General features: G+C 49.7%; 6 protein-coding genes and 1 long non-coding RNA gene across 23 annotated transcripts; 3 read left to right on the forward strand and 4 right to left on the reverse strand.

Moving 5' to 3' along the window:
• Window positions 1-12,236: 12,236 nt before the first annotated feature.
• Window positions 12,237-21,331, reverse strand: SNX12 (sorting nexin 12). 2 transcript variants are annotated; one of them, XM_025893459.2, is made up of 4 exons: window positions 21,066-21,331; window positions 15,175-15,270; window positions 14,491-14,615; window positions 12,237-14,091 (listed from the first exon to the last, which is right to left on the reverse strand). In XM_025893459.2, exons 1-4 carry the CDS (start codon window positions 21,216-21,218, stop codon window positions 13,989-13,991), a joined length of 477 nt encoding a protein of 158 aa, XP_025749244.1. In that variant the 5' UTR covers window positions 21,219-21,331; the 3' UTR covers window positions 12,237-13,988. The 2 variants fall into 2 exon arrangements, with proteins under 2 accessions (XP_025749244.1, XP_025749184.1); XM_025893399.2 differs by having other exon boundaries at window positions 21,054-21,331.
• A 20,139-nt stretch (window positions 21,332-41,470) lies between these two features.
• Window positions 41,471-48,897, forward strand: FOXO4 (forkhead box O4). Of its 2 annotated transcripts, XM_025855176.2 has the most exons (3): window positions 41,473-42,406; window positions 45,977-47,036; window positions 47,394-48,897. In XM_025855176.2, the coding sequence occupies exons 1-3, from the start codon at window positions 41,945-41,947 to the stop codon at window positions 47,399-47,401; spliced, it is 1,530 nt and encodes a 509-aa protein (XP_025710961.1). In that variant the 5' UTR covers window positions 41,473-41,944; the 3' UTR covers window positions 47,402-48,897. The 2 variants fall into 2 exon arrangements, with proteins under 2 accessions (XP_073741988.1, XP_025710961.1); XM_073885887.1 differs by lacking the exon at window positions 47,394-48,897 and having other exon boundaries at window positions 41,471-42,406; window positions 45,977-47,077.
• A 353-nt stretch (window positions 48,898-49,250) lies between these two features.
• CUNHXorf65 (chromosome unknown CXorf65 homolog) lies at window positions 49,251-51,289 on the reverse strand. Its single transcript, XM_073885888.1, is given in 6 exon segments — window positions 49,251-49,491; window positions 49,717-49,823; window positions 50,292-50,360; window positions 50,670-50,804; window positions 51,006-51,092; window positions 51,219-51,289. Coding segments are annotated over 6 exon segments (525 nt in total). The 5' UTR covers window positions 51,244-51,289; the 3' UTR covers window positions 49,251-49,389.
• A 904-nt stretch (window positions 51,290-52,193) lies between these two features.
• IL2RG (interleukin 2 receptor subunit gamma) lies at window positions 52,194-55,935 on the reverse strand. 2 transcript variants are annotated; one of them, XM_025893089.2, is made up of 8 exons: window positions 55,780-55,935; window positions 55,405-55,558; window positions 55,022-55,206; window positions 54,647-54,786; window positions 54,065-54,227; window positions 53,413-53,509; window positions 53,078-53,147; window positions 52,194-52,727 (listed from the first exon to the last, which is right to left on the reverse strand). In XM_025893089.2, the coding sequence occupies exons 1-8, from the start codon at window positions 55,892-55,894 to the stop codon at window positions 52,527-52,529; spliced, it is 1,125 nt and encodes a 374-aa protein (XP_025748874.1). In that variant the 5' UTR covers window positions 55,895-55,935; the 3' UTR covers window positions 52,194-52,526. The 2 variants fall into 2 exon arrangements, with proteins under 2 accessions (XP_025748874.1, XP_025748790.1); XM_025893005.2 differs by having other exon boundaries at window positions 55,756-55,935.
• A 2,788-nt stretch (window positions 55,936-58,723) lies between these two features.
• MED12 (mediator complex subunit 12) lies at window positions 58,724-80,840 on the forward strand. 10 transcript variants are annotated; one of them, XM_073885882.1, is made up of 46 exons: window positions 58,724-58,995; window positions 59,529-59,633; window positions 59,841-60,032; window positions 60,169-60,328; window positions 60,882-61,063; window positions 61,254-61,364; window positions 61,489-61,743; window positions 62,093-62,239; window positions 62,633-62,732; window positions 62,857-62,993; window positions 63,211-63,342; window positions 63,907-64,033; window positions 64,490-64,719; window positions 65,084-65,164; window positions 65,294-65,464; window positions 65,667-65,811; window positions 65,978-66,028; window positions 66,361-66,479; window positions 66,677-66,820; window positions 67,289-67,452; window positions 67,678-67,809; window positions 68,237-68,464; window positions 68,640-68,784; window positions 68,987-69,107; window positions 69,500-69,601; window positions 69,724-69,837; window positions 70,089-70,264; window positions 70,445-70,624; window positions 71,710-71,781; window positions 72,133-72,374; window positions 72,545-72,706; window positions 73,190-73,301; window positions 73,468-73,557; window positions 74,080-74,189; window positions 74,359-74,494; window positions 74,777-74,938; window positions 76,035-76,409; window positions 76,619-76,769; window positions 76,925-77,127; window positions 77,294-77,371; window positions 77,473-77,527; window positions 77,603-77,690; window positions 79,511-79,741; window positions 79,939-80,056; window positions 80,241-80,322; window positions 80,555-80,840. In XM_073885882.1, exons 1-46 carry the CDS (start codon window positions 58,897-58,899, stop codon window positions 80,596-80,598), a joined length of 6,561 nt encoding a protein of 2,186 aa, XP_073741983.1. In that variant the 5' UTR covers window positions 58,724-58,896; the 3' UTR covers window positions 80,599-80,840. The 10 variants fall into 10 exon arrangements, with proteins under 10 accessions (XP_073741983.1, XP_073741987.1, XP_073741979.1 ...); XM_073885886.1 differs by having other exon boundaries at window positions 58,725-58,995; window positions 72,241-72,374; XM_073885878.1 differs by having other exon boundaries at window positions 58,725-58,995; window positions 77,473-77,690; window positions 79,511-79,742; window positions 79,943-80,056.
• A 1,355-nt stretch (window positions 80,841-82,195) lies between these two features.
• On the forward strand, window positions 82,196-105,121 carry NLGN3 (neuroligin 3). 5 transcript variants are annotated; one of them, XM_073885816.1, is made up of 8 exons: window positions 82,196-82,491; window positions 85,475-86,128; window positions 86,796-86,855; window positions 90,986-91,045; window positions 92,903-93,052; window positions 99,330-99,515; window positions 101,709-102,498; window positions 103,139-105,121. In XM_073885816.1, exons 2-8 carry the CDS (start codon window positions 85,672-85,674, stop codon window positions 103,980-103,982), a joined length of 2,547 nt encoding a protein of 848 aa, XP_073741917.1. In that variant the 5' UTR covers window positions 82,196-82,491; window positions 85,475-85,671; the 3' UTR covers window positions 103,983-105,121. The 5 variants fall into 5 exon arrangements, with proteins under 5 accessions (XP_073741917.1, XP_025710545.1, XP_025710606.1 ...); XM_025854760.2 differs by lacking the exon at window positions 82,196-82,491 and adding an exon at window positions 82,716-82,836; XM_025854821.2 differs by lacking the exons at window positions 82,196-82,491; window positions 86,796-86,855 and adding an exon at window positions 82,716-82,836.
• A 9,823-nt stretch (window positions 105,122-114,944) lies between these two features.
• Window positions 114,945-129,538, reverse strand: LOC112839638 (uncharacterized). Its single transcript, XR_003212265.1, has 2 exons — window positions 129,267-129,538; window positions 114,945-115,869 (listed from the first exon to the last, which is right to left on the reverse strand). It is a non-coding gene; the product is annotated as an uncharacterized lncRNA (long non-coding RNA).
• Between the last annotated feature and the right edge of the window lie 9,350 nt (window positions 129,539-138,888).

Genomic DNA, 138,888 nt, shown 5'->3' on the forward strand with positions numbered 1-138,888 from the left:
TATTTATAATTTGAGAGAGAGATTCAGAGAATGAGTGGGAAGAGGGGCAGAGGGAGAAACAGACTCCCTGTGGGGCAGGGAGCCCAATGTGGGACCTGATCCCAGGACCCCAGGATCATGAGCTGAGCTGAAGGCAGACACCGAACCGACTGAGCCACCCAGGCGCCCCTATTTTGCCACAATTTAAAAAAGGGAAATGGGAAATGGTATATGCATTCTGTAGAATACTGTGCAGCATGTTCTATGTCACAACCACTACCTCATTCTCTCAGACATATTGCAAGCTGCAGAACAGTACAGAGTACAGTATCATTTACAAGCAAAAGAAACAAACAAAAACTATATTTCTATTTTTTAAAAGATTTTATTTATTTATTTGAGAGACAGAGAGCAGAGGGGTGGGGGCAGAGGGAGAGGGAGAAGCAGGCTCCCCACTGAGCAGGGAGCCCAACGCAGAGCTCAATCCCAGGACCCCAGGATCATGACCTGAGCCGAAGGCAGACACTTAACTGACTGAGCCACCCAGGCGCCCTTATACTTCTATTTTTAAATACAAAGAAAATGATCTGGAAGAACAAATACCAACCTGATAACATTAGTTTCCTCTCGGACAGGGACCTGCCTCAGGGGGTTGGAAAGGAGAACTGTGTTTGACTCGAGCAACAAAAAAACATACTCATGTATCGCCTGAATATTTAAAATGCTTTTTACAGAAAATTAAAAGAATGGGTCAACCACAGAAAATATGTAGTATGGTAACTAAAGGCAGCACAGGTCCTGTGGGGATACAGGGTATCCAAGAAAGTACACGTGCCAGGAACATACCGAGAGGTATCTAATCCCAGCCTAGGAAAAACAAAGAGGCATCCCAGAGGAAGTAGAAAGGAAAGCCTGAAATGAGTCTTGAAAGATGAGTAGAAATTAGCCAAGAAAAATGTGAGTGGGAACAAAACAATGGGGAACGTGTTATTTTTTTTTAAAGATTTTATTTATTTATTTGTCAGAGAGAGAGCACAAGCAGGGGGAGTGGCAGGCAGAGGGAGAAGCAGGCTCCCCGCTGAGCAAGGAGCCGGATGCTGGTCCCAGGATCCTGGGATCATGACCTAAACTGAAGACAGCTGTTTAACCGACTGAGCCACCCAGGTGTCCCTGGAGAGGGTGCTAGAGGCAGCGGGAACTGTATGTGTGAAGGCATGGAGGTACGAGAGAACATAGTTTTCTCTGAGAACCGGAAATAGTTCTCCAGGCTTGAAGCATAGAATCTACATAGATGAGTACAGAATCCAGCTTTTACACTGAAAACAACAGGAAATTTTTAAAGCTTATAGAGGTCATCTGCCTGTATGTTTTAGAAAGATCACTCTAGCTGCTGTGCAGAAAATGAATGGGTAAGTATAGGCACAAAAAGGCCACTTTGAAAGCTACTTGAGTAATCCAGAAGAGAAATGATGAAAGGGGTGGGGGCTGATGAAGGAGGGGCAGGCGAGGAACAAGAGAGGGTTAATATTGGACATTTTAAGTTTGAGAAGGATTTCCAAGTGGACATGTTCAATAGGGAGTTGGATTATACAGGTCTGGAACTTGGAAGAGATGTCCGATTAGAATCACGCATTTGGGGGATCAAGTTACTGAAACCACGAGAATTCAAAGTCTCTTCCATATCATAAACTTTACCCTCTCAACTGGCTCAACTATCGCTCAACTTTAAGGGGGGGAAAGTCCTTTCTCAAATCCATCCTGCCATTCTCTGTTCCTTCATAGAAAAATTTAGAATATTTTTTTTTTCCTCATAGGCTCTAGGCCCCACATGGGGCTTAAGTGGGGCTTGAACTCATGACCCCAAGATCAAGAGTCACATGCTCTACTGACTGAGCCAGCCAGGCACCCCTAGAATATTCTTTTTTTTTTTCTTTTAGAATATTCTTGTATGAGCTGTGTACTCAGTGTTCTTCCCACTTCCCATCACTCTACGAAAATAGCTATTGCAAAGGTCACTAAATCTAACAGATGCCTTTCAGGCCTCATCTTACTTTGGTGTCTCAGCAGCATTTAATACAATATTAAATGTACTCCTTCTTTCCTTCTGTTAATACTGTTCCCTTGGCTTTCAGGATATCTCATTCTGCTTTTCCTCCTTCAACTCTTCCCATTCCTCGGCTTCCTTTATGAACTTTTGCTCTTCTACCTCCTACTTCCTTTTATAATCTAACCAAAGGCAGATAGAATATTAGGAAATTATTATGGAAGGGTTACCAATTCTATTGCAAATAATCCTGCAAATGTAAAACAAAGATACTTCTCTCTCCACTGTGAATCAAGATTGAATGAATAAGCATAGCCTTCTGAAGTAACCCACTGTGGTAGGCTCAACAGCAAAAGATGTCCATGTCTTAATCCCCAGAACCTGTGAATGAATATCTTACTTTGCATGGCAAAAGAGACTTTGCAGAAGAAAAAATAAGACTTTGAAGAGATGATTAAGTTAAAGAACTTGTGATAGGGAGATTATCCTGGTGGACTCAACATAAGCACAAGGGTCCTTGAGAGGGAGGCAGGAGAGTCAGAGGACAAGTGAAGACAGAAGTAGATTGGAGCAGAGATTGCTGGCTTTAAGGTGGAAGGGGACTGTGAGCTAAGGAATGCAGGCAGCCTTTAGAAGCAGGAAAAGACAAGGAATAGTCTCCCCTAGAGCCTCCAGAAGGAACACGGCCCTGCCAACATGTTGATTTTAGTCCATAAGGCCTATTTTGGGCTTCTGACCACCAGAGCTGTAACATAAATATATCTGTGGGGTTTTTTTTAAAAAGATTTTATTTATTTATTTGACAGAGAAAGACAGCGAGAGAGGGAACACAGCAGGGGGAGTGGGAGAGGGAGAAGCAGGCTTCCCGCCGAGCAGGGAGCCCGATGTGGGGCTCGATCCCAGGACCCTGGGATCATGACCTGAGCCAAAGGCAGACGCTTAACGACTGAGCCACCCAGGCGCCCCTTATCTGTGTTGTTTTAAGCCACTAAATTTGTGGTAATTTGTTACAGCAGCAACAGAAAACTAATATATGCACTTTAAAAGGAAAAAAAAAAAAAGGAGAAACAAACCAAACCTTAAGGAAAATATGGTTGGCCCCAAGAAAACTCTCAGGACTCCCCATCATAACAAGAGAGGGCTCAAGGAAGCTCTTCACCAGAGTTAAGTCTAGAGAGACCACCGAGTGATTTTTCTGCTCTCTTGCCTCAAGGGCTGTTTGTCTAGATGGGCTAGGTGATTCTCCCACTCCCACTCTACAGAAGATAATTCCGTCAGCTTCTTCCCTTCTCCTTGATCAATCCAGTGGAGGATTTCTCTAGGAAGATATTAAGCTCACCTACAGGCCTCCTCTTCCCCACATGGGGGCGGAGGCCAAGAAAAAGCCAGCGTTATCTAGGAAATTCTTACTGATTGGTGGATGAGAGCTGGGTGTGTGGATGCTGGGCTCTGATTGGGATCCTTCTTTATAGGAAATGCGCTCCTCATCAGGTGTGTCCCATTGAATGCAGACAACTACTAAGGTCTGAAAACATCATGAACAAGACTTCAATTGAGAAGTCCCAGAGATTCACTATCGTAAGGTCTCTCTATTCTCTGCTGTGTTCCAAGACAGTCCTTTGAAAACAAAGAACCAAAAAATATAGATCACTCACACCATCCATGAAAATAAATTCTAGCTGCATTGCAAATGTAAGCAAACACACAGAAACTGCTATACAAGTATTAGAGAAGAATGCTCATGACCTTGGTATTTGGAAGACCTTATTAAATAAAATACAAAAATCAAAAGCCAAAAAAAAAAAGACTGATTAATCCAACCTCAAAGCTTACAACCTCTCTTCAGTAAGATATCATAAACAAAATTAAAAGGCAAGAGATAGACTAGGAGAAAATATGTGCAATATGTAAAACAAAAGACTAATATTTTCTTTTTTGAAGATTTGAGAGAGAAAGTGTGAGAGAGAGAGAGAGAGAGCACATGAGCAGGGGAAGAGGGAGAGGGAGAAGCAGACTGCCCTGCTGAGCGGGAGCCCAACGCGGGGGCTTGATCCCAGGACCCTGGGATCACGACCTGAGCCAAAGGCAGACGCTTAACTCACTGAGCCACCCAGGCCTCCCCAAAAGATTAATATTTTCCCTTAATTATCCTGGCTAAGAGACCACCAAGGCTAAGAGAAAAACAGGTAAAGGATATGAGCAAGCATATCACAGAAAAAACACAAATGGCCAGTAAACATATGAATGGATGCTCAACTTCTCTATTCATCAGAGTACTAAAAATGAAACAATGAGATTCTATTTTCTACCTATCATAATTGCAAAATTTAAAGTTTGATAACATTCAGTGTTGGGAAGAGTAAGGAGAAATGAGACCTTACAACCTGCTGGGGAGAACATAAACTAGTACAGCCGTGTTGGAAGGGCACTGGGCAGTACCTACTAAGATTACAAATACACAGTTTACGACACCACTCTCAGGCACATGCCCTAGAGAAGATGTTCAGATGTTCTCGGAACGTGGTCCATAGTTTCCCGGGGGTTCCCAAGACCCTTTCAGGGGGTCCTTGAGATTCAAAACTATCTTCATAATAGTATTAAGATGTTGTTTGCCTTTTGGGGCGCCTGGGTGGTTCAGTCAGTTAAGTGCCCGACTCTTGATTTCAGCTCAGGTCATGATCTCAGGGTTGTGAGACTGAGCCCCACATCGGCCTCTGCACTCAGCGGGGAGTATGTTCAAGATCCTCTCTCCCTCTGCGCCTGCCACACACCCCCTGCCCTGTGCACTTGCACTCATTCTTTCTCTAAAAATAAATGATTAAAAAAAAAAGATGTTGCTTGCCTTTTTTTTTTTTTTTTTTTTACTGTGTTGACATTTGCACTGTTAATGCAAAAGGAAAGGTGGAAGGGGAAAAAAACCAAAGATGTGTAAAACTGCTGGTGCCCTAAAGCTCATCAAAAGGAGTGGCACCAAACTGTACCGTGTCACTGTATTTTTTCCTCATCATACACGTAAGAATGTCCTCGATAAAGCAGTAAAAGTTATTAAAATCTCCATGCCTAAATACATGGCTTTCTAATATTCTGTATACTAAAGTACAATGATTGTCCCAAGGAAAAACACTTGTCAGATTGAGTTGTGAGCTGAAGTCACTGTTTTCATGGAACACCATTTTTCTTGAAATAACGACTGACTGATAAACTATGGCTATTCAGACTTGGATATTCTGGCAGGCATTTTCTCAGAAATAAACAAAGTTAGCCTGTCACTTCAAGAACAACAACTGATAGTATCTGGTGCTAATGGTAAAATTTGAGCTTTCAAGCAAAAATGAGAACTTTGGAAAACTTGCACCGCCACCACAGGCTTGGCGGCTGTCCAATACTTTAAGACTTTTCTGATAAGAGCAGTGGTGATATTAATGTAATTTTGACACCGTATGAGGAACTGTGTCAACATGTGGAAGATCTGCATAACTCAGTGAACCAATATTTTCCAAATTGCCAATGCGTTATGTTATAAAATCCTGCACAGGTTAAAAAAAAAAATGTTAAAGTACAAGGCAGACCAGTGGATTTTAAATGTAACAAAGCACGAAAAGTTTATTTATATGATTAATATGGTTTCTAAATTCACATTAAAAGTAATCTTTAAGAAACTACCACTTGTTGAGGACCGATGTAAAAAATATCCACAATTACCTGAAAAGGCTATTAAACTACTCCTTGTTTTTCTAATTACACATCTGTGTGACATATACTTCATCCAAAACATTGTAATAGATCAAATGCAGAAGCAGGTATGAGAACCCAGAGGTCTCCTATTAAGCCTATTAAAGAGACCTTCAGAGAATGTAATGCAATTTTACTGTTCTCACTAATATTTTTTGCTTTGGAAAAGTTATTTTTCATTTTAAAATATTATTTATGTTAACACGTAATGGGTTTACTGCTGTTATTTTTAATGAATAGTTAAATTTTTAAAAATTTCTAATACACTGAATAGTGGTAGATATAAACCTACATAAACAAATTGTCGTAGGAGTGTAAAGGGGTCCTGAGATCAAAAAGTTTGAGAACCACTGCCCTAGAGAAACTCTGATAAGGAGTTGTGATCAGGAAAATTCATAGCAGTAATGCTTATAAAAGCAAAAAACTGGAAAAATGTAGTAGTCTATCAATAAGGAATGGCTAAATAAGCCAGTTTATAGCCATACTACGGCATATTATGCCACTTACAAATGAAGTAAATTTAGATGTAGCGAAACAAAAATGTTTCCAAAATATTTAATAAAAAATTTGCAGGATATGTACAGTATGGTATAGTTTTGGTAGAAATAAAAACACAACACGATGTGTTTTCTAAACAACTAAGACCTGGAAAGCTACCAGGATACACAGCAAACTGTAAAGAGCAGCTACCTTTCGAAAGGGAAAGGTGGACTAGGATTGTGGGTAATGGCCAAAGTATACTTCAGCCCCATCTATGTGTAATGTTTTGAGGATCGGTTTGTTTTTGTTTTTTGTTTTTGTTTTACAAGGACACTATACTAGTGCAATTAAAAATAATGAGGAAAAAAAAGAATAAAGCAACAAGGTCAAGCCCAGACATTGAGGAAGGATGAGGACTCGCTTTGAGTCCAGGCTGAGAGGACCCAGTGTATTTGCTGCAGCGGTTCTGCTGCTGTGGAGTCTAGGAAGGAGCCACGAGAGGTGAAATCAGGCGATGGAGGGTATGGCTGGCTGAAAGGGTGATGGCCACCTGGATGGCACAACTTTCTGGGTCAGACACCTCCCACTTCCAACCCGGGATTTAATACAAAGAAGGCCTTCACGGCCGCAGAGGTCAGCCTTTCCCGCTTCCGCCGTAATTTATCTCGCCCAGATGCCCGCCAACTCTTACCCTATTCCCGGCCCCCGATTCCCCCACTCCCCCGGCCCTAGGACCTCAGCGGCCACATCTGGGCAGGCTAAGGTGACTACAGCCTGAATCGCCGCGGCACACCCGATGACACTGAGACACCGAAAGTGTGACCGAGCGACAGGAGGCTGAGGGTAGCCAGTAGCTACGTAGCGGGAGGACGCAGTTACCAAATAATCCACAGGAGCTCCGAGACAAGCGGCTGACTCTTCCAGGTGCCGTTGGGCAGGCTTCGCTTTCGAAAGCAGCGCCACAGCGATCCCATTGGTCTTCCATTCCAGCCCAACCAGCCGCTCTCCCTATGGCCTGCCCCTCGATTAAGAGGCCAATCAGAGGAGGGTTTTGTGTTTCCCATTGCATAAGACCAACTAAAAGCTTGCTCACTTCTGACTGACGTGTTGGACAGCCAACCAGAAGAGCCGAGGCCTGGCGATTCGGCCTCCTAGTGCAGTCGCCATCTCGGTCTAGGTCCCTGTCCTTGTCCCGTCCCCGGCTGGAATCTAAGCTTTTGATCTGAGAGAAATAACTAAGAAGGAGGTCCACGCTGGAGAGATGGTGGCTCAAGAGGCAAAATACTATTTCCCAGAGTTTGGTTGGCTCTGAGGTCAGATGATTTTGTAGTTGAGGTGTCAAAGCTACTCTGGGGTTGGCCTTGAGGAGTGACCACCCGAGAAAAGTATTGGTCGAGAGAGCGCCTCAGATAATGTTGCTTTGCCACCATGCTGTTTCACTTCCCCCCAGGGTCAGGTGGGAAGAAGCCTAGGAACATCAGGGCCTTTAATTAAGTGTTGGTCTATCTATAGTGAGGAGTGTTAGGGATGTTCAATTAGCAGCAATAAATACTACTTCAAGAATGACTAAAATGAAATGTGCGGGGAAAATTTTAAAAACCTGATAGCGGCATCATTACAGCTAAAGGTATCATTAAATACCAATGCTAATTAAAACTAAGAAATAGCATTTTCACCAAATTCTTTGGATAATTATCAGTTGTTTAATATTGTGCCACTTTGGGCAAAGAAACTTGCAGGGCAGGGATGGCAATTTTTCCACTTCCGGTAAGAAAACAGACATTTTCATTTGCTGTATGCGGGAGCCTAAACTGCACACTTTAAGAGGGTAACTTAGTAGTACCTATCAAAATGTAATACACATACTTTGATCCAGCAATTCCTTCTTTCAAAATCTATCCTACAGAAAGACTTAAAACACATGAATGAGCAAGGTATGTGTAGCATTACTTGTAATAGTGAAGGATTGGAGACAAACTGGAATCAATCAATTGTTTTACAACCATACCACGAAATGTCATGCCACCATTTTTAAAAATGAGGTAAATTTCCATATACTAATGTGAAAGGAAGTCCACAATACATTGCAAAGTGTAAAAATTAAGTTGCAAAATAGTGCACATATCCCATTTTGTTAAAAAAAAACACCCTACATATGAGTGTGTGGGTATTCATACGTGTACATGTGTAAATGAATATGTGTATATTCATACATACATTCATGTATGTATATTCACATACACATATCTATGCATAGGAAAAGGTCTGGGAAGACACATACCAAATTAAACTATTCTTGGAGAATGGGCATAGGGAGAGGGAATAAAGAGAAATCTCTTTTTACACATTTAGGTTTTGTTTGAATTTTGTCAACTAGCATTAAGTACTTTTTGAATTTTTATCACCACAATAAAACATTTTAGCAAAATAGGCACTTTTGTAATAGGAACAATCAGCAAAACTATCATTTCTGCATTTTAAATAAGAATAATTACAGATAGGAATGAGGTGACTATTTCATTCAAAAATTTTAGCTAGAAGACCTAAGATAAAATTGGGACAACCGTAAATCAATTCAACACTGAGCTTCAGTGTAGTACTCATGACTTGATACAACAGGATGTGGGCAAACAAAATCTAATCAGAATAAATGAAGAGTTGTTCATTTCTGGGAGAGAAAACTACACAATGGCAAACTCCATCCAGTGGAAAAAACTTTGCTTTCACCTTTTTGGTAGCATCACCTCCAGGGTTTACTCAACTCCTTAGGGCAAGGGTTGGAAATCATAAGAATTAGAGATTTAAGATACCTCAGATATCATTCAGTCAAATCCCCTCATTTTACAGTTGAGAAAACAGGCCCAGATTGGTGAAGCAATTTGCCTGTAGGTGCTATAACCAGCTAAATAGCATAGCCAGCTCTGGAATCCAGGTTTCTATTCCAGGCCTACTATTCCTTTCTACTTCTCAGATCTTCCTGAGTCTTCACTCTGATGACATGTTAGGAAATATTTTAAAGTCTTATGAATATTAGACTCCCCTATATTTAAATTGTAGAATAAAAATGCATAGCAAAAGAAAAATCTATTAGCACAGATGATCAAAAGTTGGCTGTATTTGGACAAAAAACATTATTGGTAAAATAACATTTTCTTGAAAAGTAATGTATAAATTTCTGCGACTCTAACTGTATTTTGCTATTCACTTAAGAACTACTGTTTTGGGGTGCCTCGGTGGCTCAGTCGGTTAAGCGTCTGCCTTTGGCTCAGGTCATGATCCCTGGGGCCTGGGATGGAGCCCAGCATTGGGCTGGAGGAGGTGGTCCTTGCTCATCAGGGAGTCTGCTTCTCCCTCTCCTCTACCCCTCCCCCCAGCTCATGCTCTCTCTCTCTCAAATAAATGAAATAACATCTTTAAAAAAAAAAGAACTAATGTTTTACCTAATTTCTGACTGATCTTCAACTGGCAGTGCCTCTTAATCCTTTACCTTCAGTTTCTCTATATCACGTAGTTGATGATCTATATACATTAAAACCACTGCAGGAAACACCTACTTAAAGAAAACCTGCTGTAATTTAAAGAATACTTTATTCTGTGTAAGGTTAATAATTACCCCAATTTGTTCTGTAAAGAATGAGTTCTGTTCTCAAGAGGATGGATGGACAGATAGGCAGGCAGGAGGGAGAGAGAAAATAAAAGTAAAATAGGGAACAATTATTTTTTTGGACAAGCAAAGCAAAAGATAAGAGGAATGAAGGGTGTTGGGTGGTCGGGAAGGGAGTGGCAGAGAACCACAAGCTAAATTAGTCACAAAGTGTTTATATTTTAAAAGTAAATGTATAAATGGACTAACAACCACCTAACCTGCAGGCTATAATTAAAGTGGTGTCCAGTTTTAGACTCTATGACTTAGGGACATGTAAGGACCTTGGAGAGATTTCAGAATAATAAAGGTAAAAGGGTAAAAAAAAAAAATGAGCCAAGTGAGGAAAAATTAGAACTGTTATTGTGCCTAAGAAGAGAAGACCAGGGGTGACTCAAAAGTCCTCAGGATATGAAGAAATATCCATTTCAGTGAACAGTTGGTCTACATTTCCACAGTAGAAAGTAATTTTACTTAAATTATGACAGTATGTATTTGAAGATGAAAGTGTCTCACCTAGGACGTCTCACTAAACAAAAACTCCAGAGAAGGCTGAATGCTGTTCACCTCTCCCACCCTTTACTAGCTCAACTCCTCATCTCAAAGAATGGGTTAAAGGGTAGATAAGGCATCTCCAGAATGTGAAGCTTTAGACTTCATTGGCGTCTAGCTACTACGTTTAAAATTTTTCGTTAGCCTCTGTCCCCCAGATCCCAGTGTAAGGTTGAGCTGCTTCTGTGCTATGGGTAAAAGGGATTAATTAGTAATAAATACTTAGATGCATACATAACCTTGAACTCCTTATAAAAAAAAATGCTTCTCCTCGGTGTTGATGGGTAAGAGGGCTTGGATTTGGGGTTCTTTCGGGACCCAGTTACTGTGCTAACATGACCCACTCGACTCCAAAGAGGGAATTTACCTGACCTGATATTAAACAGAAAAAAAAAAACTGGACAACTAGATGTGCCTGGACCTCTAATTTTGTCTCTAGCATTTTGTCTTATTTAGACATCTCCTGCAATAAGGAATAAGTATAAAGTCTATGAAGAAAGAGAATGTAATGTTTTATTTATACCACGACCACCCCACCCCACCCCAGTCCAGCTTTTAGCATAAGGCTGGGCACACAGAAGGCTAAGAACCAGTGCTTGTTAAATGACTGTCATGTGTCCAAAATTTTGATATTTTACTCTATAGCTGCTTTTTCTAGTTATCCTCTAATTCATTCTCTAATGCTGCTGCCTACGAAGGCTGCATTTGTCTCCTTACTCTTCCTTCCTCTTATCTCACAGAAACTTCTATTCTTCCCTATCCCCTCAGATATCTTTAGTCATCTAATTCCTGAACTACCAAAACCTCCTAACTTCGATTCAGCCCCCACTCTTCTACTCACCCCCAAGTACATTGTTGTCACCTTAATTCATGTTTTGACATTACTTTCTATACCTTCTTTCCATGCTCAACTACATGATTAAAACAAGCTTTGACTTCCCAAATAACAAGACTCCTAGCTCCTCTTATTCCAAACTTTTACTAAATCCACTTTGTGTAGGAAGCCATTTCAGAACACATTGGTCAGATGAAAATATCCACCCATCAAAAGTTCTCAGAGTTAAGAAAAAAAAAAGTTCTCAGAGGTCATTCACCTTTCTGTCTGTATCCCATCTATTTGAAAGAAAATCCTCTCGGGGTGCCTGGGTGGCTCAGGAGGTTAAGCATCTGCCTTTGGCTCAGGTCATGATCCCAGGGTTCTGGGATGGAGCCACACATAGGGCTCCCTGCTCAGTGGGGAGTCTGCTTCTCCCTGTCCCTCTGCCCCTCCCCCTAACTCGTGCTCTCTCTCGCTCGCTCTGCTCTCTCTCTCTCTCAAATAAATAATCTTAAAAAAAGAAAATAGTCTCAGCTGAGGTATAAAAAAAAAAACCTATGAAAGATATAGTGTTCACAAATGGAATGTTGGAGGATGAGCGCATGCACACACGTGTTTATGTGCACATACAGCATATGCATATACATGTACATACACACACACACTATATATTCTGCCCAAATTAGCAGAAACCCACAGGCTTAAAAACCAAATCTGCTAAATCTGACCCAAACCATAGGTATTAAGCCCTATGGCTACTTCCTGCAAGCAGATGCATTACCTCTGTGACAAAGTCAATTGGGAGTTGCAAGTATAGGTAAATATCGCTACAGGCAGCTAGGATTCTGTTTTTTTTTTTTATACTTAAATGTAAAACTTAACTTGTCACCTCAGGACACTGACCATGTTATATGATTTCTGCACAATACCAAGAATATCCTAGACACTAAAAAATACTATATTTACAACTTAAGCAGGAAAACAGAGGCTTGCTTCACAGTGGTTTAATATGAACAGAGTTGAATATGACATTGTCTGACAGAAGAATGAACAGTTTGCTGAATAAAAGCCCCGAGTCAGGATATATACACAGCAGAAATGGGGCCTCAGGCTTTCAGCACTTGTGCACAATGAAAGAAGAACTCTTTAAAAAAAAAAGTCAATAACAGAGAATACAAATCAAAAAGGCAGCAACAACACCAACACTGGGGAGGTGGGAAAGGGAGCAGAGAGAGCCTCTCTCTAGGGGCTGCTCAGCCCCTGGTACAGGCTCAGCAGCTGGAGAGCTGATCTGTCTCAGGGAACGTCAACATTTAGAAGGACTCCAAATCCCATGTCAAAATGCAATCCTAATCTCTCTGATCAGGGTCTTGTCAGACTCTATAATCCTTTTCCCCAAGACCCTGCATAGAGAATTCCAATCCTTCCATGACGGACAGTCTAAGCAAAGAGTCCCCACTTTTGACATGACAACAGTTAACTTGCTCCCATCCCACCACTGGAGATAGATTATCGGGCCCCAGCAAACAAACCACTACCTCCCAGACAGAAGCCCAGGAAAGCTGCTTCAGACTCTAAGATTTGGGACATCCATACCCAGCTGCTATCTCTAGCTGAAATTCTGGGGATAATGCTGGAATTCCATGGAAAAGGAGTGCAGGCAGTTCAAAAACCCTGTGACCAAGCTGGGGAGGGCAGCGGCAACTCTTGCCCCTGAGCCCCATTCAACAGCTCAAAGTGCTTAGAAGTCAGAGACTGTGTGGTTTGTTCATGTGCTTCTGCCCTATGGCAGCACTAAATGGGATGGGGGGAAGGGAGGATGGAAGGGGGAGGGTAGTGATGCCCTTCCCCACCACTGGGAGGTACCTAGAAAATGATCCACTCCCACCCTTTAGGGAGTTACCTGGCAGTGGTGAGTTGCCCCCACCCCTCAAGCCATCAAACCTGCAAAGCTAACCTATAAAGTACCAAGGGCTTGGGGAGGGAGAACTGCTGGCCCATACTGGCTCACCTCCTGATGAGCAAGAACAGGCAGCCAGAGTGGGGAGCCACAAAAGAGAGGGGCTAGACAACAAGAGTTCTCCTACTGCCCTATGGCTTTCTTCTGACTCTGAAGCAGCCATGATGAGGGGCCCAGAAAACCCACACACCTTGCTCCATACAACAGACTGCTTAGACTCTAGGATTTACTGCCATGAAAAGCAACAAGGGAGAGAGAAAGTAACAAAAGAAACTGTTGAGAAAACTGGGAAGCAGGCCTAGAGAAAACAAGAACGTTTGGGTCTCTACCACCTTCCCAAAAAGGAAAAAGTTCATGCAGGTAGGAAATGCAGGGCTGTTCCCTGCTCAGCGTTCCTGGTTAAACCTAAGAGTAAGAAAATCCCCTGGACTTGCAGCATCAGTATGTATCCAAGTGCCCCACCAGCACAAGACCCGCCCCCCCCCAAAAAAGATTAGCCTTCTGGCATGGGTAAATGCCCAAGAAATTGCCTTCCAGTCCAATCCCCCCACCCGCACCCCAAGCAAAGGGCATCTGCCTGTGGTTCCCACCTCTCCTTAGAGAAGAGGATCCTAGCAGAGTGCCCACGGTGTAGTCAGGTACCAAGGAACACAATGCCAGCCAGTCTATCGGGCCAGGGGATGGGCAGCCAACTTCAGATCAAAGAGAGAGAGAGAGGCTTAGTGTAAAAACCAATGTCATTTTCAGCAGGAAAGTAGAGGGCAAGTGGTGAGAGGGGCTCCTACTGGCGCACCTTCCCGGGGACGTAGTTCCTGTCAATTGCCTCCTCCTGCAGGAACATGTGTAGGCAGCGTTCGTTCTGAGCCAGTGGGTGCCCAGCAATTCTATAAAGAGACCAAGATGGTTATCAGTAGTATTTGGGATCAGAGAGAATTTGCAGAGCAATGGGGGTGTGGACAGGGGAGGAAGGGCCAGGGTAGCTCCTCCAGAGGTTCAAGCAAGTAGAGGACAGCAACGGGGCACCATTCTAACCCTAACATTATAGAGAAGGGGGAGAGAGGGGTATGGTACAGCGAAATCCCCAAACACATCCGCCATGCGGTGCTTCCTCAGGCCCTGAGGCACAGGATCAAAATTCGGCTCAAAGGAACAGAGTTTTACTGTCCAGTGTCAGCTCACCGCACAACTGGCATCACATCTCGTTCCAGAAGAAGAGACAGACAAAGTGTAGAAAGACCATGATGGCAAAAGCCGCAAGAAGAGTCCCCAGGAACTTGGCTTACTTGTTAATAAACTGTTCGAGGCCCTGCCTCCTTTCTTCAATGAAGGACTCCTCAAAGATCCCTTCATCTCCTCGAAAAGGGAGCTGACGCTTCAAGGCTTTCCCAGGCAGTGGCGGTACTACAATCTGCAGGCAGATGCAAAATAGCAGCCACGTGAGAGAGAATGAAGAGGGTATGAGAGGGTGAAGCACTGTATATCCCATTTCCTATCAGGCAGGGTCTATCTTATCCCATGGCCAGCAACCTGCAAGAACTGAGGCCATAAGAACAGTCAAGATGGCTCAGGTCAAAAACGAACCCAACTGATTTTATGGAAGGACAGGTTTACCACCTCAAAAGAAAGGAAATAAACTCCAAACATTCCTCACTTTCTTTCACAATCCACCAGCATCCAGTAATTTAGCTAGGCCTTTCCTGACACTATACTGTACATTTTCAGCACCTACAGAGTTAAGCTGTATGACTTTCCTAGCCACTAATTCAAGTGATACTTTTTCTTTAAAATTTGTCCTGGACTTACCACTTTTAAAGTTTCAAAGGGTATCACCCAGATCCAGTGTGTTGGGATTGGATAGTGTTCAGCTGCTCCACTGCCTTTAAAATTTTATAGATTATGATCTCATGCCCTCTCAGCCCATGTAGATCCCCTCCTCCAAGGGTCCCACACAGGGAATGGGGTCATACCTTACTATCTCGCTCCAGCTCATTTTTTAGCCACTCAAAGTCACTGTAGCGTCGCCGTACACAGGACTCCTTCAGTTTGAAGATAGGTAGGTTTGTCTACAGGGAAGGAAAAATGAGAGACGAGAGATGGTAACTAATGTTCAGCCTGTGGTAGCCACCTGTCAGAACCACTTCGACAGGGCCCAGTGAAGAAATAACTCCTGCAAACCATGTTCCTATAACTCCTTTAAAATACCACCAGGTAAATACCGATCCTTACCACATCCAGCCTTGTCACAGTTGGAGATTAGAAGTCCCTTGCTGTTTAGAGTGTATCCTATAAATAAATTTGAAGTTGTATGCAAATATGTATGCACAAGGGGTTTCACTGTACTTTATTTGTAATAATTAGTAAATGTCCATCAATAGGTAATTGGTTAATTATGGTATGCCTATACAGAATTACTGTATAGCTATGAAAAGAATGTGAAATATATATGAGCTAGTCTGGAAATATATTAAGCATTAAAATTAAGGTACAGAACAGTACATAGAGCTTGCCTCTATTTGTTGTTTTTTTTTTTTTCTATTTGGTTTTAAAAAGGGATATGTGGGGCGCCTGGGTGGCTCAGTTGTTAAGCATCTGCCTTCGGCTAGGGTCATGATCCCAGGGTCCTGGGATCGAGCCCCGCATCAGGCTCCCTGCTCGGCAGGAGGCCTGCTTCTCCCTCTCCCACTCCCCCTGCTTGTGTTCCCTCTCTCGCTGTGTCTCTCTCTCTCTGTCAAATAAAATCTTAAAAAAAATAAAAAGGGATATGTATATTTACCCAAAGAAAATAAAAACACTAATTCAAAAAGATACATGCACCCCTTCGTTTACTGAAGCATTATTTACAATAACCAAGAAATGGAAGCAACCCAAGTGTCCATCAAAAGATAAATGGATAAAGAAGATGTGCTACACACACACACACACACACACACACACACACACACACACACACACAGGAATATTACTCAGCCATAAAAAAGGATGAGATCTTGCCAGTTGCAACAACATGGACTGACGTAGAGGGTATTATGCTAAGTGAAATGAGTCGGACAGAGAAAGACAAACATCATTTAATTCACTTATATGTGGAATCTAAAAAACAAAACAAACAAAAAGTAGAAACAGACCCATAAATATAGAGAACAAACTGTTGGTTGCCAGAGGGGAGGTGGGTGGAGGTATGGGCAAAATGGGTGAATGGGATGGGAGATACAGGCTTCCAGTTATGGAATGAGTAAGTCAGGAGGATAACAGCATAGGGAATATAGTCAATGGTATTGTAATAGTAGTGAATGGTGACAGATGGTAGCTACACTTGTGGTGAGCACAGCGTCATGTATAATCTTGTCAAATAACTATGTTGAACACCTGAAACCAATGTAACACTGCGTGTCAACTATACTTCAACTAAAAAGGGAATATGTGGGGCGCCTGGGTGGCTCAGTGTGTTGAGCATCCGACTCTTGATCTTGGCCCAGGTCTTGATCTCATAGTTGTGAGTTTGAGCCCCGTGTTGGGCTCTGTGCTGGCTGTGGAGACTGTTTTAAAAAGGAGGGGGGGACATGTATATGTGTATATATTTATAGTTATGAATAAAATGTTTATTCATAATAACAGTGATTGACTTTAGAGTATAAGACTAAACGGGAATGGGAAGGCCACATTCTTCATTGAACAATTTGAATTTATCACATGCACGTATTGTATTTTCAGTTGAAAAGTGAATTTAAGTTCCTGTAAAGAATAAGAGAAAAGCACCTCCAAGGTATGCCTTCCTCAGCTTTTCCCATCCAAATCCTTTCCGTTCTACAAGTCCCAGATCAAGTCCCATTTCATCCAGGAAATCCTTCCTGAGAACACCAGCTTAATTTACTGGTCTTCCTCTCCTCTACACTCCTATAACATTCATACTTTAGTAGTGCCTGACACACTATTGTTTTATGTATCATGTTAGTCTTGCTACTTAGCTAAACTCTAATCTCATTGAAATCAGGAGCCATGACTACTTTTGCATTGCCCTAAATGCAGACAGACTATGCGAGTTACTCAGTAAATACTCAATTGATTAATAGAGGCCCCATGTATTTGTTTACCTTCTCCTGGTCTAGGAAGTACAGCAGAAATAGCAATTACATTAAGTTGGCTTACTATCGCCCGCTCCCTGACATAAATCAGCTTATTCCCACATCTTAATCATTAGGCTCTAATGGCGACATGAACTACCAACAAACAAAAAGCCCTCCTGATCCTCACTCTTGTCTACAGATTCTAAATAGAAATGGCCGACCACATGTATTAATACTGACTCTACTTCCCACCAGCCAATTCATATCAGCAGATGGAAATAAAAGGAACTAGTTTCTCTCCTTTCCCCACAACTACCTCAGGGCAGGAAAAGAATATCTTCGAGCTATACTAGTGCTTCACACAGTCCTCACTACATCGTGCTTTTGGAAATTGTCTTTCCAGGATCCAGTTCTAGGAAGAGGTCATCAAAAGCTAAATAACTAACCAGCTTATATTAGTTACAACTCTACCCAGGATCAAGGTCCAAGGAATGTCAGTAAGTTGAAGGAGAGTGAGATACAGGTAAAGTAGTATTTCATTACAACCTGTTCTTTAGGAGAATAAATAAAAAAACTGGAAACAGTGGTTTCTTTGGAAAAGGGAACCTCTAGAAGGGCAGAGGAAGGAAGACTTAAGTTTTTACAGTGTATCTTTTTAATTTTGTACCATGTGCATGTATTAACCATTCAAAATAAAACATTAAGAGCATTCTCAGAATCCTGCAAGAAATCTGCATGAGTATCAAATCATCGCATTATACGCCTTAAACTTATCCAATATTATATGTCAATAACATCTCAATAAAGCTGGGGGGGGGAATAATCTTGCAAGAAAAAAAAAGTGCTTTCGTATCACGTGATTCTAGGTTTCCACCAGACTTCATTACAAATAACGTGATCCCCAAACAGCAGAACCTTAACTAGTACAGAAGCCAACAGAAGGACCAAAGAAAAGGGGGAAAAATGCTGAGTAGATTCTTCCAAGACACAGTGAAACCACCCACTACCATTTTGTGGACTTCCTCCTTTGACTCACAAAAATCCTATTCTTCCCCTACCCCCACAGGATGATGACAATAATGACCTTTTATCTCAGCACCTAGCCATCTAAGGAAGGGGCTACTGTGTACTAAGTAAGATAGTCTCCTAGCTCCAACCTATAAATCATATGAGGAAGACAGGATTGTGTAGTACAGGATACAGAGAGTCCTTTGGCTCTGATCAACACAAAGTCAAGGGAAAGGAGAGAAGGAAACAAAGTTCAAGTCCACAGGACAACTGACATTTGAAAGTTCCACACACATTATGTGAAGTCACCAGGAAACCTCTCCAGACTCCTCATTTCTTAGGAGGGTGGGAGGGGGGAATTCTTTCCTGAGCAAAATAAGAGAACAGCTTCAGAAATATTTAACTACTATACGAAGAAAAAAAAGTCAGTGCCATCTGCTAATACCATAGATGATGCCTAACTCCCAAAGCCCATTCTTTCAGTCTCATGCTTCCTATAATGCCTACCATGATCAACCACCTAAAATAGCAATTAAAAACCAATTATTTCGACTTTTCCCCAAAACTGAATTCAATTACAATATTAAAAGCCAAGCTAGCCATACAAATTAACATAAACAATACAAATTAACTCAAACCTACAGAACTAGGAACTGCCATCAACCCCATCATCACTGTACAATTAAAAATTGTGAAAAGGACGGATTAAAAGCTTAATGGTAAAAAAAAAATGGTACAAAAAATTTTGCACACTAAAGTTTTGCAACTAAGCACAGCCAAAGAGACTAAAGTGTAGTGGAAGGAGTATGATGGGCTTTGGGGTCAGACAGACCTGGGTTCAAATCCCAGCCCCACTTATTAGCTCTGTGTACTTGGGAAAGTTACTCAAACTGCATTCCTCCTCAGTTTCCTACCTGTAAAATGTCATTTTTGTAAGGATTTAGAAACTAAAACCTAGTTCAGTACATGGCACATAGTAGGCACTAGATGAACAGTCTCTGTTATTAGAATGCCTTAAGAAGAGAGCTATTTCAGGGCGCCTGGGTGGCTCTGTTGGTTAAGTGTCTTGACTCTTCTTGGTTCCGGCTCAGGGCATGATCTCAGCGTCTTGAGATCAAGCTCCAGGTCAGGCTCTACACTCAGCGTGGAGTCTGCTTGGGACTCTCTCTCCCTCTTCCTCTGCCCCTCCCCACTGGGCACCCACATGCTCACTCTCTCTTTCTCTCTCTCAAATAAATAAATCTAAATAAATAAAGAGAGCTATTTCATTCATAGTCCCTAAGGCTCTTGGGTAATGCATGGAGACATTGCCTCTAAAACCCCACAGTAGAGAATCCTTACACTGAACAAGTTATGCCCAGTCTTCCTCAAGTAATTAAGTTTTCTACCACTAATTAGCAGTTCCCAGCTTTTATTGTATTTTCAGAGATCTAACTTCCATCCTTCCCCAAAGAGATGGTTCCAAGTAGTTCTTATAAAGGAGAGTTTTTTTTCCAATCTTTGCTTCGATTTTCTTTCTTCAGTTTGGACTTGGCCAAACTTGGAATTTGGAGAGCATCATTTCTCAATTAAATTTCAAAGCCCAGGCAGGAGACACACTCTCATTTAATTCATTCATTCATTCAAAAATGAAAGCACATACACTCTTTTACGTCTTCAAATGCTGTTTGAGCAGCATGCTGTCCATAGAGAATATTCTGGCCCTCTAGTCTGAGAAAAAAACATAAGGAAAATTAGAAAATGCTTCTCCAACTTTTTTGCCTGTAACCACTTCAACTGGGCAAAAGAACCTGCAAACCACTACTGTATCCACACATTCCATCCTTGCAGTGTGGACTAAGAACTAGAGAATAAAGTCCTCTGCAGTGCACATCGGAAGAAGCCACTCCTGAAATGTCATATATTAAATTAACCACAGACCACGGTCTTAACCCAAAAAATTAATCTAGAACAGAAAGGGCAAATGACCATATGTATACAGAAGCTCAAATGGGAGCCAATACTGAAACAAACATCCTGGATACTTCAAATCTAAAGGATCAGCACAGGATGAGAGCACCGACTGACAATCCACCAATCCCGGTGCAAGGCCAGGCTTCACCATGAGACACAGCATGTGGTACCTGAGAAAACTTAAGCACAAAACATTTCTCTTTCAGATGCTAATTTTACACAAGTCTGGGGAGCACTCAATCTCAAGGAGACTCCCTTTCTTACTTCTGCTCTACCAAGCCCACTATCTCCCTTTCCTGGAGTCTATCTCCCCTTTAATCCAGGCTTTGCTTAACTCCATCATCTCAGGGAGACCTCATTAGGAAGAAATAGGGGCGTCCTGCCCTCCCTCTTCAGACACTTCCCACAACCTAGTTTAGTTATGGGACCCAGAGATGTATCACCTTGGCTTTCCATCCCCCCAGCCCTCTGCCACTTTTCCTTCCCTCCTTCTGTCGCTACAGTCAGGATTCCTATTTCCTTTTATTCCTCACTGTAATCTTCTCCATCGTCCCCACCCTTATCCAGCCATGCTTCACTTCTTGCTCATAGGTACTTATTTTCCCTCGCCCCGTTCCGATGTCCCCCTCAGGAGTTTTCCGTATCCTAGGGCCACAACCTAGTCTGGAGACCTCTCTCCAAACCTATGAAGCCCCTAACCCCCAAATGACCCCTTCAAGCGTCTCGGCCAATGTTAGTCGTCCCCATGGCAGCCCCCCCCCCGTCCTCCCCGCCCAGCCGCCTGGTCCTCCCTCAGCTGTCTCCCTCACCCCGTGACTCACCCGCATGCGAACCTCATAGGTGGTGAAGCGCGCGCGGCCCACGCCCACCGTCTGTGGATTAAAGATGTCGATCTCCAGGAAGTTACTTGGCGGCCCGTAAGCGTCAGTCAGGTCCTGCGGCTTCGAGTTAAGGCGCCGAGTGTCAGCCACTGCCGTGTCCGACATCTTTCCGAAGGAGAGACCGGGACCGGGGAAGGGGGTGGGGGACAGAGGCCGGAGGCAGGAGCGCGCACAGCCCCTCCCGTTTGCAAAATAACCAGCCAACCCACAGACAGCGGCGCCGCGCACGCGCGCCCACGCACGCACGCACGCACGCACGCGCACGCTCCCCTGGCCCCGGGCCCGGCACCCTGAATAGCGGCCACGCTGAGGGTTGTGAGTCCCGTATATTGGAGGCCTCATTCAGGCTTCCGGGCGGTGTTTGTGGCCGCCCCGGAACCTGCATCTCCGATACGCAGCGCCCCGTATCCTGGAAGCACCACGGGCGGAATCCGCCAATCGTTGCTCCCCAAACCCAAGAAATGGTCTTACACCGTGTATCTATCGGCTGCGGGCACTGCCCCGCAAACTGGGACCTTGCAGTGATAGGCCGAAGCCCCGTGACCTGAATAAGTCAGGGTTTTGCGCGAAAATAGAAGGGTGTTCTCCGGAGGGTGGGGTTCCAACAATAATACTAAGAATCTAGAACGCAGCCCTGCCACTTGGTGCCACTGATGGTTTCAATTCGTTCCACATGCAACGGAGCATTCAGCACCACGGTGCCAGGGGAGCAGCAAGGGTGGGGTAAACGTGATTGCTCATTCTCACTTTTCAGGAAAATTGGGGCATATCTTCATCCTGCACTTGTTACCACATAAAGCTCACCCCAGGTGTACTCAGATATATTTCTTAGCAAATTGAGGGCATTTATTTCATACTTCTGCCTCTACTCTGCAGAACTCCATACTTGACATTGCTCGGAGGTTGCTTGCAGCCCATAATGGAGATAGAATACGTGTCTAAATGAGAAAATATCTATAGACAAATTGATATTTATGTGACTAATTTACGCATGGCCCACATGAAGGGTGGTGATTTTAGGTCATCCCTTCTCCCCCCTGCACCTGCCTCTTCAGCTATTTCCCATGTCACTGATGCCTGAAATCCTTTTTTTTTTTTTAAGATTTTATTTATTTATTTGACAGAGAGAGACACAGCCAGAGAGGGAACACAAGCAGGGGGAGTGGGAGAGGGAGAAGCAGACTTCCCGCCCAGCAGGGAGCCCGATGTGGGACTCGATCCCAGGACCCTGGGATCATGACCTGAGCCGAAGGCAGACGCTTAACGACTGAGCCACCCAGGCGCCCTGCCTGAAATCCTTTTGACAGAGTACGAGACCCTATAATTTCACAGTTAGGTTATTTAATTCAATTTAACTGATGGCTACTAAGCAACCACTTATGTGCCAAGCACCATGCTAAACACTAAAGACCTAGAGTTGAATAAGGGAGTCTCTGCCCTCAAAGAGTTAACATTCTTTACTAAAAGAACGGGAGACAAGTAAATAAAACTAATGACAAATACAAAATAAGTGAGTGTTCCAAGCAGCACATAGGACATGAATAATTGGAGGAATTAGGGAAGGCTTCCTGGAGGAGGAAACATCTGAGTTTGACAGAAATGAAAAGGCATAAAGGGGGGCGCCTGGGTGGCTCAGTGGTTAAGTGTCTGCCTTCTGCTCAGGTCATGATCCCGGGGTCCTGGGATTGAGCCCCACATCAGGCTCTCTGCTCTGCGGGAAACCTGCTTCTCCCTCTCCCACTCTCCCTGCTTGTGTTCCCTCTCTTGCTGTGTCTCTCTCGGTCAAATAAATAAATAAAATATTTTTTTAAAAAAGGCATAAAGGACAAATAGAAGTGGAAATGGGAAAAGGCAATTTCTTGCAGAGGGAATAGCATAAGCAAAGTCATCATGATAAGAAACAGCATATTTTTAGGCAGGTGTCACCAACTCAGATTGCATAAAGAAAATGCCTTGAGAAGTAGACTGGCTGGGGACAGGCAATGAGGGTGATCCTTCTTTATGAAGTGAAGGATCTCTGGCTTTATGAAGTAGGTGATAGGAAGCCACAGAAGGATTTTTTAAAATATTTATTTATTTATTTGAGAGAGAGCACATGAACACAAGTGGGGGGGGGCAGAGGGAGAGGGACAAGCAGGCTCCCCGCTGAGCAGGGAGCCCCACGTGGGACTCCATCCCAGGACTCTGGGATGGTGACCTGAGCCAAAGGCAGACGCTTAACTGACTGAGCCACCTAGGCATCCTTGATCATGTCTTTTATCCTGTCAATAAAAATCCTTCAGTGTAGGGACACCTGGGTGGCTCAGTCGGTTAAGCGTCTGCCTTTGGCTCAGGTCATGATTCCCAGGGTCCTGGGATCGAGTCCCATGTTGAGCTCCTCGCTCATCTGGGGAGCCTGCTTCTCCCTCTGCCTGTCGCTTTCTCTCTCTCTCTCTGACAAATAAATAAATAAATAAAATCTTTTTTTATAAATAAAATCTTAAAAAAAATAGACATGATCATATTTGTGTGTTAGAAGGATTATTTTTCAGGCAACATGGAAGATATATTTCAATTGAATGAGGCTAATTATGAGGGTATCGACAATATGATTTGGAATCAGGTGGTGATAGTGGGAATGAATGAAGAAAAGGAAAGAGATAGGACTGAGATTGAGGAAATAGGTCAAACTTGTGTCTGATTAAATATGGTGGTAGTATAGTATAGGGCTTAAGCATGTGAGCTAGGGACTTAAGCTGCCCGGGGTTTAAATCCCTGTTTCCTAGCTGTAAGGCCTTGAGCAAGTTATCCAGTTTTCCTCATCTGTAAAATAGAAATGATAAGACTAAAAGCCACCTCTGGGGCTTTTGTGAGAATTAAATGAAACAAAATATGTGCGAATAGTAAGTGTTCAGGAACTATTTGCTATTATTACTATTTGAGGGGAGGGGAAAGAAAATGAAAATGACTTCTAGGTTTCTGATTTAGGTAACTAGGTGGATGCTGGTACCACCGATCAAAACTGGAATTACAGAAAGAAGAGTAAGTTTGGGAGGGAAGACCAAGTTCCATTTAGAAAAACCTGGGGTGTCTGTAGGACACCCAGGTGGAGATGTCTAGCAGGCAGCTGGAAATACTGGCCTGGAGCTCGAGGGTGGGGCAAGGGTTAGAGATAGAGATTTGGGAGTCATTAGCATATAATGCAGAAAGAAAAATGTGAAGAGGCAAGGGCAGAAGATTTAAAAATTGGTGAAAGCGGGGGTGCCTAGGTGGCTCAGTGCGTTAAGCGTCTGCCTTCGGCTCAGGTCATGATCCCAGGGTCCTGGGATGGAGCCCCACATCAGGCTCCCTGCTCAGCAGGAAGTCTGCTTCTCCCTTTCACTCTCCCTCTGTGTTCTCTCTCTCTCAAGTAAATATATAAAATCTTTTTAAAAATTGGTGAAAGCAGGCAGTGTTGATGAGAGTGTAAATCCATGCAATTTTTCTGGGAGGCAAATTGGCAGTAGGAATTAAAAAAAAACTTTGACCTCAAGAAACTTGTAATACTGGTTGTCTCTGGAGAACAGGAGTCAGGGACGGCAGAGAGAGTTGTTTTTCATTTTCATTGCATTTGTGTTTAAGTACTTTTGTATTTAAAAAAAGTTGTAATGTTATTTACGGAAATTGTTGACTCAAAAACTTCACTTCCAATAATTTATCCTGAGAAAATAATCAGTCACATAAAGATACCAGTATATGAAGCTTGTCTTTAAGAGTAAATAATTGTCCATTTTATGCAATGCAATATTTTTGTAGCCATGTATTTCTAACTTGCAAATGGGTTTATATGGCGAGTCTCACATAGGAGTAGTGGGTCCTATATTTTACAGACTTTGTGTCTCAGTCACTTCCTGCATAAAACACAGTCTTGTATAAATGGCCAAATTCAGGGTTCTCTTTTGTATCCGTTTAAAATGATGTTTTATACTCATTGATATGGAATGGTGCCCACGAAAAAGTGAAGAAAACTGGTAGAATATATTGTAATGTGATACCATTTGTATTACTGGATATGATATATATAATACTTAAAGACTGGAAGGATATAAATCAAAATGTTAGCAGTGGTTACCTCTGTGCGGTGAGGTTTCAGTTGGAATTTATGTTTTTATTTCTAATTTTCTAAAGGGTCTGATTTTTACATAATGAACATATATTCTTTTTTTAAGCAGAAAAAAGAATTTCATTTGGGAAAAATATTAAAGGGCAGGCACAGGAAGAGAAGCTCGTGAAGGAGACCAGGAAGAAGTAGTCTGAGAGGTAGAAAGAGAACCAGGAGACAATAGTGATCTGAAGGGGAGGGATAAGAAATTTTCCAAAAGGAGCAAGCAAGTAGTTACCAGCATTTAATACAGTGCAACGGTCAAATAATATAAGGCCTGGGAGCTGTCCACTAAATATGACAATTGCTTAAATGAGAGCAGTTTCAGTAGAGCACAAGGCATAGAGCCCAGATGGCTTTGGACTGAGAATCCGATCAGAGCTGGAGAAGTGGAAACATTTAGTAGAGACTCTTCTTTTGAGAAGCTGGCCTAAGAAAGAAATGTGGTAGCTAGAGGGCAATGCACTGTCAAGAAAGGGTTTGTTTAAAGGCAGAAGAGACTTGAGTGTGTTTAACAGCTGGGGGATAGGGATTTCATAGTAAAGTGGGAAGTTGAAAATACAGGTAAGTGAAGGGATAAGGCTTAAAATCAAATAGCCCTAGGAGACTTGTACAAGTTCATAATGAGGTGTAAATACATGGTCTTTTTTTTTTTTTTTTAAAGAAAAAGATTTGATGGCGGGGAGAGGAGAAGGTCCTGGGCTAATTAAATCCTTTGCAGTAATAACAGATAACAGCTGTTACCAGCTGGCGTGCGAGCACACGTGAGCGCGCGCGCACACACAATTTTTTGCTTTTCGTGAGGGGCACAGAGCTTCACAGTTACCAAGTGATGTTGAACAAGGCACAGTTATCCTCTGTACCTCAATTATCACACCAAGAAAAAAAATAGCCCAGTCAAATGTCTTGGCAAACAGGTGACATCAAAACTCAATGTGAGCAATACCCATTTTTCTCTCTCTTGGGTTTCCTTGACCACACTTCATTCTTTGCCAGAAGGAGTCCAGAGTTGGGGGTGGGGAACACAAAAGACAGAGATTTAGGATCCTTAAATTGGAAGGAATCTCATTAGTTCATCCTCTTACCCATGAGGAATACTGTACCTTAAAACCCCTATCCATCTTCCTGCTCGGAAATTTTTCCAAAGGGAGGTTGCACAATCTCCAAGTCTGTGTTATGCAATCATACTGACAAGAAGTTCTCTCTAGTCTTTATTCAGACTGTCCGGAGGAAACGGCAACTCAAAAGCCCTTATAATTCGGGGTGTTTGTGTTCTTGGGAACACGGGTCTGGAACTGCAAGGAGGGCGTAGGGGTAAGGTCTGGGTGTAAAAGAAGTAATGCAGTGAGGAAAACCAGAGAACAGCCCTCATGACGCACAATTTGTACTTCAGGGAATGTGGATCCAGAGTTTAGCCTTTCTGTAGAGCCCTGCTCTCTTTCCACACACACCTATCTAGCTGCCTACTAGCATTATTGACTTCTCCCCTTCCAGAAGTTCATTTAACCCTAAGTTCACCTGGCACCTCCCTAAGGGCTAAGTCTCTATTTTAAATCCCTTCTGAAAGTTGTCAGTTCCCTCCCTATGTTGACAAAAGAAGTGTCCTTTAAATACTCAGCTTGTCTACTTAAGTTGGTTGATTGTATTTACTTTACTAAAATCTCTCTGGATCGCCTAGGGGTGAGGGCAATTTGGGGGAAAAGTGATGAGGCCTGAGTGTGTGAGCATCTATGCAGGTTTATCCAGGGTCGCCCAAGACCTAACTCTAGCCGACATGGGTCTGTCCTCCAGCTTCTGTACAGATGCTTGTTAATTATCTAATGAATTATCCAGCAACAATAAGACCTGGAAAGATCATCGTGTTGTGGTTAGTTAGCCTTCTTCCCTTAATAAAAGCTAACATTTATCGAACACTTACTGCCAGACACTCTTTTATGTACTTTAGATATCTTAACTCTTATAATCCTCAAAACAAGCTTATGACATAGGTGCTATCTTTATATCTGCATTTTATTGATGATGCACAGATTAAGGAACTTGCCCAAAATCACACAGCTAATAAGTGGTAAAGCTAGGACTTGAACCCAGACAGCCTGGTTTTGGAGCCCAGGTCTTTAACCAGCCTCTCAAAGAAGATTCTTTTAGCCCTGTATGGCACCACAAAGGGAATAATATGAAATAAAAAAAAACTAGAAAAGGAAAAAGGAGAGAAAGAAAAATAGTGCATATGGTGGGAAGGGGTAAAATGTCACTAACAACTGCTCAATAACATTCTGGTGTAAGCTGCTGCCTTACTCCTGCCTAGATGTTGTTCTTCATCTGTTTGGTCTTTAGCCTGAAACTTTTTGTGTTGAATTCTATTTTCTTAATAACTATGAGAACTTCAAGCCTATTTAATTCCTGCCCATCCTTCAAAGCCAAGTGCAGGTCCTACTTCCTCCATAAAGCCTCCTTACTGTCCAGTCTACAGTAAATTTTAAAATTTTTACAGACTTATTTTTTTTACAGACTTATTGTCTGTAATGTTCATTTGGCTCTGAGTCACATTCTTAATTAGTCTTGTGTGCATTTATGTCTCATCTTACCAACCATACTGTAAACTCCCTAAGGGAAGAGACTTCTACTTCTCTTATATCTTGCATCCCCCATAATGTCTAGCACGGTGTCTTGCAACTAATAGACACAGTAAATATTTGTTGGTTGACTGAATGATCGAAAAATGTCAGAGTCTGTATCAAATCTTGGTTAACCTATGCACCATTTAGTGAAGAGCTATGCACTTAATGTGTACTCAGTAAACATTAACAGTGATTACAAAATCATTCAAGAAGTCTTTATGGAGTTTCTACAACGTGTAGAGAACAGTGCTGTGAGGATAGAAATGAAATAAAGGAACACAGCTTCTACCTTCGAAGAGTTTAGTTTTCTCTTACTACCTCAATGCATACTATCTCCCTTCTCTGAATTCCCGCTGCATTTGAAGTCAGGATTAGTGATCACTCACTTGTTGTCTCCCCCAATTCATTTGTGAGCTCCTTGAAGGAAATGTATAGCACTGTGCTGGGAACATAATAGAATCACAGAATTGAAAGGGACATTAGAGCTTTCCTATTGTCAAACTTCCCATCCAGCACAAGAACCCCTTTTGCAACAGCCCTGATCCAGCTTTTATTTAATTATATGCTTCCAGTATCAGGAATTAACCTATATAGGAAACACAGGAGGAAGATCAGTTTCAGGGGCTAGATAATGAGTTGGATTTTTGACTACGTGCAGCCTAATGGGATTGTTAGGCAACCAGGTGGAGACAAATAGCTGAAATTCAAGTCTCAATCTCAGGAGAGAGGTCAGGGCTGAAGATAGAGATTTAGGAGTCTTGGCATGCATGTATGTTGCAGTTGAAACACTAAGATTGAGTAAGACTGCCAAGGACAAGAGAAGAAAGGCACCAAGGACAAAGTCTCTGAGAATTCCTCTACCTGGAAAATGAGAGGAAAAATCAATGAGGTGGAAGAACTGGAAGACAAAGGAGAGAGTTGTAAGGAGAGGCTGGTCACCAGAGTCAACGGAGGATGGAGCAATGAAGTTGGAGAGGATAAGACTGAGATACATTTATTTGATCTGGTAATTAAGAAAACAGACCTTTGGGGCGCCTGGGTGGCTCAGTCGGTTAAGCATCTGCCTTCGACTCAGGTCATGATCCCAGAGTCCTGGGATCAAGCCCCATGACCAGTGAGTGGCTCCTTGCTCGGCAGGGAACTTGCTTCTCCCTCTCTCTCTGCCTGCTGCTCCCCCTGCTTGTGCGCTCTCTCTCTCTCTGTCAAATAAATAAATAAAATCTTTAAAAAAAAAAAGACAGACCTTTGATAACCCTAAAGAGAGCAGTCTTAGTGAAGTAGGTTCTATTTTTACTTACTCTTGTTGCTCCTAATGCCTGGCTTAATGCATATTTGTTGAATAACCGAATGAATAGATGGATGAGTTGTAGTTCCTGCCAAAAACAGGAGGTGATGGGAAAAAGGGAAAAAGTAAACAAGTTACCCCGTTTTTCCCTGAAGAGGAGTGATAATTTAGAGAAATGTTAAGGTGAAAAAGAGAGAAGGTGAGGGCTATGATTTTCCCCCCAAAATATGAAGTAAGCTCATCTGAGAATCACAGATTCCATTCTCAGTTTGATGGAGTAAACTCTCAACAGATAGCAACTATAAACTCTGAATAAAACACACACACACACACACACACACACACACACACACACCTGAAAATTCCAGATAGTGAGCAAAGGCAGGCAGTTATTGGAGGGAGGTTGGAACAAGGGAACAGCATAGGACAAGTTTCCCATTTTTATGGCTTTAGCCTGAGGGCAGACAGCAGTCACCAGCCACACCACTAAAACTATATTAGGAAACCCTCATTTTTCTAGCCTGAAGAACCAGAGGACTGGGCCTGGGGCAACCACGGTGTCTAGGAAGTGAGGGGATATTTCAGAAAGAGATCCTGAGAAAAGGAGCCCTAAATTATCTGTATGAATTCTTCCTAAGACTTATCCTGAACCACACATGCATAGATAGGGCAGGCTCAAAGCAACTTCTATCTACAACTAACATGAACAGAACTGATATTTGAGCTGCCACCCGTGACAGGCAAGGCAGAGTTTTCAGTTAGGATCTGACCAGGCTAATTGCCTGCTGAAACAAATATATCCACACTCTTCAGAGGAATGTAACAGAATCCAGAGTCTCCACAACATAACATTCACAAAGTCCTGGAAACCCTGTAAAATCACTCAATATATAAAGAATCAGGAAAATGTGACCCATTCTCAGGGAAAAGATAATTGATGGAAGCTCACCTGGAGATGATAATGCTTGATGAGGAGAGAAAAATACCCCAGTGATGAATGAAAAGATAGGAAACCTCAGCAGAAAAATAGAAAATATAAAAAAGGACTGAATGGAAATTCTAGAACTGAAAAACACAATATCTGAAATAAAAAACTAACTAGATGGACTTAAAAGCAGAGTTAGATAACAGAGGAAAGAGTCAGTGAACTTGAAGATATAGTAATAGAAAGTATCTAACCTGAAGATGAGAGAGCATTGAAAAAAAGTGCACGGAGCCTTACAGACCTGTGGCACAACATAAGAGGTTTCAAATATGTATGATTAGAGTCCCTGAAGAAGGGGAAAGAGAGAATGGGGTCAGAAACATTATTAGAAGAAATAATGGTTGAATACTTCCCAAATTTGGCAAAACAAAACAAAAACAAAAAAACCCATATACATTTACAGATTCAAGCTCAGCAAAGCCCCAATAGGATAAATATGGAGAAAACTGCACCTATGTGTAACATAGTCAAGCTGCTGAATAACCAAAGATCATGAGAAAATCTTGAAAGCAGTGAGAGAGAAAAAATGCATACTTTAATCATTATAATGATTCCAATAGCAATGGACATAATCATTATTATGATTCCAATAGCAATGGACTTCTCAGAAACTATGGATGCTAGAAGACAGTAGAAAACATCTGTAAGTCGCTGCGGGAAAAATCACTGTCAACCACAATTCTATGTTCAGTAAAAACATTCTTCAAGGACAAAGGCAAAATAAAGACATCTTCAGGTAAAAGAGAGTCTGTCTCATGCTCATAAGCCTTTATTCTTGGTGTTCCCTGTGTCTAGAACACACAGTTTCTGCCCCAGTCCCTTCCCTATCTTCAGCTTGCCTCACAGAATCCATCCTGGTCCCCCAAGTCCAAGTTTGATGCCCCTCTTTTTTTATACACCTATAGCCCCTCATATTTCCCCAATCTTAGTATTTATCCTGCTGTACGTAATTGCTTGTTTAATTGCCTGTGAACTCCACTAGACTATGTGCTTCGTGAGGGCAAGCATTTTGTTTTTCTGTCCCTGGCATGGAATAGGCCCTCAATTAGTATTTATTGAATAAAGGGAAAAAAAAGTCTGATTCCAAAGAATTTTTTTCTACTACATGAGGCTGTTATCGTGGAGAGAAAGGTCCTGACACTACTATAAGATTCACTATTACTGTACTCTCTTAAACTTTACAGGGAAATATACTGTTCTCTGAAAAACTGCAGCTCTCATTGAACAATCATTAGCCTATGATTACATGGGCAGTCATTGTTAGGGACAATCTATATGTACTTAACATAGATCCTTGCAATAAAGAGTTGTGAAAATCCTCATTTTAATACTACTTCAACAAATGGCTGGCAATATGGAAATGATTAAACTATCGTACATCCAACTGATAGAATATTATGCAGATTCTAAAATTATATTTATCAACCTATGTAATCATTTGAAAACATCCTTATATGTTAGGTGGGGGGGAAATCCTGAAATACAAAATTATACATATAGTGTGATTATAACAATGTCTTTTAAAAAATCTACATGGGGCACCTGGGTGGCTCAGTCAGTTAAGCATCTGTCTTTGGCTCAGGTCATGATCCTGGGGTCCTGGGATCGAGCCCCGCATCAGGCTCCTTGCTCAGCGGGAGCCTGCTTCTCCCTCTCCCTCTGCCTGCTGCTCCCCCTGCTTGAGCTCTCTCTCTCTTTCAAATAAATAAATAAAATCTTTTTAAAGAATAAAAAATTAAAAAATCTACATAGAACAGGGACACCTGCCTGGCTCAGTCAGTAGAGCGTGCAACTCTTTATCTTGGGGTCCTGAGTTCAAGCCCCACGTTGGTGGTAGAGTTTACTTTAAAAAAAAAAATCTATGTAGAAGGAAAAAAATAACACTGGAAAGAAATATAGCAAAAATTACTGTAGCTTTCACTGGGTGATGGAACCATGGGTACTTTAAATATTTTTCTCTATATTTTACATTTTTTCTTGAATAAACAGGCATTACTTCCATAGTGGGTGGGGGAGTCTCGAGGGAGGGAGAAGTCCCCTGGTACACCAGACCGCAATCACAAGGAAAACAGGACTGTGTTTAAGCCTTCTTTCTCTTTAACTTATATCTTAATGGCCTGATACCACTTACAGATTAACTGAGTGCATGACCCTATTGAAGGATGCTATAAGACTGGCCCCAGGAAAAGCAGAAAGGGGATCAACAGTGGAAACTGCCAGAGGCAGGAGAAAGAGACTAAGCAAAGAGATCAGAGAAAGTAAACATAAAAGAACAGGAAACGGAAGGGGGAAGGGAAAGACAAGAGGCTAGGTATACTTTCATACATTGGCATCCATATGAAAAAGAGGAGTTAGTTGTGGATTTTTATGACAGGCATAGCTAGCATATTTTCATGTTATTTTATTATTGTCTGTATTAAAAATTTGTGTATTTGTGCTTTGTGCCTCACTATTCCTTCCAGGGTCAGGCTGTGTATTTCTTCACCCCACACGTGCTGTCATATCTGCCTGATGTTGCCAGGGAAGATCAGCTAGACACTAGATCTGGACATTCTGGAGCCTACTCTGGGAGCAAATTGCATAACCACGTGCCTATCTATGTGAGCTATAGATTTAGCAAGCTCTATGGGACAGTCAGGAACCTTCTGGGCGATAAAGGAGATCTGGATGGGGATTCATGGTATCCCAGAGGCATTTGTGGAAAACAAGAAAGTAGATAGTTCTCTCTGGGTCTAAACCCCGTTTATGACACACAACTCAACTAACCAAACAATGCTGGCTCATAGCCAAGACTGTTTTTGTAAGATGTTTGTAGTATTCTGTTGATTTCTGTGTACTACTTCTGTCATTTTTGAAGCTTTTACTGGGCTAGTGGGATGACTGATGGGGTATTTTAGCTTATTAAATGTCAAGTGAGAGTGTTGAGATTAGAAATGAATTTCTACATGGTTTGGCATGAGTATAGTCATTCCCAGAAAGGCAGACTTTCTGGCAACCTTGTTTTTTCCGTTTGATAATCCATCTTGTAACCCATCTGGGAACTAGGAACATGGAGACTTAACCTTAAAAGAAGGACAAATACAAGATCTTAGCATCATCCATTGACCTTTGGAGGGTGGACACGATGGTCTTAAAGCTCCTGATCATGTAATTTGTAGTGTGAAGGATTGTGGCTTCCATTATCCTATGTAAGAGTCTTGCACCATCCAATACAGTCTCCACTAGCCACATGTGACCAAGTTTAAATTAAAGTTAAATAAAATTAAAACTCAGCTCCTCAGTTTCCTGGCCACATTTCAAATGTTGAATAGGCTACCATACTGGACAGTGCAGAGATAGAACATTTCTATCATCCCGGGGAGTTCTACTGGACAGCACTGTGAATCAAGGCTCCCAAAATGGTGATACCTGGGGACCAAGCATCTCTGTGTTTGCAGGTAAAGTGACTTATTTTTTCTTACTTCAGGTTGTCTCTTTGTATTGATATGCTCAGAGTAACTAGGGAAGTTGAGGCAGTTTAGCAGACTTGTTAGCCCTCTTCACACACACACACACACACACACACACACACACACACAGATGAGAATTCTCCTTTAGGGAATGGCTAAATAAATGGGGCACAGTCATTAAATGGAATATCATACAACTGTTAAAAGGAATGAACTCCATGTATCAATAAGGATAAATCTCAAAAACCTTTTTCATGTGAAAAAAGCCAGTTGCCAAACATAACCATTTACTGCACACAAAACAATACTACATTTTTCCTACATAAGAGCATTTTTTTTTTTAAGATCTGGAAGAATACATATCAGACTCATGACAGTGGTAACTTCAGGGAGGAGTAAGAGTAAATGGAATAAGGGACCAAAGGGACTTTTAACTGTTTCTGTAATGTTCTAAATTTTTTTTGAAGATTGTAAGTAATCTCTACAGGCAACATGGGGCTCAAACTTACAACCTCAAGATCAAGAGTCCCATGCTCTACTGACAGCCAACCAGGTGCCCCTTTAATGTTCTAAATTTTTAAAGGAAAACATTCATGTATTACTTGTATAACTACAATTATTAAGAGAGGACACGAATTTATATACAAATACAAATGGAAATATGTAAAAATACAGTCGTGAAAAAATAAGGGAAGTACACAAAACTCTAATGATAATTGTGTTGAGATGGTGGGTTCATGGGTAATTATTTTCTTCTATTTCTCTATTTTCACAAGTTTGTTTGTCTTGTGGCTGTAATGTTAATACAATAAAAATTTTAAGATAAAAAATGAGTCCACCCTTACGCTGCAGACAGAGTATTATCACATATCAGGTGTAGCTCTTAAGAGGCAACTGGCTCTTGTACATAATTAGAGCCAGAAATAACAGCTCAACATCATTTATGTAAAGAAATTTAATTATCCTTGGTGGCAGCCTCCAAAATTCAATTGGTCAATGTAAAACCCCATTCTGCAGCAAATTCACAGTGGTAGGCACCCTGGGACCCTTCAGTTCCTCAAACCAGAGGTTCCACTGGAATATTTATGAGGCTTCCCTTCGTATGCCCAGGCCACCTGACTGGTTATAGGCTTTGGAAATTGCTCAAATCAAAAATCCCTCCTCTGTGGTGTGCAACTCAGATCAAAAAGCTGCTTCCGGCAAAAAATCCGGCTTCACCCGCACCCTACCTCCATGAGGACGTGAGGTAAACTTCCATGCAACAACAATGCTGGCCAAGCTTCTCGACTTTCAAGCCAGAATGTAAACCCTGTCACCCAAACACCTGTTCATCTGGCTTCCAAAACATATGGATCCTGCCTCAATTGACAACAGAGCATACCAACACTTCTGGCCTTCACCAGAGAAGTGTAGTCAGCCTCTGAGGTCCTGTCAAAAGTCTGGCTGTGAGAAGAGATATTTATGGAATATATTGTAAGGGACATTTTATCCATCCACTCCTTTAGGTGGCATTTTAAGTTGTGTCCCCAGATCAAGTTAAGGCACCAGAAGGTTACATGCCTGAACCATATTAGCTCAGCCCCTGCAGAAATGCTTTAATGTTACACCCTTGGCTTTTAGCCAGGGTAGTTATGAGCAAGTAATATGAAAATCTCTTGTGTGTGTGTTATGAAACTGTTACTGAGGACATTGTCCTTTATGTTAATCCCACATGAGAGATTTCTTATGGAATTTAGTGTCAGCAGTGAACCATTATGTAGCTGTTAAAAATTATAATTCTGGAAGACTAAATATGAAAGTGTGTTTATGATATGTTCATTGTAAAAAAACAAGAACACAAAATGGCATATAGACTCTCATTGCAGCCATGTAAAAATTATTTGTGTCTGTGGAAGAGGACTAAAAGCTGCTAGGCAAAGATGAAAATTGTATGAGGGCAATGGGATTGTAAAAATGTTTTGTATTTTCAAAAATTTTTGTTTGCTGTACGGGCGCCTGGGTGGCTCAGTCGTTAAGTGTCTGCCTTCCGGTCAGGTCATGATCCCAGGGTCCTGGGATCGAGCCCCGCATCGGGCTCCCTGCTCAGCGGGAAGCCTGCTTCTCCCTCTCCCACTGCCCCTGCTTGTGTTCCCTCTCTTGCTGTGTCTCTCTCTGTCAAACAAATAAATAAAATCTTTCAAAAAAAATTGTTTGCTGTAGCCCTGTCTTTTCAACTGGGAGAAAAAAAAGAATTTAGTGACAGGGAAATCTCTGTCCCTCCTGAGGAGCTGCTATGTGTCTTTCCGATAATGAGAATTGTCACATTCTCCCTTTCCCCTGGCTGCCCCCAAAAGGTGGACTTCACGTTTGGTCATTGCACGTTAGCTCCTCCTTCCTTTCTATGCCTCTGATGTTCTATTTCTATAATCTTATGACATTTGTACTTTTGGGGGGGGTAAAGTGCTCCACATCCCTTATAGAAAGCGGCAAAATGGGGCGCCTGTGTGGCTCAGTGGTTGAGCATCTGCCTTCGGCTCAGGTCATGATACCGAGGTCCTGGGATCGAGCCCCGCATCGGGCTCCCTGCTTGGCGGGAGGCCTGCTTCTCCCTCTCGCACCCCCCTGCTTGAGTTCCCTCTCTCACTGTGTCTCTCTCTGTCAAATAAATAAATAAAATCTTTAAAAAAAAAGAAAGCAGCAAAATATAAAGCATTTTTCCCATTTTAAAAGTTATCCACAGTCATAATAAACTGGAAATATGTGAGAAAGTAAAAACAAAAAAAGATAACCACTGTTAACAGTTTTTGGCATTTCTTCCTATTTTTTCTCAATGTATTTTAAACAAAATTTTTATTTTTTTTAAAGATTTTATTTATTTATTTGAGAGAGAGAGAATGAGAGATAGAGAGCACGAGAGGGAAGAGGGTCAGAGGGAGAAGCAGACTCCCCGCTGAGCAGGGAGCCCGATGTGGGACTCGATCCCGGGACTCCAGGATCATGACCTGAGCCGAAGGCAGTCGCTTAACCAACTGAGCCACCCAGGCGCCCTATTTTAAACAAAATTATGAGCATATAGCATGTAAAGTATCACATCCTGCTCTTTTCATGTAACTTTAAATTACAAGCATGTAAAAGATAAATAAAATAAATATAAGCATGTTTCCTATACTGGAAACTCTTCTGGTTGAAAACCCCGGTAAATATCATGCCAGGAGGACTTTCTTTCTTTCTTTTTTTTCCAGTAGGACTTTCAAAGGTTGAAACCACTGAGACCTGCAGGAAGGGTTAAAGACGAAGCTGGAAAGTCAGTTCAGGTGAGCCCAAAAGCTAAGAGATGAAGCTTTGTGGACCTTATTCCAACCGGGGGGGGGGGGGTTTGGGGGGGTGGGCAGAACCGAATTGCATGGGTGTGAAGTGTAAGCTCAGGGAAGCCTAAGGCCAGAAGGGCAATCTGGGGTCTTATATCCAGATTGGAGATCACAAGAAATAGGATTTTAGAGCTGGGACAGACGTTAGCTATCATCTAATATAATATGCTCATTTACAACTGCAGAAACCAAAGCCAGAGGAGGCAAATTGACTTGTGTAGGCTCTGGAGTCAGAATGCCTGGATTTGTCTCTCTGCTCTGCTACTTAGTAACACCGGACCATAAGTAGATGCCTTACCCGCTCCGAGTCTCATTTTCCTCTCTGAAAGGGAAAAACAGCATTTAACTTACATGCTTCTTGTGTGGATCAAATCAGACAATCCACATAAAGCACCTAGCACAGTACTTAACACATAATAAAAGCTCAATAAATGTTACTTTTTGATAGTACTGTAATTATTATCATGCCTGAACTAGTTAGTGACAGAGCTATGACAAGGTCTCAGATCTCCTGACTCAAGCTAGTGCTCTTTTCACTGTATTGGACTAACTTTCAGGGTCCAGAAAGACTGAGAGTTGCCTTGAACTTAGTAGGGGTAGCAACTCAAATCTACTTGGGGCTAAACCTAAAGACTTTAGTCTGGGGTCCACTTTATGTAAAAGCACCCAGCCCGGTGTCTGGAAAACAGTAGGCTTTTTTTTTTTCTTTTAAGATTTTATTTATTTGACAGAGAGAGAGAGAACGAGAGCACAAGCAGGGGGAGCTGCAGAGGAAGAGAGAGAAGCCGACTCCCCACTGAGCAGGGAGCCTGCCACACCATGGGGCTCGCTCCAGGGCTCCATCCCAGGACCCTGGGATCATAACCTGAGCCGAAGGCAGATGCTTAACCTACTGAGCCCCCCAGGTGCCCCTAAAACAGTAGGCTCCTAAGAAAGTATTATTAACTGAGAAGATTTTTAAAAAAACCAACGACAGGATTGGGAGGGTGGTGCTGGCTTCTAAGAGAAGGACTAGAAATCTTTCACAGAGTCACATAAAGAAGGACTTAAGGAAGAGGGCTACCAAAACTATGTACATTCCATGCATGTCTGTGAAGACCAGAGACAAGTAGAGGTGGTGCTCTCTGAGATTCCTGGAACTTTCTCATTGTCATTTTTGTTAACCCTTTCTTCTTTCCCCGTAGTTACTGGCAAAAACTCCTATACAGACACTAGGGAGGGTTGGGTGATTTTTCAGAGCTGGGCAGGATAAGAAAAAAGTGGGGAAATAGCTATCCCGATTCAAATTAATAAAGCCGATTTGGCAGCAGGGTTGGGGGTGGTGGCAGTGAAGGAGGCAAGAGAGTCAGACCCCTCTACGGTCTTGAAGAGGAAAAAAAGAAAAACATGTTGTGAATGGGAAGCCAGTTAAGACCATGAACTCTGGGGTTGCAACTGGGGAAAAAGCCTGCCTCCCCACCCCACCCATATCTTGCCATATCTGTTCATAATTTATTACTACAGTCTGTTTTTTGGGGGCCTCCTGTTAGTCCTTTTTTCTGACCAATATCTTTTTTATTTTCCAAGGCTACCTTGCTAACTCTGTCCCTTGACTAATGTATATTCTAACACGCCCACAGTAATAAAGTGAATAACCTTGACCTCTCCGGATACATGTTTTAAAGTAGCAGTGTTTTTACTATTCCACAGATCCTTTAACTCACCCTCCTAAATCATCTGGTCCTATGGGTTATGGTCATTTTCGTCTTTCTAGGATTTCAAGGTATACTCTCATCTCAACACTAAAGACTCAATAAGTATTTGTTGATTGATTTCAGAGTTTGTAATCTAGTTGGGGAGACAATATGCCCTCATGAAATGAAAAGCTATGTAACCGCCAGCACAAAATTAAAGAATACAAACTGAGTTCATAGAGGTTCAAGAGACGGAAAGCAGATGAGTGATCTGTCAGGTTGGGCTAGTCAGGGAAAGCTTCCAAGAGCACCTAAGATTCGAGCTTTGAATTGGAAATTTAAGGAGGTGATGGACATGAGTTGGTGGAGAGGTGGACCTTTTGAAAGAAATGCACAAGGGAGACAATGCAAGATATCATTCAAGCCAGGACAGGTGCCTGCCCCACCCTGCCATTTCTCTGCCTCAGCAGCTCTGCATGATCTGTCACCACACCTATTTCAGTTCAAAGAGAGCTCCTTGTGACCTAGTGCCCACCAGGCACTCTCTTGTATCAGATTCACTTACCATGCACGCCAGGCTGTGCTGCAGGACGAAGAGGCATATATGCAGGAAATGTTTGTAGGCATTGTGAGCAACGATGCCCCATCTCTCAAGTCTGGACCTCAGGTAGGAATACATGGTCTTCTATTTACCCTCTTCGTGACAGATGGAGCACACATGCAGTCTGGAGGAGAAGGAGGCAGGAATGTGTAGCACCAAGATGGTTATGTTACCATGAGCAGACTAATATCACTTTGAAGGCCCAGTATCCTGCCACCTCTGAAAAATGCCGAGTTGTATAGCTGTCCTTCCTGACAAGGAGGAAGGCATCACCATCACGTAGCACATATCAAGCCACACTGCTAGGCACTATACAGACAAGTTAAATTATAGTCCCTGCCCCTAGGAGTTCGCTGTCTAACAGGAAAACCGAGGCACGGCCAGACAGAAAGTACCCACCATACGTTTACTAAAAAGTTGTCAAATGTACAAATGTAATGCCATTCAATTCCTGATCCCATTCATTCTACCAGCATTTCTCGAGTCGGACCTCAGGCTAGGGTCACAGAGATACGTAAACCTTGCCCCTGTCCCCAAGGAGTTCGGTTTAGTGGAGGAGACATACATGTAAAGAAATCATTACAGTACCATATGGTTTATGCTGTATAACACAAGCCTGCACAAAGTTCTTGGAAACGCAGAAAAGGGAGAAGTCCACCTAAGGGGAACAAGAAAGGCTGAATAGGAATGTTCCAAGATAAGAGGCTTGGGGAGGGGATGATGAGAGGGAGGACATCCCAGGAGGTGGAGGGAAAGGTAGAAAAGGGCACGACATTTCCCGGAAATAGTACAAAACTCCGACTGGTTGGAATTTAGTGTGCCTAGTGAAAGATGAAGCAGGAAAGGTGGGAAGTGGCCTGAACCTGAAGAGACGCGTGTACCTTGCTAGAGAGTCTGAACTTTATCACATAGGCAATAGGGAAAATCAAAGGACGTTTCAAGCAGGGAAATTCTCTGGTCACATGTAAGTGATATGATCCCAGTTCTCCTGCCTCCTAGCTGTGACTCTGGGAATGGCACTGAATTTCTGAGCATTCGTGTTTTCATGCATAAAATGGGGTTGATAGCAGTACCTACCGTACCCAGTTGATTTGAGGAGTAAATGAGCTAATGCATGTAAGGCAATCGGCACAGCGCCGGGCACATAATAAGTGCTCCATACGTTTTAGCCTCTATTACCAGGAGTGTTTCTTAGAAGGGTAACTTTGTTGGCAGCACGGAACATAAACCACGGTGAGGAAAAGACTGATGGCAGGAGGTCCGACTAAGATGATATTGCAACTTAATCCAGTGATAAATAAAGTCTGGACTGGGATCTGGACGGGAGAAGCTAAAGAGATGAAAAGGCGAGGGGGAAGTCTAGCTTGGAGGACTGGGCAGATCAGGACAACTGGTAACCAAAATCAAGATAAGGGTAGCCAGAGTATAGGGGTGTGGGTGCAAGAGCAGATAATGCGCTTCGTTTGGGACCTGTTGAATGAGAAGCGAAGCCGCCCAAGATGGGAACCTGGAGAATATCAGTATTTCAGGGGAGGCCAGAGGAGCCAGTGGAGAAAACTGATTGGTCAGCGATCGCACTGTCACCGTGAATTGCGTACGGGGGCTTGAGGTGGGTAGAGGAGACACTATCGCCAGCATTTGTTTATGTTGCACAAGCCCTTCACCCAACTCCCGAACCTGCATACAGCCTATTTTCTAGTCCGTTCTCGGCTTCTTGCCTCTCGGTTTTCTGCTTCTTGTAAGAGACCGCATTTTTCCCTACTGCCCGCCGTTCACGGAAAGACGGAGAAAGGTCTAGCGCCTCTCAACACGGTCACCGAGGCGACCCGGAGTCACACGGGAGGAGGTGGGAAAGGGGGGGGAAGGAGGAAAATGACTTTTAAAGAAAAGAAAAAGTCCGCGACGACCTCTAATAAATAAAGTTCCACCTCCCTATATCCTGCCACGCCGCTCTCCAGCCGCCCTTATCGGGCTCCTGGCCGCGAAGTAGGACGGGAAATGTAGTCCCCTAAGGCGGACCAGGGTGGCACGACTGAAGAACTCGGTTTCCCAACTGGCTCTCCAGGCGCGTGCGCAGATGGCTGCCCCGGCGAGTGGTAAACAGAGACGTCAGGCGGGGGCTGCTGCTCGGAGCAAAACAAAAAGGGAACCCGGGGGGGGGGGGGGGGGGGGGGCCGATAGGGGAATTGGTGCGGGAATAAGGGAGGCTGGGGCCGCGGGGCCGCGGGGCCTATTAAGAGTGGAGTGCAGGGAAGAGGCGGGGGGAGGGGCAGCTAGGGGAGGGGCAAGTGACGCGGGGGAGCGGGGCGTGGGGGAGGGCAGTGATCCGGGTGGAGGAAATTTGGGAGGAGTGTCCGGGGGGCAGCAACTTAAAAGGGGGAGGGAACTGCGGCTAAGGAGACGTTCGGTGATGGGAGCGCAATGTATGAGGGGATACCGTGCCTCAGGTTTAAAAGAGCAGGAAGCTGAGTGAGAGGTTGGAGAAAAAGTGTCTTCGCTAGGCGGAGGTTACAGGTGGTGTCTCGGAAAGAGCTCCGAGGCTGTCCGCTTGTAGTCGAGAAGAGGATCAGAGAACTGTGTGGAAGGGACAGCCTGGGGGCTAGCGTCCTGGGGCGAGGGGGAAGTTCGCGACTTTCTGAGGACTGGCAGGAATGTGCCTCCTGGCCCTCGGTGCTTCCCCCCTGGGGGGAGGCATCGCGAGGGACGGTGGCAGGCTCCTCTGAAAGCTGAGCGGCGGAGGTCCAACTCCACGTATGGATCCAAGGAATGAGAATTCAGCCACAGAGGCTGCCGCGATCATAGACCTCGATCCCGACTTCGAACCCCAGAGCCGTCCCCGCTCCTGCACCTGGCCCCTTCCCCGACCAGAGCTCGCTACTGAGCCGTCTGAGCCGCCCGAGCCGCCCGAGGTGGAGCCAGGTCTGGGAGAGAAGGTACACACGGAGGGGCACTCAGAGCCGACCCTGTTGCCCTCCCAGCTCCCAGAGCCGGCAGGGGGCCCCCAGCCCGGGATCCTGGGGGCTGTAACAGGTCCTCGGAAGGGAGGCTCCCGCCGGAATGCCTGGGGAAATCAGTCATATGCAGAACTCATCAGCCAGGCCATTGAAAGCGCCCCCGAGAAGCGACTGACACTCGCCCAGATCTATGAGTGGATGGTCCGCACTGTGCCCTACTTCAAGGACAAGGGTGACAGCAACAGCTCAGCAGGATGGAAGGTAACTATGACCCCCTTACCTCTGTCCCAATACCATCTGCCCCTTGGGCCCCCTAGCCTCCTTACTGCCGTTCTCGGGCCACCTTTTATGCCCCTACCCCAGAGATCCACCTTCAAATCATCAATTACACAAACATTTACTTAGGACATAGTATATGCCACTGCTCAGTGCTTGATGCTGGAGGATCGCAGATGAATAAGACACTGTCCTTGCCTTGGAGAAAATTGAATTCTCTGCTCACTGCTCAACACTCCCAGCACTTTGGCTTGAGCTGCCCCAGACACTTATTTCCACAGAGAAGTCTTTATCCTATGTACAGCAGGAACTGTGTGGATTCCCCACATGAACCTAGCCTTCCTTCCTCCCCCACCTCCCACCCCAACACCTTTTCTCCCATTCCTGTGGGATTACTTGGATTCCCCACTTGCCTCTCAATACCTCAGGGTAGAGGTACTGTGCTAGAACGGCTCTACCCAAGAAGAGGGGGTAGAGTGGCAGAGGTGAGAAAAGGTGATATTCCTGGGGTAAAGTAGCTGCTCTTATGGACCAGGAGGAAAAAAAGGGCCATGAGCTGCTACCTGCCTCAGTTTACCCTGTAGTGCTAGGAAACTCTCCCTAGCAAGGGGCTATCTAAGTCTGGGGTGGCAGGGGCCAGGGGAGAGTTTTCATTTACTGTTGAGGAATAATAGTTATGAAAAAAAGAGCTAGGGATCTGACTTTGGAGCACAAGGTTGGGAGTTCCCTTTGCCTTCCATGAAGAAACTGGGAAGAAAGATCTTGCTAGATGCTCTGAAAACTTGTCCTGAGGAATATGGGACTCTAATCACAAAATGGGGAGCTTCAGCCCCTTGGCATCTTGCACCCCCGTGGGTGGTGAGATCAGCGTACAAGGAAGCAGAGAGGGTTGAATGAGCAGAGGGTCCTCCCCTAGGTCTAGGAGATCGAGTGATCAGATCTGCAGTATCCCCAGGAGCTGGGCCGGACCGAAAACAGGACAGCTGACTGAGACCCTTGGCACTATTTCTGGGTAGACTGCCACGCCACAGTCTCAGCTCATAAAGAGCTCCCCTCCTTGGACCCAGCCTACACAGCTGTTTTTTTCTTTTGCCTTAGGTTCATTTTCCAGGGTAGAAGAAATAATCGTGAGTTGTTAGTTATGCAGTGGGAGTGTAGTCCCTCCTTATAATTTACACTTATTTGCGGAGTTTTTGTCTACAAAGTAGTTTTTAAGTTTTGTTTTGTTTTGTTTTATTAATCGTCACAGCAATTGTGAGACTTCACATTTTACGTGTTGGGAAACTAAGGTACAGAAAGGACAGGAAGCTCTCCTGGTATCTGTAGAGCAAGGACCTGAACTCAGGTCTACCTAGAAATCATATCCTCTTTCTGCTAGTCCATGCTGCCAAATTCTCTTCACTTGAATGATGGCGAAGCCAAATCAAGCTAAGCTTAGGGCCTCCCAGCCTCTCATCCCCCATCCCCACCCCCGCCCCACTCCAAGGGGTAAGCCTTGGGGGGCCCTGAACTGGCTCCTCTGGTGGTGGGCCAGAAGTACTCCCACCCCACCAGGGGGTGGCACTCACTAAGAACAAGAAAGTTTTGTTTTAGGTGGCTTGGGGGGACAATTAGGAGTCACCCCCCCCCCGGCTTCCAACAGGTAGGCATTATAGGCTTCTAGGGAGCTGACCTCTCCAGGTAGGACGTTGTACTATGTACTAGTTCTGAAGTCTAAAGAAGAGGGGTTAACCAAATGGGCCCCTTGGGGTATTGAGTGTAGAGAGAGGAATGGAGCTTCTCAGTAGAGCCAGAGCTGACGGATGAACGGGGGTGGGGGGGTGGGGGGGTGGGAATCTCAGTGCCAGAAGTCACGGGGGCGCTCCGTTACTGAGGTTGGACAGTTACTGTCTAGATGGACAAGTTTCCATTCCCTTCAAGGAACGAGGAGTACCAATGCAGCCAGGGTAGTAGCCGTTACTGAAGGGTCCCAGGGAGACAAGGAATTCTCTGGCTAAAGAACTCTGGAGCAAGCTACTTGAGCATCTTTCCCCAGGCAGAGGGTCTCCTTATCTGGAGCACCAGTCAGAGCCTCAGCCAAGTAGTTCCGAGCCTTCCTGGGCTCCTCCCAAGTTTCTAAACACCAAAGAGCTCCTTGTGGGAGGTCAAATGCCCCTAAGGTTGGAGATCTTAGGCACAAATTCCTGAGGGGAAGTAGGGGAAAGGAGGTAGGACAGGGAAGGGATGTGGGGGGGGGACGACACAAAAGGATGGTGTAACTAGCCTGGGGCAACCAGTAGAAAGAAGCTGCTCTGGGGGCTCAAGAAGCTGCCAATCTCAGCTCCTTGGGCCCCTGGGAAAAAACTTATCTCTAGCGGAATATCAGCAATGAGGGAGGAAGGGAGAACAGAGGGAGGGAAGGAGGAAGGGAGGGAGGACACGGAGCTTCCAATACCCAAGGCGCTTCAAAGCTGATAGAGCCTCAAGGGCAGGCTCACTATTGTCACCCCAGGGCCACTCACCAATAAGGCGACAAAGTACTGATTATGTCCTGGGAGCTTGGCACTCCGAGGGGGCGCCGTTGAGGGCTGCCTGACTGGACAACACGATCTGTGCCATGGGCGCTTATACTCGATGAGACTAATTACGTGAAATTGTAAATAATACAATATAGATTGGGTCAGATTGTGTGGAACAGATTAAAAATACCATATGAGAGATTTGGCCGCAGAAGTCAGGCAACCGCTTAATAGAAGGGAGGGAACTTACGCTTGGTCTTGAGGAACTAGCAGAATTTACAGAAGGGAGACCCTTCCTAGGACGAGGAGGGAGGGAGAAAGGAACGTGCCTTGTGTATCTGAGGCACAGCGAGGCGCCTGGCCTGAATGTAGTTGAGCGTGTCTGCCCAAGGACTGGGAGGAATCAGGAAAAAAAAAAAGAGAGAGAGATCTTCAAATCCTCCGGAGAGCTGGGGCTCAAATGCCCCATGCGGAGTAGAGTGCTCTCTCTGCTGAGGTTCCAGCCCCTCAGCCTAGTCAGAGAACTGGCTCAAGACAGGGTGGGCCAGTCTTGGGCTGGCGTCATACCACTGTCCCGTAAACTCCACCCAAGCCTACACTCAAGGAAAGAGGCTGGAGCCATGGAATTCTTTCCCACCTAATCCTAGTTCTTGTGGAATCAGGAGTGTGTCTCCCCAATAAATGCCCACCAGCCCCAGACAGCCCCCCAGAGACCTGGGAGGAGTGCAGTGCTGTGAGCTTTTCCAGAACGGGCCCAGTGCCCTCGGCAGTAGGTTGTTACTCGGCTTGTGTCCTGGGCCCTTGTGCAGAGACGTCTGGAGCAGCAGAGGCTGAGCATCTCGTCTTTGGGTGGGAACTGTGTATGGTCTTCCCCCCCACACCCCGCTCCACTCCCCACCCCTACCTTTGCCTGTTACCCCCCCCCGGGGGGTTGATAGCTCTGGGTTTCTAGGAATGCCCCTGCTCTGTCCCAGCGTCCTTCGAGGTGGGGCTGCTGGCCACTGGCCTCCCCTGCACGGAGCTCATGCCCCTTTCCCACTGCCTCTGCCCCCTCCAGAACTCCATCCGCCACAACCTGTCCCTGCACAGCAAGTTCATCAAGGTTCACAACGAGGCTACCGGCAAGAGCTCTTGGTGGATGCTGAATCCTGAAGGAGGCAAGAGTGGCAAGGCTCCCCGCCGCCGGGCAGCCTCCATGGATAGCAGCAGCAAGCTGCTTCGGGGCCGCAGCAAGGCCCCCAAGAAGAAACCTGCCGTGCTGCCGGCTCCACCCGAAGGCGCCACTCCAACGAGCCCGGTGGGCCACTTTCCCAAGTGGCCAGGCAGCCCTTGCTCGCGAAACCGCGAAGAGGCCGATGTGTGGACCACGTTCCGTCCACGAAGCAGTTCTAACGCCAGCACCATCAGCACTCGGCACTCCCCCATGAGGCCAGAGTCTGAGGTGCTGGCCGAGGAAGAGATGCCAGCCTCAGTCAGCAGCTATGCAGGGGGTGTCCCTCCCACCCTAAATGAAGATCTCGAGCTGTTAGATGGGCTCAATCTCACCTCGTCCCATTCCCTGCTCTCTCGGAGTAGTCTCTCTGGCTTCTCTTTGCAGCATCCTGGGGTCCCGGGTCCCTTACACACCTACAGCACCTCCCTCTTCAGCTCAGCAGAGGGGTCCCTGGCAGCAGGAGAAGGGTGCTTTGCTAGCCCCCAGTCTCTGGAGGCCCTGCTCACCTCTGATACGCCACCACCCCCTGCCGATGTGCTCATGACCCAGGTAGACCCCATTCTGTCCCAGGCTCCAACACTTCTGTTGCTGGGGGGGCTACCTTCCTCCAGCAAGCTAGCCACAGGAGTCGGCCTCTGTCCCAAGCCGCTAGAGGCCCCGGGCCCCAGCAGTCTGGTCCCCACCCTTTCTATGATAGCACCACCTCCAGTCATGGCAGGGGCTCCCATCCCCAAGCCCCTGGGGGCTCCTGTGCTCACACCTGGTACTGAAGCTGCAAGCCAAGACCGAATGCCTCAGGATCTGGATCTTGACATGTATATGGAGAACCTGGAGTGTGACGTGGATAACATCATCAGCGACCTCATGGATGGGGGCGAGGGACTGGACTTCAACTTCGAGCCAGGTAGGACACCTCTTCATCCACGGTAGCATCTCACAACTTACAGCCACTCCTAGGTGCCCAGCTGGTGCCATGATCTGAGCAAGAGGGAGCTTTAGAACTGGAGGCCAGGGAGGAGGGCGGTGGCTGGAGCCCCTGGGGAATGGGAAGGAGGGTGTCGTATTAGAGGGGCGTAGCTCCCCGATGGGACCTCCAGGCCCCTCAGCAGTGCCCGCCCCTAGCAGCAGCACAGGCAAGGTAGGGGGAAGGGCTGTCTCTGTTTTTTGTGGGGGTTTTTTTGGGGGGGTGGACCTTAATGGTGGAAAGTTGTCATGCCCCAGATGAGCCTCTTACTTTGTCTTCCATTTCTTCTTCCCACAGATCCCTGAGCCATGGCTGGAAGCTTTGTCCCCTGCTTCAGCTGTGGAGCCAGGCCTGCCCATATCCACTCTTTACCCTTGACCCCTCCCTGGGAATTCAGGACCCTGCTTTAGAGCTAGGGTGGGGTCTGCTCACACGGGGGCTTTGAGGAATTTCTAAAGATAAAGCTGCCCCATATGGGAACTGTGGAGGGAGGGAGGGAAAGGGGTGGGGGGAAAGGGAAAGGGTTTCTTCTCACTGTGCCAATTAGGGGGTGAGGCCCCCTCTTGGGAGCCATCCTTGGCTCCCTCCATTCCCGCCCCCTGGGTTTCAGAGCAGGGGTGGGCAATGCTGTTGGAAATGTGAAGTCACCAGTGGCCTTACCCCTGCCTTTGGGAGCAGGATCTTTTGTAGTCTTACCTGAGCTGGTCCAGGCTAGCTTGAGCCTGGGATTTTTATGCAGTGGCCCCCTAGGCCAGTGGGGTGGGGTGGGTAGGGTGGGGTAGTAGGGACCTGGAAGGGCCAAGGTCTGAGCACTGGAGGGGCTCACCAGGCCAAATCACCCTTGGAAGGCTGCAGATAACAGAAAGGCTTTTTATAAACTTTTAAAGAGATATAAACACAAATATAGAGATTTTTAACAGTGGCAAGGTGCTAGTGATGGGGAGAATGCTTTTTTTTTTTCTTTCTGAAGGCTTTGTCATAGTGACTTGATGCAAACACTACAGACATTACTTGGGGAAACATGGGGGGGGGGAGAGAGAGAGCGAGCTCCAGGCCGCCAGAGAGCAGGGGGCAGGGGAGCAGCAGTGGAGAGTTGTACTGGGCAAGGGGGAAAGCTCTGCCGTGGAGATGTCTGGAACAAGGTCTGCGCCGACCTAGCTTAGAGTTTCCCTATGGAAAAAGCTAAGCCAGGCCCCGTGGTTCACCTTGTGTCTGGGAGTGTGTGGTGTTGGGGGTGCAGCCACACTCTCGCATGACCCACTGCGGGTTAGCGCTATGGTGGGAGAGTGCACTGAAGGCCTGGAATTAGCTTGTGGCCTGCAAAGGGGTGGGAGGGGGTGGGGGAGAAGAGGAGGGAAGGATTTAGGGTGGTAAAGTTAGGCACAGAGACCTCCCTGTTCCAGGCCCCTGACAGCTGTCCCTGCCCTTCTTCCCCTTGCCTGACTACAGGGGTTATGTGGAAGTGTGTGTGGTGGCAAGCAGGGGGGGAGGGGTGGAACAGGGCAGGGGGAGCTGGGGAGCTTGGCCGAGGGTCTGGGAAACAAGCGGGGATGGAGGGGAATGTGGATCAGGTTTACTAGCACCTGCCAGGGTGGCCATCTGGGGCTCCTTCCCCACCCCAGCCCCCAGAGCAGCCCCTCCCCCAGTCCCCTTTGCATTGTCCCCTCCCCCGCCCCTGCTGTGGGTTCCCATCATTTCCTGTGTCAGCGCCTGGCCTACCCAGATTGTATCATGTGCTAGATTGGAGTGGGGAAGTGTGTCAAATCAATAAATGAATAAATTCAATAAATGCCTATAACCAGCTCTGGTTTCTGCCGCCTTGCTGCTCCCCTCAGATAAGGGGTGGGGGAGGCAGAGGACTGGCAGGAGGGACTACTCCGAGGCGGAGGAGAGGTGGGGGGCTGGGGGAATTTCAGCAGAGGGAGTTGGTGGATCATCGTGGTGGGGGGGAGGGAAGATGCCCATCCTTCACGGAACCCCAGCAGTAGTGGGCGGGCTGTGATAGGCCTCTCAAGGGGAGGTAGTCTGGTTGGAGAGGACCCCACCCCCTACTCTGTCCCTCAAAGGCTCTTTGTACCAGACTTCACAGTCTTGCCTCACTCCCACCCATGCGCTCACCCCAGCCCTCTCCTGCCACTCCTACCCACCCTCAGAGCCTCCATGGTGCCCAGGGCACACTTAGGCCTTGGTGCAGATATTGGGAGAAGGAGTCTTTCTTGAAGAAGGGACCTCACGTTGAATTCCAGTAATTTCATACCTCGTATTACTGCTCTCACCTGGGCACTTTATTTAGTTAGCAATGTTTATCTCTTCTACTGAGAAAGTCCGCTCTGGTCCTAAAGATCGGACCCCTGCGAGTGGACCCCTCTTCATCTGATCGTCCCATTGATTTGGACTGGAAAAGGAAAGGATCCATAAGTAGATAAAGAGGCCCCTGCAGGGAAGCTTTCTACAAACTAGGGCCCGTGGCAGGCCAAGAGAGGTTGGAGGGAGGTCTTGGGCATGGATATTGGATTTGGAAAGGAAATTCATCCCGGGGGTGGGGGACAGGGGGCAGGAGCCTCGGGTTGGGTGGTAGGAAAGGGGGGTGCAGGGACAGACTACATTTGGGGAGTCTTACTGGGAGGTTCACAGAGGATTCAATTGGAATGACTTTCTTGGCTTCTGGGCTTCTAAGCAATCTCACTTGGCTCCTCTCCAGAAGGTCACATTGTGTGCACAAGGTGTCTGAGAACTAGGAAAAGGCACCCCTACCCCGACCTCTGAGGATCAGAGACCTTTACCTACCCACCCCATCCGTCCCATCATTCCAGCAATCACTTGGAATAACTGGGCCCAAAGCTAGGCTGAGGAGTGATCTGAAGGTGCCTAAGTTTTGCTCTTTTCGGTGGGAATTGGGACACCGAGACTCCAAGAGAAAAGGATAAAGGGAAAGATGGGAACGATGGGGTGGTGATAGGGAGATTATATCAAGACAGTGCCCGAGAAATGGGGGTGAGGAGTAGGAGTGAGTGACACACACCACTCCAGCCGGTTTGAGTGAAACACCCATCCTAAAGTGGACCTAGGCCGTAGTCCCCTTTTCCTAGGATCCTGCCTCATTCCACAATTCTCACTCCATATAGAGAATGTACTCTATCACCCGGCTATGTACAGTCCTCTCCATGTTCCTCCTTCCTCCATCGCGCTCCTTACCAATTAGCTCGGGTTCTGGATTCTTCAGGAGAGGCACAAAAGCTCTGTGGGCATTCTCCAGTCAGGTTCCTGTGAACACAGCAGTGTGCTCTCTCCAGCCCCTGTCACCCCGTCTCCCCCCTTCCAAAGCCCAAGATTTCAGGAACCTAACCCCCAATGCTACTGTGAGCTGATATTCCTGATTTCGTCCCCCTCAGGTCCAACCCTAGGATCAGGTGGGGGGAGCATAATATGCATAAACCTACCCTATTGTTGTAGAGGCGGTGCCCTTTCTTAGGCTGACTGGAGATGGTCAATTTGGACCTGGTTGAGGGTCAAGGTTCACAATCCATTTTGAGGGCCCTGCCCTATCTTTCAGGAATGCTCCCAAGCCTCTACCTGGTGCTCCAGGCTCCACCTTACAAATACAGTAGGTGTTTCGAGCAGTAAGGAATTTGCTGGCATAGTCTCCAGGGGTCTTCGTCAGGAAAAGCAACTTCGTTGTCCCCGTTTCGTCACACACATCGATGGTGTCTGGAGGGAGGCCAGGGGTTATTGGGGCAGCTAAGGAAGGAGAGTGGGAGCAAAAGGGGCAGTGATCCTATCCTGAAGGGATTGGAGGAAGCTGTTGGATTCAAAGAGCTCTCTTCTTGCCTGTCAGAGGGCTTGGAGTCTCGAAATGACCCCGCGGACTTCCAACCCTTGGCCTTTACTCCCCTCCCCCTAACTCCTCACCTGTTTTAGGCAACCCTACTTTATTGCGGGTGTAATGCGGCAACAGAAGGACAGAGCAATTGGTATTGACCAGAAACTGGTGATTATCTGAGAAGACATGGGATGGGGCATGTGGCCCTTCTGTAGGTATACCATCCCTGTGACCACCCCCCCCCACTGCCCTCAAACCTCCCCAGCCCTACATACAGACTCCTGTTCTGTGATGCCCCTCACCTCCATGTTTGATGAAAATGAACATGCTCTCAAGATCTTCTCACTCTTCAGATGAAGGCCTGATGAGTCATTCGGAAGGAGAATGTTCTAGAGGTCCGGGGCGGGGGGGGGGGGAGCACAAGTGGGCCCATAGGATTGGGGGTCTGGAGAGGTCAGCGGATCGCATAGGCTGAAGAGGCCCAGACAGGGCAGATGGGAGAGAGCTACCAGCAGTGGATAGCCAACATCCCTAGGGGTGGGGCCTGAAGCTGAGGTTGAGGGATTATGAGGTCAGAAGTGGTATATGCAGCAGAAGGTGGAGTATGGATAAGGAGAGAAGAACCCGGGTGGGAGTCTGTGAAAGATTTGCTGGGGATGGGGGCAACACGGTAAATCTAATTCTAAAATGCATCCTGTGGGGCGCCTGCGTGGCTCAGTGGGTTAAGCCTCTGGCTCTTGGTTTTGGCTCAGGTCGTGATTTCAGGGTCCTGGGATTGATCCCTGCACGTCGGGCTCCTCCACGTTAAGTGCAGAGTCTGCTTGTCCTCTCCCTCTGCTCCTCCCCGCCCAATAAATAAATAAAATCTTGTAAAAAATAAAATAAGGGGCACAGGGGTGGCTCAGTCAGTTGGGGGTCTGCCTTCGGCTGGGTCCTAATTCCGGGGGCCTGGGATCAAGCCCCGCGTCAGGCTCCCTGCTCAGCAGGGACCCTGCTTCTCCCTCTCCCTCTGCCATTCCCCCTGCTTGTGCTCTCTATCTCTCTGTCAAATAAATAAATAAAATCTTTAAAAAAAATAAAATAAAATGCATGCTGGTAGGAGTGCAGGGCACCTAGAGAAAAGCCAAGTTTCTCGAACGCTGCTCTTCTCTAGTTAATTTGTGGTACTACTCCTTGCACATCATGAGTCTACTACTCCTTTTTCCTCCTGTCAGCACCATGCCTCGCACCCTCCTTGCACCCCACATTTCCCTTGCTCCCCGCCCCAACAACAGACATTCTTGATGATCATCAACAGAAGCTTTATTTCTCATTGCTTGGAGCATAATTGAAGGATAGACGGAAGGAGGGAGGGAAGGACGGAGGGACTGCGGGAGAAGGAATCCTGCGAGGAGGAAGAGGGGCTGGATCTGGGAAGATGAGCCGCGTGCTCAGGGCAAAGGGGCAATTGGACGATAGCAGATATTGAAGGGGGGGGGCGGGGAGGGGGAGGGAAGTTACAGGGGGCATAAAATTCAGAATCAGCCACAGGGGGGCGAGGTGAGCATGGGACCCAGGCTGGGTAGAGGGGAAGTTAGTTCAACTTAGGAATACAGGGCTCTGGGATTCTGTCAGGGTATCAGGGCTCCAGTTTCAGGTTTCAGGGTGTAGCATGGGGGAGCCCAGTAGGGGCTATGCTGGCTGCAGGGGGAGCCCCCAGGCCCCTCCCCTGGAGCCCCTCCTTTTGGGGGAATCTCACTGACGTGGCAGAGCCATTCACTGTAGTCTGGCTGCAAACTCTCGGCCAGGCCCTTAGACACTCCGCTCCAGGCCTAAAGACAGATATCTCCAGGTCAGGGGTCAATTAGGCGCAGGGAGTAAAAGACCCGGGCTCTGTACCAAGGGAGCTCTTACAAGGTCTGCAGTGCCTGTGATTACAGAAGGGACACACAGACTCCCGGGGCCCCCCATACCGCTGTTGCCATCTGCCCCACCCGATCTATATAATCAGTTCTTCAGTGTGTCACTCTCCATCTAGCCCAACCTCCCACTGGCCAGCCACATCCTGACAGTTAGTGCAGGCCCCCTCCCCTTCCCCTCTGGCCCCCACACTCTGGCTGACTTTCGGGCAGAGGCAGTCAGTGGTCGACAAACTGCAGTCTGCCTGTGACAGTGTTCTCACCGAAAAGTTCCCGTGGTATTCGGTGACCAGTTCCTCGAGGTTCTTGAGGGTAGGAATGCGGGGCAACATCCTGAACGGAGGAGAAAGAGGGAGCAGGAGCATGTTGGTTACACTCGTCTAGTACCCTTCTCCCAGTTCTCCCAGTTCTCCCAGACGGAATGAAGGGATTCTGCGGTCTGTGTGCCTGCAGCTTCCTTCCGTCACCATGCCCCCTTTGAGTGATCCCTCGTTCCTTACTGTCCCGCTCTCTACTCCTGGAGACCCTGTGATAATCCTCCTCTACTATTTCTTCCCAGCCACCCCACTTCATTTTCCCAGGATATCTGAAATCTCACCGTTCCAGCCAGCAGTACACACAGATAAGGGTAATAATCAATCCCATGGAGCCAAGGGGGATAAGCACAGCTTCCCAAGCAAACAACAAAGGATTCTCTACAAAAAAAAAGAAGAAGAAGAAAGAGAAAGTGACCTAACATCTATAGTGCCCCAACTTTGGTGCCAGGCACCGTGCTAGACACTTCCCATACCCTTAATCCTCACAACTCCTGAGAGTGGCGGGGGGTGGGGGGGACAATCATTATCTCCATCTTACAGATGAGGAAACAGAATCAAAGAGGTTAGCGATGTGCCCGAGGTCAAAGAGGTGGGGAGTAAGCAGCAGAGCCAGTTTTAAAACCCTACATCGGTCTGGTTCCAAAGCTATCTTTGCCATGCAGGCTTTCCGGAAATGCTGTAGGGGAATCTTAAACATTCTATCTCCCCTCTGCCTCCTTCTCGACCACCCCCCCCGCCCACTCTAACAACATACTGACCTAACCCAACACAGAAAAACCCTGCAACCTGGGGGTTGAGGTTGAACAGTGAGGGGAGATGGGCCACCAAGTCTGGGGGACTTAGGGGTCGAGAGGTAGAGCAAAAGAGAGCAATGCTTGAAAGGGTTGGGGTGCCGGGCTCATGGGTCACGGTGAGGTCTTAGGCCCATTTTACCCTTGGAAGTATTGCTGCCCCAGTAGATAGGGCGGCTCCATTCACTCCAAAGCTGAGCGCTTCCACAGAGTGGGTTATAGCGGCTCCGGACACGGAACGTGTAGAATTTCTGCCCATCCACGCTCGGCAGAGAGAAGCTATTTCGGTGGTCCACTGATTGTTCCTTGGGGAGAAAGAGAGTGAGGGAGAGATGGGTGTCTAAAGAAGAAGGGAGAATTAAAACCGCGGCCCCTCCCCCCCATCATCCAGTCCTTCCCAGCTCTTCCCTCCTCTCTTGACCACTCAAGCCACCCTGCTCCCTTCACCGACTAGAATCTAATGCCTCCTCACCAGATCCCCTGGAAGGCTCCCTTTTGTTTACTTGGCTATCAGGTATTGGGAAGAGTACGGGTAGGGAAACGTTAATGGAAAGTCCACTGGTCATTATAGGCAAAGGAGCTGGATGAGGGGAGAGACAGAGCAGAGGAACCAGGAAGCAGAGAACAGGAGCTTGAGATCAGGCCCTCCTACTTGGCCGATTGAATCCTCCATCCCCATTTGCTTGGCCTTAGAGCTGCTACATTCATGACCCCGGTCACTCACAGTCCAGCTGCGGTCCCAGTCACTCCGGTACTGCACAAGGTGCTCCAAACAGTGGTCCAAGTGTCTGTTGCTCCAGCTCAGTTCTAGCTGCGATTCGCTCAGGTTTCGAAGGGTCAGGTTCTCCGGAGCCCAGGGGATCACTGGAGATATGTGTGTTTGTGTGTGTGTGTGTGTGTGTGTGTGTGTGTGGTCATTGCCCTGGCCTAGATGAATTAGGATCCTGAAGGTAGTGCCCCTAATCCCTCTGCCCCTCCCGATCCCGATCCCTCACCTCGTCCTTCCTGCCTAAGTACCCTCAAGGTGAAAGAACACCACTCCCTATACTCCAGTGCCCCACAATATATTCCAGGACTCTTGGCGCCCTTTTCAAATTACCCAGATTCTGCAGTTTTAGCATCTGTATGGACCGCCTCCTGGGCTCCCCCGGGTCCTGGAGCTGGACAACAAATGTTTCGTAGAGATGGATCTCCTCCTTTTGCAGCCAACAGCCCGCAGTGGTCTCTCTGGAGAATAGATAGTGGCCACACTCCTGGACTTTATCATCATTGGAGTTCTTGTACCTGGAGAAGGGTTGGGAGGAAGAGGAACGGAGGCATAAACTTGGGTACTACGGATACCACAGCCCAGCCCCATCTCCTCTGAACTGACTTACCCCATGAGAAGATGGTGGGGAGGCTCGGATGCTGGCTTACCCTCTTTCTTGGTCCAGCCCACCCCCCTCTTACTCCCTTGTGCTGTCCCCTCTTCCTTTTTCATACCAGTAGTGCAGAGTCAGGTTGGTGGGCTGGGGCTCAGAGCTGCTGTTCCAAGTGCAATTCATGTACTCAACATTGAACACAAAGCACTGGACCTCTGGGAGGGGCAGGGTGGGAACGCTGAGGGTCCCAGGGGGTGTAGCGGTCAGGGAGAAATCTAGGTTGGAGAGAAGACGAGGGGGGGAAGGGGAAGACCAGAAATGATGGTCAGAAGAAGCAGCGGCAGGGGGCAGAGAACCCTTCCCCTTTTCCTTCTCCACAGTACTCTTCAGTTCTGCCCGCATCCTTCCAATGCCCCGTGGCAGGTTCGAGATTTCTGTACGGCCCCTTCCCACAGGCTCCCCTCTCACCAACCCCCTTCAGTCCCACGTTTCCCACCAGCTGTGACGTCTTCATTCCCATTGGGCATGGGGACCGTCAAGTCCAGCCCCACCCCCAGCAGAGGCAGCTGCAGGAATAAGAGGGATCTGAGTGGCAAGGGTGGCTTCAACATGGCGCTTGCTCTTCGTTCCCTGGGTGTAGACTGTCAGGAACCTGGGCCCCTCACCCATTACCCCTCCCCACCCACGCATTTCCTTCTGTCATAGCTTCCGGTGGAAAGAACCTTAGAAGCCAGGGCTTTACAGAGGGTGTGGCAAATGTGTGCTATGACACAGGCTAAATCCTCCGGGAGATTAAGTGTTAATCTAATCTGTAGGTGTAATACCACCACTGTAAAGTGCTGTTAAGTGGAGACCGAGGCTGGGCACACGATACTGTCACAGACTCAAGAATCTTCAGGCCACCCGGATCCTGGGAAGAATCTGTTCGCCGCCACCACCACCAAAACTCCCAACCACCCACCTTCTCATCTAAGTCATTTTATCCTGTGGAGTGGAGGGTCTGGAACTCCCTCCCCATCCTGTGCTATGCTTCTTCCTGGGCTCAGTCACCCTGAAACCTCTGTCAAAGCCCTACTCTCTTGGGTGGAAAGTACAATCTTGACGCCTGTGGGCACACGTATAGCCATCTTCCTTCTGACCTAATCCAAACCAGAATATCCATCCACCCTTAGCTGCTGCCTGAGCTGGGTCCCTGTTGAGACAGGTTAGGAGGTCTGACTTAGAAGTAGATTCTGGAAAAGGAGGAACAACAATACTGGCTTCAAACTCCTCGTCTTCCCGTAAATCTGCTTCTCTTCCTGTGTTCCCTATCTCAGTTAATGTATCACCACCCTCTCAGTCACCCAGACTTGAAACCTCAAAGTCATCATCAATTCCTCCCTCTCTCTCATTCCTGAGAATCCAATCAGCTCTACGTCTGTGGTGTTTTCTCTCAGCAGTGTCCTCCTTTCCACGAGCACAGCCACTGTGCTAAATCAGCCTTTCATTCCCTCTAGTCATGATTATTCCTCGAACCCACTAACTGGCCTCCCTTTCTTTTTCTTTCTTACTTTCTTTTCTTTCCTTTTGTCTTTCTTTCTTTCTTTTCTTTCTTTCTTTCTTTCTTTTTCTTTCTTTCTTTCTTTTTCTTCCTTCCTTCCTTCCTTTCTTCTTTCTTTCTTTCTCTCTTTCTCTCTTTCTCTCTTTCTTTCTATGGGGGCTGCAGAGAGAATTTTAAGTTGGCTCTACCCCCAGCACAGAGTCCCCCGCGTGGCTTGATCTCAGGACCCTGAGATCATGACCTGAGCCAAAATCAAGAGTCAGATGCTCAACTGACTGAGCCACCCAAGTGTCCCCTGGCCTCACTTTCTTTCCTTCTTTCTTTTCTTTCTTTCTTTCTTTCTTTTTCTTTCTTTCTTTCTTTCTTTCTTTCTTTCTTTCTTTCTTTCTTTCTTTTCTTTTTTCTTCCTTTCTTTCTTCCTTTCTTCCTTTCTTTCTTCCTTTCTTTCAAATATTTTATTTCTTTATTTGAGAGAGAGGGAGAGCAAGAGTGGGCGGGAGGGGGGAGAGGGGGAAGGGGCAGAGGGAGAAGAAGACTCCCCGCTGAGCAGGGAGCCCAACTCAGGGCCCGATCCCAGGACCCTGAGATCAAGACCTGAGCCAAAAGCAGATGCTTAACCTACTGAGCCACCCAGGTGCCCCTGACCTTCCTTTCCGAAGGCCCAGGCTCTCTAACCTACGTTCTTCATCTTACTGCCAGATTTGTCTTCCCCCAAACACAGAGCTGATTGGTGACACTTTGTAGAAATTGTTTATTCAGCAGACATTTATTGAGCCTTAAATATGTGCCAGGTGCTGTGCTTACGTTCTAACCCACCCTAATGTTCTGTGGGTTACAATTTCTTAGGGTTAGCTCAAATGTTACCTTCTCCAATATGTTTTCCTCTCCCCAATCAGAATTAATTTGTCTTCCCATTGTGATTCAATAGCATTTTGTTAGTGTTATTTTTGCTATTTGCTATTTTATTAGTTTTTGTTATTTACTGTTATCTGTTACTCTTATTATAGCACTCCATCTTTTCTCTAAAGAGCAATCTGCCATCATAGAAAGGCCCAAGAGTCCAGAAAAAAATCTTAACCTCAGCTCTGTTTCTCAGTACCTGAATGACATCGGGCAAGTAAGTGAACTTTCACTCTTTGAAAATCAGCTTCCTCATCCACAAAATGGAGACAATTATAATCTCGAACTCATGGGACTGTTTGCAGGTTAAAGGAGATGCTGTCTGGAAAGCATCTGACACAGTAGGTGCCTCTTTCTCAAGCTGGAGTTCAGGAACACTTAGGGGATACATTGTTGACCTTTAGGGGCTCTAAGAATTTCCCTGGAAAGTATGTAACATTTCGTTTGCTTCTGTAACTTTCCTGGGAAGGCCCATAGCGCCCATCAGCATCTTAAAGGGGCTGCGAATCAAAAAAGGTTAAGAACCTCAGGGCCAGACCATAAAGACCTTGAGGGATTAGAGCTGGCCTTTCAGGGGTTTAATAGGTGCTTTCTTATGCAGACAGTTTCTAATCTTCACAACAGCCCTTTGAAGGAGGTAACAGTACACCCATTTTTCAGATGCAGAAACTCAGAATGGAAGAAGTGGTTTAGGGTAAAAGGCAGAGTTCCTAACCGAGGCAAATACCCTTGAGCACCGATTCCAGGCCGAGAACCGAGCGAGGCACTGGGGACCCGGTTTCAGCTTAGAGCTCGGCGCCGCGGCTGCCTCCCGCCTCGCGGGGTCGCACCCCCCGCCTCCCCCGGGCACCCCGGACCGCTCGAGGACGTTTCGCAGATACTTGGGGAGTGAGATCCGTCTTCAGCCGCGCGGGCCCGAAAGCTCCGCGGCCGCGGAGCTCCGCCCCACGCCGGGCTGGGCCCCGCCCCCGCTGCGGTCGGTATTGTCCGACGGTTCCCGGCGTCCCTCGGTTCCCCTCGGTAGTTTCCGGCAACGATCGAGAGTTTCTAACGTGCCCCTTGTTGTCTCTCGGCTGCCGTCCTCGCAACCGCCGCCCCCCTTTTCGGTTCCCTCTCCCCCTCCCCCCCTCAGCCGGCCCCGGCTGGCGCCTCTGGCGCTACGGGCTGGGCAAGATGGCGGCCTTCGGGATCTTGAGCTACGAACACCGGCCCCTGAAGCGGCCGCGGCTGGGCCCTCCCGATGTGTACCCTCAAGATCCCAAACAGAAGGAGGTGCGTTCAAAAATCGGGGCTCCCAAGGGGCCTGAGGCAAGGGATCGGCAGAGGAGGAAGCATTGATGGTTTGGGGAGGGGGGGCGGGGCGGTTTGGTGGGAGCCAAAGTCCCAAAAGGGTAAGAGTAAAGTGGGCTGGTGTCCGAGAGTGGGACCTGGGGGCGGGGGGCTCCCGGGTGTGAATAGGGAATGATGTAGGGGCCACGCTGGAGGCGCCCCCCCTCCACACACACACACACACACACCTCAGAAAGTTGTCGAGGCAGCTTGGTGAGCTACGGCTGCTTGCAAGCTTGCAAGGAAGAGTGATGTTGAGCGAGCGCTGGCTGATTGGAAATCTTAGTGACTGTGGGGGTGAGGGTGGGGTCCAAATGAATATAAGGGCCTAGCTTTAAATAACAATCTGTTCTACTCAGAATCCTCCTCCAACCTCCCCCCCCGTTTGTTCCCTTCTCTTCTCCTGCCCTCCTCCCCCACCACCACCACCTCCAGGGGAGGGGGGGGAAAGCTAAAATATCGTTTTTCTGCCTCAGGATGAACTGACGGCCTTGAATGTAAAACAAGGTTTCAATAACCAGCCTGCTGTCTCTGGGGATGAACATGGCAGTGCCAAGAACGTCAACTTCAATCCTGCCAAGGTGAGACAACCCTGCCAGGCTAAAGGAAAAGCCTGGAAGAATCTGAGAAGGAGCAAAGGCCCTGGGTTGGGCAGACCTAAAGGGACAACCTGAATGGCTGAGTTTTCCGTCATAACCTAATGCTACCACATTGGTATTAGCCCATCAGAGGCATGACCACCTCTCTGCCTCTTCTTCCCATCCTGAGGGGTAGTTTTCTTCCCTCAGATCAGTTCCAACTTCAGCAGCATTATTGCAGAGAAGTTACGTTGTAACACCCTCCCTGACACTGGTCGAAGAAAGCCCCAAGTGAACCAGAAGGACAACTTCTGGCTGGTGACTGCACGATCCCAGAGTGCCATTAACACCTGGTTCACTGACCTGGCTGGCACCAAGCCACTCACGCAACTAGCCAAAAAGGTGAGGTGCTCGTTCCTGGTCTCCAGGCCAAGGTGGGGAGCATGGGTGTGAAGTACTCTCCTATCCCCAGATTAAGCTACGTGGGTGCCAGCTTGTAGGGGTGATAGAGGTCTCATTATTTGTGATGTCCGTCCAGGTCCCCATTTTCAGTAAAAAGGAAGAAGTGTTTGGGTACTTAGCCAAATACACAGTGCCTGTGATGCGGGCCGCCTGGCTCATTAAGATGACCTGTGCCTACTATGCAGCAATCAGTGAGACCAAGGTGAAGAAGAGACATGTCATTGACCCCTTCATGGGTGAGTAACTCCTCATACCAGGGGTCCCACCACTGATCGCATCAAGGAGTGATGACAGAGAGACCCTTGGACTTATTCTCCTTCCTCGTCTGTATTCCTTGCTTCTGCATGTGTCTTGCATTCACTCCGTTGGTAAACATTGAGTGTCTTCAGTATCTACTGTGTGCATGTACCGGGCTGTCAAGGGGACTGGTCCCTTTTTCCCGCCCTTGGGATGCTTGTAATCTGCTAGGGATGCTAAGGCATATGTACGAATCACGTAATTAGAGAAAGTATGTGTACGCATGTTTACGTGTGTGTGTGTGTGTGTGTGTGTGTGTGTGTCTCAAAAGAGAAAGTGAAAGGTTTTCTGAGACTTCAGTGGACAGAAAGATTACTTTCTTTGGGGGACACCCGGGAAGGCTTTGAGCAGGTGTTATTATAGGACCAGAGCCTGAGAGGATGAATAGGGTTTAGAAGTATGGTGACTGGGGGTGTGGGCGTGGGGCGGGGACAGAAGATGTTCTAAGCAGAGGGACGGTGTGAAATAGTCCTCTCTCCACCTTTCTCCTAGAATGGACTCAGATCATCACCAAATACTTATGGGAGCAGCTGCAAAAGATGGCTGAGTACTACCGGCCAGGGCCTGCAGGCAGCGGGGGCTGTGGGTCCACTATAGGGCCCTTGCCCCATGACGTAGAGGTGGCAATCCGGCAGTGGGACTACAACGAGAAGCTGGCCATGTTCATGTTTCAGGTAGGAAGAAGGGCATGTCACGTGGCACCTCGGTGGAGCGTGGTGTCACATTCTGCCAGGACAGGACAGGACAGAATCTGCCTGCCAGCTTGCTCCAGCTGCGGTTCTCTTCCTCCTTCCATTTACTTTATCTGCCTTATTAATAGTCTCCGGGGAAACTAATAACTCTTCCCGCCCCTTGGACCCATAGGATGGAATGCTGGACAGACATGAGTTCCTGACCTGGGTCCTTGAGTGTTTTGAGAAAATCCGCCCTGGAGAGGATGAATTGCTTAAACTGCTGCTGCCCCTGCTGCTTCGAGTAAGACCTAGGATTTGGCGGGGGTGGGAGGTGGGGTTGTCTAGGGAGGATCTGGGGAGGAATAAGACGTGAGTGCCCTGTCCCTCGGGGAGACCTGGGGCTTTTGATGGGCATGTCTTCACAGTACTCGGGGGAATTCGTTCAGTCTGCGTACCTCTCCCGCCGCCTTGCCTACTTCTGTACCCGGAGACTGGCCTTGCAACTGGATGGCGTGAGCAGTCACTCATCTCACGTTATGTCTGCTCAGTCGACAAGCACACTGCCCGCCACCCCTGCTCCTCAGCCCCCAACCAGCAGCGCACCCTCTACGCCCTTTAGCGACCTGCTGATGTGCCCTCAGCACCGGCCCCTGGTTTTTGGCCTCAGCTGTATCCTTCAGGTAGGTACCAGGTGGGCCCAAGGAAGCATGAAGAAGCATCGCGAGACAACTTGGATGCCCGTCCTGGAGAATGGGGGTGATTCTCAGTGGGAGGTGGGAGCAGGCACTGAGTACTTGCTTGGAGATTGTTGCTTCTCGTTCCTGGGACGTTAGTTCCTTTCCAGGACTGAATGGTAGGCCCAGAGCCTTTTAGGAGAGGGGATGAGGGGAGGGGCTTAGAGACGGAGAGGTGCTACGCCAGGGACTCAGAATAACGCTGGACCAGAAAGCTCAAGCTGGGGTCTTGTAATGGGGTTCTAGAGAGGTAGCCATGGGAACTGAGCCTGACTTAGCTCTTCCTGTCTGGCAGACCATCCTCCTATGCTGCCCTAGTGCCCTGGTTTGGCACTACTCGCTGACTGATAGCCGCATAAAGACTGGCTCACCACTTGACCACCTGCCTATTGCCCCCTCCAACCTGCCCATGCCAGAGGGCAACAGTGCCTTTACTCAGCAGGTAAGTCCCACCAGGAGCCAGCCTGGTGGCCTCTGGATCGAGATGGGAAGCTGGGTTGCTCTTTCAGAAGTAGTGACTTAGAGGGGCGCCTGGGTGGCTCAGTCGGTTATGCGTCTGTCTTTGGTTCAGGTCATGATCACAGGGTTCCTTCATCGAGCCCCACACCGGGCACCCTGCTCAGCAAGGAGTCTGCTTCTCCCTCTCCCTCTGCCTCTCCCCCCGGCTCATGCTCTCTCCCTCTCCCTCTCTCTGTCAAATAAGTAAATAAAATCTTAAAAAAAAAAAAAAAGAAATAGTGCCTTGGAGTCTGGTACTGTCCTTTGCGCCTAGGCCCTGGCCTTCTGTACACCTTGGTGCATCTTTAATCAAAGCCCTCCTTTTCCCATACTGCAGGTCCGTGCAAAGTTGCGCGAGATTGAGCAGCAGATCAAGGAGCGAGGACAGGCGGTTGAGGTTCGCTGGTCTTTCGATAAGTGCCAGGAAGCCACTGCAGGTGGGTGCCAGAGGACAGAGAGTAAGAAGGATGTTCGAGGAAGGGATGGTAAGGACCTAGCAACCTGAGAGTCGGAACACGTTGGGCCTCTTGTTAAGTCCCCTTTACCGCTTTTCCTCCCAAGGCTTCACCATTGGACGGGTGCTCCATACTTTGGAAGTGTTGGACAGCCACAGTTTTGAGCGCTCTGACTTCAGCAACTCTCTCGACTCCCTTTGTAACCGAATCTTTGGGTTGGGCCCTAGCAAGGATGGGCACGAGGTAAGCAAGAAGGGGAACAGAAGGAGCAAAACACGTGGCAAGAGCAACAGTATGCCTGAGGGGAAGGCATGGCGAGGCACAGACCCCGGGGATGTGTGAAGAGATGATCTTCCTGGGCGTGGGATGTTTTAAGATGGGGCCCGGTCTTGAAAAAATTGGAGCTCGGTACTCTATCCCCAACGCTACCCTGCTCACCCCGTCTTCCTTTGGTCTCCAGATCTCCTCGGATGACGACGCTGTAGTATCATTACTGTGTGAATGGGCTGTCAGCTGCAAGCGTTCTGGTCGGCATCGTGCTATGGTGGTAGCGAAGCTGCTGGAGAAGAGACAGGCCGAGATTGAGGCCGAGGTCAGGGGGCAGAGATAAGAGAACGCGGTTGGCCGATGGGGCAGTGGCATCTGGGGCTGGAGACAGATGGAGCTGAGTAGCGGAACCCAAGTTCAAGTTGTGAGAATACAGAAGGGGTACGGAACCGAAAGGGAAAGTTGAGGACCTAAGGCAACAGTAGGAAGGAGTAGATGGATCTTGGAGTTAGGGAAGCGGGCAGGGCTTCAGTTGGGAGGCGGTAAAGAAAACGGAGGTCAGTGGGGCGCCTGGGTGTCTCAGTCAGTAAGCGTCTGCCTTCGGCTCAGGTCATGATCCCAGGGTCATGGGATCGAGCCCCACCTCGGGCTCCCTGCCCAGTGGGGGGCCTGCTTCTCCCTCTGCCTGCCACTCCCCCTGCTTGTGCGCACTCTTGCTCTGTGTCAGATAAATAGTTTTTTTAAAAAAAAAGAAAACGGAGGTCAAAGCAGGGATGGAGGCGAAGAGCTTGGGGGTGGAGGTGAAACGGGTGGCAGTTCAAGCATTGTGCGTGGAGAGGTGAAGAAGCAGGGCAAAACCGATGTTAGGGTTTCTTCTCTCGTCTTACAGCGTTGTGGAGAATCAGAAGCCGCAGATGAGAAGGGTTCCATTGCCTCTGGCTCCCTTTCTGCTCCCAGTGCTCCCATTTTCCAGGATGTCCTCCTGCAGTTTCTGGATACCCAGGCTCCCATGCTGAGTATGGACCCCTGCCACCCTCCGCTTACCTCTGCCTAGACTCAGTTACCCACCGCTGTCGCTGGGAAGCATAGTGAAGGGCCTTCTGGTGTCTCGTTCTGTCTTGGGCTTTGTGCAGACTGGGTTTTGGGTATGATTCTAGCCTCTGATCATCTTACGGTTGAGCAGAATAAAGGAATAAAAAGAAGGATAAAAACAAGACCTCACGCCGGAAGCATTTGCACACACAGAGAGCCTCAAGGATGCTCTCTTCCTTTCCGAGATGGTGTGTGGGGCAGGAGGGGGGGGGGCGGCAAAACAACCACACTTCGTCCCGCAGCGGTTTGGTGGGGGGGTCGCTCCTTGTCTAGCCTACCTCAGGTACTCTAGGAGCACTGCGCCTCAGGTGTGCTTCCCTCCCTTGCTGCCCGTGGCTTGTGCTCTCCCTAAGCCCTCTTTTCTCATTCCCTCCATGCAGCGGACCCCCGAAGTGAGAGTGAGCGAGTGGAGTTCTTTAACCTGGTCCTGCTCTTCTGTGAACTGATTCGACACGATGTTTTCTCCCACAACATGTACACTTGCACCCTCATCTCCCGGGGGGACCTCGCCTTTGGAGCTCCTGGCCCCCGGCCTCCGTCTCCTTTTGACGACCCTGCTGATGACTCGGAGCGCAAGGAGGCTGAGGGCAGCAGCAGTAGCAAGCTGGAGGTGAGCGGGCTTTGTCTTGCCCTCGCTGTCTCCTTCAGACGGCCCCATCTTCCTGGCTCGCAGAGTCCTCTGGGTACCCCTTCCCTAATAAGGAGAGTGGTATTGGCTCGGTGCTCCGGGGCCGGCCCAGCCCTGTCACATCCGAGGTCGGCATTTGCTCCTCGCAGTGGGGTGAGGTGTTCCGATCCCCCACTTTGAAGCTGAAGGGAATGAGGCGCGAGGTAGGTACGTGACCTGTCAAAGCTCGACTCCAGATCCGGTGCTTTGCCCAATACGGTCTCCTCCCTCCAGCTTCGACCTTTCCAGGTGGTGGGGAGCAACTCCCTGGGGCTAAAGCCACTTGGCTTATGTTCTGTGTCCTCAGGACCCAGGGCTCTCGGAGTCGATGGACATTGACCCTAGTTCCAGTGTGCTCTTCGAGGACATGGAGAAGCCTGATTTCTCAGTAAGTCAGATCCCGGTGTGGAAGAATCCAGCTCCCAAGGTCCTCCCATTATGCCTCTTTGGGGAATTTCTTTGTGCCCCTGACCCCCTTTTCACCCTCTAAATGTTCTGCCCTTTCGCCTTTTCTTAGTTGTTCTCCCCTACTATGCCCTGTGAGGGGAAGGGCAGTCCATCCCCCGAGAAACCAGATGTTGAGAAGGAGGTGAAGCCCCCACCCAAGGAGAAGATAGAAGGGACCCTTGGGGTTCTTTATGACCAGCCGCGGCATGTGCAGTATGCCACGCACTTTCCCATCCCCCAGGTACTGTTCCGCGAGCTCCTCAAGACCTCGGTTTTGGGCCGAGGTTTCTGTCCAAGGACTGTGCTGAGGGGTTGGAGCTGTTCTTGCGGGTGTGGCACGCTGGGAAGGGCTTGAGCCCTGGGATGCTGAGGGGCATGGAGCATGCTTTTGAGAGGAGGGAGCGAGACCCGGGCCGGAGTCTGATGGTGCTGCTGGGATGCAGGAGGAGTCATGCAGCCATGAGTGCAACCAGCGGTTGGTCGTACTGTTTGGGGTGGGAAAGCAGCGAGATGATGCCCGCCATGCCATCAAGAAAATTACCAAGGATATCCTGAAGGTTCTGAACCGCAAGGGGACAGCGGAAACTGGTGGGTTTGAGGCTCCTGAAACAGACCTCCCCCTAGGAGTGCCCTAGTCAGTGTCCCCTTCCCCAGCACAGGGAACCCCCAGTCATGTCCCCATGTCCTGTCTCTTGGAGTCTCCTGAGAGCTCTAGTCCTTTTGAAACTTCCCCCCTCATTCCCCCCCTCTGCAGACCAGCTTGCTCCTATTGTGCCTCTGAATCCTGGAGACCTGACATTCTTAGGTACCTCACAGTAAGCCCCATACTGCCCGCCCTCCCCCCTCCCCTCCCTCGACCTAGCACCTCCCTGTATGTATTCCTCTAAGGTCCACGTAGTCTGTGGTCCTCCAAACCTTTGCTTCACTGACCCCTTCCCTTCATCCCTCCCCCCCCCCTCCTCGACCCTCCCTTCCCTTCTCCCTTTCTCCCTCCCACCCTTCCTCCCTGCCTTCCTTCCCCGGTCCCTCCCTCCCTCCCCCCCAACCCATAGCCTTCTCTCCATACCCCCCTCCTGACCCCTCAGTCAACTAGTTCTCTTCCCCATCCCGACTGCTCCCTTTCCACTGTCCCCTTAGGTGGGGAGGACGGGCAGAAGCGGCGACGCAACCGGCCTGAAGCCTTCCCCACTGCTGAGGATATCTTTGCTAAGTTCCAGCACCTTTCACATTATGACCAGCACCAGGTCACAGCTCAGGTGTGGGCCTAAGTCCTGTCCCTTCCCCAGCGTTCTGCCGTCCTGCCCTGTTTTCCTTTCCTCCTTATCTTTTTTTTCTCCCCCCCCCCCCCGGCAGGCTAAGCCTCCCGGTCTCATCCCTGTCCACCATCCTCCTTTTCTTCCCTGGTTTGTCCTGCCTCTCTCCACTCCCGTCTCACTCCCACTGCCCTTATCAGGTCTCCCGGAATGTTCTGGAGCAGATCACGAGCTTTGCCCTTGGCATGTCATACCACTTGCCTCTGGTGCAGCATGTGCAGTTCATCTTCGACCTCATGGAATATTCCCTCAGCATCAGTGGCCTCATCGACTTTGCCATTCAGGTGAGGAAGTTGGGGAAATGAGGGTGGAGGAAGGCATTTGTGCTGTATAGGGTCACGAGGTCGAGACTTGGGGCTCAAGCCCGTGTCCCGGGCTGCTTGGGCTGGGCAGGAAGGCTAGCCCAGTGGGGGCCAGAGGGTCAAGTGGAACACGAGCTAAGAAGGCCAGACTAGAGGCTCACGTGCTCCACAGGGAGGCCCAAGAGATAGATGAGAGCGCTGGGTACGGACTGTGCTCCCGCTGTGGAGTTCATAGAATTGTATCCTAGAGACGGGTTAGATCGTCAACGTGGCTTGTGGCATTAATAGAATAAAGGACGGTGGCGTATGGCAACAGGGCCCTTCTAGACTGAGGCGGCGCCAGCGGGAAGGGGCTCGGGCCTGCCTCGCGGGAAGGGGGGTTATATAGAACACGCGGGCCTTTTCTCATGTCTCACCTCCCCCGCCCAACACACACGCTCGCTCTGCTAGCTCCTGAATGAACTGAGCGTAGTCGAGGCCGAGCTGCTCCTCAAGTCCTCGGACCTGGTGGGCAGCTACACTACCAGCCTGTGCCTGTGCATCGTGGCCGTCCTGAGGCACTACCACGCCTGCCTCATCCTCAACCAGGACCAGATGGCCCAGGTCTTTGAGGGGTAAGCAGGGGCTGCGGAATAAGCGGACGGCACGGGACTCCGGCGAATGCCGGGGGAAGTGGGCCCCTGAAGGACACCGGGGGTTCTCACCGTGGGAAAGAGCCTGCCATTTGGGTGGGAAGGGGAGACTAGTGCCAAGAGTCATAAGTCTGTGTCTGGGGACCTCTGTGCCTTGGCCCACGCATGGCACCCACTGACTGTCTCGACCTTGGCCCCTCGGGACAGGCTGTGTGGCGTAGTGAAGCATGGGATGAACCGGTCGGACGGCTCCTCTGCGGAACGCTGTATCCTTGCTTATCTCTATGATCTGTACACCTCCTGTAGCCATTTAAAGAGCAAATTTGGGGAGCTCTTCAGGTGAGAGAGGTGGGAGGTACGGGTAGAGAGTGGGACCTCGGCCCATCTCCTTCCCATTACCACTCAACTCAGGAGCAGAGCACAGCCCAGGACCCTGTTGTCTCTGCCTGGCCATCTGGGAGCTCTGGCCTTCGTGTGTTCTTGGTTCCAGAGAGTAGGCCTGCCTGCTTCTCTTCCTCATCAGCTTGGCCTCCAGCCCATCTCTACAGGGGCCCACACTCCTCCTCCTCCTCCCGGCCTCCAGAGGCCCCCGCGCCTTGTTCTCATTGGGTCCCTGTCCCGCCCACTCTGCTTGGTCCCATCTCCCTTTCCCTTGTCCCAAGGTCCCCGGGGCCTCCCTTTTTTTCTCCTCTCCCCCTTCCCAACCACTCCTCCGCCTCACCAGATCCTCTCCAACACTACCATGTCCCTTTTCCCACCCCTGCAGCGACTTCTGCTCCAAGGTGAAAAACACCATCTACTGCAACGTGGAGCCCTCAGAATCCAACATGCGCTGGGCGCCCGAGTTCATGATTGACACTCTGGAGAACCCCGCAGCTCACACCTTCACCTACACGGGGCTAGGCAAGAGTCTTAGTGAGAACCCCGCTAACCGCTACAGCTTTGTCTGCAATGCCCTTATGCACGTCTGTGTGGGGCACCATGATCCCGATAGGTATGGGGCGTACTGAGTGGGGAACGGGCACCACGCTCCTGCCTGAGTTTGGGAGGGATGAGATGCCCGGGAGGTACGGCAACCTTGGTTATTTTTGGGGTGGAGATGAGAAGTTAATGAGTCTGAGGTTTTGTGGAACGAGGTTTTTCCTGAGGGCGCTTGTACTTCTCCCCAGGGTGAATGACATCGCCATCCTGTGTGCGGAGCTGACCGGCTACTGCAAGTCACTGAGCGCCGAGTGGCTGGGGGTCCTGAAGGCCTTGTGCTGCTCCTCTAACAATGGCACTTGTGGCTTCAACGACCTTCTTTGCAATGTAGATGTGAGACTTGGGCCGGGGTCCTGCTGGGCCATGGGGTGGTTCCCAGGGCCCAGGGGTGGGGGGTGGGGGTGGGGTGGGGCAGGGGCTGGTCCTGGTGGTCGAGGTAGCAGGACAGAGGCCCGTGGAGCGAGGGCCTGCCGCTTTGCGTTGGCAGCCTCTTTGCACACTGAGGCAGGGATGTCTTGTCTGCTTTTTCCTCCAGGTCAGTGACCTGTCTTTTCACGACTCCCTGGCTACTTTTGTTGCCATCCTCATCGCTCGGCAGTGTCTGCTCCTCGAGGACCTGATTCGCTGTGCCGCCATCCCTTCGCTCCTTAATGCCGGTGAACCGCCAATCCATAACCCCTCAAACTTCTGGACCCCAAGTTTGACTAGACACCCGATGGCCACACTCTCACTGTTCAGTGCGGGGCTCCCCGGTACCGCCAGAGGCCAGTCTGGTGGCGTGCCTCGGGCTGGGAGCGGCCTCTTTCTAACCTGGCGTTGACCGCCCCAATTTTTCCTGTCTTTCTGTGTTTTGACCCTCTGAGGGACTCCCCTCGCCCTGCAAGGCAGTTGGCTGCCCCACCTCTCCTCCAGCATTATCTTGCCATTTCTCCTTTTCCCTGACCTCGCTGTCCCTTGCAGCCCTTCGCCACCCACAAACCCACATACAGCCTCCTTTGGTCCTGTCCAATTTGCTTCCTTTTCCTTTTTTTTTTTTTTTTTTTTTCAGCTTGCAGTGAACAGGACTCTGAGCCGGGGGCCCGGCTTACCTGTCGCATCCTCCTCCACCTTTTCAAGACACCTCAGCTCAATCCTTGCCAGTCGGATGGAAGTAAGTGACCCCGATGTGAGCCAGCCAGCAGTAGAAAGTGTGGCTGACCCCTTCCCCACCCCACCCCACCCGGCGCCCGCCGTTTCTACTTTTGCTTCCCCTGACTTCAGCTCCCTCCCCAGACAAGCCTACAGTAGGAATCCGTTCCTCCTGTGACCGCCACCTGCTGGCTGCCTCCCAGAACCGCATAGTGGATGGAGCTGTGTTTGCTGTTCTCAAGGCTGTGTTTGTCCTTGGTATGGGGGTAGGAAGGGAGTGGTGCCAGAAGTGTGTGTGGGGTGGAGTGCCGGCTAAACTACAAGGGACAGTCTTTCTCCCTCCCGAAGGTGGTCTCTCTGACCTCTGGGGAGGAGAGGAGGGAGGGAAGTATATTTCTGTCCCGTAGGGCAGGATTTAGGGAGTTGCTGCCTCTGTGGGTCTGGGCTGGGTCTCTTCACTGTGTTCAGATCTCACTCTGCCCTCCCTATCTCCCGCCCGTGAACCACAGGGGATGCGGAACTGAAGGGTTCCGGCTTCACTGTGACAGGAGGAACAGAAGAACTTCCAGAGGAGGAGGGAGGGGGTGGCAGTGGCGGTCGGAGGCAGGGTGGCCGCAACATCTCTGTGGAGACAGCCAGTCTGGATGTCTATGCCAAGTACGTGCTACGCAGCATCTGCCAACAGGTCAGTCTCACCTTCCCCCCACACCTCCTAAATGCCTTTATATAATATAGTCCTGTTTCCAGCCACGATCACGCCACCTTCCTCCTATACATCATGTCGCTCATCAATCCCCAGCCCATCCCCCTTATTCCTTACTCCCCTCACTGGTTGCCCCAGTGCCCTGATGATCAGCTTCCTCAGGAATGGGTAGGAGAGCGTTGCCTTAAATCACTGTGTGAGGACAGCAACGACCTGCAAGACCCAGTGTTGAGTAGCGCCCAGGCCCAGCGCCTCATGCAGCTCATCTGCTACCCATATCGATTGCTGGACAATGAGGATGGGGAAAACCCCCAGCGGCAGCGCATTAAGCGCATTCTCCAGGTAGGCCACGGTGATGGAGGTCTTGGAGGAAGCGGGGCGGGGGGGGGGGGGGGGCGCCCAGGCCCGGGGTGAAACAATGGGGACCCTGAGAGAAAAAGAGGGGGGTGGTCAAGTAGGAAGACGGACAAGGACGTGGGCGAAAGGTGGTGAGAGAAACAGCGCTGGTAGGTTTAAAAGTCAAGCCAACATGGTCTAGACCCTAGAGTCAACTGTTGGGTGAGGGCACGGCTATCGGGAGTGGGACTGTAGCTTATCAGTGGGAGGCACAACCTCTGGGAAACCTAGGTTGGGGCCTTGCTTGTTTGGCGTTTGCTCCTGGCCCAGTAACGAACAGCGGGACTACCGAATAGCTCCCAGCTACTGAGCGTCTGCTTCGTGCTGAGTGTTGCGCTCAGCACTCTGTGTACGTCTCCTCATTTAATCTGTCCAACCCCGTAAAGTAGGTGGGGGTGTCTGTGTTTGACCAACAAGGACTCCAGGCCTTGAAGAGCTTAAGTAATTTGCCCAAGGTCACACAGCTAGTAAGTTTAGAGTCAGCGTGTGAACCCAGGCAGGCCCCTGCCCTCCCCCCACTCCCTGCTTCGCCATGCTGCTGCAGACATTCGGGTAACTGGAGGGAGGGTGGAGAAAGAAAGCCATTAGGAAGAGGTACAGGAATGAGGTCTCTTCAGCCCGGAGGAGGTAATGTCACAGAGAGATTAACTCACAGAGTAGCCTTCAGGTCCGTGAAGGACTTTGAGCAGCTGGTTTCAAACAGGAGAAGCAGGCTTCGACTTTAACATCAAGGATTTAGGGTAGGCGTTAAGGAGAACGTCCCCTTGCGAAGGAATGTGAGGCTCTGGAACAGGAGACTGGGGAAAGGTGAAGTTTGCCTGAACCACTTTTAAAATAGGGTAGATTTTTCAACCATTTGGGGTCATGTCGGTGGAGTCTTGCCTAAAGCGAGAGACACGGAGGTTCCTTTCAGACCTGTAGTCATAGGTGTTTCAAGGTTGTGAGAGATCAGGAACTGGCCTTGGGGTGGTAAGTGGCTGGGGGCGGGGGACATGATGATGACGAGCTTGGGGGCGGCATCTCTATCACAGAACTTGGACCAGTGGACCATGCGCCAGTCTTCTTTGGAGCTGCAGCTCATGATCAAGCAGACCCCTAACAATGTGAGTGGTGCCCGGCCCTCTCTTTCCCATACTCATTTCCAGCTCCATGCCTCAGGAGGGCGGGTCACCATAGAAGAACCTGCGTCCTCCCTTCAGGTTCTTGAGCTGAGAGAGATAAGAGAGGATGGGAAGATGGCAGACGTGTGGGGCTGAGGAATAGGGAGGTGGGCCAGGAGTGTTGGGGCTCTGTGGCTTGAGGGAAGATTGGCGGCGGCAGCCGAGGCTGTTTCTGTGTTCACAACGGTAAGGAGCTGTGTGAGGAGAAGACAGTGGGGAACTGGAGAAATAGGGAGGTGCTGGAGGACGCGGCTCCCAGCAGAGTTGTGTCTCTCCCCTCTCATTACCCTCCAGATGCCTTTCTCCACCCTCATCTCCTGTGACCCCTACCGTCTGTTTTCCTTCACCCCCAGTTACCTAGTTAGCACCCTATGTGCCTTTCATACCCCGCCCCCCACCCAGGAGATGAACTCCCTCTTAGAGAACATCGCCAAGGCCACAATCGAGGTTTTCCAACAGTCAGCGGAGACGGGGTCATCTTCTGGAAGCACTGCCAGCAACATGCCCAGCAGCAGCAAGACCAAGCCAGTGCTCAGGTTGGGTAGAAACGTGTTTGGACCCCTCCCCTTATGAGTTGCTCTTCTGCTAGTGTAAATGATTTCAGCCTCGCGGAGATGCTAGGCCTGTCCATCAGGCAAGGAGCAGAGGGATTGTTCTACCTTTGCCTGGCTCCTCTGGAACCCTGTGTACTCCATCTGTCCTCCAGCTCTCTAGAGCGCTCTGGTGTGTGGCTGGTGGCCCCCCTCATTGCTAAACTGCCCACCTCAGTCCAGGGGCATGTGTTAAAGGCGGCTGGGGAGGAACTGGAGAAGGGCCAGCACCTGGGTTCCTCTTCCCGCAAAGAACGGGACCGACAAAAGCAGAAGAGGTAAAGCGGCTGTGGGGGGACCAGGATTGAGGGGTAGAAGGGAGAGGTGGCAGGGCCGGGAAAGAAGAAAAGTTGGGACAGAGGGGTGGGGATAAAAAATTCACAGGAAAAAAAATCACAGGAAAGTGGAAAATCGGAGGTTAGGCGTGGGCACAGTTGAGCAAGAGGCTAGATCTTTTTTTTTTTCTTGTTAATTTTATTTATTTATTTGAGAGAGCGAGCATGCCCGTGGGCAGGGGGAGGGGTAGAGGGAGAAGCAGACTCCCCGCTGAGCAGGGAGCCCGATGCGGGGCTCGATCCCAGGACCCCGGGATCACGACCTGAGCCCAAGGCAGACGCTTAACCGACTGAGCCACGCAGGCGCCCCAAGAGGCTAGATCTTGAGGGAGTAGAGTCTGGGGCTTGGAATAATGAGGTTGGAAGCTGCCTGACTCGCATCCCATGGTCCCGTTCTTGTTTTTTTCCTCTTTCTCCCTTCTCTAGCATGTCCCTGTTGAGCCAGCAGCCGTTCTTATCCCTGGTGCTGACGTGTCTGAAAGGGCAGGACGAACAGCGTGAGGGCCTTCTCACCTCCCTCTACAGCCAGGTGCACCAGGTACAGGCCTCTGGGCCACCGAGCGGGGCCGGAGGGCAGAGACGGGTGCCCCCGAGGCCACTGCTTCCCCCAGAACCTTCGGTACTTTCCGGTCAGCACCTTGGGTGTTCGGGGATGGACATGAGAAGATGCCCCGAGCTGTGTGTTACGCTTGTTTCTATCTCAGATTGTGAATAACTGGCGTGACAACCAGTACTTGGATGACTGCAAACCAAAGCAGCTCATGCACGAGGCTCTCAAGCTGCGGCTCAACCTGGTGAGAGGGGGACCCGGGGAGAAGAAAGATGTGGGTGGGACTAGAACCGTGCCACAGAGAAGCCCGTGCCCACCCCCCCCACCCCCACCCCGCGGGCCGGGGCGGGTGGGGGGCCGAGACGGAGGGCCCAATTTCCACTGGTCTTCAAGTACGGACCCGGCTCTCCTCCACAAGATGCAGGACCTAAAAGTGGTTGAGGGCCTGGATCCTTGCAGAGACCCTGCCTCAGTATCCTAGATTCTGGCTGGGCCCTCGGAGCCCTAGAAACCTGCCGTGGAACATTGAGTGGAATCCTGGACATCCCTTAGTCCAGCTCCCATCAGTTCCTAATTCAGGAAACCGAGGCCCAGAGGTGCCAAGAATTAAGTCATTGGCCTGGAATCACATAGTAGATCATGGGTCCGACTGGCGCGTGGCCTGAGCTGTGCGAGGCGGCAGCCAGGCCGGGTTCTACCGTAAGCTTTCCCAAGCTGCTAGACTTGGCCCCCGAGCCATCTGACGGGCTCGTTGTGGCCGTGGCAGGTCGGGGGCATGTTTGACACGGTGCAGCGCAGCACCCAGCAGACCACCGAGTGGGCCATGCTCCTCCTGGAGATCATCATCAGCGGCACCGTCGACATGCAGTCCAACAAGTAAAGCACCCCCACTCCTTCCTTTCTGTTTTGTACCCGAGAGGAACCCCCTCCCCCACACTGGGTGCGCAACCCCCTGTGGCTGGCGTGGCCCCACCCTGAGGCCGGCGTCTGTCCTAGCCTCTTTCCTCTCTGGTTTCCCCCCCCCGCCCCGGGCTCCTCCTTGCAGCGAGCTCTTCACCACCGTGCTCGACATGCTCAGCGTGCTCATCAACGGGACCCTGGCCGCGGACATGTCTAGCATCTCTCAGGGCAGCATGGAGGAGAATAAGCGCGCCTACATGAACTTGGTGAAGAAGCTGCGGGTGAGCAGAGGAGGCGAGGGCGTGGCTCGGGGGGGCGGCGGGGGGGGGCACCGGCCCCTCTGCTCCCTCTCCCCTGACCTTGCTCATGCTGTCCAGCCTCAGGGACTTCGTTCCGGCCAGAGCTGCCTCCCCTCCCCGTCCACGTCCACTTCTTCTTTGATTTTGTACAGTGAGGGTTTACCGAGTGTCGTCTTCGTGCCCGGTTCTCTGCTGTCCCCTGAGACTTCCCATCCCTCCTTTGCTGTGTCCTTGAACCCTTGCCCCATCTTCCTGTGCCCGCAGAAAGAGCTGGGGGAGCGCCAGTCAGACAGTCTGGAAAAAGTTCTCCAGCTGCTGCCACTGCCCAAGCCGACCCGAGATGTCATCACATGTGAGCCGCAGGGCTCCCTCATTGACACCAAGGGCAACAAGATTGCAGGCTTCGATTCCATCTTCAAGAAGGAGGCACGTCCCCTTTCCTTCCCATCCCCCGTTCCTATCAAGGCACCGATCCCCCCCCCCCCCCCCCCCCCCCCTTCCCCCCCCGGGCCCCCCCCCCCCCCCCCGACCCACCCAGCTTTTCCCCCCTTTGGGCAGGAACTTTCTCTGCATGAACCTTGTGGCTACGACAGGGCTCAGCAGGCCGGGGAACCCATGGGGCTCTGCTGGTGAGAGCCGTCTCTGGGGTGTGGAGCTGATCGCTGAACTTTTTTTTTTTTTACATTTCGGCTCCCCATCTTGGGAGTCTCATCCTTTTTCCTTGGTCTGTCCTTCCACCTCTCCCCACCTCTCCCCACCTTCCCCCACCCACACCCACCTTCGAACAGACCACCCGGTTCTCAGCACCCTGTCCTCCTCCACCCTGGCCGGTACCCCACCCATCTGTTTGGCTGACTGCTGGATCTCTGTTACCCCCGCATTCCTCTGCCCCAGCGCACCCATCTCTACGAAGCTTTCTCTGCGCTTTGTCTCTGTCAGCTGCCGTATTTGTTGAGTAACCCGAGTCACTGTGGAGAGCGGAGGGAGGGGAGGGAAAAGACCAGGCCGAGTCTAAGATCTAGAGTCCAACCCAGTCGTGCATACGTTGTCTTCACTTTGCCTGGCCCATCTGTCTGTCTGCTGAATCTCTCTCTCTCTCTCTGCCTGACTCTCACTTGGCCTTTCTCTGTGTCTCTCCGCTGGCCTCTTTGTCTCTGTCTTCCTGTTTTTCTCGCTCGCTCTGTGTCTGTCCCCCTCTCTGTGTCTTTGCCGGTCTTCAGTCTCTCCCCACCTTCCTGTTTCTGTCTGTGTCTGTCTCTGCTCCCCCTGCCCGTCACCTTCTCCCCTCTGAACCGTGTCTGCTCTGTGTGTATGTGTGGCGGCATGCACGTGTGTTCGCGTCCGTCTGTCTCCCTCTCACCGTCTCCCTGGAACCTACCCGGGCCTGGTTTTTGTTTTTTCTTTTCTTTTTCTTTTCTTGCCAACAGCTCCTTCCCCCCACCCCCACCCCCAACAAGTCCTCGAGGTCTGTCTTCTGTTTTCCCAATCTCAGCGGCTCACTGCATCTCGTTTTCTGGAGCAGGGTCTGCAGGTTTCCACCAAACAAAAGATCTCTCCCTGGGATCTTTTTGAGGGCTTGAAGCCATCTGCACCACTCTCTTGGGGCTGGTTTGGAACAGTCCGGGTCGACCGGCGAGTGGCCCGAGGAGAGGAACAACAGAGGTTGCTGCTCTATCACACGCACCTGCGGCCCCGGCCCCGGGCCTATTACCTGGAACCGCTCCCGCTGCCCCCGGAAGATGAGGAGCCCCCTGCTCCCACCCTGCTAGAGCCCGAGAAAAAGGCTCCAGAGCCCCCGAAAACTGACAAACCTGGGGCCGCTCCACCCAGTACTGAGGAGCGCAAGAAGAAGTCCACCAAGGGCAAGAAACGCAGCCAGCCAGCCACCAAGACAGAGGTCAGTGTTGCCCCCAGCACCCCCCCCCCCGCCCCATGATTCTGTGCGGTCTCTGGTTTCCGGGGGAGGGGGTGGGGAAAAGGTACCGTTTGGATTACAAGAATGAGCCACATAGGTCTGGCTCCTCTGCAGCCCTTGTAGCCCACCTCACTGCAGCGCACCCCACCGAGCTACAGTCCGCTCACCTTCCTCCTCCGCTCTTCACACAGGACTATGGAATGGGCCCGGGAAGGAGTGGCCCCTATGGCGTGACGGTGCCTCCAGACCTCCTGCACCATACTAACCCCAGTTCCATATCCCATCTTAGCTACAGGCAGGGCTCCATAGGCCTGTACACCCAGAACCAGCCACTACCTGCAGGTGAGAGCCCGCCCCCAGGAAGGAGAGTTACCTGAACGTCCCTCCTGCCCGAGGGCCGATGCCCCATCTCTGAGGATCTGTGGATGAGGGGGACGCTGAGCAGGGATGGGGGGTGGGAGGGGGACAAGGAGAGGTCAGCCCGCTCCCCTTTCCAGGGGGCCCTCGCGTGGACTCGTACCGCCCCGTGCGGTTACCGATGCAGAAGCTGCCCACCCGACCACCTTACCCTGGAGTGCTGCCCACGACCATGACTGGAGTCATGGGACTAGAACCTTCCTACAAGACCTCTGTGTACCGACAGCAGCAGCCCGCGGTGCCCCAAGGACAGCGCCTTCGCCAACAGCTCCAGGCAAAGATAGTGAGAGGGGCAGTAGGGAGGGCCGTCAGGGAGAGGGGCTCTGGAGGGTCACGGGACTGAGGAGACACTTGGGATCCTCGCAAGGACTTGAAGAGCGGGAGATGTGAGAACCGGGATGGCAGAAAGCGTTTTCCCGAGTTTGAGTTTGTCTCCTTTTTCCCTCTAGCAGAGTCAGGGGATGTTGGGACAGTCATCTGTCCATCAGATGACTCCCAGCTCTTCCTACGGTTTGCAGACCTCCCAGGTGAGGGCACGAGAGGGTGAGAATTGGTGGGGGGCGGGGGCAGCTTGAGGCCAGCTGCCCTGCACAGCCTCGGCCCTGACCCCCTCTGTCCTCCTCTCCAGGGCTATACTCCTTATGTTTCTCATGTGGGATTGCAGCAACACACAGGCCCCGCAGGTACCATGGTGCCCCCCAGCTACTCCAGCCAGCCTTACCAGAGCACCCACCCTTCTACCAATCCTACTCTTGTAGATCCTACTCGCCACCTGCAACAGCGGCCCAGTGGCTATGTGCACCAGCAGGCCCCAACCTACGGACATGGGCTGGCCTCCACTCAAAGGTACCCAAGGCATCTGGGGGGCTGTGAAGACACGCTGGGCTGCGAGGGCGCATCTGGTGGGGGAAAACCCGTGCCAGGAGGTGATGGCACTAGTCAGAACTTTTGGAGAGGTGAAGAACGCTTAGCTGGCCGCAAAATGCCAGAGCTGGGAGGGACCCCGGTGACCGGTAGTCTTCCGTCCGCTTGTCTGACGTTTCTTCGAGGCCCAGGGAGGGGAAAATCCCTCCTACAGCTACGCTAAGGAAAGCGCTGGGGTTCTTTTTTTTTTTTCTTTAAAGATTTTTATTTATTTCTTTGACAGAGAGATAGAGTACAGGTAGGCAGAGCGGCAGGCAGAGGCAGAGGGAGAAGCAGACTCCCCGCTGAGCAGGGAGCCCGATGCGGGGCCCGATCCCAGCACCCTGGGATCATGACCTGAGCCGAAGGCAGACACTTAACGACTGAGCCACCCAGGTGCCCCAAGAGCCGGGGTTCTTAGATGTACCGTGTGGTAAGGAGTCATCCAGCCGGTCGTAGAGCAGTTGCACGCTGGAGCGGACTAGCCACCGAGCCGTCCTACCATGCCGAATGCTAGTCAGGCCTCCGTAAGACTCGGGAACCATGTCTTGAGGCTCTGCAGTTTAGGTTTCAGAACGCTGGGGAGTGAACCAGAGGAAAAGCCTTTCCTTAGACGTATGGGTCAGCTGCTAATTGTGTGGCCAGCACTACACTAGCACGGGGTAGGGTGAGGAGAGATTTTAGAAAATACGGAGTCCCCCGCCACAGAGGATTTTTCGTCCGGTTGGGGAGATGAAGAGACTTACACAGAAAAACATTTAAAGAACAGGGTGAGGAGAGGTACAATCAGGTGTGCAGTTGTGCACCATGAAGTAAATGGGAATTCAGAAAAAGTATGGGATGATGTCATCGTGGGCCTGAGTCAGCAGAGGAAGTTTCCCGAAGGAGGTGAGATTTGAGGTGGCCTTCGAAGGATAGCTGTAATTTGAATTTGTGGAGTGGAGGATGAGAGAGGGGAGTCCGGGTAGACGACGTAGCGTGAATGAAGACGTAGGGACCAGAGGGAGGAGGGTGACTGGTGGGGGGCGGGGGGGGAGAAGAGCGTGGACAGCAGCGTGTAAAATTCACCCCGGGGCAGTAGCCGGAGACAGGCCAGGGATGGGCGGGCTGGCACGGGGCTTTGAGCACTCGGTGCAGAGTTGAGACACAGCCCCACAAAGAGCTCTTTTGATCAGGAAAGCCATGTATGGCGAGTTGACATGTTGACAGATGAATATGGGGTGCAGGGATAAGGGTGCGTGGGGAAGGAGACGGAAGACTTGAGACAGAGGGTCCGGCCGGGAGCTAGCCTGTGGCTGTGCCCTACGTGGGAAGGCGGAAGAGCGGGAGAACTCCGTGAAATGTTCCCCGGGGACCACCACCCCCAACAGCAGAAAGCACCTCAGTGGGTGTTCCTAGAACGCCTCTCCTGTGCTAAGACTCGTTTTCGTTCTCGTAAGAGCAAAACGGCGAAAACAGGATTGGAAGATGCCTCGCCATGAAGGTTATGAGCCACTAAAACGGGGTGTCGTCTTTGCCCCTTATTCCCCAACCGAGAAATCTGTCAGAACCCAGAAGGGCCCTTCTGGTTATAGTGCCAGGAGGGATGAGTGAAGCGACTTGTCCAGGTTTCCTTCAGGTCAGGGACCGGGGACCTCTCCTCCCCACCCCCCACGCCGCCCCCCTCCCCCCTCCTCCCTCCCTCCCCCACGCCCCCACCTCTCCACCCTCCCACCCCCACCCCGGGGGCCGTGCCTTGACCTTCGCACGGCTGGCCTTCGCAGGTTTTCCCAGCAGACCCTGCAGCAGGCACCCATGATAGGTGCCATGACCCCGCTGGGCGCGCAGGGCGTCCAGGCGGGCGGTGTGCGGTCGGCGTCCATCCTGCCTGAGCAGCAGCAGCAGCAACAGCAGCAGCAGCAGCAGCAGCAACAGCAGCAGCAGCAGCAACAGCAGCAGCAGCAGCAGCAGCAGCAGTACCACATCCGGCAGCAGCAGCAGCAGCAGATCCTGCGGGTGAGGCCCCAGGCCCTCTCACGGGACCCTGGTGTTTCTGGAGGGGTGGGCGCCAGCCCCGGGGAGCACCCCGTGGCGCACAGCAGGGGCCCCAGAAGTTCCTGCTCTCCGGGTGGCCGGTGGGAGCGTGGTGGGCGGGGGGCGGACGGGGCCCCTCCGTCGGGGCCACCGCGGCTGAGGCCCGGCGCCCTTGTCCGCAGCAGCAGCAGCAGCAGCAGCAACAACAACAGCAGCAACAGCAGCAGCAGGCGCACCAGCAGCAGCAGCAGCAGCAGGCGGCTCCCCCCCAAGCCCAGCCCCAGTCCCAGCCCCAGGTAGCTGCCGGGCCACAGCCCCTGGCTCAGGGACGGCTGCCCAGGTTGTGCACACAGCCAGCGAAGTGGGTTGGGCAGAGGTGGGAGGCACGGCACGGCACTCCAGAAAGGGGGTCAGGAGCCGAGGATGCGGAAGGAAGCAGAAAGTTCGGGGTCAGTGTTCCACTTCTGGTTTCCGCCTCAGTTCCAGCGCCAGGGGCTTCAGCAGACGCAGCAGCAGCAACAGACGGCAGCTTTGGTCCGGCAGCTCCAACAGCAGCTCTCCAGTAAGCCTGCCTTCCTGCCAGGGGAGAGCCCCCCGACCCAGGGGACTTCATGGTGGTGGGTGTGGCGGGGAGGTTGGCGGGGGGGGGGGGGGGCAGGGGGTTGTGTTGGGGGGGGGGGGGGGGGGGAAGCCTGGCATCCCATCCCTTCCCTTGGTGACCTGAATAGCCTTCCTCGTGCAAACCCACCTCCCTGCTTGGTCTGCCAGCCCTGATCATCTCTGGTTTTCCACAGATACCCAGCCACAGCCCAGCACCAACATATTTGGACGCTACTGAGCCACCTGGAAGAACCTGGAAGAACCGCTTGTGCACTGGATGTGGCCCCACCCTTTCCTCTTGATTCCCGGTCCCCTTCCCGGGCTAGCACCAGTAGTGGTTGGGGCTCTTCCCTCAGGCTCCGTTTTTAATAAGTTTTTAGTATTTTTGTTAATGTGAGGCATTGAGCTGTTGGGTTTTGTATATTATTTATATAGAGACCCCAGAGCTGTTGCACCCAATACACAGAGCTTCTTTGCAAAGGGAGTGTGTGAGTTCTGCATGGCCGGCAAGGGCGGGCTCTGGGCAGAGTGCTGGGGGCTGGACCAAGCAGGCAGAGCCTCCGTCCCCCTTCCGATCAACTCCCCTTAGTTTACCTTCCTTCCCCTCAGTTTCTAAATTACAGCTGGATTGCTACTCTTTCCTCTCCTCTCCAACCTGGCAACATTTTATACAGGTTTGGGCCGTTAGTTTCTTAAGAAGGGCAGCTTACCCTCTCCGCTAGATGTTGCGGGTTCCTTGTAGCTTCTCTCGACCAGGGATGTCTAGACCGCTGGGACGGGGGAGGGGCCGTGAGGCCGGAGGGGGAAAAGTCCGGGGAACCTGATTCTTCTCCCTGCCCATACCACACGCTGGGGCTTTGAACAGGCTTCCGGGTGGAGGGTGTGTCAGACACTGCCTCCCTTTTTTTTTTTTTTTGCCACCTCAAGTGCTCCCCGTCATGCACCAGGAGGCATCTTAAGAGAACTTTCCCTGAGAGTCACATTTCTGGGATGAAAACTGGCCCCCCATTGGCAAGTGCCCCCATCGAACTGGTGGTGGTGGAAGGACGGGTATGGTTCTAGGAGGAAGAGAGACCCCGTAAAAGAAAGGACCCCTTTTTTTCTCTCTCTCCGCTCTATTGCTGGAACCGTTGGTTTTCACATGACCCACCTTGGCAGTGACCCAGGATGAACTGTTGTTCCCTCCCAATTTACAGTAGAGAAAACTCCAAACTGTTGCTCCAGAGTCACATCTGGAACTGTGGCAGGGTCATTCGCGGCCCCTTTGCCTTCGGGTTTGGGGCCCTAGATCTAAGGCTACTCAGGAGAGCCAACTGGTTTACTACAAGGGAGTCTTCTGGTATGCCCAGCTGGGGCTGGAAGAGGACCAGCCTCAGCCTTGTGGGTGGGTGGAACCAGATGATTTGACAACTTCAGGGGAGCATCCAAGCCATAGTTGCACTGGGTCACTGGCAAGTGGCAAGTGTGCTGGTAAAACCAGGAGCACCGATCATCAATACCCAAGTTCTAAAAAATAAAAAAGAATAAATAAAACAGAATCCCGCTTCGAGGTCCATGGCGCCCTCGCTCATGTGCGACTCAGCAAGTTTCAGAGCCGTGTGCACAAGGAATGAAACTCCGGACATGGCCCGGGGAAGCCGTGACCGTGACCGAAGCTCGCTTCTGACCTGCTCTATCCTGACATAAACATTCTGAGGAACCGCAGGGTTAGGGGGCTCTGCTGGGGTAAGGGACACTCGGAGGGACTCGGGGTGGGGGGTAGGGGCTAAACAAACGGGACAGGTGCACTACAGAGGGCAACGTGAGACACAAAGACAGCGGGATCTGAAGGGGAGAGCCTGCAACCGTGGGGGCAACTGGCATGCCGACAGTCTCAGTCTGACATGCCCCAGCAGCAGCAGCGGCGGCGGAAAGGAACAACGTTGACCTTTGGGCGGGTGACAGGATGAGAGCCAAGTGCCCCCACCCTCCGCGGCTTGCTGCTTGAGTCGCGCGGGTGCTGAGGAGGGGAGAGGCGAGGGATGCTGAGCAAGCTGGAGGCTTGTCTTTTGTAGAGTATGACCTGGGGGAGGGGGCTCCTGCAGACGGTGCCTCAGTTTCTCCCTTTGTTTCAAGGTTTCAAGCTTTGCAGGTAAAGTTTGAGCTAGCTGCCGTGGAAGATCGCCTGTTTTGATTTGAGGGGTGTGTGTGTGAGAGGGAGAGAGGGTGAGCCGAGCGAGCGAGCGAGCGTGCTTGAGCATGGGAGGAATTGGGCCATGCCCCAGGACTTGAGCCATCTCTGGCACAAAAGGAGTTAATGGCAGGGACCGCGCCCCCCCGTGTCCGGGCACGCGCAGCGCGCCCCCTCGGTGCGCGGGCACAGCAGCCAGGCTGCCGGAGAGCAGATCTCGGGGATTCAGGTGCGGAGCCCTTGGCCTGGAGGCGATATGGGTGGTCCGCGGCCCGGTTCAGTCGCTCGCAACAGCCCGGGGAACAGGTGAGGCCGCCTGCCCCGGTCTCTCATCCTCTAGCTGCCCATACCTTGCCCCGATCCTATCCCCTCCCAATCCCGGGCTCCTCTGCTCCCCAGCCGATGCTCCCCATCCTTCCCAACCCCATGTTCTCCATCGGCACCCCTGACCCTCCAATCCTCCCCCGCTTCGCTTCTCTCTTCCACCCCCTCCCTGAATCCCGCATCCCTATCATCCTCCCACCCATCGTCCCTCTATTTCCACAGCCTGGCCGCATGCTCATCAAAATACCCCTACTAAGGGCCCCCGGCCCTATTCCTGTATTGCACATTGCCAGTCCCCCCTCCCCCGCAGTGCAGCCCCGTCCCTCTTCCATCATAGCATCTCACAGCCAGGCTCCCTCCCCCACTCTCTGCAGCCCCCCTCCCCCCCAGGCCTTTATCCTATCCTCCCCCATTCCAATGCAGATCTGTCCCCCAATACCATTCCGGACCCGCGTAGCCCCTAATACTGCAGTTCTCGATACCAGTCCATTCCTGCACAATGCCCCTCGCCCAAATACTGCTCCAGCCCCCAAAGTATCCCAGATGCCACTCTAATCCCCGGCATTGCCGCCTCCCCTTGTCTTCTCCCAAATTGCAAGTTGGACCAGGATGGAGATCTCGGCCTTGGGGACTCACAGTGGGCCCTAGGGTACAGAGGGCGTTTGGGGGTCGGCCGATTTGTCTAGGTGTTCCGGGGGGAGGGGCTGCAGGGAACTGACTCAAAGGGGACTGGCATTTGGCACTGAAGGGTTACTGGAGAGGGAGGCATCCCGAAGGGGTTAATGGAATTCGTGGGGAGGGGCGGTGCCGAGGGGGTTAATGGTGTGGGGGGGTTGCTGGCGGGGAAGCCGTGTGAATGAGCGGTCTGTGCCCCAGAGTTGCCATGGAGACGGTGAATGGGGGGATTGTGTGAACTCAGCTGCGGACTATCCCCCCCCATACACACACACACACACACACACACACACACACACACACACACCCACTCCCTCCTGCCCCACCTCCCTACTCCTACCCCTTCCTTTCCCTTTCCTCTCCTCCCCACCCCACCCCGGGTGCATTCTGGGCAATGTCTGGGACCTAACCCCCCACCCTGTACTTTGCTCCCCATTTCCTCTGGGCCCCCACCCCTTTAGTCGCTTTGCCCGCCTGCCCTCTTTCTTCCCTCCCTCCCTTTCTCCTTCTCTCTCTCTAGCTCTCCCTTTCCTTCTATCTCTCTCGCCCTCCCTCTCCCTCCTTTTCCTTCCCTCTCCCTCCCTCTCTCTTCCTTGCTCTCTCTATCTCTTTCTCTCTCTCTCTCTCACACACACATTCTCATTCCCCTCTCGTGGTGGCCGATCGCCGGGCGTTCCCAATCTCCCTCCCCCACCCCTTCAGCCAGTTCTTAAAGGAGCAGGCCGGCAATCTTGGAAGGCGGGAGAAATAGGGAAAACTAAATTGTGTGTGTGTGTGTGTGTGTGTGTGTGTGTGTGTGTGTCCATGCAGCAGCGTCTGTGTGCGCCTGTATGTATGTGTTGGCTCTATAACGGTGTGTCAGAAAGCCTGTGTGTGTTGAGTGTGCTGCTATTTCTGATTCTGTCTCCACCTAGGTGTCACCATTATGCTGCATGTGTCTCTGGATGGTTACCTATGTGGTGTGTGTGTGTGATTATATTTCAGTAAGTCTCTGTTTGTGTCTCTGAATGTATTTCTCTGTGAGTCTCTGGCTCAGGGAGGCTCTCCGTCTCAGAATGTGGGACTATATGAGGGATCTCTGTGGGTTTGGGATATATGTCTCCCTGAGCGAATATCGCAGGGTCTGTGATCCTGGCTTGGTCTCTCTCGCTCCCTTTTTTGAGTCTTTGTGACTTTATCTCCATGAGTCCCTGAGTGTGTGTCCCCCACACTCCGTTGTTTATTTTACACTGGCTGAGCATCAACAATGCCTGGGGTCCTCTGCAGACGGGTCTCTGCCTCAGTTCTGGCACTCGGTGCGAATTAGAGACAGCCGACAGAAAGGACCAAGGCTTAAGAATTTGGGAGCAGTGAGGGCTGAGGAGAAATGTACAGGAGGGGCACAGGAGGGTCTGGGGGCTCTGGTGAATGGCCGTCCTGCCCTCCCCCCACCCCACCCTGGTGGACCGGTGAGGGTGAGGGGGTCTCCATGGGGGACGCTCTGCCTATCTGCTGCTTTTCCTGCTTATGCCTTTGAACCCCAGAGTGAGGTTAACAATCCCACCCTCTCCTGGTGTGGGTTTAGCGGGGCCAGGGGTCTAGAGAGTTCGCTGTTCGCGTCCAACATGCTCAGGGCCCTGAGCTCCTTCGCCAGCACTCCCCACCCCCCTGCGACTACGTGCCCCTCTGGCTCCGGGGCTGACCCCAGTGAGCTCCACTGGCTGAGGAGTCGGAGCTGGGGATGGGGCAACTTGCAGGGGCAACGACTGATCACTGGGTCGATCCCCTAGGATTTTCCAATCGTGGCCAGGTGCTCGCGGGCTGGTCCCTGGAGCCCCGGGCACTGAGACCTCTCCTACCTGTGGGAGAACAGCCCCCCCCCCGTGCCCAGCAGGGCCCCCAAAGACCGCGACTGCTGAGCTGGCCCCGACCCCCCTAGATGACGCATACTTCCCTCTTTCCACAGGCCTGTCTGGCCCTGAGGGAGTCCCCTTTCTGAAGCTGTGGTGCCTGGACGACCTCTCTGCATTGCCGGGCACCTGTAGGTGTCCCTCGAGAGCTCAGTCTTGAGGTTCAAGTCAGTGTGGCCATGAAGGGGCTGCCTGTCGGGCTGATGCTGTGACCCTGGAGTCTGCCTTTCCTGCCAGTCCCCCTGCCCGGAACATGTGGCTGCGGCTTGGCCCGCCCTCGCTGTCCCTGAGCCCCAAGTCCACGATTGGCCGGAGCCTGTGCCTCACCCTGTGGTTCCTCAGCTTGGTGCTGAGGGCCAGTACCCAGGCCCCAGCGCCCACGGTCAATACTCACTTTGGGAAGCTAAGGGGTGCCCGGGTGCCACTGCCCAGTGAGATCCTGGGGCCTGTGGACCAGTACCTGGGGGTGCCCTACGCAGCTCCCCCCATCGGCGAGAAACGTTTCCTGCCCCCTGAGCCACCCCCATCCTGGTCGGGCATCCGGAACGCCACACACTTTCCCCCAGTGTGCCCCCAGAACATCCACACAGCTGTGCCCGAAGTCATGCTGCCCGTCTGGTTCACTGCCAACTTGGATATTGTCGCTACTTACATCCAGGAGCCCAACGAAGACTGCCTCTACCTGAATGTCTATGTGCCCACGGAGGATGGTGAGTGCTGCGGCCAGGCACCGTGCCCTCCCCGCCAACCCCGGCCCCTGCCCTGTGGTGTTTGTGGCTTGCATGTGGTTGTGCGCCCTGCAGCAGCATGCCTCCGTCCGTCCGTCCGTCCGTCCGTGAAGATGCTTCTAACCATCACTCTGCTTGGCCTCCCCCCACCTCCTCCCCTCCCCGTTCTTCCCTCCCCCAGCATTGTCTGAGCTCCCATGTGTGAGTGACACTGTTACCAGGAGGGGCCTGGCCAGGCCTGAGAGCTTTGACAGGTCTAGGGCCAGAGTGCTGGATGGGGGTTCCCTGGGGGAGAATGGGTCACTGCAGGCAGCCGCCCGCGGGAGGACGCTGGCTCCACCAGGCCCCCCTGTTGCCATCCTGCCTGCTTTGAAAGGTGGTAGGTGTGTGCGGCCAAGGGAGCTGGGCGCGTGCGGGGGGCGGGGGGGGCCAGCCTGGTGGGCATTGCTTAGGTGCCTCCTCTTTGGCTAGCCGCTGCCTCCTCCCGCGGGGCTCACACCAAGGTAAGTGACAGAAACAAGGAGATGGTGGGACAGGCTCTCTGCCATGTGCCACCTGCAGAGCAGCTCTTGGGGCCTGGGAGGGTGGGGGGTGCATGCCCCTGGGCAGAGGCCTCCTGTTATTTTTTAGTTTTTTATTCATTTTACAGTAAAGCGGATTTCCAAGGAATGCGCCCGAAAGCCCAACAAGAAAATTTGTAGGAAAGGAGGTAGGTAGCGAGCCGGCGGGGAGGGAGAGAGAGAGAGAGGGAGGGCTGCCTGCCCACCTGCCCTTGCCCCTGAGGACCCAGCCTTCCTTCAAGTAGCCCAGGCTCAGGGGGCGGTCGGTGAGCAGGCCTAAGCTCCACCTTAGCCAAGGGCCCTGGCTGCTCGTCAGGGAGGATTCGGTGGCCTAAGGCAGGTTCAGAGCAGAAGCTGCAACAACCCCATTTCTTCCGCTCTTCCCAGCCCCGGATTCCACACTAACATATGTGCCAAAGATAGCCAGCGGTTCTCTCTTGAGCCACCTGCGGGGGCGGGGGGGCGGGTGTGGAGCTCTAGGCAGCCAGGATGGAGCCAGGGGCTCTGTCCTCTTTCTGGCGGGGGTGGGGGGGCGCGGGGAGCCACCAGCTCATCCCTCCGTGCTCTTCCCTGGGTGCGAAGTCTAGACTCAACTCTCCGGCCCTGAAGTCACCCTGCCAACCGCCCCCACCCCTTCTGGCCGGAGCATAGCTGTGTAACCCGAACCCCTCCCCGCCCCCCCACCCCGCCCCCGGCCCCGGCTAGTCCGGTGGCAGACCTCGGGGGTCTCAGAAACACAGACTCTACAGGAGGCACGAGATCCTGAATTTTGCATTTACCCTCTTGCTGGGAGGAATGTGCTCCCCCTGTAGAAATAATTCTTCCTATTCGAATAGCGCACGTCATGTTTTTCTGCAAAGCGCTTTCATACTTAGCTCGTAAAATCCTCCCCATGTCTCTGGAAGCTTGTAAGGCAGGAATCAGTTTCCCAATTTTACCGATGAGGAAACAGGCCCAGGGGAGTGACTTGCTGCTGCTCGAGGCCCTGTCACTGATCTGTGGCAGAGCTGGGACCCAAACCCGGGTCTCTTGACCCTCAGGGCCATGTTCTTTCCACTGTAGCACGTGTACGTTGAGGCAGCTCCCATCTGGTCATTCCCACCTCCCCGACTCTGAAAACAATGGTGAAACGTGGATGGGCTGGGCCAAATTGGAAACAGTAACAGCTTAAGGAACAGGTGGAAAATCACAGCCTGATCCCCACAACCTTTTGGCAAGCTCGGAGTTTGTTTTCCTTTGAAATCCTAGGGCAGGGTTCCCCCACCCCCACCCCCAGCCCCGGCCCCCTACCCCAGTGGGGCTGTCAGGATTCCTGGGCCCGGATGCTCCCTGCTGAGCAGGAATCTCTGGGGGCAGATTCTGGGAATCCACATGTTGAGCGTGTGCGCGCACCCGCGCGCCAGGCGTTGAGTGCTCTTGACGCACCCTGGAGCGCCGAGTGGGGCCTGCTGCTCTAGGGACAGTGTTCGGCCACATCCCCACGCCCAGCCCAGGACCTCACACCCAGTAGGCGATCACCAAACGCTTTTTCCCCGCACAAGTGAAGAAGCACTGTAGCATTGCAAAAAGCTGGGAGCCACAAAGCCGGGCTGAGCCCCAGCTCTCCTGCTAAATCACAGTGAGACTTTAGGCAAGTCTTTTCCTGGAGGGACCTCTGCTTCCGCCTCCGAAGGTGGTAGGGGGACCATTCGGGCCTTAACATTCCACTAGCCTGTGAATGAATTCAGGAAGAGGGTCTCTTAAACCTGCTCCCATGGGTTACTTGCTTGGGTGGGGGGTGGGGTGGGGGTCCGGGGAGAGAGGATGATGTGAACATTAACCATTAACCGTTCGAGGAATGATCTCCCCAGGGTGCCAGTGAGAGCCCAGGGCCATCCAGTCCTGAGAGGTTGGCTAGAGAGCTGACTGGAAGCTCCAGTCGAGTGCAAACATTTACCCATCAGGACCATTGACTGTGGGCAAGGCCATGGGCTAGGCGCCACGGGCTAGGCGCCGTGGGCTAGGCGCTGTTGGGCTGTGGAGGGCTAGGAGGTAGGGGCAAGGTTTAGACGTAACGAAAGGCTTCATCACTACTCTGACGAAGCTTCTATCCTAGGATTGAAACCCAGCCGGTTCAGCTAAGCCCCACAGGCCAAGCTGGGAAGTGAGTTCCAGACAGCGTGGGGGAGGGCATTTGGTCATTTCGCTGCTCAAATTAGTTCCCTATCCAGGGCCCGCTGTGGCCATTTGGAACGGAATTTACAGACCCCGCTTCTTGGGGGAGAGACATCCGCAGAGGTCATTAGGCTTGTGGTGTGCATAGTGTAGGCAGGATGGGCCCGGCTGAGACCCCGTGGCAGCCCAGTGTTGGGACAGGGGGATGGTTGGTGGAGCTGGCCAGGGTGACAGGCATGACAAGGAGTTGTTCTGCAAGTGCTAAGCTGAAGGAGCGAAGGCATCTGTGCAGAGCAGGCTGGGACGATGCAGCAACCCCAGGGATGCTTCTGGCGGGGCGGGCGGGTGGGGGGGGCGGGGCGGGCGGGGACAATAGGCCCCACCTTCTAAGTCGGTGCCCATTGGAAGTGAGGGATTTCTGGCGGGGGTGGGGGGGAGGACCTGCCCCCTCCCCCCACTTCTGCCTCCATCAGGTTGGAGGGAATTCATGCTTCGGGATGAGTAAGTCCCTTCCGCTTGGGGGGCTGTCCGCTGTGTGGGTGATGATGCGCGGTGCCCCACAGGGTGTCTGAGCGCAGTCCTGGCAGGTGTTAAGACGGTAGGTGCCACTGGAAGTTCGGGAAGCTGCAGGCCATTTCTGCCCCTTGGGGCCCTGGCTCTTGCCCTAGTTGAAAAGCCATTTTGTAATATGAAGGCGGTTCCTGTTTTGATTAATAGCTGTAAGGGAATTCAGTCACCAGAGCCCGGACCAGCTGGGAAAGAGGGCTATCTGCTGCCTCCAGGCTGAGAGTATCTGGTGTCACAGACAAGAGGGTAAGCCCTGGGGTGCTGGCAGAACGACCTCTGTCTCTCCACTCTGCCCAGCATCCAGGCAGTAGGTCCTTTCTCCACAGCCGTGCTCAAGATGCACTTCTCATCTCCTTAGAACAGGAAGGAGAGTTGGTGCCAACTTACCCACAGGTCCTAAGTGTCTCTCTTCTCTCCTCTGGGCCCTTCTTTTCTCTCCTTCCCTTCCGTCCCCTCTCCCCGTCCCCCACGCTCCACCTCTTTTCTCGCTGATTTTTTCCTTCCCTCTCCCCCATCCCCAGAAAGGTGGCATGGTGCAGTGGAAAGACCATGGGCTTTGGAGTCGAGCAGACCTGGGTTTGAATCTTACCTCTAGGGCTTCCCTAGCTGTGTGATCTTGAGCAAGTCACTTTACCTCTCTGAACCTCAGTTTCCCCATCAGTGAAACCGGAATAGAAACAGTACCTACCTCATTGGGGTGTGAGGATCAAACAGTATGGCAGAAGTAGAGGGTCTGGCACACGGTAAATATTCGGTCTATGGTAGGAGCTGTTATCATTATTCCTCTGTCTCCCTCTCTCTCTCTCTCTCCATCTCTCTCATGTCCCTCTCTCCTTCCCCCGTTCCTCCTTTCCCTCCCTCCCTCTCTGGCTCTCTCTAGATCTCAGAGCACTGCTTGCTGCTCTTAGGCCTGGGTCCTGTTCACAGGAACCCCATTTGCTGTTAGCCAGAGCAGGGGGCCCCGACGAGGAAGACCAGAGGGAAAGCTTCATCTCCCATTTCCTCCTCTGGGAATCAGGGTCAGCTGAGGCCCAGCTTGAGCCCATCCACCGGGCCCAGGTAGCCGAGGGCTGGGGGCCCCAGGACCCGACTCTGCCCTAATAGCTCGCATCCGTATCCAACATTCTGGCCACCTGTCACCCTCAGCGCCTGTCCCTGCTCTCCAGCTCAGCCTGCCTGTGTACACACGCACAGCCCCTGCCCCCCGGGAGAAATCCTTTCCCTGAGTGGGTCTCTGGCTCTCTGCCCTGGCCCGTATGCTGCTCCCGCCTTCCTAACTGGGAAGGTAGTTGGTTGAGACGGGCTGCTGGGGACAGGGAGGCGGGGTAGGGAGGCAGCAGGGAGACCAGCGCGGCAGGGGCCTGCAACACCATCATCCTGATGAAGGTCTGGGCCTCAGCCCACCCATTCCCTCGGTTCTTGCCATCCCTCCTGCCTGTCCTGGGCCCAAGCCCAGAGCTGGCTTGCAGGGCCACACTGCAGTCATGCTGTTTTTGAATTCTCTCTCTGTTTTGTTCTCTGTTCTGTGCTGTTGTGTCTCCCCGTGTCTGGTCCCCAGGATCCGGCGCTAAGAAACAGGGCGAGGACTTAGCGGATAATGACGGGGATGAAGATGAAGGTATTTGGGGGCTGCAGGGCGCGGCGGCTGGTGCATGGCACAGAGCCCCTCCCCCTCTTGATGGGGAGAAGCCCCGTCTGTCTGTCTGTCCGTCCGTTGGTGTGTTTCTGTTCCTATACGAGGCTGTTGGGCTGCTCATCCATCTTTGGCCCGGTTGGCCGCTGGGAGGTCCAAGGTGATGGACACGGCTGGCTGGCGGGAGCAGGGGACCACAAGCAGGGCCATGGGGAGGGCGGCCTCCTCGCCCCGGTCCCCTATCCCCGTCCTCAGTCCCACAGCACAGAAGCGGGCACTGCCAGAGACAGCTTCCTCCTCCCCCATCTTCCGTGGCTCACGGGCACCTGCCCCTACTGATCAGCAGGGAGAGCGGAGAGAAAGCAGGGCAGAGGAAGGGCGGGGAGAGGCGAAAAGGAGACCGGATGGCGAGGACATAACCTGGGTTTCACTGCGGAGACACCTGTGTTTTGCGGGGAGACTGGCTCCTGGGAGAGGGGCCCGGCAGGATGTTGAGCTGAGGAGCGAGGCAGTGACGACCAAAGGGGCCGGAGATTAGTACCATCTAGAATCCCCACCCACCTACCCACCCCGGCCTCCTCCCAGAAAAAGAGACATGGCCTCGGGGCCACGGGCTGCAATAGGCTCAGGACAGGGCCAGGAAGGCCGTGGGCTAAAATGCCAGGCTGAGGCTGGGACGCCACAGCCCAGTCAGTAGATGGCATAAGATCCTTGCGTGATGGTTGAACCGGTCTGCCTTCCTCCTTGGGAAAACAGGTTGTGTTTGCTTGGCAGCAGAGAGCATTCCCTTCTACCTCCCTGCCCTGGCCCTGCCCCTCCACCCCTGGAGGAGCCAAACAGCTGGGGGGGGGGGGGCGGTCCGCTGGTGGCTGGTAGGGCCGTGCTGTTGTGGCAGAGTGTTGGTCCAGCTCACACTGAGAGGCTGCAGGTCAAAGTGGTCAGGCCGGGAGCCTTCTCTTGACTGCCCAGCCCCAACGCCACGCCACCGCTGTGCTGCCTGGGCTTGGGAGCAGCCGCTTGAAGGTCTCTCACTGAATGGCCTCTGGGGAGGCTCCATCTTCATCCTAATGCTGATGGGGGAGGGCGGTGGGGAGAGGGGCGGCGGGGCAGGGCAGGGAGGGGGTCTCTCTCATTCTTAGTTCTGCCCCTCTCCTCTCTCCCATCCCCAGTGCTTCCAGTTAAGTCTGCCTGACGCCCCGGGGGACAATGGGGTAAATGAGCACATGGCTGAGAAACCATGTCACTAAGGTTCCCTCCACCCCATCGCTGCCATTCACTCCCTTTTACCCACACCCTTCCTTGTTCTCTCCCTGTGCCACCCCTTCTTCCCACCCCTCTTGTCTCTGTCTGCACTGGGGGGCCGGCTGCTGCCAATGGCCGTATTTCCATGTAACTGGTCTAGTCTTGGGGGTTTCAGGGCTTCCCAGCCCCTGCTCTCGGAAGCCATGGCAGGTCCCAGGACTCCCGGGTGCCCCGGGGCAGGGACTCACTTGAGCCAGCTAGGAGACCAGCCCTGCCTCTTCTCCCCCCACCGCTCCCCGTCCCCAGGGGCCCAGCCGTGGCCTACCTAGGCCCAGCCGTAGCAGGCGTGGCTGACTGCCCTCAGCTGGGAGGCTGGAACCAGCGTCTTTAAAACCGTCGCCGAAGTCCACCTCCGGCCAAGTCTCTGGCCGATGCTCGGGTTCCAGGCCGAGCGGCCCCATGAGTCCTGCCCTCAGAGTTGGCGGTGGTGTCCTGGCACCTGGGATAGCTTTGCCGCCCACACCCCCCCCCCCAGGGCTGGCGGGGGTGGGGGAGGAAGGGCATCCTACCCAGCCTTTGTCTCACCCCTTCTCCTTGCAGACATCCGGGACAGTGGCGCTAAGCCCGTCATGGTCTACATCCATGGAGGCTCTTACATGGAAGGGACGGGCAACATGATTGACGGCAGCGTCCTCGCCAGCTATGGCAACGTCATCGTCATCACCCTCAACTATCGGGTTGGGGTGCTAGGTATGGTTCTCTGCTAGCTGCCTTGAAGGAAGCCTGGGTTCTCAAGGAAGGAGGAGAGAATGCTGGGGATTTAATGCTGGCCTCGGGTCCCGAGCGGGTGCCAACGACCAGAGTCAAATGGTGGTATCACACAGTCCCTACCCAAGTGCTGGGAGCTTCCCCATGTCCCTCGGCCCTTTCCAGAATGTTTAGCTGCCACTGGAAATTCAATTCAACCTCCACACTTTCTCTTGTCTCAAGCCAGGTCGCTGCTTTTTCAGACCGTTGCTTGGCTGAGCTTCACAGGGTCTGTGAACTTTCTAGTGTCCTTCCCCCAACCCTACCCACCCAGGCCCACATCCCTAAAAGCCCCACACATACACAGATACTCCTTCTAGCCAGTCGCATATCCACACGCTTACATACCCTCACATGTCCACACATCCACACCGCCCACCGCCCACCCCAATGCATACGATTAATTCTCACTCACCCCACAAAGACACACATACACCCGTGCACAGAGACCCCCACATCCACATCTACAGGCCGCCTCTCACATACACACATTCCCCCACCACTCCATAAACACTCCACACATACAGGGTTCCCCTCACACATATCCACATACCATATGCCTCTGTCCACTCCACATCCATACCCTGTATGGTCACAGATCTCTCGGACTCCCCCCTCATTCCCGTATATCTCTCCCTCCACAGCTACACCCATACACTCTACACTTCCTTCTACCCCCATGTATATGCTCTACACAAAGACCCACACCCTTCACATCCACATCTACACACAAATCCCACATGCGTATACCCTGAATGTACATAAATATTCCCTCCACGTATACACGCACATACCCTCATCCCCCTGTGCATCCCACTTCTACATCCACTCGAACACCCACACGCACACATATGTCCCTCACCTCCCCCACCTAAACGCAAACCAATATTCCCCCTCCCTACGCATACATACCCACCTCCTCATGCCACACATCCACAGATACTACCCACACCCCCCCTCATATCCCTGCTTCCACGTCTCCATACACGTCCCAGGCCCTTACATATCTCTCCACCATGTGCACACACTCATAGACCTCCCACATTCCCATGTATACACACAAGCACGCACGCACGCACATAGACGCTCCGCCCGTACGTACCCTGCATGTATACGTGCAATACACATATGTACGTATTCCCTCACCCACCCTACCCGACAAACACATACACACCCATGTACCCCCGTTTGGCCTCCAGATCCATGCACGTGCGCACACCTGTCCTCAGCCCCACCCGTGTGCACACCCCACGCTTGCAGACCCCGTATATACACACATACGCATTTCTACTACTCTCTCCACGCCTACATCCCCCTGTACTCCCACCTCATCATACAAACGCACTCCCACACACACACTTCCTTCCCAAATGCCTCCTCATTTGCACCCCTGGGCCCTGCCCCCCACATCCTCTGCCGCCGGCCCTCCGGTTTTGGTGATGTAGGCTGCCCCTCTGTGCTGTCTCTTCCTTGCTGTTACTGCCCACCCGCGGCCAGGGTCCTGAGGCAGACAAGTACCTCCGACAGGGTCTTGCTCCCTATCAGACGTTCACCCAGGCCTCCGAGGGCACGTGCAGCCGCGCAGCCCTGTAATGGTGGGAGGGAGACAACTCCTTGCCTGAAGCGCTGCTGTCTTCCAAGTTCCAGTGGGGGCCTAGGCCGTGCATCGGGTCTGGAGGCCTGGGTGCCGGACCAGCCGCGGCATGACCTCTTCCCTGGCCACTTGGCTGACACGACCTGATTTTAATTTGCTTCGGACTGTATCGTTGTTGCCGGTTCTAATCCCAGAGGGCCCGGGGCTGTGCGTCACTTCTGGTAGAGTTCATGAGCCCTGAAAGGCAACCTTTTCTTGACTGACCCTTGACACTCGGTGGGCTAGCAAGACACCTTTTTGGGGTTCAGACTGGAGAAATGATATTCCCTGAAAACAGTGGAGCCCGTGTGCCTTCGAGTGGCCTCTGGATCCCGGGGATGAGGCACGCAAGGCGTCTCCCTTGGTCTCTCGGCGGTCTGGTGGGCTTGGCTGTCATGGTTCGGCCGCTCTGCTCCTCCGTCTTCCCAAGTTGCCCCAGACATCCAGGAGAGGCTCTCTTGAGTGTTCTGTCCTGTTGAGGAAGGGGGATCTGAGTCTCTGACAGTAAAGGGGAAGTGAAGGTGGCTATTGAGCCACACGCAAGGGCTGCACAGTTCCTGGAGAGTCCGGAATTTCCAGAAGTAAGCTCACACAGATGTCCAGCCACGCCCACACAGTAGTTGAAGGCCAGAACGAGTTTTGCCACCTTATTTTCTTAGTGAGAGTGATAGAAAATGTTCAACTCGGCTGCTTTTAAAAATTAGACACACAGAGCGCCATTCTGTCGGTTTTATTGGGAAGCACAGAGAGTACAAAGAATGTGCCTCGGTTCTTTTTTTTTTTTTTTAAGGTTTTATTTATTTATTTGAGAGAGAGAGAATGAGATAGAGAGCACGAGAGGGAAGAGGGTCAGAGGGAGAAGCAGACTCCCTGCTGAGCAGGGAGCCCGATGTGGGACTCGATCCCGGGACTCCAGGATCATGACCTGAGCCGAAGGCAGTGGCTTAACCAACTGAGCCACCCAGGCGCCCGTGCCTCGGTTCTGTATGATTGGACCCGACCAGCTAGGGGATGCAGGAAAAGAAAGAGTGGAGGAGCGGGGCGGGGGGGGGGGGCGGGCAGGAACTGAGGAAGAGAAGAAAAGGACGGGGGGAGAGAAAAGAGGACAAGAGTGACACCGAGCAAGGCGACAGGAAGGAGAGATTCAGGATTTGAAGCGTCACTCGACAGCTGGGGGCTGCGCGGGGCCTGTCGCCGGTGAGTGCTCCCTATGGTGTCCTGGTTTGCAGATTACTTGACAACCCTCCCGCTTCTCTACTCTCGAAGCTTCTACATCAGGAGTTCCTAACTTTTGGGGGCGTCTTGGACCCCTTTTGAGGTTCTAACAAAAGCTATGGACTCTCCCCCCCCCCGGGGGGGGAACGTGCACACACATACACAAACCTATAGAAATGGTTCCAAGGACCCCACCAAAACTCATCCGGGGAAACTCTGGTTAAGAACACGCCCCCCCCCCACTTTACAACCCCCTCTCATTCGGACAACCAGAACAGCACATCTGGGGGCACGTATAGCATTCTTGGGGCCTTCAGCTGTTAATGATCAACATAATATGACCCAAACCTCGGAAGGAGTCACAAACTGAGATTTGGTCCGAAGTTTCCCCACCACTTCCTGTGTCTCCTTCACAGCCTGCTCTGCAACACAGATGTAATCAATAAGCCACTGATTGGATTCTGGGTACATACAAGATGTTTCTGTCTCTCGGTGCCAGATGTAGAACTTAGGCCTGTCCCTGACACTTGGGGATTTTGTTGTGTAGCTGAGACTTGGGTGTTTTGTGTCTTCAAGCATCCCTGATCCGGCGGGCCGGTTTGGGACCCCCAACTGCACGCACGCATTCACCCTCCCTTCAGCTTCTCTGGAAGCACTGAGCCCAGAAGGATGCTTTACTCTGAGGTGCTTCTTTGGACATCTCGGGTGATTCATCTATATGGAGACTGTCACAGGCCGGTCCAGGGATCCCATCTAATTATTTGAGGAGCCCCCAGGGGGCTCGAGACCAGCACAAGAAAGGGACCCCATGTGGATATCCCTGGGGCTGAGGAAGTAGGGGCTTGCCAGGTTTTAGTCTGGGTTCCAGAATCTAATCATACATCTCTGTTCGGGTACCCTTCGGGCAAAGCGAAAACCTGGTAAATGTCAAGCCTTGAGGGACAGAGATACGTGGTTTGGGTACGATGTGCCGGGTTCCCTCATCCTCTGCTGACAGGCGGCTTACCATGGACTGCAGTGTCAACCTGGGGCCCAGGGAGACGGTCTCAGATTTATTCTGACAGTTTATGGAGTGCGTGGTGTTTCAGCGCTCCTTCTCGCGTGGCTTCTGTGGAGGGCTGAGTTACTGGGGACCTAGCAGCGAGCCACTTGCTCTCCCACACCGCCAGGCTTTGCGTGCTCACGGTTGGGCACGTTTGCTGGATCATCTGCCTCAGCCCCGTGGATGTAGCACTTCACCCAGGACTCTTGTAGTGGAGATGGTTGACGTGGCATCATCCGCATGCTCCGGCGCCTCTCATCCCGGGGTTGGTGGGAGCCAAGGGAGCAGAAACGGATGGTTGGCTCCTCCACCCAGCCCTGTCAGGCCTTTGTTCCCAACCCAGGGAATCGAGACACGCTGGCGAAATCTACTTTACTCCATTCAAAGAGCGGGCTCTTCCCGCTGGTAGGACAGATGCACTGACACATTTCACGGAACGCTACCTCGAGCCGAGGCTGAAGCCAAGTCCACCGAGGCTTAAATAAGAGGACAAGGAAAGAAAATATGGAGGAAGGAGAAAGACAGGGAGAGAGGACAGGAGGGCTAAGAGAAGCACAGAGTGGTTCTTGCCGGAGGGTCTCGGGCTTGGACAGCTAGGTTGGATCTTGGTCAGCAGACTTTTTACGACTCCCAGCAGCGGCTTCGGTGTGCGAATGGTCCAGGCAGAGGAGAAGCTGGTTCCCTTGTCTGGAGGAACAAGGGCTCCTCCGTTCATCCTCATTCAGGCTTTCTCTAATTCCTTCACGTTTCCTCGCTGGGAACCTGGGGCTAAAGAGGGCTTGTGACTAGGCCCTGAGAGGAATAACTAAGTACTTTACATCCTTAATTGTACCATATGTAAATTAATAACGCCCTTGAAGAGGGTGAAATGAGCTCTTTCGCAGAAGCTAGAAACACGAGGACCCGAGAAAGACAGGGATGAGGTCTTGCGCCTGCTTGAGTCTATTTGAATTCAGCCTCTGTCCATGGCCTGCCAGGACCACCAGGGAGCTCCCTGTGAGCTGAGGAGGGGGGGCTCCTCAAACGTGGCCTCTCGCAAAGTTGATCCCAGGTGCTGCAAAGGGAGCTTTTAAACAGGGAGTCCAAAAAGACCGATCCAGGTATAGGGTGTCCACAACTACCCACCTGGAAAGAACCCTTCCAAAAGCCTAGGGCAGGAGAAGATAGAGCCTTCCAGGGAGCCCAGGGATCAAGGAAGAGAGAGGAAATGAGGCAGCACGATCAGTCTGAAATGGAAGCGGGGGGGGGGGGGGGATATAGGACATCTCTGTGGGATAGCCAGCAGGTGGGTGGGAAGGTAGTCTCCATGGCAACAAGTCTCCACAGCAGCAAATCCCAGCAGGTGGGTGGGAAGGTAGTCTCCATGGTGACATGTCTCCTCAGCAGCAAATCCCAGTGGGTGGGCGGGCGGGAAGACCTGTTTCTGTGGTAACACGCTGCACTGACTTCCCCATTTCTCCACCAGATGAAAAAGATGGTCTCACCCAGTGGTTTTCTAACTTTAGCAGGCCCCAGAGTCACCTGGAGAGCTTGTGAAAAACACACATTGCTGGGCCTCCTCCCCAGTTTCTGATTCATTAGGTCTTGGGAGGAGGGGAAATGAGAACCCGCCCTGAGAATGATGGGAGGGGCCACCTGAGGCCCTGGAACGAGGTGCAGATGGACTAACCCGTCCGGGAAGGGCCAAGCAGAGCTTAGGCATCCTTGCCTCTTGGGATCCTCACTTCCTTCGGAGAGAGGAGGAAGGGGAAAGAGAAGTAATTATAGACTTACAGAGTGCGGAGCGTATTAGGGATGCTTAGGTTCGTTTTATCCCGCCTACAACCCTTTGAAGTATTTTTACCTCCATTTTGCAGAAGAGGAAACTGTAGCCCAGATATTTTAAATAACTTGCCCAAGGCTATACGGCCAGTAAGTGGTAGAGCCAGGACACGAACCGAGGACCACCTGATTCCAGGGTCCCTGCTCGTTCCACTCTATCTCAAGGGGGGCTAGGGTAATGTCCTGGAGAGCACATCAGGGGCCCGGCCATCTGCAGTTCTTGCAGCTTAAGTCTCCCAGCTGGAGGCGTCCCCTCGAATAGTCTGGAGACCCCTCCCTCCACACTGGAGAATGGGGGTGGGAGGCAAGGAGCCGATCGATCCTTCCTACACTGATGGTGCTGGAGCTTGCAGAAAGGAGCACTAGTACATGGTAGCTAGGTGGAAAGAACCATGCTGCATGCCCCTCCTCTGTCCTCATGCCCCCTCCCTGTCTCCTGCCTGCCGTTATAACCCCGATCCCCCCCATCCCTCTGCCTTCACCATCCTCATGCCCTTTGTTGAATCCAGGTTTCCTCAGCACTGGCGATCAGGCTGCCAAGGGCAACTATGGGCTCCTTGACCAAATCCAGGCCCTCCGCTGGGTGAGCGAGAACATTGCCTTCTTTGGTGGCGATCCCCGCCGTATTACTGTCTTCGGCTCGGGCATCGGCGCATCCTGTGTCAGCCTCCTCACGCTGTCGCATCACTCTGAGGGTGAGTAGCACTTGGGGCAAAACCTCAACTAGCAAAGTGCCGGCTGCCCACCCTGAGCCTCAGGCCTCCCGGGGTTCAGAGTGCCCAGAGGAATCAGCCGGCTCTCTTCTATCAGCTTGGCATCCTTTTGGGGAGAAGTGGAATGGAAATGTTCCTCTCGGGGAAGAAGTCCTTCTCCCAGTGTGAGAGAGGGAAAGAGAGAATCCCGTTTCTCTCTTGAGAAAGTAAGATCCTCCTTCTGTGTGGGAGTCGGGTTTGGGTGAGTGCGAGGAGGATGTCTATCTGAAGGGACAGTGGGGTTTATTTTGGGGTGTTTTTTTGGTGTTTTTTGGGGGGGCAAGGGAAATCTGTCAGTTTGGGAAGGACATGTGACTTCAGGTTGGAGATCTAGAGTGGGAATTAGTTTTTAGGTGTAAGAAACACTCATTCTCTGCCTTTCTCTCCGAAGAACAAGTCTGTACAGGAGGGGAGCTGTCCTTAAGCGGAGAGATGGGTCTGAACAGTGAGGAAAGCTAACCTGTGGGGTGGGCTTTTTCTGAGGGGCGGCGATCCAGTAGCCCACACCAGACCTCCTCCTGGGCTGGGCAACCCCAAGGGAGACTCCCACTCTTAGCCCAGAGGAAAGCCTCTCTCCTTGCTCTGCTAGTGACTCTTCAAGCGAGCCAAACAGGCCCTTTTTGGCTCAGCAGGAAAAGTTCTCTTCACCTCTGGGCTGTAGAGCACATTCTACCTCTGAGAGGCAAAGACGAGCTTCTCATGAAGAAGAGATCTTCCTGAAATAAGTTCCTTTCCTCCCTCTGAAGGAAGGAAATCTGTGAGAGAGGACAAGGATTTTGTTGTTGTTGTTGTTGTTGTTGTTGGAATCGACCCCGTGAGTGAGTGATATTCTCACAGGAAGACTCTCGGTCCCTGTTGGAATCGACCCCGTGAGTGAGTGATATTCTCACAGGAAGACTCTCGGTCCCTCTTTGAAGAAGACCTGTCTGTCTGAGAGCGAAAAATCACCTTCTCTGATCTCGACATTCTGCCCCTGTCCCTCCAGGGACAACCCCGATGAGGGAAGACCAGGGTGGGATCTGCATCACACCTTAGAATGTGTTTCTAGGTGACAGTAGTGGGAACAGGGATCCCTTTCTCCACAAAGGAAGGTGAGGTGACCGGCTGTGAGGGTGGCCCTGTCTGAAGCGAGGAATGGTGCCTCCTCTGATCCAGAACTATTTCCCTGGGAGGAGAAGGCCTTTCTTGGAGTGGTGCTACATTCTGTCTCCTGAGGGGCCTGGCTGCACTAAAGAGTTGTCCTCTCGGTCTTTCTGCAACTGATTCATGGAGAATCCCTTTTTGAAAAGGGGGGGTTCTCTCTTAAGTAGTGATCTATATATCTCTCCCTCTCTTTCTACCCATGCCAACTGCCTTTCTCTTAGAGGAAAGGAACCGTGTGCCTGAGGGCCAGATTATCCCTCGCTTGGGAATGTTGGGGCCAGGGAGAGCATGATACCCCCCTTTTCTTCCAGGGGTGGGGGGAAAGAATCATCCACTTTTTGAGTTTGGAGGACTGGCTCCATCTTGGGTAGGGGAGAAACTGAATCTGAGGCATCAATAGCTTCAGGAAAAGGAAAGTCTCTGTGGAGACTACATGCTGGGAGGGCACGTTCCCTGGAGACTTTGAGATCCCAAGGCCTTTGCCCTCAGGAATCTTTCCCCAGACTCCCAGAATGTGAGGCTCTCCCCTGCCTGTATTTCTCATCTCTCATGAAAAAGACCCCTTTGTGGTGGAAGCGCCAGCTCCCTGGTGGTGCGCTGGCACAGAGCTGGGCCCAGCTGGGCAGGAAGCAAGAAGGGAAGACAAGGAGAGATAAAGAGAGGGAGCATAAGGAAGCTGATGTCTGGGACCCAAGGGGTTAATTCTTGCTGGCATTTCCTTAACCCCCAAGTTACCAGCCCTCATCCCAGAATAAGGAAGCAAGAAGCAGGCAGGGGGTCAGTCAGCGCAGGGGCCCAGCAACCCCTCCTCTGGTCCTAATCCATCATCCAGCCGAAAGGTCTCGTCTTCCTTCATAGCTCATTGCACCCATAGGGCAGTGTCAGTGACAGAGGAGTGAGGGGGTGTTTAATTTGTCCCTCAGGGACAAGCAAGGGAGGCCTAGGCTGTGGGGGACATGGCAGATCTGACCTGGTGCCTCCTGTCTTCCGTAGGGCTTTTCCAGAGGGCCATCATCCAAAGTGGTTCTGCCCTGTCCAGCTGGGCTGTGAACTACCAGCCGGTGAAGTACACCAGCCTGTTGGCAGACAAGGTAGGCTGTAACGTACTAGACACGGTGGACATGGTGGACTGTCTTCGTCAAAAGAGTGCCAAGGAGCTGGTAGAGCAGGACATCCAGCCAGCCCGCTACCATGTGGCCTTTGGCCCTGTGATTGATGGTGATGTCATCCCTGATGACCCTGAGATTCTCATGGAGCAGGGCGAGTTCCTCAACTATGACATTATGCTAGGTGTCAACCAGGGCGAGGGGCTCAAGTTCGTGGAAGGGGTGGTGGACCCTGAGGATGGCGTCTCTGGCACTGACTTTGACTACTCAGTCTCCAACTTTGTGGACAATCTGTATGGCTATCCTGAGGGTAAGGACACCCTACGGGAGACCATCAAGTTCATGTACACAGACTGGGCAGACCGTGACAATCCAGAGACCCGCCGCAAAACGCTGGTGGCGCTTTTCACTGACCACCAGTGGGTGGAGCCCTCGGTGGTGACCGCTGATCTGCATGCCCGCTATGGCTCACCTACCTACTTCTACGCCTTCTACCATCACTGCCAGAGCCTCATGAAGCCTGCTTGGTCAGATGCAGCTCATGGGGACGAAGTACCTTACGTTTTTGGTGTCCCTATGGTAGGCCCCACTGACCTCTTCCCCTGCAATTTCTCCAAGAATGACGTTATGCTCAGTGCCGTCGTCATGACTTACTGGACCAACTTTGCCAAGACCGGGTAAGGAGAAAGTGGGGGTTGTTCTCCTTTGGGACCCCAGCATGCCTTCCCTTCTGCTCCTCTATCATTAAGCCTCTTCTGTCATCTCTTTTTTAAAAGATATTCCCCCAAGTTTTGCTTGCTAACCTCTTCACCCCCTCCTTCCTCCTTTTGAGTCTTTCGTGCCATTTCTTCCCTCCAAAATGTCACCAAGGCTCAGAACTCAGCTAACATTAGGACGGAGCAGCAGGGGGAGTTACTGGCAGAATGACAGGATTCAAGGTTAGATGGTCAGAGGCCGAGTGAAGTGGGAATAAAGTATATTCATAAAGAGCCTTTCAAGGGTTCTTGGAAAAACCGGGCAGCTGGAAAGATTGGTGGATGCTCGGTAGCACATGAGAAGAAAAAGCATCTATAGCATGACCTTACAGGATGGGCACAGGGAAGGATGAGACAGTTTCCATGATACAGTGGGCAATAGGAATTCAAGGCCCTGGGGAAGAGGAGGGGCATGGACAGAGAGAGGGACCCTGCAAAAGTTGGAAAGGTGGGAAGTTATAGACCAGGGAAGAAGTTCAGAAGTGGGTGTGAGAGGAGGCATTCTGGGCCCTTTGTGCACCTAGGTAGAGTGGTGACCCCGGATTTCCATGTGGTATTTCAGGGATCCCAACAAGCCGGTCCCCCAGGACACCAAGTTCATTCACACCAAGGCCAACCGCTTTGAGGAAGTGGCCTGGTCCAAATACAATCCCCGAGACCAGCTCTACCTTCACATCGGGCTGAAACCAAGGGTCCGCGATCATTACCGGGCCACCAAGGTGGCCTTCTGGAAACACTTGGTGCCCCACCTCTACAACCTGCATGACATGTTCCACTATACGTCCACAACCACCAAAGTGCCGCCCCCGGATACCACCCACAGCTCCCACATCACCCGCAGGCCCAACGGCAAGACCTGGAGCACCAAGCGGCCGGCCATCTCCCCTGCCTACAGCAATGAGAATGCCCAAGGGTCCTGGAACGGGGACCAGGATGCAGGGCCGCTCCTGGTGGAGAACCCTCGTGACTACTCCACTGAATTAAGTGTCACCATCGCTGTGGGGGCCTCCCTCCTATTCCTTAATGTTCTGGCCTTCGCCGCCCTCTACTACCGCAAGGACAAACGGCGCCAGGAGCCTCTGCGGCAGCCCAGCCCTCAGAGGGGAGCCGGGGCCCCCGAATTGGGAGCTGCTCCTGAGGAGGAGCTGGCAGCATTACAGCTGGGCCCCACCCACCACGAATGTGAGGCTGGTCCCCCCCACGACACATTGCGCCTCACTGCGCTACCCGACTACACGCTGACCCTGCGTCGCTCCCCTGATGACATCCCACTCATGACACCCAACACCATCACTATGATTCCCAACTCCCTGGTAGGGCTGCAGACATTGCACCCCTATAACACCTTTGCCGCAGGGTTCAACAGTACTGGGCTGCCCCACTCACACTCCACTACCCGGGTATAGCTCCAGCCCAGAGCACAGCCTCTCTCCTGGCTCCCTCCCTCCCAGATCCACGGACACACATGCACACAGACACACACAGACAGACAGACAGACACACACACACACACACACACACACACAGACACATACAGACATATATGTATACACACGCACCCACACCCGACAGCAGACCCACCTGCACAAACATAGACAGATGTGGACATGCACCCGCATGTACAAGAACACAAATAAAGAAGTAAACCTGAACAAACCCTTCAAATGGGGACGCAAGTGAGTCCTTGGGAAACCGAGGACCGGTGCAACAGCAGCTGAAGCCAGCTCCCTGAGCCTGATCACAGACACTCCTGGGGGCCCGAAAGCACCAGCTGGACACCCCCTTGGTGCTCACCTTCCGCCTCTCTTGGAACTGCACCACCCACCAACTCCAGACTTGGGAGCTTTACAGAGCAGAGTAGCTCTTTCTCCCCCAGACTTGGTCTTTTTTCTGGGTCTTGTTTTTGTTGATTTTTTAAAATAATTTTGGAACACATGCCTCTCCAACCCATGAGTGCAAAGAGGCTCCGGAAGGGAGGCTCCAGGCCCATGTCTGTCTGGCTCTGGCACCCCCAGGGCTAACACAATCCGGGCGAGGAACATGACCCCCAAGAAAGAAACAGATTCAAGCAAGACCATGGGGTGGAAGGAGGAAGGGGCTACCGCTGGATGGGGTTGGAGGGCCATAGGGGAGAACTCTCCAGCCACCTCTGTGTCCCTGTGGAGGGCTATAGAGACTGCAGGGTGACCTGCTTTCCCCTAAAGGCCAGGAACATCGGCCTGGCTAGACCAGGGGACCCTAGATTTGGTGAATGAGGTTCTGGTGGAGGCCGTTGTTATCAGGGCCCCTGGGTGTAATCTGGGTTCTGCCTCTGCCCTTGGGGTAATGGTATCAGAAATTTGCCCCATTTTCTTTACAGAGTCTCTTTTGTGTCTGTCATTTCTCTTTCAAAAAGGCGGTGTTTTTTTGTTGTTGTTGGCTTTTTTTTTTTTTTTTAAAGAAAAGTTCTTAAAACACTAACGGAAACCCATGGAGTTTGTCCTTTGTAAAAATTTTAAACACAGTGTCTTGATATAAAAATAAAAAATCCAGTTAGCACTCCCAACCTGCCTCCCTTGCACAGGCCTTGCCCCAACAGATCTCCCAGCAGGGCGCCCCTGCAGGCTGGGAATCCAGCCTGCCTCTGCATCCTGTGCCTTTAAGCTGAGACAAGTCTGGGCTACACTCCGCTGGGCCCCGCATGCAGGCCCGTCCAATCTTAAGCAGGTTGCTGTTCCCCCCCTTGCCCCCCTGCACAACGCTCTGGGTTCCTGTGGCTGAAGCCTTCTCTCAGCACCACAGGGCCTCTTAATGAAACGGCAAAAAATAACTCCTCCTCCTCCTCCTTCTCGCCCCGCCCCCACCGCAGCCAGCCGCTGCCTCCGCCCGCCCGCAAGCCACCTCTGCCGCCACCCCACCCACTGCTGCCACTATCACCATCAGCACCATCCTGCCTCCATCCTGGACTGGGGGCTGGGAGGAGGTGTGACCTCTAACAGGCTGAAATTCTTTCTCATATCTGAATCCAGTGCGGCATCAGATACGCGGACCCCCTGGCCTCGGGGGACTGACAGAGCAGGGCCCCCTCTCCTCCCCAGGGATACTTGTTTCTGGTTCTGTGAATTACAGTCGGAGAACTCACTGGAGCCCTGGCACTGATTTCTCTCCAGGATTGCGATCAGGGGCTCGCCAGGGACTTGCCTGCCTGTCAACCCCCTGGGGGGGGGGATTCAATGGGGGCTCCACAGGGTTAGCATTATAGGGGTTCACATCTTTCTCAGTGACTTGAAGGACCAGGCCCAGGATTCTCCTCATCAAGTGTGACAGTTGGACGGCCTTGCTGACACCTCAGAAACCAAGAATAGAATTCTTCAAAGTGACCCTGACAAAGTGAGGGAGATGAACCAACACAACAGGATGATGTTCAGATGGGATGAGCACAAGATAGTGCAAAGACCAAAACTGAGAACTAATATACTAATATGGTACGTGGGGACGAGAGAGTTGGCCAATGACTGGCTGGACACAGTTTGGTCAAAAAAGAAAAAAAGAAGTGGGGGGAGGGTGACAGGGTGGGTCACAAGTTGAATGAGTCCATAGTGTAGAAATGGTGTTCTCCCTCCTCCCTCCCTCCCTCCCTCCTCCTTCTTACTCTCCTCCTTCACTCTCTCCCTTTCTTCTTTCTTTTTTTTTAAGATTTTTTAAAAATTTATTTATTTGAGAGAGAGAGAGAGAGCACACGAGAGGGGGGAGGGTCAGAGGGAGAAGCAGACTCCCTGCTGAGCAGGGAGCCCGATGCGGGACTCGATCCCGGGACTCCAGGATCATGACTTGAGCCGAAGGCAGTTGCCCAACCAACTGAGCCACCCAGGCGCCCCCCTTTCTTCTTTCTAAAACTAACATGAATATTAGCATATAATAACAAAAATATAGCATAGAGTTGCTGGGAAGTAATCCGAGTCTGAGTTTTAGCATTAGAAGTAACCTCAAGGGCATGTATTCCAACCCACTTATTTTTTATAACCAGGGAAACGGGCCCAGAGAAGCCCAACATTTTCTTTTCTTTTTTTTTTTTAAGATTTTATTTATTTATTTGACAGAGAGAGACAGAGAGAGACAGCGAGAGAGGGAACACAAGCAGGGGGAGTGGGAGAGGGAAAAGGAGGCTTCCCGCGGAGCAGGGAGCCCGATGCGGGGCTCGATCCCAGGACCCTGGGATCACGACCTGAGTCGAAGGCAGCCACTTAACTGACTGAGCCACTCAGGCACCCCAAGCCCAACATTTTCTAACGCCCAGTTAGCATTAGAAACAGACCCAGGATGCTGTCCTATCGTATATGACATTTTCCTTGGTCCCTTTCTTTCTTTCTAAAGATTTTATTTATTTATTTGAGAGAGAGAATGAGAGAGCACAATTGAGGGGAGGGGCAGAGGGAGAGGGAGAAGCAGGCTTCCCGCTGAGCAGGGAGCCCGATGCGGGGCTTGATCCAAGGACCCCGGGATCATGACCTGAGCCGAAGGCAGATGCTTAACGACTGAGACACCCAGGCACCCCGGTCCATTTCTTTTCAGGCCTTGTCAAACATTCATGTGTTGGTCAACACATTTTCAGCGTATGTGGGAAAGCTGGAGAGGGTCTGGAGTAGAGCAAAAACAATGTGCCAAAGGACTAGGTCTTTTTAAATTCTTATTATCATTATTATTTAAAAAGGAGGAAGCTGATAAGGTAACATTCAATAATTGTGGAGACCTACTGTGTGCCAAGTGTGTTATATCATCCTCAAAAATTTACCTCGTAAGCAAGGGCAGAGCTGATGATCTATTCTCCATTTCTTCTGAAAATGACAGAGGGGAAAAGACTAAATAAGACACGAGGAAAGATTTTGCTCCACACTCAGTAAGTCCTCAATAACCGTTGCCGAGTTGAGTACCTGGCTACTTAAGGAAAGCCCTGCTGTTCATCTTCCTGAAAACAGACCCGCTGGATTGCATGACATTTTCAGGTCGATTCAGAGTGTTGGTTGTTATGATCCTGTGATTGTTCCATCTCAGATATTACCAAACTGGGCCTCCTCTTCTGGGGTGTGTGTGTGCACCTCCGAATTAGGAGGTTCTCTATTTGGGGAGGATTTAGACATCGCCTCTCCTCTAGGAACGCAAAGGGCTGTAGCAAACCCAGATTTGAGGAGCCATCAATGAGAGATTACAGTCGGTCTTTCACACCTTTGAAAGGCCTAGGTGGGAAGAGGTAGCTTGCAAGACAGGCAATCTAACTGACAGCGGGTGGGGGGGGGCGGGTGGGGAGGAGGCGACTGGGTGGCTTAGTCAGATAAGCATCTGCCTTCGGCTCAGGTCATGATCCGAGAGTCCCAGGATCCAGCCCACGCCCTGCCCCCGCCCCACGTTAGGCTCCCTGCTCAGCGGGGAGTCTACTTCTCCCTCTGCCCCTCCCCCTGCTCATGCTCTCTCTCTCTCTCTCTCTCACAAATAAATAATAAAATCATAAAAAAAATAATAATTTACAGTCCATCCTGTGCTCAGCTAGCTTGAGTGCTCTCAACCCCATTACAGCCTAGCCGCTCTGAGCCCCAGCTGAAAAGCCCCAGCTCCTTGTTTGAAGAGGGGCAGAGGAGACCCTTGGGTTTTCTTTCACACTGCAAAAATCATTCGTGCCTAGACTGGGTCCAGCCTGAGTCCCTAGGTTTATCCGGTTTCTATCGTAGTCCTTTGGGGAGCTAGATGCAGCTATCTTGGGATCTTTGGGTGTGTGTGAAGGGCTGGAGGTTGGTCATTGTGGAAATCTCCATTGGAAATGAGTATGATGGTCAGGACTGCCGTCCTGGCCCTATGCTAGTTTATATACTATGAGGGATAGAAGACAGCCCCTTTGGGGTGCACACTGTCGGGAATACAAAACTGAACTATGTTGAAAAGGAACGAAGTGCAGAATCTAGCATGTGACTTCAAGTGTATGGTAAAGGTTAAAGAAGCTGGAGACATCGCGAGAAAGGCTACAGTGGAATTTGAGTGGGTGGCTGGTGGAGTGGGCATTTCAAATTGGGAGACAAGCTTCAGGCTGAGCACGGTGATGAGAGGGTCTCGGCATGCTCGAGGAGCAGCAAGGGGACTGACTTGACCAAAGCAGAGGGTTCAAGTTAAAGGGCGGGAGATCAAGATCAAGATTAAAGGGCAGGTTGTGGAGGTCTTCATGACAGACTCGGAGTGTTTACCACACATGTGATAGGACCACCCTGCCTTTTTCTTTTGCTAAATGGCTTGAGAGCGAGAAAATAAAACCCCCCTCAGCTGCTCTTTTGTTCCTTCTCCTCTGCAAGGAGAAGGATATTCAGAATAGAGAGGACAAAGTTGAGCACCACAGAGAGACTCCTAAAGGCAGTCCAAGCCAAGAGAGCCTTCAGCTGCTCTGAGTAACTCCATCTCAGGGTCTGGGTCTGTAACAGCCCCGGGGCATTGCAAGGACTTGCGGCTCAAGTTTGAAAACCCCATGGAGAGCGAAGAAGATGCACACTGCGGCTTAGAGATGGGCAAACGTGACTCCACACTCTTAGAAATGGGAAGAGATGACTCCCCCAAGTTACAGATCAATACGTTTAGTATTGATTGAGGTCAAGATTCTAGAACAGATGATTAAAAGGATGGCTGGTGAGCACTTAGAAAAGGAAGTCCCTGCATGGGATTGGGACAAACAAAGAACTCCCCGCTCAGCTCGTTTCCTTTGCCAAGGTGCTTGCATGGGCAGATGAGGAGAATGCTACACCTATAACGTCTCTGGAGTTCAGAAAAACATCCTCTCATGATACTCTTGGGGCAACATGGAGAAATGTGGGGCAGGTGAAGATAAACCTAGGCGGGTGATTAGCCTTTTGAACGACGACACACGACAGAGTTCTGTCATGTCACTAGATCAAACTCGAAAATTACATACAGCTGGGAGACAGAATCAGGATTCAGAGAAATGTCAAGAAGGTGGTGTGATGGACTCACCATAGGAAAATGGAAGTTCATAGGGACAAAGATAAGGTCACTTATTTCAAGTCCCACATTTAACATTGCAAATGTAGGATGTGAAGGATGTGGCTTAAAGGGTTTTAGAATAAATGAAAACTCCTCGTGAGCCATGAGTCAAAAGCATGGTTTGGTTGCTACCGTAAGTATTGTGAACCTTGGGCTGTATTAATAAGGGTACAATGTCCAGAATGAAGGAGGTAATCATCTTGTGCTACTCTGCACTGCTCAGACCACGCTTGAAGAGCTCTCTGTTCAGGGCAGGCATTACACTCCAAGGGAGATGTCAATGAAAGTACATGCAGAGAAAAAGTGGTGAGAACAGTGAGGGAACTGGCAAATCCCGAGAGATGTGTCCACTGTCAGCAAATAATGACTGGGCTCACGGGGAAGAGGAAGCTGCAGATATGTTCTGTGCATGACTCCAAGGGCTCTTAGATCTAATGGGTGAAAGTGAGAGGAAAGCAGACTTGGGTTCGACAGAAGGAAGATGCTTTTTTTATAATGAAAAAATGATAATAAAAGTTTCAGCTTATGACTCCAGCCTCTTGAAGTCCTTGTAGAATTTTTTTTATTATTTATTATTTATTTGACAGAGAGAGAGAGAGAGAGAGAAGGAGAGAGCACAAGCAGGGGGAGTGGAAGGCAGAGGGAGAGGGAGAAGCAGACTCCCCGCTGAGCAGGGAGCCCGAGGTGGGGCTCGATCCCAGGACCCCGGGATCAGGACCTGAGCCGAAGGCAGACGCTTAACCGACTGAGCTACCCAGGCACCGCCTCCCCTTTGTAGAATTTATTACCAACAGTTTTAAAAACAGAGGAGAAAAAAGATCCTAAGCTCAGCATCCTAATATAAGCACATTGCTGTTTTTAGTAAGAAATTTTTAATGATTAGTAATAGTCTCTGGAATTGGAATGGGCTGCCCCGAAATGTAGGCAGCTCCAGAGATAATCAAGCAGCCACTGGACAACCACTCCATATGGATGATGCAAAGGCAATGGAAGTATCTGATAAAGGTTCAAACCAGATGACAGGGTTACTGAGATTTTATGATACTTGAGCTGGTAGGTCTCATGGTAAGGTATCCAGGAAAATATTTCTGGAGCCCAGGTGCAGGGCTGGCTGGAGGAGGAGAGACTAGAAACAGAGATAAGACCAGGTTAAGAGGTACCTACTCTGAAGGCTAAGACTATTTTCACCTCCAGCACCCACCCCCCAATCTCAAAATTACAGTGTCAAAGGCAGCCTTAATGGTTGCCTAATTCCCCTCCCTTATGATCTGATGTTTGATTCCCTTCTGCAACCTCCTTGCCAAATAGTTATCTTGCCTCTGCTTAAATACCTACAGTGATGCGAAAATCTTGTTCTTTCAAAGCAGACCATTGCACAATATTTGAGCATCTCAAACCCCTTATAAAATTCTTCCTTGGGGTGAGTCCGAATATGTTTTTCCATGGCAGTTACCCTTTTGCTCCTAATGATAATCCTCTTCCAAAGCAAAACAAGGTGGATCCCTCTTCTATATTACAAACTGTCCAATATTTGAAAACTGGTTCCTGAACCACTGCCATCATCCTGGGGATCCCTTCTCCAGGTTAAACGCCTCCAGTAGTTCCCATGTGACGATTTTTAATCCTCCCACCCTCCTGGTGTCCGTCTCTCGTGCATGCTCCAGGCTGCTAATGCCCCTGTTCGTATGTAGTGTCTGAGGCCGAAGACCATCTTCCACTGTAGTCTAATAAGCAGCAAAGAAAGCACAACTGTGACCTTCTGCATCCTGGCCTCCAGTGCATGAGCATTTGGGGCAGTTGTTGTCAAAAATAATGAGCTTGACAGGTGCCACCAACTCTTGAAACCTTTTCACACAGATTATTCTTAAGGCAGGTCTCTCCTACTTTGCACTGAAGCATTTGGTTGTGACAAACTAGACTGTGAAACTTTACATTTCATTTTCCTGGTTCATTATGGCCTCCTGGGATGTTCCGGAATCCAGCTTCCTGTCATTTACAAATTTGATCAGCATGCCATTGATGTCCTGACCCAAGTTGTTAATTAAATTATCGGACAGACCAGGGACCTCCCTCCAGGCTGACAAAGATCCATTAGTCACTGGCTGCAAATACACCTTACTGCCCAGTCTTCACCCCACATTTTCCACAAGGACATCTCACACCAGGACATTCTCAAACAAAATAAGATCACATTCAGAAATCCTCTTTGGGAACAAGGGAGTGAGGAGAAAAGGGAGCAGAAAGCAAATAAGAGGAGCCTGACCTTTAGATCTCCTATTTCCCCAGTCCCCACGATGAGCCCCATGGCTTCAGTCTCCATGAAGCAATTTCCAGCCAACAGCTCAGATACAGGAAGTTGAAGGCTGAATTTAGGGTCAGAAAATGTGCATTCAGGGACTCCTGGGTGGCTCAGTCGGTTAAACAGCCGCCTTCGGCTCAGGTCATGATCCTGGGGTCCTGGGATGAGCCCCGCGTCGGGCTCCCTGCTCAGCAGGGAGCCTGCTTCTCCCTCAGCCTGCTGCTCCCCCTGCTGGTGCGCGCTCTCTCTCTGACACATAAATCAATAAAAATTTTTAAAAAAGAAAACGTGCATTCAGACCCATCTCTGCCTCTGCCTAGCTGTATGACCTTGGGAAAGTTGTTTAACTTCCCTGAGTCTGTTTGCTCATTTGTAAAATAGGGATGGTAACATCTACCTCACAGGGCCGTTGTGAGGATTAAATGGGAAAATGGATATAAATGTGCTTTGTAAACGGTAAGCACCATACGAATGTAAGACACTATAATAATTATTATTATTAATTGAGTGCCTACCGTGTTCGTCAGTACAGGGTTTAAAAAAAAGACAAAAATAAAAAAATAAAAAATAAGTAAACAAAGACAAGATATAGCCCTTGCCCTTGGGGAGCTCACGATTTTGTAGGGGAGATATGTTTGGGTTTTTTTTGTTTATTTTTTAAGATTTTATTTATTTATTCATGAGAGACAGAGAGAGAGAGAGAAGCAGAGGGAGAAGCAGGTTCCCCGCCGAGCAGGGAGCCCGATGCAGGACTCAATCCCAGGACCCTGGGATCACGACCTGAGCCGAAGGCAGACACTTAACCATCTGAGCCACCTAGGTGCCCTGTAGGGGAGATATGTTCACAGATATCTATAATATAAAGTAGAAGAATAGGGCAAATGGAACAACTTGTTATGGCGGCTTAGCAGAGCAGGAGGTCCCTTCAGACTGGAGGAAATCAAGGAAGGCTTCTTGGAGGTCTCTGCACTTCGACAAGTGGGATGGATCAGACCAACAGGAATGGCTGAGAGAGGACAGCATTTTGGGTGGAGGAGCCTAGGAGTGGGAAGTTATGGAATGTGTTTGAGGTGCCGGAAGCAGTCCTGTTTGCCTGTAAGAGGCAGTGAGGCTGGTCTGGTCGGCAACATGGTTAACTTCGATAGACACGCTCATTCCCAGCGTACCCACAACAGAGCATGTAGCCCTTCTGAGCGGGGATCAGCATTTGAGCAGAGCCTTCTAGGTCTCATGTGTTATTCTTCAGCTATGACTTCCTTGGAGAAAAACAACTCTTCTGCAGAAGGGTGGAGGCATCTGGAAAGATTCCAGGAAAATCACCTTTTTCCTTCTCTGCGCTGAGACATAGGTTTCCAGGAAGGACAGAGACCAAGGCCACGACTAAATCCTAGAAATCTTTACGTGGCAGTGGCTCTAGCTTAGGGACTCGAGCGTCTTCACTGAGGGAGAGCTAGCCACCGTATCGGAAAGGCTTCTTCTTCTTCCATTCCATGTGGGGAGCAGAGAGGGAGAGGAAAATAGTTCAAGGGCTCTCAAGGTCCAGTTCCTGACGGTTTCTTCAGAGTTATGGTTATAATTTGGTGCCACCTGGTGTCAGAGACAGAATATAGCACACTGGCATAGCAGCCTCCTTCCTAAGCTTAGAGCACTGTACTGCCGCCTGGCATCCAGGGATAGGGCTAGCTTCCTTCCCTTAGGGTAGAACTAGCCGTCGGGGGGCACTCGGGGGGTCCGTAAGGGCAAAGGAGAGGGAGAAAGGGCAAGTGCTACTCCAGGCCTCATGGCCGTCCCTTCCTCTGCCACCAAAGTTGCTCTTGTCCTCAGAGTACCCCTAGGAATGTGTATTTTGCCATGTCCCCACTCCTTCCACCCACCGCCCACTCACACACACTCTCATGATGGCTTGAATATCTGTAATAGATGATAGAAGCTCTCTTTCAGACCTGACCACGAGAAATTGTTGTGTGTCCCTAGGGTGACCAAGGGAGTCATGGTGAAAGGGTCGGCTTCCTCCACGTGCTCAGGTTTGCCTGTTGTTTCCCCCCAGTGGGCTCTACTGTTCTAGAATGACTAAGCGCAAGCTCCTCCAAAACAAATCCACTCCCTGAGGCTACACTTAGGCTTCCTACAGCCCTTCTGAAAGGGGAAGGGAGGGAGAACCAGGGCCTCAGACAATAGAAGAGATGGTGGCCCCCTTTCCCCTCAAACCCAGTTCTTGAATCAATTCCAAGCCATCAGTACAACTGAAACCAGATTAGTTTGATGATGCCTCACAATGGGGCAATAGCAGAGGGTAGACCAAGGGGGGCAGCTTGAATTGGGATGGCCAGAGCTGGGCAAGGACAAGACGGAGCTAATGAGAAAAAAAAACAACAATCCATCTCAGGTCTCCCTGAAGTCTGATTTTGTGTGCTACCCTCTCAGGGCATTGCCTTTGCAGGCTCTTCTGAGTGCTGACGAATCCTGGGCCAGCTCTCAGTTTGGAGTTTGGATTGGATTGTGGGTGGGAGTGTGAAGCATCGTGGGCCTAAGCGCAATGGGAAGGAATCAGACTGGAATGATCCCATTCTTGGGTCACTACTTTTATATGCCCCAGCTCTTCCCAGGTCTCTACAATACAGGGCGACAGGAGTGGCAGCCCCCTATCCGGACAGGCCCAGAATTTAACGAATCCCTTTTATCCTGCCGTGTAGCTGCAACAGTAACAGCTGCTAGGAGACTAAGGGAGAAGAATACGAACAAAAGAACACACAAACAGCTGAGTTTATGGGTTAACTCGCATTTCTTATCCTATCCTGGCTCAACTAAAGCCCAACTGTTGGTGAACTTCTCTGGTGCAATGTTCAAGGCAACCTCTCAAAAAACAGGTGAGAAGTCAGAGGTTAGCCCAAGCTGCTCAGCCTTTAGCCCAACATAGATCTGGTGAGATTGGTCGTCCCCGGGGAGAGCACAGGTGCTGCCTTCTGGTTCTGCAGTCATCCCGGGCCCCCCCTGGGCTCCCCCCACCGTTTCCCGCTCCTAGAGGGAGGCGAGCCCCAGGGAAACTCCACATCTCGTTTTGATGTTTTGTATTTTAGGACATGTCTTCCGACAAACACGAGCATGCTTCGGAGTCGACTAGGGGGAAAATCTGCATTTGCGACTGCTTCTGAAAATCTGGATGCTCCGGGGGCCGCGCCTGTTATTCTCAGCTGGTATTTCCTTTAGTCCCCTAAGGTGGCCATGTGACCTTGATGGCAAACGCCATGTTTCCAAGAAGCCCGCCTGTGCCGCACCAGACTCCCCTGCCGGCCGCCGGCGCTCGGTCTTTTCCGATTTCAAAGCCGTTAGACCGCCCACCGAGAGGCGATTTCCGGTCCGGGAGGCCCCCGAAGGCTCTCAGGGCATTTGCGGAGCCAACGTGATTGACAGCGCGCGCGGCTAATGAATGCTCGGCTCCTTCCCAGCTCCGATGACTAGTTCCGCTCCCTTGCCCGGATTCTTTTTGATGACTCATCCCTCAGCTTCTTCGCTCAGTCGCCTTCCTGCTCCCTGCCCCGCCCGTCCTTTCTTCCTTGGCTCCTCGTCGGCCCCCACCCCTGGGGGAATGGTTTTGGCGAATCCTGGCGGGGATCGTTTTGTGCAGTGTACCTTAAAACATATAGAAGCTCCAAACGACGGCCGTACGGGAGGAGAGAGGAGGTTCACTTCCTTATAAGGAGCTTAACCCGTCACTGTTCTTTCAGCTTTTCCTTTCACATGATGGGGGTGGGTGAGGGAGAGACGCCAGCAGGGCTTGTGCCTCTGTTTCCGTTCAATTTCTAAACGTCAGGCAGCTCCGAGTTCCTAGCAAAGGTTAAGCTGCCCGGCTCCCAAGAGCCGGCCTTGCCGAGGGAGCAGTCCAGGGAGGCGCAGTTAGGATGGGGGGTTTTCAGGCATTTCTGTGGGGTCTTGGGCGTCTGTGCTGGGCACCTGTGACAACTTCGCTGGGGACCGCAGCCCTAAAGAGGAAGCAGACCAGGAGCCGTTAATGAGCGGGGAGAGGGAAGTGGGGAGCTGAGACTGAACTAAGGAGCTCTCCCGGACCCGGTGCACTTAAATAGGTGAATGAATGGACTTTCACCTGGGCAAGGGCCCCTAGCCATGCTGTGCCCATGCCCGTCCTCACAGCATGCTTTCCTGGGTAAGGTCAAGCGAAGCCAGTACATCTCTAGCAGGAAGTTGGCAAGGAACTGGCTAAATTTGTCCCCTTTGGGCGCTCGTGGGCTCAATTGCTCTTTCATGCTCACACAGCCATCACCACTTCTCTGCCGTGTCTCTCATGCCACAGCGAGAGCCTGTGATTGAAAGCTTCCAGTTCCGCCCAGGTTTTACACGCCTTGTACGGGGCTTTGTGCATAGTGGGTACACAGCAAATTCCCCGGGGCCCGAGTCTCATACCAAAGGCTAGACACTCAGGGACCACCCAGTCTGCGAAGTGCTCTGAGACTCGGGCATCTATTCCGGAGGGAGCTTTTGCACTTTGGTATTGTTGTGTCTCTAGGAGAAAAGAGGAGTTTGCCGCTTGGGGAAACAAAGAAGGTGCTGAGAAATACGGAGGCACCTTCCTTTTCTAGTCCCTCCTAGCCAGCCCCTCTGCTCTCCCTTTGGAGGCCCCTTGGCTAAGTCCCATCCACGGCTCATTTGCATTGTCCAGGCTTGCCCCACTGGCCTCTGAGAGGAATGTAGCCAATGAACAGGAAAGAGGCGGCATGCTTTCTGCTCCTGCTGGGGTGAAAAGTAAGTGGGTACACAAATCCCATCCCCTCCCCAGCTTCTGCTTCCACCTTCCCTCCATCACGAAACAGTTCTGAAGCATTTCTCTGCGCAAGGTTCTGGCTGTTCTCATTCATTTATACGCGGTCCTCGCCCTCACAATCAGAGGCAACAGGAGCTGACTGACGCGGAAAATGCAGAAAGCACGGACACGTGGGGGAGGCAGGGACGTGGGCTAAGATGGGGCACAATGATGATGAACAGAGATGTTCACGCCCGTGATCCACCTTGGGGGCAGTGCAATCGGAGGCTGCTAAGGCGTTGGGATAAATGCGTGTAATTGCGGGGAAAAGTGGGAGTGGGCAATTGTGAGAGTTTTAGAGCGAGGCAGGTGGGGACGCACAGAGCTGTTGGCTCTCAACTGCAAAGGGTTCCTGGAGAAGGGGGGCACTTCAGAAAGAGCCGAGTAACAGAACCAAATGGCCATAATGTATTTACATCGTGAGGTGGGAGATGAATTAGCCGACTTTGATTAGGAAACCTGGAAGAGCCTGTGATTGTTCTTTCTCCTCCTTCCCTCTCCACACACGTTGGATGAGTGCCAACTCTGTCCCAGATACTGGAAACATACAAATAATAATGAGACCAAATGGTCATTGAGTATTTACTATGTGCCAGGTGCCACATTAATCACATCATCCTATTTAAATCTCACATTGACCTGGGGCGCCTGGGGGGTGCAATTGATTAAAGGGTCTGACTCTTGGTTTTGGCTCGGGCTGTGGATCTCACGGTCCGTCAGTGGTGGGATCAAGCCTCGCGTGGCGCTCTCTCAGCACGGAGTCTGCTTCAGATTCTCTCTTTCTCCCTCCTTCCCTCTCTCTCTCTCAAATAAATAAAACCTTTAAAAAAAATCTCACATTGACCTTATGATGTAGCTATTGTTATCATGCCCATTTTGCAGGTGAGCCAACTGTGGTTCAAGAAGAAGTGACTTGCCCCGAGATTACGCAACTGGCTGTAAGTGGAAGAGGTGAGATTTGAATCTAGGTAGTTAGAGTCTGGAGCCCATGAATTTAATCAGCCTGCACTCCCTAATCTTCTGGTTGGACAGTGATTAAAAAAAAAAATGGGACTCCATTTTTATGCAGGGGAAGTGAGAAAAGAGCTGGCCAAAGCTTTGAGGGCAGATCGGGGGAAAGCAGAAGACCCCAGGACAGCAGCTGCACAGCTCCCAGCCAGCTGTTTAGACAGGCAGGTAGAGCAAGCATCTGGAATGCAGCAGACGCTAGAAGGAAGTCCAGGCAGGCAGGTAGTTGGCAACCAGTGAAAGAGGCTTTGCCATAGGGCCTGGGCTTCCAGAGCACTCGGATGCCAGACGTCAAAAGGTTTGGCAAGAGCTGGATAAAGCAGGAGTCTTGTGAAGACTAAGGTGTCACACAGGGCACCAAGGTAGGAATGAGAAGCTGGGAGCACCAGAGTAGGGCCTTAAGGTTGGGGCCTTTACACAACAAACCAGGAAACGGCCCAGTTCTTAGGGCTAGGAATCAACTCCATTCATTCACCTTCCCATCCATTCTTTCAACGTTTTTGGCGTTCTCACTATGTTGTCAGCGCTGTGCGGGTTTCTGGGGGAAGACACAATATAGTGAGGGGCCAGACCTATAAAACAGGTAGTGACAACCGTGTGTGATTAGTTCTATATTAGAGGCACAAAGAGACTGTGTGTGTGGTGGGAGGGGGAGACCGACTTTTTTGGGGAGAATTCACCAAGAATATTAACTCTGAGCTGGATCTTTTTTTAAAAAAAGATTTTATTTATTATTTATTTGACAGAGAGAGAGCACAAGCAGGGGGAGTGGCAGGCAGAGGGAGAGGGAGAAGCAGGCTCCCCGCTGAGCAGGGAGCCCAAAGCGGGGCTCAATCCCAGGACCCTGGGATCCTGACCAGAGCCGAAGACAGCCACTTAACCAAATGAACCACCCAGGTGTCCTTCTGAGCTGGATCTTTAAAGAAGAGGAGAAATTCCCCAAGCTCTTAGTGGTGCAGAGGATTTCAGAGAGAAGGGATAACATAGGCCAAAACATAAAGTGTTGAAAGAATAGGCCACACTGGGGAGAACGAGAAGCAATTCATACTGGACCATGGGGTATATCGTAGGGAGGGGTGGGAATATGAGTGTGAAGAAGACCGTGGCCACATTACACAGGCTTTTGTGGGTGCTGCTGAAGATCCCGGACATTCTCCCACAGTTAAAGGAGAACCACCTGTAGGCTTTATGATGGCAAGTGCCTGGATTGCACTGGGGTGTTTTGGGAAGATTACATGGGAATTAGTGTCCAGATGCACTGGGGGTCAGCAGATCCCTCAAGAGGTTACTGCAGTTGTGAAGGCAAGAGATGATGAGAGTGTGAACTGAGATACTGACAGAGAGGATTAGTGCAGGAACACATTCCTGAGGGGGAGTTGACAAGACTCAGTGATTGATAGGCTGAGCAATGTGGGGAGAAAGGAGCCATGGACAACTCCAGAGATGTCTTATTTGACAACTGGGTCTATGGTGACATCATTCACATTCACATTGGGGATTTAGGATGAGAAGCAGATTTTACGGGAGGAGATAGGGAGCTCACTCTGGGACAAACTGAGTTGGAAGTGTCCAGTGCTGTTCTGGTAAAGGTTTAACTACCAGATCTGGGTGGTGAGGGGAGACTTTATTTGCTGATTCCTGTGGTGTAAATATGCCCACTCTGGCCAATTTTCAGGTTTACCAATGTGATGGCCACCCACTCACAAAATTCCTGAAAATTTTACAGTCTCAAAGACCCATGGAAAGTACTGTCCCAGGTAGTCTGGGACACATTTTTCTAAATGGCATTGCTTCAGTGATTTTGAGACCACACCACTGGACTGAGTCAAGATTTTCAGAACTCGGGGCACCTGGCTGAGTCAGTTGGTGGAGCATGCGACTCTTGGTCTCAAGGTTGTAAGTTCAAGCCCCACGTTGCGTGTAGAGATAACTTAAAAAAAAAAAAAAGACGTTCAGAACTCCAGTGGAGAAGCGAATGGGTTCATAGAACTGCCAACCTGAGATCAAGCAGATCAAGAATGAATTCCATGGGACTGAGTGAACTGATGAAGGATAATTATGGTTTTTGTTTGGAATATGGCTGCTGGATTTAAGGAACACTTTTGTCTTCTAAGTTATCTATACTCGTAACAACTGGTAGATTATTCTTTTATAAACAGAAATGAAACGTTTATCTTTTCTCCCTAACTAATCTCTCCAGAATTTGAAAACTCTTACTGAGTATTTTTATTTCCATGGCAATATAATTATTGGCATAAGTTCAATAAGAATCCATCCTCTTCCTAATAGGACATAATTGGAAACATTGCCTATATAACCAAAACTTTGATCGGAATGTCATATTTGAGAATGATGTGCACAGAATCAGATATGACCAGTTTCAAGGAACTAAGGTTGACTTTATGGAACCAATGCTTGCAAAGCCCTCTTGAGAAAACTGTCTGGTACCTGGCTTACAGGGTTCCTAGCCTTACAGGTGAATAAGGAGGGTCACTTCCGGGTATGCCCAGGAATCTTAGATTTGGGGAGATCTCGAGAAGAGAGGAATTCACCCAAATCTATAGGTATTGCAGGTGAAATCTGGTGGCAAGTTCTTGGCTTGACTCCAGAAGACTTTTAAAGGTCTAATGTGAAATTCCTTATGAGAAGTTCCAGCAGGGGCGGCTGGGTGGCTCAGTTGGTTAAGCGTCCGACTCTGGATTTCGACTCAGGTCATGATCTCAGGGTTGTGAGACTGAGCCCCATGTTGGGCTCTGCTTTGGGCTCTGCACTGAGCATGGAGCCAGCTTAAGATTCTCTCTCTCCCTCTCCCTTGGCCCCTCCCCACCTGAAAAAAAAAAAAGTTCCAGCAAAGCAAACTTAAAAAGGCCTATGTGGTCACTTACCATTCTTGCCACATTTATGTTAATGATCAGGCCAAATCTAATGAGACCAGACTTATTTTGTAAAGCTAGAATCAAAAAGGTAGGGGTGACTATAGAGAGAAATTTTATGTCTCAATCAAAAACCATAGCATGCCTTTGTGGCTTATTAGATTCTACTCCCATTCATTGTCTTTGAGCTATTTTTCAACTCTTAGTAAACTCATTTTACTTAGGACTTTGTTATCTATCTGTAAATTGGACTGGATCTTGTCATCCTACACATTATATCAGTCCTTACCAATTCTTTTTTTTAATTTTTTTAATTTATTTATTAAAGAGAGAGAGAATGAGAGATAGAGAGCACGAGAGGGAAGAGGGTCAGAGGGAGAAGCAGACTCCCTGCTGAGCAGGGAGCCCGATGTGGGACTCGATCCCAGGACTCCAGGATCATGACCTGAGCTGAAGGCAGTCGCTTAACCAACTGAGCCACCCAGGCGCCCAGTCCTTACCAATTCTTAATTCTTTTCGTTTCCTACAACTCTCCAACTTGACATTTCCAATTTTCTCCCACTCTCCTGATTTGGTACCACTGAGAACTAAAACCTGACTGCCCAGAACCTTATTAGGACTCCAGGTTGTCTTGTAGCTGACCTTTCCCCCAGAATCTAAAGAAGCCCTGTAAGCTGAAGCTAGACAATTTAATATGAACTTCAAAGGAGTCATCACCACGGCAGATCACATATGGGCAACCCATGCCTGCTGCTGTGTGGGCCCTGTAGGATGCTCACTGGGAGATCTGCATCTTCCATGCTCTCTTCCAGGAAATAAATATGCAAACTGCAAATCAGAAAATCTGTCAGATTGCCACTATTGTCCTCATTCCACCATCAAAAGATGCTCTGAGCCCAGTGTATAGACATTTTCTGACTAGGTGCCCTCCAGGCTCAGGAACTGGATTCATAACCTTCTCTAACCATTAATCTTTGTTTTTCTTTTGTTTTCACAGAAATTCCCTTTATTGAATGCCTGATGGGTCACACCATCCAACAGATATCTTCTACTACCAAATCTCAACAACTGTTCCTTATTGAACAAAAGGGTGATGAGATGATAAATGGACTTAAATTGTTTAGAGGGAAGAAGACGGTCTCTTCTTTCTTTGAACAGGAGGAGAGATTGACAAAGACTCCCCCCTTGACCACATTTTGGGCTTCTGTGAGTCCTCTTTTCAGTAGGCCTCAATTGTGGCCCTCATTCTGTCTTTGGCCTGCCCAGCCCAGTCTTAGCAAAGACTCCTGCTAAATTATCCTCCCACCATTAGTATCTGATCAAGTTCTTCAGTCCCCACATTTGATGTCTAAATCTTTGGCCTGCCTCTAGCAAGACTGTTAGGTTAGTTTAGCAAGAATCCTCCATCTCTGACATCTCCTCTTGGTAATTTTCCATCCACTGACCCCCTCCTTCTTCTCACTGGCTACGAATCCCCATTTCTCTTTTTTTGTATTCAGAGTTAAGCCTGATCTCTCTCCCCTATCTTGAAAACGTCTTCCTTATCATTATGTGAGGCAAAATTTGATAAAACTTCAAGGAGAAATAGATGAAGCCACTATTACAGCTGGAGACTTCAACACCCCTCTGTCAGAAATGGACAGATCCAATAGGCAGAAAATCTGTAAGAACATAGTTGAACTCACCAGCACCATCAATCCACTGGATACAGTCGACATCCACAGACCACTTTGTCCAACAAGAACAGAACACACATTCTTCTCAAGCTCATATGGAAGATTCACCAGGAGAGATCACATTCTGGGCCAAAAAACCCCCCACATTTTAACAAATTCAAAAAATAGGAACCATACAATGTCTGCCCTCAGATCACAGAATTAAAATAGAAATCAGTAACAGAAAAATAACTGAAAAATCACATACATGGAGATTAAACCACACAGTTCTAAATAACACATAGGTCAAAGAAAAAATTCAAGAGAAATTTTTAAATATTTTGAACTAAAAGAAAACCTAAATATAAAAATTTATCAAAATGCATGGGATGCAACAAAAGCAGTGCTTAGAGAAAAATGTATAGCATTAAATGCTTGTATTAGAAAAGAATAAAAGGTCTAAAATCAATAATCTAAGTTCCCACCTTAAGAAACTAGAAAAAAAAGCAAATTAAATCCAAAGTAAGCAGAAGAAAATTAAGAAGAAGAATTAGAGCAGAAATCAAAGAAATTGCAAACATGAAATCAATGGAGAAAAATCAATGAAACAAAAGCTGAATCTTTGAAAAGATCGATAAAATTGATAAGCCTCTACCCAGGCTAACAGAAAAAAAAAAAAAAAAAAGAAAGAGGACACTAATTACTAATATCATAAATTAAAAGAGGGGTAATCACTGTAGATCCATGAACATTAAGAGGATAATAATGGAATACCACAGACAACTCTATGCTCACAAATTTGATAACTTAGATGAAATGGATCAATTCTTTGAAACACTCAAGTAGCTGAAAGAAGAAATAGAAAATCTGAATAGGCCTATATCTATTAATGAAGTTGAATCAATAATCTTTCCAAAACAGAAAGCACTGGCCCTAGAGGGACTCACTGGTGAACTCTACCAAAAATTTAAGGAAGAAATTATATCAATTCTCTATAATCTCTTTCAGAGGATAAAAGCAAAAGGAATACTTTCTAACTCATTCTATGAGGCCAGCATTACCCTAATACTCAAACCAGACAAAGACATTATAAGAAAACTACAGACCAATATTTCTCATGAACATAGATCCAAAAATCCTCAACAAAATATTAGCAAGTCAACTCCAACAATGTATAAAAAGAATTATATGCTATGACCAAGTGGGGTTTATTCCAGATATGCAAGGCTGGTACAACATTCAAAAATCAATTAATGTAATCAATCACATCAATAGGCTAACAAAGAAAAATCATATGATCATATCAATGGATGGAGAAAAAGCATTTGATAAAATCCAACACCCATTCATGAAAAAACTCTCAGTAAACTAGGAATCGAGGGGGATTTCCTCTACTTGACTAATAACCTCTAAAAAAAACAAAAACAAAAACAAAAAAACCCACCAACTACAGCTAATGTCATACTTAATGGTGACAAACTCAAAGCTTTCCCATTAAGATCAGGAATAAGGCAAAGATGTCCCCTTCACACCACTCCTTTCAACATTCTAGGGGAAGATCTAGCTAATGCAAATGAGACAAGAAAGGGGAAAAAAGTTATACAGATTGAGGAGGAATAAATAAAACTGTCTTTGTTTGCAAATGACATGATTGTCTATAAAATCTGAAAGAATTGACCAAAAGACTCCTGGAAATAATAAGTAATTATAGCTAAGGTTGCAGAATACAAGGTTAATATACAAAAGTCAATCACTTTCCTAAATGCCAATAATGAACAAGTGAAATTTGAAATTAAAAACACAATACTAATTTACATTAGCACTCCCCCAAAATGAAATACTTGGGTATGAATCTACCTAATTATGTGCAAGATATATATGAGGATAACAAAACCACAGAAGAAATAGATAAATAAAGAGATACTCCATGTTCACGGACTGGACGACTCAATATTGTCAAGGTGTCAGTTCTTCCCCACTTGACCTAGAGATTCAAAGCAACCCCACTCAAAATCCCTACAAGTTATTTTGTAGATATCAGCAGACTGACTTTATAGAGTTTAAATGGAGAGGCAAAAGACCAGAATAGCTAACACAATACTGAAGAAGAACAAATTTGGAGGACTGACACCACCCAATGTCAAGACTTACTATAAAGCTACAGTAATCAAGACTTGTGGCATTGGCAAAGCAACAGACAAAGAGATCAATGGAACAGAATAGGAAGCCCCCAAATAGACCCACATAAATATAGTCAGCTGACCTTTGACACAGGAACAAAGGCAATGCAATGGAGCAAAGATAGTGTTTTCAACAAATGGTGCTGGAACAAGTGAACATCTATATGCAAAACAAAACAAAAAAAGAATCTAGAAAGAGACCTTACACCTTTCACAAAAATTAACTCATGATGGATCATAGAACTAAATGTAAACACCAAACCCTCAAACTCCTAGGAGATAACGTGGGAGAAAACCTAGATGACCTTGGGTAAGGCAATGACTTTTTAGATACAACAGCAAAGGCACGATCCATGAAAGAAAAAGTTGATAAGCTAAATACTAAAATTAAAAACTTGTCGGTGAAAGACAGTGCCAAGAAAATGAGAACACAAACCACCGACTGGGAGAAAATATTTGCAAAAGACACATCTGATCAGGAACTATTATCCAAAGTATACAAAGAACACTTAAAACTCAATAATTAGAAAACAAACAACCTGATTTAAAAATGGGCCAAAGACCTGGGTGTCTGGGTGGCTCAGCTGGTTAAGCGACTGCCTTCAGCTCAGGTCATGATCCTGGAGTCCCGGGATTGAGCCCCGCATCGGGCTCCCTGCTCAGTGGGGAGTCTGCTTCTCCTTCTGACCCTCATGCTCTCTCTATATATATCTCATTCTGTCTCTCAAATAAATAAATAAATAAAATCTTTTTAAAAAAATGGGCCAAAGACCTTAACAGATACCTCATCAAAGAAGATATACAAATGGCAAATAAGAACATGAAAATACACTCCACATCATGTGCCATCAGGGAAATGCGAATTAAAACAACAAAGAGATACCACCACACACTTACTAGAATGCCCCAAATCCAGAGCACTGACAACACCAAATAGTGGGGAGAATATGGAGCAACAGGAACTGTCATTCATTGCTGGCAGACACGCAAAATGGAAGACACTTTGGAAGACAGTCTGGTGATTGTTTATAAAACTGAACACGTTCTTGCCATATGATCCAGAAATCGCACTCCTTTCAACCCAAAGGAGTTGAGAACTTATGTCTACTAAAAAACCTGCACAAGTATGTTTACAGCAGCTTATTCATAATTGCCAAAACTTGGAAGTAACCAAGATGTCCTTCAGTAGGTGAATGGATAAGCTGTGGTACATCCAAATAATAGAATAGTATTCATTGCTAAAAAGAAATCAGGGGCGCCTGGGTGGCTCAGCTGGTTAAGCATCTGCCTTCAGCTCAGTTCATGATCCCAGAATCCTGGGATTGAGCCCTGCTTCGGGCTCCCCACTCATGGAAAGCCTGCTCCTCCCTCTCCCTCTGCCGCTCCCCCTGTTTGTGTGCTCTCTCTCTCTCCCTGTCTCTCTCTCAAATAAATAAAGTCTTTAAAAAATAAAAATAAATGAGCTATCAAGACTAGAAGAGACATGGAGGAAACTTAAATGTTTATTACACAGTGAGAGAAGCCAATCTGAAAAGGCTACCTACTGTATGATTCTGACTATATAACATTCTGGAAAAGGCAAAACTATGGAGAGAGTAAAAAGATCAGTGGTTGCCAGGAGTTGCCAAATACAGAGGATTTGGAGGACAGTGAAAATACTCAGTATAATACTATAATGGCGGATATATGTCATTATACATTTGTTTAAACCCATAGAATGTACAACGCCAAGAATGAATCCTAAGGTAAACTATGGATTTTGGGGGGGTGCCTGGGTGGCTCAGTGGGTTAAGCGTCTGCCTTCGGCTCAGGTCATGATCTCAGGGCCCTGGGATCAAGCCCCGCATCAGGCTCCCTGCTCGGCGGGAAGCCTGCTTCTCCTCCCTCTCTCACTCCTCCTGCTTGTGTTCCCTCTCTCGCTGTCTCTCTCTGTGTCAAATAAACAAATGAAATCTAAAAAAAACCCAAAACTATGGATTTTGGGTGATTATGATGTGTCAATGTATGGTCATCAATTATAACAAATATACCACTCTGGTGGGGGATATTGATAATGAAGTAGGGCAGAGGTACATGGGAAATCTCTCTACCTCCCTCTCAATTTGACTGTGAACCTAAAATTTTTCTAAAAAATTAAGCCTTTAAAAAAAAATTAACAATCCACTCCCCGTACAAGCTGACTCTAGCATACCAATAGAGGTGCCTGAGGAACATCCATGAGTTGTTTAGAAGGCCACTGGAACCACAGGTCTCGAGCTATCAAGGTCGGGGTTGCTCTGCCCTTGTCTCAGTCCTTGCCCCGACCCAGCCTCTCCTGATGGGCCTGCCCACATACCTGCCCTCTCGAAAGAGGCTCCCTCAGCCCTCTACTAGAGACCAGCAAGTCAGGACCAGGAATCCAGCCTCCACAAACCCGTTAGACTGTAGTGTAATCTCTGCCAGCCAGTGCAAGAGTGTCTTGCTGGACTCTCCAAGGACACACTTCAGCCCAGTTCTCACATGAGTGGCAGTATTTCCCAAACTTAATCGTCCAAGAATGACCTTCACAATTTTTGCCAGATCCATGTGACCACTTGTACTATTATTTAATCAACATTTTTCTTTAAATTGCCTTTCAATCAACTGTTCCTGCCTTTTGTGCTTTTGCTTCCTCCCAAGAAACAATAGTTTACCTCACCCCACGCCCCCCCCCGAAAAAAAAACCTGAGGAAAATGTCATGCTGGAGACCAACATACTTTCTCTAAAGGAAGTCTACATAATCAGGTCGTGACAGATAGCTATCTCATAAGTTGAGTCCCTGATGAGTCATGGAAATGCAGTTAGGACCGATGTTGTTAAAAAATCCATAAATTCGAGTCCCAGTTGGTGTCATGAGAGTTCCATGGGGCTGGAGATCAATTAGGAGAAAACATTAGATCCACATTTCCTATGTACCTCACTACAGGGCACATTTTTTAAAGAGATTTTATTATTTATTTATTTGACAGAGAGAGACACAGCGAGAGAGGAAACACAAGCAGGGGGAGTAGGAGAGGGAGAAGCAGGCTCCCCGCGGAGCAGGGAGCCCGAGGCGGGGCTCCATCCCAGGACCCCGGGATCACGACCTGAGCCGAAGGCAGCCGCTTAACTGACTGAGCCACCCAGGCATCCCCAGGGCACATTAAAAAAAAAAATATTTTTTTTAAGTGCTCTGTACACCCAACATGGGGCTTGAACTCACAGTCCTGAGATCAATTATCAGATGCTCTATGGACTGAGCCAGCCAGGCGCCCAGGAGATACATGTTTATTAATGGGGAATTGTTGGGGGGGAGCAGAGGTGGGATCTGAACTGCTTAAATTTTTTTCTCTCTCTCTATAAATCTTTAGGTGAATTCATTCACCTCAGTTTAATGTGTTAATAATGGAAACTGTTATATCCACAAATGGTCACTGTCTGAGAGCACAGAGGAAGGAGCACAATGTCTGTCAGAAGAAAGCATTGGGGGGCGCCTGGGTGGCTCAGTCGTTAAGCCTCTGCCTTCGACTCAGGTCATGATCCCAGGGTCCTGGGATCAAGCCCCGCATCGGGCTCCCTGCTCTGCGGGGAGCCTGCTTCTCCCTCTCCCACTCCCCCTGCTTGTGTTCCTTCTCTCACTGTGTCTCTCTGTCAAATAAATAAATAAAATCTTAAAAGAAAAAAAAAGAAGAAGAAAGCATTGGGAGGGATGCCTGAGGGGCTCAGGCGGTTAAGCGTCTGCCTTCGGCTCAGGTCATGATCCCGGGGTCCTGGGATCGAGTCCCACATCAGGCTCCTTGCTCGGCAGGGGAGCCTGCTTCTCCCTCTGCCTGCCACTCCCCTTCCTTGTGCTCTCTCTCTTTCTCTCTCTAGCAAATAAATAAATAAAATCTTAAAAAAAAGAAAAGAAAGTTTCGGGAATCTGAGAAATCTTGACAGAGGAAATGACATCAGAGCCGGGATTTGAAAGACTAGTGGAAGTTCTGGTGAAGGGTGAGGAGGACATTCCAGGTAGAGGGACACATAAGCGAAGGCCTGCGGGTATAAATGTTTCTGTCATGTTTGTTGATGCCTACAGGTTCAGTGCAGATAGAGTGCAGGGCTGGACTGTGAGGGGGATCTTTTGGCCATACTAACAAGTTTGGACTTCAATGTAGATAAGGGGAACTCTTCCGAATTTCTTAAAGCTAGTCACATATACAGAATCGGAAGGGGAAAACTGCAAGTGGGGAGACCAGCTGAGAAAGTTCCATAACTGTCTGAGCATCAGGGGATGAGAACCCGTTCTAAGAGAGAGGCAAGATGTTGGAGGAGAATGAGGCAGAAATAGGGAAGTAATAAGGCAGTTGAGCTAATTTAGGAAATAAAGATGATGACTTGATTTTAGACTGATCATAGTGAAATTATTAAGCTCTTGAGCTCTGGAATCAGGAAGAATCCTGGCTCTGCAACATCCCAGTTGTGTGATCTTAGACACATTATTTAACATCTCTGAGCCTCAGCTTCTTCAACCGCAAAATGTGGCTAAGAAAATACCTACCATATAGGAAGGACTAAGCAGAGTAAGTACTCAATAAACATTAGCTATCATTTTTAGTATTATTATTTTTACAGCAAGCTAAATTTCAGTAACTGGTGGAATATCCAATAGGCAGTTGGAAATGTGAATCAAAGCGTAAAAGGAAAATTAAAGCAGAGGTTTCTGATTCACCTTGTAGAGGTAACAATCTCAGAGAGTAACTGAGCCTCTGTGAAGGGCAAAGAAAGGATTTTTGCAGAATGTTCACATTTAGAAGTGGTATAAGAAAGGGTCCAGAAAATTAGAGGCACGAGAGGGAGGTCCTTACCATGGAGAGGCTCTGCAAAGTGCCAAACACAGCGGTTTCACCTAAGTCCTCAGTCCCTGACACATCTGCAGCATTGGATGCAAGTGACCTCTTAAAGCCTTCTTTTAGAAACTCTCTTGTTCAGTTTCCATGGCATTCTGTTCTTTTCTACCTTCTCTGATTATGCATAGGATGTCTCAGCCGAAAGCCCTGGAGCTTACTGGCTCCAACCCCTTCATTTTACAAAGGAGGAGACTAAAGAGCCAGAAAATGGAAGTAGCTTATTCGAGGTTCACACTCAACTGTTCCTTCCTTGTCTTCCCCCCCCTTTCTCACTTCCCACAGTTCTTTGCTTTCTGCTCTCCTATACTCACTTCCTCTTTCTATAAACTCATCTGTTTCCGTAGCTTTCAGGATTGCCTTCAGGTCTTTGGTTGCCAAACTGAAATCTCCTACCTTGCCTCTCTCCAGAGCTGCTCTCCCTCCCTTCCAACAGCTAGCTGGATGTTCCCTTAACACCTCACACTCAGCATATCTGAAACATAATCGTTCCCCACAAAGCTAGCTTCCTTCTTTGACTCAACCATCCTATTAATGGCACCTCCATTAGCTAATCCCTTACCAAATCTGATGGGTTAGTCCTGTATAAATGTCCATGTAGTGCAGTGGTTAAGCACACTGCCATTAAGGGACAAAACTGCCTGGGACCAAATCCTGGCTCTGTGATCTTGGGTAAGTGACTTGGTCTGAGCGAGAGGCCATTAGAACCAGAAGAGACCTTAATGATAGATATTTCTCGAGATGCCTGGGCAGCTCTGTTGTTTCGGCATCTGACTCTAGATTTTAGCTCAGGTCATGATCCCAGGGTCGTGAGATCTAGCCCCAAGTTGGGCTCTGTGCTCAGCATGGAGTCTGCTTGGGGTTCTGTTTCTCGCTCTCCCTTTGCCCCTCCCCCTGCTCTCTCTTGCAAATAAAAATAAATAAATAAATAAATAGAATCTTTTGATTTTATTTGATTTGGCAGAAAGAGTGAGAGAGCACAAGCAGGGGGAGTGGCAGAGGGAGAGGGAGAAGCAGGCTCCCCGCTGAGCAGGGAGCCCGATGCGGGGCTCAATCCCAGGACCCTGGGATCGTGGCCTGAGCCGAAGGCAGATGGGTAACCAACTGAGCCACCCAGGTGCCCCAATAAATAAAATCTTTTTTAAAAAAAGATACACATTTGTTCAAACTTCACCTTTTTCAGAAAAAAATGTGAATCCCTGAAAAGTAAATCCCCATAGTCTGCAAAAGAGTCAGGATTGGAATCCAGGGCGGTTGAAGCCCCAGGCTGGTACACTTTGTACTACACCAATATTGCCTCTTGCTACCTATTGGATCTGTCACCACTGCCACCTCCTTAAATAAGATATTTATTACCTTGTGCCTGGATTATTGACACAGTCACCTCTACCTACCCCATCCCCCATTCATCCTGCCAAGTTAATTGGCATCATTTCCATCTTGTCATTCCCCTCGGTGAGCCAAAGCTTTTAGTGGTTCCTCATTGCCTACTAAATAAAATCCAAATGTCCAAGCGAGGCATCATAACTCTTCCAAAATCTGGTGTCAGCCCACCTTGTCATGCTTCATTACCCACACTACCTTTTATACCCCATGGCCCAGCCGTGCCCAATACTCTGTGTTCCTTGAGCAGCTCACGTAACTTCATGCCCTGTTGCCTTTTTACATACTGTTCTCTGAACTTTGAGTGTCCTCGCTTTGATTTTTCTCCTGTCGAATTCTTACTTAAGGGCCAACTCAAATGTCCTAGGGCATGAAGACTTTTCAGATTTCGCTAGTCAGAATTAATCTCTATGATAATATATGTGACATGAATTACCATCATAGATCAGTGTGTAGAAAACCTGAGTTTTCCTCTCCCTCTTCCTTTTTTCACCTGTGCTCCCACAACATATTGCTTGTACCTCTGTTTAACACTTATGTCACTTACCTTATATTAGAGCTGGTTATTTATTTATTTTTTTAAAGAGATTTTATTTATTTATTTGTCAGAGAGAGACCGAGAGAGAGCACACAAGCAGGGGGAGCAGCAGGCAGAGGGAGAAGCAGGATCCCTGCCGAGCGAGGAGCCTGATGTGGGGCTCGATCCCAGGACTCCGGGATCATGACCCCCAGCTGAAGGCAGACACTTAACTGACTGAGCCACCCAGGCGTCACAAAGCTGATTATTTAAACTACTAGTGAGACTCCTGTCATTCATCTTTGCATCCTCCATGGCCCCTAATAGAGTTCCTGGTATACAACAGGTACTTAACAAATATTTCATGAAATGAAACAAAAACTGTGGAGTCAAGTCTTGAGATGCCCCCTCATGAATAATTCAGCAAGACCAATTCCTGTTGCTGCACATGGAGTGACACGTTGAGAGAAGAAAATCTGGGAAAGCTTGTTGGTCTCCAACAACGTGCTTCGAAACAGCTTCGGTAACTTTCAACCTGACAGGTAATGTTCTTATCCCCACATTCTTTAAAGTAAGCTGAAGTTTAGGTAGGCCCATCACCCCAAGCCAGTGAGTGGGTTACCAATAAGTGAAAAGCAGAGACCGGTGCTGAAGAGGTGAAAGCAGGAGCTCTTTGGAGCCATTTATAAAAGGAGTCTACCATGATCCAGAAATTAATGTTTCCCTGGAAAGGAAATCTTGACTGAGGTCCTTGGATCATTTCCCTTGGAAGAGCGGGTAACTGTGATGGGTGATGTAGGCCAAGTAGCTTGGCATGTGTGACATGCCTTTATGGTTTCTCAGTGGCAGGATCTATTCCAGGCCATTCTGGACATAGCTTTTAGCTAAGGCTGTTGGGCAGCTCATTCCAATTCTGGAACTGATGCCTGGGGTATGGCCAAGATGAAAGATGACTGCATTCTCGTGATGACAACTTAAAGACAGTCCTCAAGTTCACTCCCTTGTTGGCCACCTCCATTCATTCATTCATTCAGTTGTCATTTATCAGACACCTACTGTGTGCCAGGAACATAGGTTCTGATACAGAGATGCCCTTAAAAAAGTATTATTCTAATGGAGGAGACAGACAGGGAAACAAACAATATGGTGGACTCTCATAAGGGCCCTCACAGAGAAATACAGTGCAGAGGAGAAAGAGAGAGATAGAGAAAGTGGAGGGAATAAAACCTAAACTCCTGAATGTAACACAAAAGGCCACTGGCTACCTCTTACCACTCCTCAGCCTTTGTATGTGAAGAGTAGACTATCTGAGCTGAGTTTCAGAGAACGAACAAGAGTTTGTAAAGAAACAGGGAAAAGGTGGGCACCTGGGTGGCTCAGTCAGTTAAAGCGTCTGCCTTGGGCTCAGGTCCTGATCCCGGGGTTCCGGGATCGAGTCCCAAGTCGGGCTCCTTGCTCAACGGGGAGCCTGCTTCTCCCTCTCCCTGCTGCTTCCCCTGCTTGTGCTCTCTCTCTCTAATACATAAATAAAATCTTTAAAAAAAGAGAAAGAAACAGGGAAAACGTGTTGTGGGCAGACTATATTTCCAAGGCAGTGAGGAGCCAATGGAGGGTTTTAAGCAGGGGAGTGACATGATTATATATTCATTTCAGAAAGACCACTCTGAAGAATGTTTGGAGAATGGATTGGAAGAGGCCATGAATGGTGGTAGGGAGACAGGAAACTGGTTTACCAATCCGATGGTAAAATTATCAGAGTCTGTACCAGGGCAGTGGAAGTGAAATAAAAAGGAAGAGAAGTCAAAAGATATGAGGAGGTAAAACCTACAGGGTTTAGTTATTTATTGAATATGGAGCGTAGGAGAACAAACAGGAAGGGGAAGCTCACGCCCACTCCCCAGATTCTTGGCTTGGGCAGTGGGTGGGTACAATATTGCACAGTGGGATAAGGGAACACTAGGGGAACAGCAGGTTCGAAAGCAGGAGAGATGAGATTGACATTCAGTATATATGTATTTGGAGACCAGAAATGAGGTGTGGCTTGAAGATACAGATTTGCAACTGTTAGTAACTGAAGCCACGGGAGTGGACGAGACTGCCCAGGGAGAGTTTCAAGAGTGATGAGAACAGAGAATGGAACCCTGAGGACTATCAACATTTAAGGAGGGGAGTAAGGCACACCTGGCTGGCTCAGTTGGTAGAGCATGTGGCTTTTGATCTTGGGGTTGTGAGTTCAAGCCCATGTTGGGTTTCCTTAATAAAAAAAATGGGGGTCACCTGGGTGGTTCAGTCGGTTAAACGTCTGCCTTCAGTTCAGGTCATGATCCTGGAGTCCTGGGATTGAGCCCCACGTCAGGCTCCTTGCTCAGTGGGGAGTCTGCTTCTCCTTTTCCCTCTGTACCTCCCCTGGCTCATTCTCTCTCAAATAAATAAATACAATCTTTTAAAAAAAATTTAAGGGGTGGAATAAGAGCAAAGCATGAAGCAGTCATGAAGTAAGAGAGAGATCAATAGAGAAAAGAGTAACAAAAGTCAAAGGGCATTACATGGTCATAAATTAGGTTTTAGAGAAATATTTAATGACATTTTTATTTTTTAAAAGAATTTTTTAAGTTATCTCTATACCCAACATGGGGCTCGAACTCACAACCCCGAGATCAAGTTGCATGCGCCATTGACTGAGCCAGCCAGGGATCCCTTTAATGACATTTTTGTTTTTTAAGGTGTTTTTATTAAAGCATGGGGACAGGACCCATGGGCAGAAAGAGCTGCCTTTAATTACATTTTTAAATGGTCATGTTATAATGGCAAGTGAGAGAGTATATAAGATAATATTTGTTGCAGAAAACAGACTGGTGGGTTGCCAGAGGTAAGAGATGGAGGGTGGATGAAATGGGTGGAGGGGATTAAAATAAGTAAGCCATGGAGATGTAATGTACAGCATAGTAACTGTAGGCAATTACATATTTGAAAGTTGCTACACGAGATGTTAGGAGGCGCCTGGGTGGCTCAGTAGGTTAAACGTCTGACTCTTGATCTCAGCTCAGGTCTTGACCTCACAGTCATGGGTTCAAGCCCTGCATTGGGCTTGAATCAAAAAGAATATATGTATATATTTTCATTGAAAAATGACTGTAATGGGCGCCTGGGTGGCTCTTTGGTTAAGTGTCTGCCTTCAGCTCCGGTCATGATCCCAGGGTCCTGGGATGGAGCCCCGAATCAGGCTCCCTGCTCAGCGGGGAGTCTGCTCCTCCCTCTCCCTCTCTCTCTGCCCTCTTCCCTGGCTTGTGCTTTCTCTCACTCACTCTCTCTCTCTCTCAAATAAATAAACAAAATCTTAAAAAAAAAGAAAAAGGACTGTAAGGTTTCACACCTGTTGGTGAAATTTGTTATCTCTGAGTGGTGGTGTTACGGACTATTGTAATTTTCATCCACGTGATTTTTTTTTGGATTTTCCAGTTTTTCCATAAAGAACATGTGTTCCATGTGTAATCGACAAACATAAAATTAATATAAAAAGGGAAAAAACTCAAAGGAGAAGAAAATGTCAAGGTGGGAGTGGTCAACTGAATCAAACACGTCAGAGGCAGCAAGACTTGTTCTGAGGGCTGTCCGCTGGATTTAGCAACGAAGCGACCATAGTGAAGACTGTTTCAGTGGAGTAGGGAGTGAGGGCAGAAGCCAGGCGGGAGTGGAACCGAACCGTGAATGGGAGGTGAAGTGGAGACAGCAAGTACAGAAGCGTCTTTCAAAAAACTCAGTTAAGAAGGAAAAGAGATAGGGCAAGAGCGCAGTTGAAGATACCGTCTAGTTGGAGAATCCCATGCTGTTTGGTGGCTTTGAGCGTCTTGAAGAGAGGTAGGTTGAGAAGGTCTTCTGACATTCAGATTTCCGGGGGGGGGGGGCGGGTTATAGCAGAGTGTGGAAGTGGAAGCAGCAGTCAGCTCAGGGAATCAACGTCAGAAATCGCTCTTCGTGGCTCAGAGGCAAACTTCGTCACTCCAACTGAGCAGAACACTCCAGGGTGACATATGTGCTATGTAATTTAGAATGCAGGTCAATTTTTGGAAAAGAGCTCCCCACTCCCCCATCCCCCCAAGAAAAAGCTTGGGGTGAGTATGAAATCATCATGGGAAGTTCTCATGACTCATGTGATAACAGTCAGGGCTTCTTTATCAAGGTGCGGAGCTCGGTTCTTTCTCTAGGAATAATGCCAAACCTCAGTGCATTCTAGGGCTCAACCCACCCCCAGATCTGTGAGGTGAGACATCAGCAGTGAGAAAGAGCAGTTTGTGTTTATTGTAAAGCACGAGCTCCGATTCCGAAATCAATAACTGCTTGACATTCTGAAAAGCACCCTCATGCTGGCAAATCCAATGCCACTGAGCACCAATTTCCTAGGAGACAATGAAGTAGCTCAATCATCCTTGTCTTCTGTAGGACAAAAACAACCAAAATGGAGACCTGGGCAGAGAATCTGAAACTCTTGCTTTACATCTGAAGTGGATGCTCCCACAGATTATAGAATCCTTAATCTGGATGGGTCTGCTTCTGAAGCCGAGGGAGGAGAGTCCTAGGGGCATCCAACTAGAAGAGGGTTTCACTTGAGGAGGCCCAGGGCAGCAAAGCCTTGGAGGAGAACCATAAGCTCTGAACAAAAGGCAAGGTGGAGATGGAAATAGAAGTGAGACAAAATCTTTGCTTGGGAGGCTTGGGAGCAGGATTGTTCTGTTCAGGTGCAAGGAACAGATAAAGGAAAGTAGGTTGGTTAGAATGGAGACTGTTCCAGATGAAGCTGTATTAGAGCTTACTGGGTTTTTTTTTAAGATTTTATTTATTTATTTATTCATAAGAGACAGAGAGAGAGGGAGGGAGGCAGAGGGAGAAGCAGGCTCCCCGCTGAGCAGGGAGCCCAATGCAGGACTCGATCCCAGGACCCTGGGACCATGACCTGAGCCGAAGGCAGACGCTTAACCATCTGAGCCACCCAGGTGCCCTAGAGCTTACTGTTTTATATGGTGGTCAGAGCTTTGTTGCAGGTGCACAGGACTAGATCCTATCTTCCCCTTGAGACACCCCCCCACACACACACACACACACTGAGTTGGCTGAGGCTGGAGCTGAGTTGGCTCCATGGAAGGCACAAAGCATTATGTACAGGAGTCACCGTTGGACTCAAGCTCTTATGGGTGACCCTGGGGCCCACAGTTTTCTCCCTGAACCGGGTGCTAGAATCCACATGGGTGGGTGGAGAGCTGTCCAAGAATCCTTATAACACATAGTCTGGCTCTCTATCCCCCACCTGATGGCTGGATGTCCGTGCACAGGGAAGTGGGGCGCTTAAGGCGGAAGGCAAGGGATTTCAGAGATCTGAATGGGCCTAGGAATCAGTCTTCTAATTTGTAGCAGGGTCAGTGGGGGCAGGTAAAGTAGGAACAAAACCGCCTGGGTTTTCCTACCTGGCCAGCCCACCACCCCTCCTACGAGCAGCGGAAGCCTGGGCCTTTAGGGTGTCATCGGCAGCCTGGCACTTCCCTAGGTATTGACTTGGTAGTGCTGGGTGGTTCGGGGAATTAGCAGGGATGGTGGTTGTGATGACCAAGACCGGGGGATTCTGGATGAGGCATCCATGGTGTTATGGTTGGCAAACTTGGCTGAGGTCCAAGGAGTGAAGGGTAGAGGTGTCCAAAGAGTATACAGAAACGGTGAACACCAGGGCTTCTATTTGGGGCTTGGTTTACATGTTTTATTGGATCATCGGTTTGAGGGTGTGGGTGAGAGCCCAGTAGATTCCTGTTCAGAAGACCTGGGAATGGTTCCTATGAGAAAACAAGATCTCTTGTATATACAATATGATTTCAGTGATGGGCGTGTGTATATAAGGAAAGAAAACTGGAAGGAAAGGACTAAGCCACTAACCACTTACTGGGCAGGGCATCAGCTCATTAGGCTGACTGCCCAAACTTGGATAATTAGCAGAAGGAGCTAAATTCTTCTGGGTCCTTTTCACTTCTCCAAACTTGACACTTGGCCCTATTTTTCTGGCTCTGACCCGGGCTTCTCTCTGATTCTTCACCCCTACCACGCTACCTCTAGTCTCCTTGGGTCAAAATCCAGGACTGGATTCAACTGGGAACTTTCTTTCTTTGTTTTTTTTTTTTCTATTTTATTATTATTTATTTATTTATTTGAGAGAGAGAATGAGAGAGAGAGAGAGAGAGAGAGCATGAGAGGGGGTTGGGTCAGAGGGAGAAGCAGACTCTCTGCTGAGCAGGGAGCCCGATGCGGGACCCGATCCCGGGACTCCAGGATCATGACCTGAGCTGAAGGCGGCCGCCCAACCAATTGAGCCACCCAGGCGCCCATCAACTGAGAACTTTCTACCCCTGCAGAACTCCCTGGGTCCTACAGTGCACACTCCACCCCCCCTACCCCCCCCACCCCCCTACCCCTGCTGAGAGCAGAAAGATCAGGAAATGGACATCAAGCTGTAGTGGCTGAAAGAAGCAAAGTTGCAAGTTTCCATTTCATTTTCTTCACTTGGCTGCCTGGTCTGGTGAAAGGACATGGAACATTCTGGAATCTTTTGCAAGCATACCTTCTGTTGATGCACTGATCAGACATCAGTGAGCCATAGTACAATTCCTCAAACCCCAGGAATTAGGGTCTTCATAAAATACAAAAACAGAGGCAAAATGAATTCCAAATTGCAGGGAGTGCATATAGATAGTGTTGGTTCAGGCTCTATTTCCAGGAATTCTATGAGCTCCAAGAAGCACCACCTCACCTTCAGGCTTTACTGTTGGTAGAACGAGTGTGCCATCCTATGTGGAGCTGGTTGTAGGATATTTCATACAATTAGGTCTTTTGCGGGGTGGGGGGGATTGAAACAATTTTGCTTTTGTTCCCCCCCACTCCAAACCGTCCTTAGAGCAAAAAGTATATGCCTGTCAAGTGAATTGATGTGATGTCTGGGTTTAGTTCTTCAGAAAGCCCCTCAAAAAAATATGGATAACTCCCTCAAGTTGACCTCTTTTTTAAATTTTAAAAAAGTTTTTATTTATTTATTTGAGAGCGAGAGCATGCGCCCAGGCAGGGGGAGGGGTAGAGGGAGAAGCAGACTCCCCACTGAGCAGGGAGCCCAATGTGGGACTCAATCCCAGGACCCCAAAATCAGGACCTGAGCCGAAGGCAGATGCTTAACCAACTGACTGAGCCACCCAGGCGCCCCAGGTTGACCTCTTTTAGAATACGAATCCCTGCAGGGCACAGACTCACTCACATAATTATGTGTCTTTCTGAAAAGGATTTGTGAAAACCAACACCAATTATGAATACAGGACCACTTCCATCTTTCCCTAGTAGCCCTTCCTGGAAACAGTTTGCACATAAACCTTTCCCAGCCTGAGCCATGGGGTGGGGACTTTCGAAATGGTCTGCAAATTTTCAGGTTTAGCCGTTTCCTTCATCCTCTGGACCCATGTGGGAAGAGTTTTTGCCTGTGTGTCTTTTTTTTTTTTAACATTTTATTTATTTATTTGAGAGAGAGAATGAGAGAGAGAAAGCACGAGAGGGAAGAGGGTCAGAGGGAGAAGCAGACTCCCCACTGAGCAGGGAGCCCGATGCGGGACTCTATCCCGGGACTTCAGGATCATGACCTGAGCCGAAGGCAGTCGCTTTAAC

The sequence above is a fragment of the Callorhinus ursinus genome, unplaced genomic scaffold, assembly GCF_003265705.2.
Source record: "Callorhinus ursinus isolate GAN/ISIS: 27379988/994484 unplaced genomic scaffold, GSC_fseal_2.0 scaffold66, whole genome shotgun sequence".
NCBI lineage: Eukaryota > Metazoa > Chordata > Mammalia > Carnivora > Otariidae > Callorhinus > Callorhinus ursinus.

Excerpts from the sequence above, each read along its gene's own strand:
- SNX12 (XM_025893399.2), bottom strand. The coding sequence starts at position 21,218 with ATGTCGGACACGGCAGTGGCTGACACTCGGCGCCTTAACTCGAAGCCG. Across the intron at positions 14,616-15,174 it reads AGCTGGAGCGAGATAGTAAG|ATTGTAGTACCGCCACTGCC; the intron begins GTATGACCCCAT and ends ATCTGCCTGCAG. Across the intron at positions 14,092-14,490 it reads CTCGAACAGTTTATTAACAA|AATTGCTGGGCACCCACTGG; the intron begins GTAAGCCAAGTT and ends GTCTCTTTATAG.
- IL2RG (XM_025893005.2), bottom strand. The coding sequence starts at position 55,894 with ATGTTGAAGCCACCCTTGCCACTCAGATCCCTCTTATTCCTGCAGCTG. Across the intron at positions 55,207-55,404 it reads AACCTGACTCTGCACTACTG|GTACAAGAACTCCAATGATG; the intron begins GTATGAAAAAGG and ends ACCCTTCTCCAG. Across the intron at positions 54,228-54,646 it reads ACTGGGACCGCAGCTGGACT|GAACAATCAGTGGACCACCG; the intron begins GTGAGTGACCGG and ends TTTCTCCCCAAG.
- MED12 (XM_073885877.1), top strand. The coding sequence starts at position 58,897 with ATGGCGGCCTTCGGGATCTTGAGCTACGAACACCGGCCCCTGAAGCGG. Across the intron at positions 66,480-66,676 it reads AGCACCAGGTCACAGCTCAG|GTCTCCCGGAATGTTCTGGA; the intron begins GTGTGGGCCTAA and ends TGCCCTTATCAG. Across the intron at positions 79,742-79,938 it reads CAGCAGCAGCAGATCCTGCG|GCAGCAGCAGCAGCAGCAGC; the intron begins GGTGAGGCCCCA and ends GCGCCCTTGTCC.
- NLGN3 (XM_073885816.1), top strand. The coding sequence starts at position 85,672 with ATGTGGCTGCGGCTTGGCCCGCCCTCGCTGTCCCTGAGCCCCAAGTCC. Across the intron at positions 86,856-90,985 it reads GAAAATTTGTAGGAAAGGAG|GATCCGGCGCTAAGAAACAG; the intron begins GTAGGTAGCGAG and ends TCTGGTCCCCAG. Across the intron at positions 93,053-99,329 it reads CTATCGGGTTGGGGTGCTAG|GTTTCCTCAGCACTGGCGAT; the intron begins GTATGGTTCTCT and ends TGTTGAATCCAG.
- FOXO4 (XM_073885887.1), top strand. The coding sequence starts at position 41,945 with ATGGATCCAAGGAATGAGAATTCAGCCACAGAGGCTGCCGCGATCATA. Across the intron at positions 42,407-45,976 it reads ACAGCTCAGCAGGATGGAAG|AACTCCATCCGCCACAACCT; the intron begins GTAACTATGACC and ends TGCCCCCTCCAG.